Raw genomic sequence first — 113,959 nt, 5'->3', positions numbered from 1 at the left:
CTGAGGCTGATGGTCTCCCTCAGAGTCAGCTTGCTAGTGGATATGATATTTGCAACATGAATGAAGCAGCCAAGACAGGAAACGGCAAAAATGGGGATGTGTAACTTTTATAAAACTGCCATTTTTATTCAATCAATTCAGGATGAAAACATTAACACTGACATTAAAGTTGTTGAGATCTTCAGTGCGATGACATGCGAGCTAATCCAGAGGTTAGCAGCTCTCGACCTTTAAAGGTGTATACCTTACAGGAGGCTGTAGGGGGAGCTGCTTATTCAGATGTCCTCATATTTCACAAAAGACTTATTGGCAGACATCTCTCCAATTATCACCAGGATACAAGTTTGCATGCATCACTGGTTGACTTGGCTTCATAAGACAGTGCTGTCTCCTCCCAGCATCCACAGCCAGCTAGGAGGGTTGTAGTACATCAACCAGACGTCCTTCCACCTCCACCTCTTTAATTTGATGGCTTCAGGCTTGAGCCCACCATCTAATACTACGCATCTGCAAAAGGGAGATTATTTCTTTTTTACTGTTACATGAAAGTATGAAAATCATTTCCAAAAGGCCGTTAAGTAACCAGTATGCTGAAAGTTATGCCTCAGTGATAAATGTAACGATGAACAGAATCAACCATCTGAGATTTCCCTCATCCCTGGATGATTGATGCACAGGCTCTTTCATGTTCCCTTCTCAGGCTGCATCTGGATTTGTTTGACATCTGACAAAAACAAACCAGAATTATGACTCATTCGTTTTGTGATTTAGAATATTTGTAGACTTTTGAACAAGTGTGCCCTCTAGTGGGCACTTTGGCTGAAGCTGTATATGTGATGTATAAAAGCCAGATAAACCTGTAATTACCTTTAATTATCTGATACTGATTTTCAGTCAGTTGTTAATTAATAATGTAATTAATAATCAAAATTACTTCGTATAAGAAACAGTGAGTCCAGTGTAATTCATCTTTACCATTTGTAATCTGTTCTAAGAATGAGGCCTTGATGAAAATGATTACCTTCATATCATCTATGACAAAACAACAAAGGCATCATCCCTGTGTCTCCATCTGCATGTGTTGTTGTTTTGATTCAGAAGTCTGGGCCTCTGCTTCTCTTCTCATTGATCTTTGAAGTAATGCATTTTCTAATTCATTAGCATTCAATGTTTCTAATGCTTTAAACAATTTTAACAACTGCTTCAAAAACACCTGTGTCACTGACACGTTGTTACAGGGACTTTATTTTCTTTTGAAACAGTGAACAATTAACGCTGATCATGTCTTGTTTACAGTTTAATTGGTGGATCTGTGGGTGTGTCTTTGGAGCTTCAACGTGCCTGCTCAGTCTTTAAATTGTTAGTTTGTTACCTGCAAAATAGTTTTGGTTTTAGGACATTTATTGTCACCTAGTTAATATTTGAAGAAACCCATAACTGCACTCTGTTTAAAAGCTGATTTCTATGTCATGTGAACTAGTCACATGAACTCCTGTTAACTTCATTTGTTGATGCTGAACTGCAGACGCACACTTTGACTCATATTGATACACTTTATTGGTATTCTTTCCACTATTGTCAAGCGGCTTTACATAATATTCTTTGTACTACTGTACATGTATGTGTGTCTTTACTTGTGTAGAGTTAGGTGTGGCTCCAGTTGTCCTCGTGCTCATGTTGGTTGTGTCTTTTCTCTGTCTCACCTTCTCTCAGGCTTACTTCTGCACCCTGATGCTCCTCAATCAGCTCTAATGGATCTTCTGGCTCAAATTCAGCTCGAGCACTGATTGTGATACTAAAGACACTCCAATACGCACGCATAAAGCACACGTAGGCCAGGGCGGAGCTGCGGGCAGATATACGTCACGATGAGCTCAGAGGTAGGATGACCCTTCTTACATTTTCCTTCTTTCTTTGTCCTTTGTTTTGTCTCCTATGCTGCACCATTTCTGAACCACAGTGTTACTTTACTGTTTTGTATTGAATTTAATCAAATACAATCCCAATAATTATCTAACAAAACAATAGTTCATCTTGTTCAGCTACTTAAAATACCGCTAAATCATAGCTGTAGTTAAAATTACAGGACAGTTGAACTGAATTTTTATCTAAAATGTGGCATCTTTAGTCCTGGGTCACCCACCCCCATCCCCACTCAGGCTCTTGTGTGTTTAAGTGTGTATATGAAAGGTTCACATCAGTCCTTTCCACCCTCTGCGTTTTCATTCAAAGAGTGCACACGTCCCTTGGGGCTAATGTGTTTTTTTTTAATGTTTGTATGTGTGTGTGTGTGTGTGTGGAGTGTATGGCCACGACATTATTCTCATCACTGACTTTCTATGGGAGGAAAAAATGACAGTCCAGCCAGCACACCCATTCCTTCCTGTCTTTAGAAAAGAGATGGGCTGAAGGCGAACCTGCTGTGAAGCAGAGCAGCCCTCAGGAGATCAAAAAGACACGTAGAGAAATAAAGATACTACAGACGCATCAGCATTGTACAGCTTGCTCAATTTTCCAAACTGACTTTCTCAAAGAAAAAGGTCCAACTCACATTTTTCTCAGGACACAATATTAAAATATACATTGTACATACATTGTATGCTTCATATGAGTGTGGCTGTCGATCCCCAACTTCTCCAGTCTGCATATTGATGTATCCCTGGGGAAGATACTGAACCATGACAAGGCGATTAGGTATAGACATTAAAAAAATAAATAAATAAATAAGCTGAATGTGTGTGATTGGGTTAATGAGTATCATGGTTATCAATACATCTGAACAAGAAAATATATGACTGCATATATATATATATATACTGCAAGCAAAAATGTAAAACTAATCATCATGTTGCACTTGTTTTTTTTTTCTTTTTTTGTTTTTTTGTATCTACACACTGACCATGGTGCATCGGAACAATTTGATTCTCATTGATCGAGTAGAGCTGATGGCTCTCCCCCACTTGTAAAATCTGGATTTGAGCAAGTCTGTCAGCCACAGCTATAATTCCATATTGCTGAAGCTGATTCATGGCTCTGACTCATTAAGAATTAGTAGGTTTGCTGATTGCAGAGCAGTTGTCTCATTCCTGCGGTGAGCTCTAGACAGTCTACCTGCAGCCAGCGCGAATGGAACAAAGCTGCTTGTATAATTAAGTTCTCCTGGCTGATTCGATTAGAGCAGCCGTTGCATTCATTTTGCTACAGATGTTCCTCAGCTGCTTGGAGAGACTAATGGAGGAGATGGACAGATATATGGGAAACAATTAGACGTGGCATTATTGTATGTGTGTACACATCTGTTCATGCATTGAAAAAAAGGATCATGTTTGTACCTACAAGCAGAAAAAGCATTATTTTTATTTCTTTATTTCAATTTGCATTACTACATCACACACACAGCACCACATTTGTCCTCAAATGGACATCGCTTGTTTGTCCTATCCCCTCCTCCCATGTTTCAATTAGCTCCCTTGTGATTAAATTAGGGGACATTACTTAAGAAGGACATAAATAGCAGACATGATGATGGTGCATGAGCCTTCGATGAGATATGAGCTTGTGTGACATTGTGTGCAGAGGAGATAGAGAATGCATGTCCAGATTTCTGTTAAAGTTCATCAAAGGTTTCCTCCACAGTGTGCATTTTATATTATTACTTCACTTTGTATATCGGTGTATTTGACCATCACTGAGCAGGATGATGCACAGGGACCCCCCCCCCCCCCAAAAAAAATAAAAATAAAAATAAAAAAAATAAAAATGTTTTTTATAATACCAGATAATAAAAAACACATTTCTTTGAGGTATCAAGCATTTTAGCTGCTTTCTAGTCTGTGTTTCAGCACCAAGACAGGGCTAAGTGATTGGGGCTTGGAGCTTTACTAAAATAAGATTTCTCCTTATTAGAGTCTTAATAAATGAGCTTAATTAATAAATGGGCTTTTGAGATTGCCTTCACAGTGCCACGACTCCAGATGATGAGGCTAGCTTGTATTCAGTTTTTATTAACTTGTAAAAATAGTTTAAAATGTGATTTAATCACTTCAGGGTTATTTGAATTTGTCTTCAAAAGCGGGTATCCTAAAATGCAATTTACTTCCTTCTTTGCCATAACATAGTTTTAAAAATATAAAAGTCTTAAAGTGAAAATTCCTTTGGCTTGATTATTTGCTGCATTACTGTTAGAAATACTAAGATAGTGTTTGTTTAATGTTAATGTTGTAATGTTTATATTTTTACTGTACGTTATCCTTGTGACGTGGCTTTACATGTGTTGATGCGCTTTGTTGTGAGCTGTTTTGGTGTCACAGTATTGTTGTTGGTTGCTGGAAGTTCAGTCTCTTTCAGAGCTTTAAAAAAATAAATAATAACCAATCCTCACAGCAAATGGCATTTTCCAGCAAGCAGTTTGATACCTGAACAGCTACCTTACCTCGAGTCTGCCCTTTAAAGTTATGCCCGACTGCAGCACGTGAGATGTGTATCTGAATGTGCCGTCTGTAATCTCATCTCCTTGTGTCCACATTCAGGGAAAGCGGGACCTTGATTCCAAGAATTCCTGCTTATCTCTTCAGGTTGGTCTGGGAAAATGAGCTCACAAAGAAATCAGAGAAGACAGCTGAAGCAGATAAAGTGCAGTGAAGGAAAAGTGTCTTAAGACTTTTATAAATGAAAGAAATTTCCACCGGCTGCTGTTGGTAAGACCGATATAAAGAATGTTGGGGTCTCAGTACAGTAAGTGTTACTTGGGAGAAATTTAATAACAAGTCACATCACTAGACTACAGTGAGATTTGAAAACCTCTAATTTAAAAAAAAAAAAAAAGGAAAATACCTTTTTACTCCCCCAAAAATTATTGATCCCGTTTAGGGAATTCTTTGTTTGCTGGTCTCCTTTTGAGATCTAAGTGCATATTTTAACAACATCCCTTCGTAGAAGAACAGATGAAAAGAATCAATTAAAAAAACATTAGAATTTCATGATGGAAACAAAGACCAAACTATCAATGACGCCTGCAAAGACATCCCAGGACACTCTAAATATATCTAGTGCTTATGAATGAACAAATCTGTTTTGGTTTGTGTCCAAATTCTCTCCAGATGACAGTCCTCTGCAGAAAACCCTCCCCCAACAATCTCTTCCTCCCGTAAAGGCCTGGATAAATGGATTGACTTTTGGACAAGTGACAGTCCCCCCCCCATAATTGTTAATTATCATGAGTGCTCTCTGAGGTACTTTCTATGAATGGAGATGGAACTCGCTCTCTTTCTCCACCCTCTGTTCTCTTTATGGGATTGCTCCAAGTCCTCAAGGACGTCAAGAAAGGACACTGATAATGTAGGGAGGCGGTGCGGCGGATGGGTGGGGCACCTGCGTCATTCCTGCGCTATTCCGGAGCTGGTGAATTTTATGGCATCGGACGCCATTAAGGTACACCACCCAAGTCTTATCTGCCCCGCCTGATCACGAGCAAGTCTGCCCACCCTCGGATGGCTCCTCCCTGAGTCCAGATGAGAGAGAGTCCAGCACTTAAAGTAATGTAAATAACCAGAGAGGAGAGCTATTTTAAGATGCCATCTTTCACTGTGGACAAGGAGGGGAACAAAGATGCAAGCCAAGCGATTGTAATTTCAGTCACGTTTTTGGACGTTTTCTTGTTCCTCAGTCTGCCATCCAGCTAGCTGAAGGGCCTAACAAACAACAACAGGTCTGGAGAAGCAAATTCATGTTCAGCCTGTCCCTGCATGAAAGAAAGTCTACATATCAAAATAACTGACAGTGGGGGGTCGCAAGTGGTTAGCTCGCCAGAATATAAGGAAATGATTAAAATTGGCTGTAATACTCTAAAATAACAGAAGAAATAGATATCTGAGGCTTTTTCTGGTCTTTGTTCCTTCTTTTTGTAAATTATAGGTTATTTTTTTCTAATTTAGTGTGAGTGAATAATAACCCTTTTGGTTGAACCCCTGCAATATGAGTCACAGCAATCACATGCCATTAAGGTTGGAAACCACTACCATAAAACCCCCACAACAAGACCTCATCCCTGAAAGCTCACGGTTCTCTGTGCGTTTTGTTCCCGACGGAATAAAACAGAGAAAGCAGCCAAAAGAAATATATAAAGAAATATAGAAATGGACGTGCTTAATGGAAATATGACAACTTCAAATTCTCAGTATTAAAGATCATTAAAAAAACAGACAAGAAAGAAGTGAAGTGACAATTTTCTCTTCTTATAAAAATTATTTTTATATATTTTTATAATTTGCTTTTTTTTATTGTTTCAATTTTTTATGACATCAAAAATAAATAAACATCCTTCCTATCGTATATGAATAATTTTAACCAGCATTATTTGTCATCCTTGATTTTTTTCTCCACTCTTGTATGTACATAAAGATACACATCACAGAGAAAATAATCTGTACACTGCTGACAACAAACAAACAACAGATCCGTCTGAACCTGCCGCCACATTGTTCTGCAACACTTTGCAAATCATGAATAAAAGCTAGAAGTACACTATCGGATATAATCTGATTTTTTTTTTCTGTTTTTTTCTTTTTTGGTAGAGGTTACATTCATATTCAAGTCTTAGTTCACTGCAGTCTGACCGGTATCAGCGCTGTGGAAACGAGAGCATCTGTTTTACCGAGCTTCATTAAGGCAGCTGATTACAAGATCATTTTAAACACTAGTTTACATACTTTAAAACAGTGTCTACACCTGACATTAAAGAGAATATTAGCTAATGCTTCAAGTCGGCTACCATCACTACTGCTTGTATATTTTCTACACGGCGTGGCACATGATTCGTACCTTTCTTGATTCACAGTAATTATGAGTATAGGTTCGTTGATCTATAACAAACACGAGAGACGTGACTTCCTGTCTGTCTTTATGTGGAATTGTGTGAGAACTAATTTACACATGAAAAGCCAGTTTAATAAAAGAGAAAATCATATCCATCATCTCCTTTTGCTGATCTGTTTCAGTTACAGCTCTGTAATTATTTCCGTACAGCTGTTAAGGTGTGTGTGTGTGTGTGTGTGTGTGTGTGTTATTGCTTTCATCTGATTTGTACATTGAGTCTAAACAATGGTTGTGCTGTCAGTCTGTGTTGTACTTCTGATTGAATATTTCACCCTCTTTTGCTCTGTGTGAACAGCAGCATCTTTCAGCAAGTGAGCGCCTTTCTCATTATCGATGGAAAATTAATAATCAATTAAAAAGTCTCTAAACACAGTTTTCTCCAAACCAGTTAAAAAAAAGAATGAATATATAGTAGAAACAGCTATTGATAAATACTCTGAGTGTATGTATGTATGTATGCGTGTTTGCTTTACTTCACAGAAAGACCGCTTCATGTCTTGACAATCAGCAAGCTGCTACACTATATATCCTGGCACGTAGCTGTTATCCAGTCAGGCGGGGTGCTGTACTTTGTAGTCCTGTAAGAGGATGTTTCTTTGCTGTCTTTTGATTCTCTATCAGTTCAGTCAATTGCTCACTTTTTGTTTATTTAATTTTCTTCATTTTACTGCGTCATTCTTCCTCGTGGTGGGAGGAGTCAGGGCTGGACTCCTCCTCTTCCTCCTCTACTGTTTCTGTTGGCAACGTATCACGGCGTGTAAAGGCAGCCGCCAAGGTCACACTCAGCCGCGGTTTCATGGGCGCCATCTCCGACAGCCCGATGGCGTTGCCACGAGTCACAAGCGTAGTTTTATCCATGATCTCTCCGCTGTGCTTGGACACCACGGCATCAAGAAAGTCGTATTTGTGTGAAATCTTGCCACTCTCAAACAGGTACTTTGCCAGGTATGAGACGGCAACGTTACCCAGAAAGGAGGCCAGCATTGATACGGTCTTGAAGGGGAACTTTTGGACAACGATTTCTTCCAGTTCTCCGGTTATATGGTGCTTCCGCTGCTCAGTCATCCAGCCGGGGTAGTAAATGAAGGGAGGAAGCTGCAGGTAGGGCTCACCTCCGCCTATACGCAGCACCATACCGAACAGATATGCAGCTATTGAGCCGTAAGTGTTGGTTCCTTTGACAAAGAGCACACTGAGCAGCTGGGGGAAGATGATGACGTAAACCAGATCTGAACTCAGGTACCAGAGGCCGTAAACCGTGCCGGTTACCAGTGCCATCAAGGTGGCAAGACCGCCGAATACAAAGATAGTGATACGCATCACCCACACAATTTCACGGTCAGATGCCTAAGCAGAAAGATAGAAGCGAAAAATACACGTCAAGATGAATTTTATTTAAACTTAAAGAGAAAACTGTTAGTGCATAATTACATGTGTCCAAGGACCAGGCATGCACTTACTGACTGTCTGAAGGCAAGCTGGTAGATGTTCCTTGCAAACATGGAGCTTGCTGAAAGGATGGAGGAGTCTGCAGATGACATAACGGCTGCAGAAACTGCTCCCAGGCCAAAAAAGGAGACAAATGGAGGGCAAAGGTGTTGAAGGACAATGGGTAATATCATGTCTGCTTCAGTTTTGTTTTTAGGGGGAATGGCACCGTAGGATGTCTGGTTCCAATCTGAGGACGGCAAAATGAACATTTTAAAAGACATCCGTGATGAACAGAAGTACAAAATACACCCACTAATATCTATAAATCTATACAAGCACATTCATGCAGAGAAATTCATAATTCTGCACCAACAAAATTCAACCAAATAAACAGAGAAACATTAAAGCCATAGCTGGACATGCACAACGTGTTAAATAGTAAATATATTTGCACTGGAGAATCACATTTGTTCTTTTAAATTTCTTGCTTCTGCAAATAATAGATATAAATAATAGATATTTTAGTACAGGACAAAACAGAGCAACATCACCTGTTCACTGAGGAATCTGAAGCCAGAAAAAAATCTGAAGATCAAACTACTAATTCGGTCCCTTGCCTCCCTCTAATGTAATATTTACACAACCAGCATGGGTATTAAACTGATTGCTGTTTCATTATGGATGAGGTGAACCAGCTGCTATTTACCAGGTTCTCTCAGATCTAAGGGCAACATAGATCCATCCAGAGCAGTACCAAACAAACACACACACACAAACAGACATAGAATGACACCTTCTTCTGGCTTTATACACAACATAGAAATACTTCACAAAAGACATGAAAAGAATATAAGATAGCAGCATCAGGTACTTGGCATCTATGGCTAAGTACTGGGAGGCAAATCCATGGCACTCTTTGGCTGAATTACACTCATTGTTGAATCCAACCTTCGTTTTTTTAATCTGAAGGTTCTTGTATAGATGTGACACTATTGTGAAGTATCAACACCTGCCACAGTATTCAGGACAGCACTTCCACTTTACCATGATGACACAAGACAGAGCTGCTGACCCTCATCATACATACATATATAAATACACCATACATTAGTGTCTCTAACCTGTGGAGGCCCCGATGGCGCCGATGAGAACGGAGGGCACAGCCATGACGAGGCACCCGAAAGCAGCCAGAAAGGAAAGGACCTGGGCGTATGTAGCTGAAGAGGCTGACAGGACTCTCTGGAAATACACTTGCCAGGGTATTCCTCCTAACATCTGCAGCACAGTTCAAATCAAGTGAATAGCACTCACGGTCAATATAATCTCATTTATTATAACCACAAATCACAAATCTGTACAACAAGCAAAATTCTCTAATTAAAAAGATTTTTAACAAGGGGGGGATAAGAAAGTTATTAAAAGCACAAGATGAGGTCATCATCTTGTGGTGCATCATTTGCATTTAATTTGTGTTTGCATTAAAACATTTAAAAAACAAACAAACTGTGCTATACAGTAAAACCACATTACAGTCAACTATTACAGCTTCACAGCAGCTGCCGGTAAGTGGAAGATTCATTTTGAGAGTCTAATACATTTTATTGCTGCAACAAGCAGTTATTACTATGGCAAATTCACTTTTTGATGATTTATCAGAGTAATTAGCTGGCAGAATTTGTCTCCAAAATAAAAGAAGAAACTAATACAAATGTAAATCAGTGGTTACTATAGTTCACAGATTTTAAAAGCCTCTGATTGGCAGCATTCACTATTTTCAGCTCATTTCAGTCATTTTGGAATATTTGATCAACAAATTGTCTCATAATTTAATTTATCCATCTAATTAGTGTCAGTATTTTTTCAGGGTAATAAAGCAGTGAGATAAAACATGAGATCAACAGCTCGTGGTTACAGTACCAGGAGGCAGAAGTTGTCAATCCAGACCCAAGTGTCCCCCTTCTGGACGCTGCCTATCCAGGGTGACTGGTACAAGTGCTTCACGGCAGTAACGGTGATGTCTGACACCGCAGGGTTGATCAAAGCGAAAGGGACACTGATCCACTGCAGACAAGAAAAACAAGTATCGATGGAAAAGGAGATGAGAAGAGAGACGCTGCATACAAGAAAATCCAAATAAAAGAGGGTTCTTAAAAATATATATAGAGGTGAAGCAGTATATATTTGCATTTTTTTGTTACACAACCTTATATTAATGAGGGTGATTTAATTGTCAGATTGGCGTGAACCTACCAGACCGACAAAGATACAAAACAGCTGCACAACATCTGTGTAGGCCACAGAGTAAAGTCCTCCAACCAGGGTGTAAAAGATTGCAATAAGCGCAGAGATGACCACGGACATCTTAATGTTGATGTCCACGATGACACTCAGAGTGGCACCTGAGATCGTGAAGAGATGAACAGATTGAAAGGATGTTACGATCACTGCAGCATCATGAAGTCAAATGATGAAGCCTGACTTCACTGACCACACCGATCGCTTATCTTGTACTGATTACAACAGTAAAATTTACCGAGGGCTGATAAGATGGCGGCAGACCAGAAAATCTCGCCCATGAGAGCAGGTATGAAGAGAAGGCCTCCCATTCGTTTCCCGTACAGCTGCTGGAACGGGTCCAACATAGTGACGTAACCTCGTGAGCGCATGGGCTTAGCAAAAAAGAGACCACCTGGTACAAAGGGTGCACACATTACATATTATGTCCACAGCCCCTGGCAGAAAAAAACAACAAACAAACAAAAAAACAAACCTAAAGAGTCCCCCTCAGACTCTTTAGTAGAATAATACTTGTAGAGGTCTGATTAGCACCCAGTAAGTAAGAGCATTAAAGTGCTGCTTTGTTTAAATGTAAATGAGTAGAAAGATATCAGATCTGTGTCCAAATTGCCCCAAATCCTTTCTCAAGCAATATAATATCTCAGAAGCAATATAAAATCAGCAATTTGCATTATTTTAAACACAAAGAAACACTCACCCAGAACTAGACTGAGTGCATATCCAAATGGGGCTTGAGCCCAAGCCAAGCCATAATCTGGAAGATACACATACTCAGCAGTGCCATTGATGTACCCTCCTCCAACCCAGGTCGCTGGAAATTTTGCACATACACGCATCAGATTAAAACTTCCAATATGAATTATAACGAGCAAAAATCTCAACACAAACTTGGCCAAAGTGAAATACATTTACAGAACTAATTAAAACAATCGGAAAATATTAATTTAAGATCATTCCACTTATTAAAAGAAGAAAGTGTCTTTAAAAAAGACACCAATCTCCTTTGTGTCACTTAGTTATAACAAGTTAAAACCTCACCTGTCATGGTGAATCCACCCACAAATAATCCAATATCTCTCCCTCCGACCATGATGGTTTCGCTGCGGTCGGTGCCCTCCGCCTCTCCGGAGTGCTTGTTCTTCCATGCCGCCCAGATGCCGACGAACAGGATCAGCAGATAAAAGACCGCGATAGCCACAAGCCCCTCTACATGGATGGTCATCGTCGCAGCGATCTTCCGCTAGGAACGGGAAGGCATCAAGACCTGTGTGGAGTCAAAGTACAAAAAGAAAAAGAAAAAAGAAGTAATTATTTGGCTTTTATTTCCGACTTTTGGACAAGAAAATGACAGAAGCAACATGTTGAATTGTTAGGTTGGTTTGAAATAAATGTATAAAAAAATAAACATCTTTCTTATTTGCTGCTCGATTTGATGTAATGACCAAAGCTGCTTTAACTTTTAAAATGGTAAATTACTTTTTATTCCCTGTTGCCGATACAGAAGCAAATTTCATGTGTTTTTCTACCTTTACAAACAAACAAACAAAAGAAAAAAAATCGAGGTAAAGATTAACCACTAAAAGCTCTTTATAAAAATATGGTTTTTAGCTATTTTGGGGTAAAATCATCTCCACGTTATCGCGTAAGATGAAAATGTATTGAAAATAAATACCATGTTTTCTTGGTACGGTTTATCAAAATAACATGATACAGCCCTAGATGCATGTTGCCTTGTTGGGGGAAAAAACAAAGAAACGATTCTTTAAATAAAAATAAACCAAACAAATTGTTCAGAATTCATTTTAAACATAAAAAATGGTCAGCGGTCCTATGGTAATAGACTTTGGTCTGTCCTTTTCTTTGTCTGTCTCCTGTAATGAATCATGTACGTAAAATTCAATTTACGCACAGAACTCATGAAAAAAAATCATTACCCATTTTTGACATGTTAAAAAAACAAGAAAGCGTCCTGTGCAAAAAGCTATTTGCTAAATGTTTCTAAAAATGTAGGAAAACGTGAAAAACATGCAGAACTTACCTGAAGTATTTTTAGAGTCATGTGCTGGGGCACTTAAGGGTAACGGAGCGCGTAACAGACTTTTTCTGAAGACCGTCGACCTTCCGCCGCACAGTGAGGAACAGTCAAATTGAACTGTTGGTGGAGGTCTCCCGTGTGACTTACTGAGGCTTATAAAAGGGGGCAGGTGCCGTTAGAGAACTGAAACCTACGTCAGAGAAACCAAACGTCCCTCTTAATGAGCACCTTGTATTGAAACGCGTCACAGTGTAATGGCTGATGTGAGTGGTGGGAGGGCGGAAGAGATTCCTTTACGCCATAAGGAGGATGGACGGACATCGTTCACTTTTTAAAGAAGCTGAATAGCCTGACATGAATTTGAATGTGGCGTTTTTACGCACCAAATAATCAATATGTTGTGGGGGAGCTTCAAGCTTCCAGTGGCTCCTGCTCTTCCAAACTCAAGTGATTGATAGTCACTTGACTGCGCAGCCACACTTCGCGGCCTTTTGTCTGACGTCATCTCCTCGTCTCACAATCGCCAACAGCTTTGCTCCGCGCAAGTTTTGAGCGTCGAGGACGTAGAAAGCTTGTCCGAATGTCCTTGCAGGCGAAAAAATATAAAGAGACAAATATCTGCTACTAAAAAAAAATTACTATATATATATCACTCAAATTTTTAATTCCTAAAACCTTCTTGAAGATACTCCCGTCTTGGACCTATTAGAACTCGTTTAAGTGTGTCTGCCACTTCCCCTTCAGGATATACTTGAGCTGTGACCACTTAATGGCTTCCTCTGCACGAACTCGTTTATTCTGGACCTCTTGCCAAAACTGAGGCATCCAATTAGGATGGATCCTGGAGAGCAGCGGAGAGATTTAACGATACGCTCTGACTGGCGAGCACACACATACACACACGCGCGTATAAGTACAACTGATATCTGATAGAGGGCTGTGGTTTTTACGCAAGACAAAAGCTTGTTTTAACTGCTACCCATGTACAGCGCCCTCTTTGGGAAAGACAACATTCTCGTTTCAGCACCAAGGACAGTGGACAATGTTCTAACCGCTCAGGCTGCGTGAGAATCTGATATGTATGATTGCTACTTCCTTTTAATCATCATAAAGTTAATATTTATATCAGCTGTTATTCCATGATTTCTCTTTGAGCTCTTTTTTTTCTTCATTTGATTAAATCATACGGTCAACAAAACAGAGTTAGACATTAGTAATATGACTTTGGAACTTACCCAGTCTAAGAGTAACAAGGGAGTCTAACATGTCTTTTAATATACGGTTAATTCTGCAAAACACAATCAAATACTGTTTGTTTAAAGGCCAAATTACGGCGACAATATATCACAGGAGCATGTGAAAAGCTGAGTACTTGTATGATGACTGAATTAAAAGTATGTTTTTTTGTTGACATCTAACTTGATTCCAATCAATATTGATGCCAAAAGCTAAAACATCCGGCAGACAGCTGGAAAGCTTTCTAACGACATGTTTCACAGATGGCTTGGACACAACCAAGATACATTTTCAAGCTAAACACTGAAGCTAAGCCTCTACATTTTGTTTAATGGTTGAAGTCTCATTACATACACATTCCTAATAATATTGTTACCTAAAACAGATCAGGTGTGATATACAGCATAATAAGAGCAAGCCTAATAATTGTCATGAATGAATGTTTATGTTTAAAGAAAGTAAATTGGTCAGGGCCCAAGGAGGGGAGGTTTAATGAGCAGCTGTTGCTGGCAGAGCTCAAGATGTCTGAGAGGGAAATCGAGCGCTAAGGAAGTCAGAGATTCACAGAGACGTGTAGAGAGGATTTTCCATATGAAGCATCCATCAATTTCCAAAACATGAAACGATTTGTCTTTCTCCACAAAATGCATTCTTTGAAAGTTAGCACATAGAATTTAATAAAAAATAAATAAACAGAGCTTCTGTGAGATACACAGCTTGTTGGGAGGATCTAAAAAGTCTGAGTTTGAATCACGGTCTGGTGAATAAGAAACTTGATCTCTCAGGGAACATCTGCTTGTTTAGAAAATATGCAGGCCTTTGGAGAATTTGAAGAGTTGACCAAACTTATAAAAATAAACAGTCAAGGTAAAAAGTAAGTATCCTCTCTTCCATTTCTAAGGTTTATCAAAACTTGACAAAATCCTGTCCTTAACCAGGTCTTGAAACAAGATTAATACAACCTGAGATGAACATGACATATTACATATTATTATTTATTAAGTGTGCGCGCCTGTATGCAAGCAGAGGTTTGAAAGTCTGTAAAGTCACAATAAAGTTGCACGGAAAACGATAACATCAAGTTATTCTGCTAAACGTGGTTCTACAAGCTGAGTCAGTGTGTATTTAGTTGTTGACACGCTGCTTTTGCTTCATTTTTGCCAAATTAAAAAATTAGATGGTGTAAAAAGTCATGTTTTATAAGTCCTCTGCAGTTGTATTTAAATAATTATATTGTGATTATTTTTAATTTTATGTGCCGATAAATAAAACCTTAAAATTGAAGGTAGTGCACTTTTTTTTTTTTTTTTTTTTTTTAACCATCACTATAAAGTAGCAATTCAATGTAATGTCCTTACAGCTAATATGAACCAGTACTCCGTGTCTATGGAGACTAAGTGGGCTGAAAGTTACACATACACCAACTCTGTGCAGTAAAAAACATCACTGGTCATAGATTATTAAGCTCCTGATGTCAACAAGCTTGTTTCAGCTTGTTGTCCTTTTCTGTAAGCTAAAGTGATCAAATGAGGTCTGTTCTGCTCGCTTCATATCAAATCTGTCTGTGGTTTTCTGTTATTTATTTACAACTCACAGGATTAAATTTGCATTCACATTCACAATTGTTTGATATTATCAACCACAGAAAGCTTACAATTCCTTTCATTTCTTTCATTGGATAATGCAAAGAATATCTTCTGCAGTACGTAACACCTGTATAATTACAATTTATAGAGGAAAATGTATGAAGCAGAACTCCAGACTGTACAGTGAACAAAACAATATTTGAGATTTGTACCTTGAAAGCACCCAAAACACTGAAAAGGATTAATGATTTAAAGCTCAATTAGGGGATGGAACCTGACAAACACACCCACACACCCCCAAAAATGCAACCACACAGTCAGATCTGTACTTGTTTTTAATGCAAGCTTTCAGTCAGCTAAAGCACAGGACAAAAGGCTTGTGTTCTTGACTTGGTGCAGACTGAGCAGATGTTTTGTTTAGCTGGTCTGCCTTCTGATCACAAGTACCATCAGTCAATTCTAAGAAGCACAATGTTTGATACATTTTCCTTTCAGCAATGAAATAAGGCAAAAAAAGGAAAACGTTAAAATACTTTCAAACAAACATTACAGGCTAGCATTACAATCGTGTATGAAAATCCTTTTACAGCTCGGTAACTGATCTCTAGACCCTACAGTTACTGTTACCCATGAACAAATACACACGACTTATTTTACAATTTTGTCACTTCGACTACAACTGTAACAATGGTTATCAAACACAAAGCAGAGCTGCATGTGATGTTAGCTGCAATAAGGTAACAGCTGTTGCTGTTTTCTTTTAATGCGGCAGTGAAATGGCCCTCTATGCAAACTTGAAAAAAGGCGACACACTGGAATACTTGAAAATATTTGGTATTAACGACACAAACAGCAGAAGATTTGCCTATGCTGAAGATATATATGAGAGCAATAGATTGAAATGTATCAGCAGTGGCCCTGAGAAACACAAAAAAAATGAAAATAAGAGAGCATTTGGCATATGTCAGAGGTGGGAAAAAAAATCTTTCACTTATTTCCCAAAATTGTTTGTCTTTTAGAAATTTGTGTGATATATGGAGGCTCTCAAAAAGCATCCATAAAATTTCAGAGGACAGCATTTATCTCCTGCTGTAATGGCGCAGTGGAAATAAATCGTGAGTCAATGGGGAAAAGGACACAATAAGGGATGATATAAATGGAAACAGACTTCTTCAGTGAGAGAATGTTTTAAATATTATTTTTTCTTTCAAAACTTCCATTAGGAATTTTAAACATTGTCACTTTGTCATGTCTTCAGTCAGATTTCTCACTGACCTTTTCCTCACAGTCAATTCACTCTTCACATTTTTTTACTGATACCAAGTTTTTTCGACTGACAAAAATACATTAATGGAAAAAACAAAAACCCATTATGAACATTGAATTTTGGTACTAATAAAAGACTAGACTGCGACTTCTGGCCGATGCCCCTTCACGCCCTCATGTTCGCATTGTTTTGATTTGATCTGGAAAAAAGTGAGAAGTATGGTTAAGAAGGAATATACAGCACAGGTTTCATTTATGCACTGCGATCACTTATGATGCAGGAAACCAGAATACTGACCAAGTCATCTGTGGAGAAAATGGCATATGCTGCAGTAACACATTCTATGATTGATTCTATGAACGTTCTGACTCCACGTTAAACTGACGACTCGATATTTAAGCGATAACCGTTAGAGCAGAGCATTCCTTTATGAATCTGACATCATTATTAAGGATATAGGAAAGGGTACACATCTAGGCATGGTTCACTGTTACACCCGAATAATCCTATTCTCCACTAACCAAGGCACACTGACAATAAACCAGTAAGGTAGAACTAATTTTGAATAACATCTACTAGACAGCAAAACAATAAGACAACACAGCATTTAGTACTCACTGCATAATTTGATCTATGGCAGGATTTTAGTGAGAGCATTAAAGGTTATAAAAAGAAAAATAATATGATGATGCAGAACACACTGTGCTTTGCTCAATGACATAAAACACATGACCATTCTGATATGCTGAACAAAAAGATATTTGAAAATTTTCCAAAAAAGGCATGAAAAAATAAGATTATCAACTAGTCGTGTGAACAAGACAGTTTTCGTAGGACTGTATGCAGTCATGTGAAGAACTAAGGCTACGTTCACACTGCAGTCATGCAGGTCTTAATGATCAAATCCGATTTTTTTGTCTGCTTGTTCACACTACAAATAAAATGTGACAGCAAACGTGCTATAGTGTGAACCCTCAAAGCGGCCCGCATGCGCTAAAGAAGACGTCACACAAAACGCGCTCTGTTTAGACCCAGACCAAACAATATTGTTTGACTGTTTCGGACTTTATGTTTCCCAATTTTGATTTAAATTATAAAGTTATTTTGTTATTTAGATATGGCCTAATAATAATCTGCAGATTATACAGTACAAATAAAATGTTCACGTTTCTCCAACGTTGTCTTCCCATCAGTTTCCCTGACATCTACACTGGATGGCCAGGAAGCGTTTGCGATGTCTTCTCCGGCGCTGATAATTGGCGTCTGTCTTGTGTCAGTGACATAAAAAACGAATTTAATGCGACATGACCATTCAAACAGCAGTCGCTTTTTGAAACATCAGACATGTATCGGATTCAATACCACATACAAAAGTGACCCAGATCGGATTTGAAAATATCGGATTTGTGCTGTTCACACTGTCATACCATGATCGGATATGGGTCGCACAGGGTTAAAAAAGTCAGATTTGATGCGCCTTCGCCTGCAGTGTGAACGTAGCCTAAGTGCACCCTTACTGCTTCCGTTAGAATTAAGAGGAAAAGATGCAGCCTGGTGCTGCTAATCAAATACACTTGATTAATTGATGATCAGCAAGTGCGAGCACCACTATAAACACAGAAGTTTTTGGCAGTTGTTGTGCGTTAACAGCAGTGGATCTCCCAGTAAATTCACACAAAGGTCAGAGTTACATCTCAGATGCTACAGGCCTTAGTATATTAAATGTTCAACAGTAAAATTTGAAAAAGACTGAACAAGTATGGATTCCTTAGAAGGGTTCCCAGGAAAAAGCCTATTCTGTCTAAATAGAAAATTGCAGACTTCTGGAACAATGTCCTTTGGACATATCAGTCCAGAATGGAGGTGTTTGGCAACAATGCACAGCGCAATGTTTGCTCATACCAACTTTCAAGCACGGTGGTGGGGTGATGATGATTTAGGCTTGTTTTGCAGCTACGATACCTTGGCACCTGGCAGTCACTGAGTTGACCATGAACTCCTCTCTATATCAAAGTTTACAGAGGAAACCATCTGTACAAAAACTAAAGCTTGGCTGAAATTGCATCATGCAGCAAGACAATAATCCCAAGCATAGCAGCAAATCTACAACAGAACAGCTGAAAAAGAAAAGAATCTATTGGGACCTTAAGAGAGCTGTGCATAAAATGCAAGGAAACCTCAATGAACTAAAACAACACTGTAAAGAAGAGTGAACCAAAAGTGGACTGGAATTTCCTCCTTCATGTGAAAGGCCGATTAAGTCATAAAGAAAAGGTTTACTTCAAGTTACTCCTGCTAAGCGTAGTTCTACACGTGGCTGAATTATGGGGTTACCATATTTTTCAGACCATAAGGTGCACCGGATTATAAGGTGCATTAAGTGAAACAAAACAGTCTGATAAGTCAAACTTTACTCAACTCATTCTTCTTGCTTCCTCCACTTCCGTACCATTGATTTATTAATGTTGAATTCTCTTGCAGCTGCTCTATTCCCATGTTGTTGCAGTATATTAATGACCAACTTTATATTGTGGATGGATTATCTCACTTGTTCTCCTGACTGAAGTTCGGTCTGTTTACAGCATCCTGCCATGCGACTGCATTTGTCTCTAACCATCAGGAACATTCTTGTTAACCTTTATCGAGTGGAAAAAGTTAGCATTCATCCTCCAGTTTCACTGTGTTTATGTTATGCAAACCTAGCTGTGTCGCTAGCGATCACGTAGCACATCATTATATACCAGCTAGTTCAACTTTAGTAACAACTACAGAAGTCACTGCTGTTTAGTTTTCTGTCTTCATTTATGTTGGAAGTGTTAGCAGAGCTGTACGTTTTAATTCTTTTCAGAAATCTCTCAGTCAGAACATGCGATATCATGTTTAGGTGGAAACTAGCGAGCTAACTTCCTGTTAACTTCCAACTCCGTTAAAATGTAATAAATTCTGTTTTCATGGATGCCTAGATGTTAAACTTAATTGTTTTGTTTTTTTTGATTTTTTTCCTTCTTCTTAAGAAGATTGTTACACCTGGTAAAGCAGTAACACCGATCATTTTATTAAAGATGAAAGAATTTGGACAGTTTTTAATGCTCAGTGATGCCGCAGTGATTGTTTGACTTTGGGGACCTGAAGCGGAGTTCGGACCCAGATTACTCCGCGAGGCTCCCGACTTCGGTACTGTACTGTACTGTTGGTTTTTGAGAAAATTAAAGGATTTTAAGTGCGCCTTATAGACCCAAAAATACGCTTGTTAGTTTCACAGTACAGCATACAGTCATATGAACCCCCCCCCCCCCCCCCCTGTATAAAATCTTGAAAGTCATTTAAAATGTATGTAATATGTACTCTAATGGTTAACAGTGAACAACACTGTGAGATGAACTCACTAGTGGATGTCCACTTTCCCCATTTTCATGTATATTCATTCCTACTATACCTTGTAACCAGTCGACTCCCTCCTGTAAACCGTCTCCTGTTAGAGCATTGGTGGCACTGAAAAATATCAAAATACACACTGATAGAAGCACAAAGCAGAAAACTTTTAAGTGACCGCTTTGCCAAATCCACATCCTTAATACTGAGGGTGCAAAGGCAAATCGAAAGAAATCCATTAACCACCGTGTAACAAATCTCTATTTACGTTTTTTTGTCAGTCTTGTGATTTAACATGGGATACTCTTAGTACGCTTAGTAGTGTGTGGTGTCACTTGCCCAAATAAAGATATAATGACCTATCCACGAAAATCATGCTCAGAACATGGAATTAATTTCTTTCTTCCATGTTTAGATTTAACAATGTGCACCAAGTGACACTGTATAATTCATAATATATGAAGATAACACATATAATAAGATATATAATATATCTTATCTCCAACCAGGATAAAAAAAGAAAAAAGAAATCGCAGAAGTTTTTGTGTATTTTTTGTTCTGGTGAAGGATAAAAAAATATTCATTTTCATTGTCAAGTGTTAACGAGCTTGCGTCAATCAATAGGGTAATTTAGTCTCAGGTCACTGAAGTAAATGTTCTAGTGTAACAGTGAAGAGATAGAAATATTTTTGCTGGGTTAATATGACATCTTGTGGCAGATGGCAGATTTATCCTGTCTTCCTCCCATCATCCCAACTGGTTACTTCCTGTTAAAAGGGAGTTTTTCCTTCCCACTGTCGCCAAAGTGCTTGATGATAGGGGGTCATCTGATTGTTGGGTTTTTCTCTGTATGTATTATTGTAGGTTTTACCTTACAATACAAAGCGCCTTGAGGCGAGTGTTGTGATTTAGCGCTGTATAAATAAAACTGAACTAAATAAAATAGATGTTCATCAGAACTATTTCCAGTCAAACAATATCAATGTGCCATTATTAATATCCTGGACTTCTGCCGAGAGGAAGTGATCAGTACAGTTTGGGCATCTTAGTCCAATATGATCGTACACCAGACAATAACAAAAAAACAAACTTGCATGCTGTGTAATAAAACTTGTTCTGCCCTTGAAATGGACTTTCGTATAATGTGATGCATCAGGAAAACCGTGAATGGTGCTGGTATGCTCACATCAGACTGCAGTGTAGCTGTTGTGTCTATAATAACTACACTGCTTCAATGGCAATGACATAAAAGTAAAAGCTCGTACCAGATGTGCCAGGGTTTGTCTTTGATGTTCTCCAAACACAGCAGCTGTGAGACTTTAACTGAAGTCAGAGCATCCCTCATATCCATCTTATTAGCAAAGAACAGAATGGGGATCCTCCGGTGTTTAATATCTGCAAGGACAGAGAGATTCAGTTTCAGAGTTGTGCTGTTAATTAGAAATGTTATTAGCTTCAAAATAAATGAACAATACTTTGAAACTAAATTTAAAAAGGCATTTAAAAAAAGAAACCTTTAAACTTGATTTAATTGTACACAAAATAAATATGTGAACAAGTGGCTAAAAAAAAAATCCTTACCAGGATGATTTAGTAATGTGTCCAGTTCTTCTTTGGCCACTACCATCCTCAGTTTGTCTGCGCTATCAATGACAAATATGATAGCCTGGCCCTCCCTGGGAAGAAATGAGAGATATTAATTAATGTATATCAAAACAAAAATCTTGCAAAGGCTGTTTTGGGATCACACTCACTTGTAGTAATGTTCCCAAAGGTTTCTGTATCTGCCTTGACCTGACATGTCAAACACTGTGAAAGAAAGACTAGAAGAAGAGAAGAAAATCACATGTGTATGAAGTTTATGTAAATAACGAGACAAGCAACAAAATATATTAATCTGTAACAGATGTTCAATAATGTAAAGGATGACAATAATTTATTACTGGGTTTCAATTCAATATTAAACCACAGCAGCTACCTGGATGTCTTGAACTTCTCTATGCTGAAGCCAATTGTTGGGACAATATCTTGTACCTGGGCCTGAAAAAGAAGGGTACCATGTTCTCATTAGCAGCTTCAGGTGGGAAAAACACAGTATTTAGTAGTAGTAACATTCCCTCTACAGTACTGTCTTTTCCTCATTGTATTGGCTACATCTCACCCTATCCTCGACATTCTCCTCTGTCATACCAACCCCCTGCATGCCCCCCTTGACTACATCTACAAATCTTCTCTGTGGTTTTTCACTTTTCCTCCTGCCTGGCAACTCCACATTCAACATCCTCTTTCCAGTATATTCACTATCCCTCTTCTGCACAAGTCCAAAGCATGTCAGACTTGCCTTCCTAACTTTGTCTCCGAACCGCTTGACCTGAACTGTCCCTCAGATGTAGTCATTTCTATTCTTGTCCATTCTGGTGAGTACAAACAAAATCTGAGCATTTTCAACTCTGCCATCTTTAGCTGTGCCTCCTGTCTTTTTGTCAGTGCCCCCGTCTCCAAACCATACAACATCGCAAGTCTGACTACCAGTGTGTGAATGTGTGTGTGAATGGGTGGATGACTGGTGTGTAAAGCGCTTTGGGGTCCTTAGGGACTAGTAAAGCGCTATACAAATACAGGCCATTTACCATCTTCTAAACCTTTCGTTTTACTATTGCTGGTATCCTTCTGTCATAAATCACCCCCGACACCCATCTCCACCCCTTAAACCCCACCTTCACCTTTCTCATCAGCATTATCAACATAAAGATGAGTGATGCAACATCTCTTGTATTAGAAAGACTTACATTCGAGGGCTTCAGTCTGTTGATGATGGTGGTTTTTCCACTGTTGTCCAGACCGAGACACAGCACGTTCACCTCCTTCTTTAAGCCCAGCCATCCCGCCAACTTGTCAAACAACCCCATTGGCTACTCAGCAACCATCAGCTGTCTTTATGACCTTCAAGTAACATAACATAAACACAGAAACATTTAGAATACAGCAATACTTTACAGCAAGTGCTGGAGATTATACAGGGTACTTCACGTGTCCTGGAAAATTCACAACATGAGGACCTGTAACTCTAAAGAAGCTGTGGTCACCCACTGATCACCCACCTGTTGCTAATCACATGCAATGGCTATCAGAAACAAACAAGCCAGTCCTAGGAACTACATTTTTAAATGTTATACTTTAGCCTGGTGACCCCGAATGTAATCACACGGTAACTGGGTTGTGCGACATAATCTGTTGTTGTTCGATAACATAGCCACTTCTACAAAAATAATGAGTAATCTAGACTTTATGGGAATGGGAACGTGTCCTGTGTGGGAAACATTTCATATTTCATTGCTAGCATAGTTACAGTACTCATCGTTAGCTCTGAGATCACCAAAGGGACAGCGAAAACTGAACAAGTTCACATTTCTGCTGCAAATTAGCATTCACACTCAAGTAGCTGCAATAACAACTGGATAGCATAACGCCAAGAAATAGCATTTGTGTTTATGCCTCGCCAAACCCAACAACATTTAACCTTGTTATCGTTAGCCTCAGCTAACGTGCTTAGTGGGCTCTACAATATAATTAACAGTCGCTACTGCTACTTCGTTAATCTCTTGTTGTTACTGAAGCTAGTTAGCCTTAGCCAACCTCTTTCCACAAGCTTTACATCAGCGAGCCCTCTTAACGCGGTAGGCTTTTAAAGCCTTGTGCGGTACTCGATATTTAAATGAACAGTCTCAGCCATCAAGGCAATATAGTTCATCGTTGCGTTACCACGACAGCTAGTGATGCTTTAGCTATGGTTAGCTTGTATTATCCTGTGCTAAAGTGTATATTGAAGATGTACTTTACCTGTAATTTTCGCTTGAGTGCTTACGTTCGAGTTGCACTTCCCTTCCCTTTACTTCACTTCACTTAATATTAAATCGTTTTTGCATTCATTTCTCTGCTTGCCTCTTAAGCTCCATGACCTGCTGAAAAACCCACTGAGTTATTTACACTGTGTTGCTGGGAGACCACCGTATTGACTCTAGTCTGACCCCTACAGGGCAGAACAAAACTTACTTCCAACCTGATACCTTTAGCAGTCAGGTTTTAGGCACGCAAGGTGTGTCAAACATAAGGCCTAGAAGGCAGATTCACCCCGGCAAAGACTGAAATCAGGCCCACTGGAAGGCTTTGGAAAATGTGAAGATTTTTGAACTGTGTTTTACTGTATATATGTTTTACAGCTTTCTCTATTGATATGGACCTCCCCCACTGCCTTTCACACTACACTAAAGTAGTGAAGTAATCGATAAAATTCCAAAAAGACAAATAAATAAATAAATATCAAATGCTTAAAAATACCTTTATTTATAACTATATTATACATTATGGTTATTGTAAATACAGAACCGTCTGGGGAATGAGCTGCCGGAACATTTTCTGTATTTTTACACATTTATCATGTAAAGAAAACTAATACTGTTGGAAATGTACTTCTTTTTTCTTCTGTTTAAATATTTTAGGGATTAAATGTTTAGTTGACTGTCTTTACATGGACAGAAAGGGGAATTTCATTGGGCCAGCCCACTTAAGGATTAAAGTGGGCTGTATGTGACCCAGGATGAAAAAGGTGTTTGACACCCCTGCTCTAGGTGACATTATGGCACAAGCAATGGCATGTTCATACTGATCTTTACTGACAGTATCCACTTTCCAAAACAAGTTATTCTATTATCTAGAATAAGGGAATGCAAGGAAACACACCAAAAACACAATCAAAGAAAATACAACCATGAAACAATTAATCTGAAATTATCATAATTAATCTGAAATTATCATAAACAAGAAACATTTTTTAAAAGTGAAGCAATAGTCTGTTTGATTGTCTTAATTAATCTACTGATGTCTTATAGGCAAGACATTGCTAACATACTGAGAACCAAACTACTTTTATGTTAACCTTCACTGTCCAAAATATTGTGTAACTACATATTTTCACTGTTAAGTGCAAATCCCTATAGACAGTTCTGATATAAAATAATGACTGTAAGCCATAAAAAAGCGACATTTCTCACAGAATCTAAAAATGTGTACATACTGAACACCTACTTTAGCCAGACATGGCTTTCACCTAGCACCTTCGATAAGCATCCATGTGACAAACTCACCTGACAGTGACACGGAAAATGTGTCAGTCTTCTGAGTGACAATTAAGATAACTTGTTTTTGAGTGAGAGATGGCATCTATGGACATCTGTGTGTGTGTGTGTGTGTGTGTGTGTGTGTGTGTGTGTGTGTGTGTGTGTGCACACGCGCGAGTGTCTGAAATTGGCTCCCTTGCCACTTCATTAGGTATACCTGTTCACCTGCTTGCTAAGGAAAATATCTTCTCAGCTAGTCACAGAGCAGGAACTCAGTGCAGGTCAATAAGACCTGCTGAGGTTCACACTGAGCATCAGGAAAAAAGATGATTTAAGTGAAGCATGATTTGGCATGGTTTTTGGTGCCAGACATGCTGGCCTGTGTATTTCAGAAACTGTTGATTTTCCTGCCCAGCCATCTCTAGAGTTTATAAAGAACAGTCAATAAAACAGAAAACACCCAGTGATCCAGCCAGTTCTTCGGGCTGAAATGCCTTCCTGATACCAGAAGAGAATGGGCACACTGTTTTGACCAGCTAGGAAGGCAATAGTAACTCAGATAACCACTCATTGCAACCAAGGTATGTAGATGAGCATTTCTGAACACACAAAACATCAAAACTTTGAAGCAGATGGGCTACAGCAGCACAAGACCATACCTTTTGTTACTCCTGTCAGCTGAGAGCAGAAAACGGAGGCTACAGTTCAGAAAAGCACCACTGAGACTACAGTTCACCAAAAGCAGAAAGTTTTTATAGATGTTACCTGGATTGATAAGTCTTGATTTCTGTTGCAATATGATAGAGTCCAAATTGATGTAAATAGCATCCTGTTTTGCATCAGCTATTCAGAAAACTTCTATTCCATACACTGAAAAAAAGGGATTGGCCAGGTCTTGGATTTACGTAAGCATCTTGTGTGTATTTAACACAATTGCCTCATGCTTTAAAGTTAAGTGTAACTATATAGTGTAGAAATGACATAATATGCAGAGAGGGTAAATTGTTCATATCATGTTCAAGTGAAGTAAGTCAATAATATAGCAATGTTAAATCCCGCGACACTGCACGGGATTTCAGTCTCACACTCTTTGGATCGTGGTTTCAGGAAGGCATCCATCTCAGTCAAGTCGAGCAGCCACCTCTACTTTTTTTGGTATACCAAAAAAAGTAAATTGGGTGGTTGTTACATTAAAAAGGTCTACCTTGTAATTTGAACACAATAATTTCATGTTTCTATGAACGTAATTAAATCATGTAGGATTTGCATGGAATTCAAAAACTTAATTTGTTCTTGTTGAGATGACATGATACAATCTAGTAAGAGTGGTTAGTTGCTGAACTCATGAAATTCAACAAGATCGCACAAGATTTCAAACTGCAGGAAGATCAGTGGAGTTATAAGAGGCAGAGAACTACACACACACCACATGCATGCTATTGCTATTTATTATGGATTAACCTGTCGAGGACAAAAACAAAAAAATTCTGCATCAAATACAGGAAATCATAGCTTTCCTGTATTTCCTAGATTGTTGGCATGGTGGTTAGCGCTGTTGCTTCACAGTAAGAAGGTCCTGGGTTCAAATCCACATTCTGGCTAGTTTGCAGTCGCTTCTCTCTGGGTATTCTGGTTTCCTCCCACAGTTAAAAGTCATGCAGTTATTAGAGTTAGGGTTAACTGGTGATTCTAAATTACCCGTGAATGTAAGTGCACGTGGTTGTTTGTTTCTATGTGATAGACTGGTGAGCTGTCCAGGGTGCACCCTGCCTCGTAACCTATCACTTCAGGGTTATTTCCCAGCCCTCCTGCAACCCGGAGGATGGTAGTCATTGTAAATCCATTCAATTTTTATGGTAACCAGACTGTAGACTTTGTTGAACATTATGTAATATGAAGACAACATGTAGTATTTAAGTGACCAAGTAGTATTGGGGTAAAAGTTATTGAATAGTGTTGAAATAAAATGACAAAATTGTGAAGGATTAAAATATATCAAGAGCTCAACTTACTTCATCTGAACATGTTTCAATCGTGTTTTATGAACACAAAATGCACAGGTTTATTGAATATGAAAAAGTTGTGTTGATTTAACTCAGTTGTTTAAGTTTCTGCCAAAGCAAAACATTTGTGTGCAACAAATGTCCACTATTGAATCAAGTAAATCCCACATGGCCTTTTTTTCAGTGTATATCAAAATGTTTCCAACACCTTGTTGACTCAAGGTGTAATCCTGTACTGGCAAAGTGTACCTAATGAAATGTGTGGCGCATGTAGAGATTGAGGCCAGGGGTGGTTAAAGTCTGAGAGAAAACTAAGTATTAAAATAGGGTTGTTTATTCAGGAACCAACATACTGGATAAAACATACAATTTTCACAAGACTTTTTGTACAAGACATACTGCATCATCATGAAGAGAGAACATACATTTCTATAAAATCTTTTGACATTCAGCGGTCTTCAGTTCAAAAAACATGATTGTATTTTACCACCCGGTCAATCTTTATTCTTTTAAGTGAAGTGTTTCATAAACCAGCTGGAAAGGTAGTTATTAAAGTCACGCACTGTACCACACATCACCAAACAATTTCTCCTGTCCTCATCTTCTCTGGTCATGAGGTAAGAAACTTTAGACCATTCAAAGTCAATACAAACCATTGGATTGTCACTTGGAAAGAGAAGAGGTATTGGTGAACACTTGAATAGACACTAGAGAAAAGAAGTCCTAAATTCAAGTGAATGCTAGTATTTGCTGAGATAATAAAGAGACCGCATTTGGCCAACGCCAGAGGTTGGTTGTTGTGGAGGCTGTATTGATAATGATCCAGATGATGATGTGTGTGCTTACTAGACCACATGTGGTCTAGCAGCAGACCGCTCTCATACGAGCAGCATGTGGTACCTGCTACACCTAAGAGTCTGGTGTTTTGTGCAATTAGTTGAATGACGATGCCAAGGAACTTGTTTCCAGCTCAGTTTGTACACACAGTCTGACTCTGTGCAATGGGCTCACACTTGAAAGCCACTCTGCTGGATGTGGTGAAGCTGCAGGCGAAGGGACTGTATGCTGCTTATGATTCTCCTCTGATGGCCAATCAGACAGACTCCAATACGTCTGATGTCACTGAAGAAAGAGGAGAGAAGAGATAAGAACAGCAAACCTACTTTCTACAACAAGGAAAACACAAAACTGTAACAAGCAAAAAGTTGACGCACAATAGTGGCAGTGTTGTAGTTTATGTTACACAGTCAGCGTATGTGAATTAAACTTGACATAAAGTACTGTGTAAAAGTCTTGAGCCAACACTTCTTAAAAAATTACATCCAAGGAGGCAAACTTTATTGTAATTTTTAAAGTGGTCTTGAGCAATAGTTCTCCAAAGCTCGTCTTTGGACTGGCTGCTTTATCACTCATTTTCAGTGAAGTCCTTTATTTTTTAAGGTGGTTTACACTGACAAATTGTACAAACATAAAAAAGCACCTGAATTAGTGTTGTGTTACTACCTGTATGTCGCAAAAACAAATAATTTGTTACAGTGTCTTTAGTTCAGTCTAAAAAATGTCAATGACAACAAAGTTTGTCAAACATGAGCTTTTTTTGTACCAAAAAGATGATTCCCAAAGTGCTATTAGCTGAAAACCTGGCATATCTTTGCATAATATGCAGTGTGTTCTTAACAAATTAGAGAAAACTGGATAAGTGGAGTACAAAAGAAGAAGTAAAGGGCTTAAAAAAAACCCTCTACACAGTAGATGAACACTATCTGAAAGTAAATTTCTTGAGAATCAGCAAAAATAAATTCAGCAAAGACAAGCAAAGAAGTGGTCTCAATTGAGAATGCCTGTCAAGAAGCATTCTTAGAAAGGGAAAGGAGGAGAAAAGCCTGAGGTATCAGTGTCAGTAGGTCTGATTGAGTGATGAATCCACATTTGAAGTTTTTGGTCAAACCAGCATCAGTATCTATGGAGGAGGTCAGAGAGGCACAAAAGTAAGTGTGTACAACCCTGTGTAAAACACGGTGGAGCCTGTGTCATGGTTTCTGGGTGCATTTCAGCCAGTGGTGTTGGGGATGTTTTCAAATGAAATCATGAAAACAGAAAATGCCATCCAGAAAATATCAGATTGACAACAGTTTCATTTTCCGCATGGCAATGATTCCAATCACACTGCCAATGAAGTAAAAGCATTCCTGGAAAGAAAAACACATAATGGAGCACTACCAGTCATGGATTGGCCTCCCCAGAGACCAGACTTTAACATTATTGAAGCAGTGTGGGATTGTCTTTATAGAGAACAGAACAAAAGGCAGCCAACATCTAAAGACGAGCTTTGAAAGCCCTTAAAAAAACCTGGAGAACTGTTCCTGAAGACTACTTAAAGAACTTACAAGTAAGCTTACCTAAGAGAGTTCAGGTTGTGTTGAAGAATAGGTAAGGTAGTCATACCAATATGACTTTTTAAAAAAAAAACTTTACATATTACATATTCCAATAACTCCCTATACCGATTTCCTGTTTTCCTAGCAAATTGAAGACTTTTAGAACAGTATTGTAGTTCAAGTTTCTTGATTGTGCTGTGGTTAAACCAGCAGGCACACACAGCATAAAAAAATAGGATATTTAAAAAACAACTGCACAGCGCTGGACAAAACTCAATAGTTGAATCGTGTTTTTTACAGTGTCAATATTTCCGGCTCGTTTTATGCAACTTAGTTTCCTTTTAGTGTACGTTTTGATACTGTAGCTGCTCTCTGTATAATTTGGCTCTGCTCACTCTATGCTCATGATTGAAATAGAATCCAGCGTCGTGTATCCTGCTGCAAGAAAGTTGTTCTTATACTGGCTCATTTTGATGGAGTCGAGCCAGTCGCCGATAGAGATGAAAAGAGGGTAATCTGGCATGTCGTCTGGGGAGTCAGCGAAACTGACATGGCAAAGAGAAAAACACAGGAAATATTCTTTGAATAAACAGTTTAGATGCATAAGAATTACCAGTCAATCAAAATTATACCTTTACCTACCTATTCTTTTCTTCTTTTTTTTTCATATTTTTATTGAGAGACAAGTGTACATTAGTTTACAATGACAATACAATCTGTTCCCCTCACATATTTTTTAGTTTTTCTTACATGAACAGATACGATAATACACACACACAGGCACACCCACACACACGCTTAAATGAAATTGAAAAAACAAACAAACAAAACAAAACCTAAGAAGAAACCCAAAACAAACACAAACAACAAACCCCAAAACACACACACAAAAAAAAAAAAAAAAAAAGGGGGGGGGGGGGGGGGGAGATATGATAGTTATCAGCTGGTAGAGCGTTTAATGACTTGCAATAGTTTACGAAGGGGCCCCAGATACGATAAAATTCTCTGTATTTGCCCTTCGCCACGAGGCCTATCTTTTGCAATTTAAGAAATGACATCACATCTCTAAACCAAAAAGAAACTGAAGGTGGCTTTGAAGATTTCCAAAGGAGTAAGATGCAACGTCTAGCCAAAAGTGATGCAAAGGCTAATATTTTGAAGTGTGTAGGGTTGGTTAGACCAATGTTGACTGGAAGCCCAAAAACAGCTAGAAAAGGGTCCATGCAGATTTGGGTCCCAAGAGCCTTGGAAAGAATAACTGAATACTGACTCCAGAAGCCATGGAGTCTTGGGCACAGAAAGAACATATGGCCTAGGTCACATGGGGTGGCATGACATCTCTCACACTGATCCATTACTTGTGGGTAAATCTCAGACAGACGAGACTTTGAATAGTAAACCCTGTACAACACCTTGAACTGGATAAGTTGTAACCTGGCACAGGACGTACTATAACGGACATCGGATACTGCTTTCTCCCATTGCTGATCTGAAAAAATTACTACCTATTCTTTTCTGATAGTTTCCTTCAGGTTCAACATTTTTATTGGTTTATGATGTGATGCACTGGGACGCTACAGTAATATGCAATACATACATGTCAAACATCATTTTTTTATTAGTGTAATTATGTAGCTATAATTCTTAGACATTCCTTTCTGTGTAGTTAAATGCTCCCATTCTGCATCCTGAATGTTTATGCTGAAATGCTTTTAACCGTGGTTATATGTGTCCTCATATTTTTGCGTATGTTTTTTTTAAATGCATGCATAGCCATATATGTCATCATGATTGCATGTATTTTTTTTCGATGTTTTTTATGTAAAGCAACATGCTATAGTTGTAACTGTACTCAAGACCAGGAAAATGAATTTGCCTTATTTTGAGTGCAGAACAGCTCCATATTTTCCAGATTCTACACTATCTTAGTGTCTGTATATACTGTATATAAACAATGGAAACAGTCTCTGCATTATCCGATACTTACCTCTGAACATCATTGGCTAGATTCAGCAGCCCACTGGGATTAATTATGAGTTTGTCGAGGAACGACAGCACATCACTGAAGTGTGGGCGCTGGCTGTATTCCTTTTGCCAGCAGTGTAGCATGAGCTGATGCAGCGTCACAGGACAGCCCATTGGTGCTGGTAGACGATAGCCTTCTTCAATAGATAAAATGACCTGAGATGATATGTCAGTAAACATACAGTTGAATCTCAAATAAAACAATGATTCATTCATTTGTTTAAAGAGTTACACTCCTCATACAAGAGACAGAATTGCAAGAAATTGAATGAAGTGTTGACTATACTGAGGAGTTTAGAGCGAAAAGCAACTTACGTCTTGATTGGACATCTCCCAGTAGGGCCTCTCTCCATATGACATCACTTCCCACATGACAATGCCATAGCTCCATACATCACTAGCTGAGGAAAACTTTCCATAAGCAATTGCCTCTGGTGCTGTCCAGCGTATTGGTATCTTTCCTCCCTAACGCAAAATAGAAACACAGGATCCTCTTGTTAGGGCGATATTCAGACTTCATTATCATTATTGATGCTGTAAAATCTTCCAGGAGTTGCACTCACTGTAGCTGTGTAGGCTGCTTCGGTGTCATCTTCAAGAACTCTGGACATGCCAAAATCGGAGACCTTACACACCAAGTTTTCATCAACCAAGATGTTGCGAGCAGCTAGGTCTCGGTGAACATAACCCATTTCTGAAAGGTAGGTCATACCAACTGCGATGCCCCGCAGCATGCCAACCAGCTGGAGCACTGTGAACTGACCATCACGTGCCTGAGGTGGTATTAAGACAGAGAGGGTACAAATAGCGTGTGAAGAAGACAATCTTCAGGAATGCACCATACCAGTGTGAACATGCATTCCCCTTACCCGGAGGAAAGAGTCCAGTGCTCCATTTTCCATGTACTCCACCACTATCATTATTGGTCTGCCTGAGGAAAAGGAGAAGGACTTGATTTGACAGCTCAACGGAAAGAAAAGAGACCCAACTGCAAAAATGCAAAAAAAAAAAAACCCAACCCCAAAACAAGAAACGGAAGTCAAGCTGTGTAAAGAGCTTACTCTTAGTGACCACTCCCTCCAGCCTGATGATGTTGGGGTTGTTAAACTGCCCCATGATCGAGGCCTCACGCAAAAAGTCTCGTCTCTGTTGGTCCATATAACCACCCTTAAGGGTCTTTATTGCCACAGAGATGTCCATCCTGCCTGGTACACGCAAACGGCCACTGCAAACTTCTCCAAATTCACCTACAAAACACAGTAGATTTCCTTTCACTTACATAATAAAACATATTCAAAATAAAAACTAGAAAACAGATTAAAGGCTGGGTATTGTTCCTGGATCCTTACTCTAAAGTGAAAATGACAGACGAAATAAAAATGAACATGACTCAGATAGACAAGCAGCCTAATCACTGAAGGAGATATATGAAATTTATTACCACTAGGCCTACTGTACAGTTAGTTGTCTGACATATTTAAAACCATGCAACTGCACATGGGTTCCACCAGATGGAGCTCATATTACAGAAACCACTGAAAGGGGGCACCTTCATAATTACTCAGGGGTTTATAAGCCGACACAATCTGTTCAAATTAATGAACCATCAAACTCCATTATTCAAAGCCTGCAGTGTTAGCATCTCTAAGGGCCAATACTAATATGCTTCAGCATTTCTTTTTATATAGCAGACAAACATTACTGGCAAGTTTTGCAAATGCCTACGTATCACTTTCTTGGAAAAAAACCCCAGGTTGAAGTAGTGGCAAACACTGGATTGCCTCTCGTGTCTATTTCATCTGATGAATTATCACGACTTGCTGATTTGTATTAGTTGTTTTACCTGCGCCTATCACCCTCTCGATGCATATGTAAGAGGGGTTTATCTCTTTGGCAAATTCCTCCACAGCCTGAGTGGGGTCTTCATATGTATCTGGATCCACATAGGTCTTTATTCCAGAAAATGGGACTAGAAGAGAAACAGACAATATAATGTATTATTTTATGTATATTGTGGAGTAGCACATAAAAGTTAGAAATGAGGTTGAACTGCTTTGATACATGAGTACAAGTAGGATAAAGTTCTTACACATTTCTCCACAACAAGGACACACAACCAGACAGAGAGAACAGTGTTAAACACATGTGCTCAGAAGAGATTGTTAAAGGGTTTTTAAACACAAACTGAACTAAAGATGAATTCTGCCCAGGGAAAAAAATGATAATTTTTATTGATTGAGTGAATGATTGATTTTTACACATAAGGTATGGAAATTCTCATATCTAACATTATCTAATCAGGTCCAGGAGGGTATAAAAGATCTCTTAACTTTGTTTCAGAGTGAGACGTTGAATGATAGGTTATTTGATTATGAAATTCTCGTCCTGCATGACTTGCATGAGAAAACTTTCTTCCCAAACAGATATTAGTTTTATCAGCCACAGTGCATATTTTCTTAATCTATTCAAAACCTGAAGCATTTGCAAGCATAAAGTCATTATCTGGCTTCTCTAAGCCTGCAGGATATTCTGTTATACTGAAGCCAGACTGTGCAAGAGAAGGTGATTCTTTATTCAACTGTGTTAGTCCATAATTGGTCGACTATTTGCTTCTTTTATATTGTGAGGTTTTTCTGTTATTTTGTCAAGGGATGGAAAAGGGGGCAGAAAAAGAGAAAGAAAGAGCTGAAAAAAATCCCCAGAGCAGTATGAAAAGACATTGCAGACAGTTAGAATTCTGCATCTTCCTCTCTGGCTGAGGCTGGGGACGCTGCTGCAGTGGTGTGCATTATGACTGGCACGAATGATAACTGTACACCTCAAGCAGATGAGCTTGGGACTAAATGTACTTTATAGCTGCGTCAGCTTGTGTTGTGGAAGCTTGAAGGCTTCGTCTACCCACCTCTGTCTCCAAGGTGTCTAAGCTCAGCTCTATAATAGAACAAGCCTTTTCTACTAGTTTGTTGAGCCTAGTGGCATCCCCCCACCTGGGTGATGTCTCCCAAGCACACACGAGCAAAGAACAAATAGCACAGAAAAAACTGGTGCGACTCATATAGATTTCATTCTACTGGATAGAAAGAAATGACTCATAAAAGTAGATTTGTATCAGCAAGGCCATTGTTACTGTTTGGCATAAAGTAAAATTAGACTCATTCTTAAATAAGCTGCTGAAAAAAATCTCTGTCCAACTTCCAGCACCATCAAGGAAAAGACTCAGAGAGCAGTATTAGCACAGCAGATAACTGAAATAATTATCAAATGTGGACACAAGCACCAAAATATGAGTGTTTGTTCCTCTGCAAAATCCCATTAGCCACTTAAATTTTCAAAATGTTCCAATTTGGCCATCCTTTGCATTTTATGAAACAACATTTTTCACTACAGAATGTCATACACCTGATAAATTTTGGAAGTTTTACACTTAATTTTGAATTATTTTAACAACTCAGATGTGTCACTTGAAAACTTCCTCAGAGCTGGTTTGTTTGAAGTAAAACAAGATAACTGCAGATACACATAATATGTTACATACTGCTCTAGTGGTCCAGTAACAGTGCTGTCCAGCTTAAGGGATTACCCTTTTACTCATACATACAACTAGATTCAGATATTTAACATTCATCTGGTGCCAATGTGTGAATTTTATAAATTCAGTGCATGAAGGCTTCTTTACCCTTGGCTCAGCTCTCTCACACTGGCGCACTCTGTCATCAACGTTTTTAACGGCTTATTTTTTCACCGGCTAACACAGAGAGATAATCATGTACCGCCACACCAGCAGACACTTTAGAATCACCCGATAACCTGACAAGCATGTCCTTGGACTGGTTCAGACCTGGAACCCTCATGCTGTGAGGTGACTGGCGGCACCACTGTGGTGTTGTACTGCGTAAGTCCTGTAACTAATCTGACTGTCGTAAGTTCATTAGTGTTTTATCCTTTCCCAGTTTAGTCTATGGTAAACTGACTGCAATTATTAGAGTGCTTTATTACTCTCACCTAACACTCAAAGTACGGCATGAGCTCCATCCATAAATGTATTATTTAACATTAACATGCAAACCTAGATGGATGCTTCAGAGGATTCAGAACAAATACGCAGTATTAATCACAGTAAGTAAGTGATCATAAAAGCGTATATGTACCAATTTTAGTTCTCATATCACCTGTAAACAATATCCCTTGTAATGTCATTTACCTGCTGCACTATAGAGAAGAACCAGATTAGTTACCTGCACACAAACAGTAGCAGTGCACACTTAGAGATGGGCCTTGTGTCCAAAGGACAAGGAAATGGTATGTCAGCATGTTACAATATTTTCCTCACAGTCTTTAATGCTCTTCTCGATCAATAAAAAAAATCCCCAATCAAACACACACAGGTAAAATTGTTAGATTTGTGTCGAGAGCCAAACTTGTTTCCCTGCAGGCCTCAAATCAGATCCTACAAGAGCTCTCACTGAATTGCCTAAGTAAAACACAGGGCACAATAATATGTCCTCCCTATGGGGCAATCTATAACCCTGTTTTTATCTGTAATTGTAGCACCACTGTAATTATTAACTGGAACAGCAAGTTTTGTCAAAAAACCAATAGTGGGTTTCTGGCAAACTGTGAGTGATTTAGCACAGAAAATAGGCCCAATCTGTGTGATAAAAGCCCAAACATAGTGAGAGGGGACTTGAAATGGATTTTTAAGAGTCAAAATCTCACCAATAGCATGCTCAATGGTGAGCCAGACAGAGGGATTTCTTTTTGTACTTTGTAAGACGATGCAATGTGTGTGTTTACTCAAAGTATTAAAACGACAAAAACAGGGAACATTGGCGCTGCAGGTTAATCTTCTGCTTTCTGGATTACTCACTGACATTAGAGTTTTAAAAATATATTTTGTAGTCCACATATGTGTATACCTGGATTTGTAGTTATTGGTGCAGGACATTTTAACTGTAAAAAACGTCTTTTAATAAGTACAGTTACCCTAACTGCCCTATATGTATGTAACCTATTTGCCCTATATTGGCTGGATATCTGACTCTTACCTGAATATAAATTTAAAAATAACATTGCTTTTTAAGATTACTTGCAGTTTTCATTTTTTTTTGCCTTAATCAGTTCTATTTGGCTTTGATCTTTTTTTCATTGCATACTAACATTCGCCTAATGCTAGTTTGAACAAGCTCCAAATCCAAATCAATCCACCCTATCTACCAGCACGTGGATGGACTGTAATGAACCAGTGTCTTTAAATGCATCCTTTTGGCCTTATTTTGTTTTTGAGCCATAACAGGAATTACAAAGAATTGAACTGTAATAACTGAGTTTCATTCAACAGAAAATAAGAGAGTCCATAAATTCTGCTTATGACAATATAAAAAATGCATAATGCATAAGAATTGTTGCTCTAAGGCAAACAGTGACCATGCTTTGTATAACTTCTTGCAAAACTACATTCCTGGGAATTACAACAAATGTTGATGCACTCATCTTACCTGTGTGAAATCCCATATTAAATACAGACACACACAGACACCCACCGTGTCCACTGTGAAAGCGTGTCCTCCTCTTCTCCTCAGATTTCATCCGGGCTTTGATGTACCCCTGACACCTGCACATGTAAGCCAGATTAACACAATAGTTAAAGATCTGAATGAAAATGCTAAATGAAGGTAAATTAGTTTACATTATCAACATGAAGCATGACTATTTTTTTTTGCCATTTGGCTTCTCTCTGTGATCCCACATAATCTGCCTTTTGGTTTACAAAAAATTTCTATTTGAAAACCGACATTATGCCATTATGTTCTTTTCTATCACTCGTTTTAAGAGCAATTTTTGCTCTTTCCTTGATTTAGATCTTTTCTTCTTCTTTTCTTCCATTTTAGTATTCAGATCCCCACATGTTCAAACTTTCAAGGCTCCACAGATTCAGACTCAATTGAAGCACTTGTATTCAGCAAAAAGAACAATTTAGATCCTCTTTGCAAAAACTATCCAAGAAGAAGACTGCTCTTTAAAAATGTCATCATAGGATTGCATTTTTCTGAAATGTTGCACTTTATTTACACACTTTACAAGTCACTTACACAAGATAATACTTTATTGATATTTGGGTGCAGGTAAACCTGGTTCAAAGACAGTGAGATAATGAATTCACACACTGCGGCTCTTCTGGATTGGTATTGTTCACACTTCACACATAAAAAAGCTGCAACTATATATGAAAATCATCTCTGCAGAATAGTATAACAGGTTTAAAGCAGACACCTGGTTACCTCTGCAAAATTTTTATTGCCAGTTACAGTTCTGCAAATTGTCCAGAAAAATGGGGAATAGGTGGATGAGTTTACTGACAAATATATAGGAATACAGTCTATAATAAGAAATCTTAGATTTTATGATTCTAAAAAGCTTGAAAATGAATATTTGGTATGACCATCTTTATTCTTCAACACAGCCTGAACTTTCTTGTAATTTCTTTAAGTAGTCTTCAGGAGTAGCTCTTTGGGCATCTGGAAGGACATTGAAAGCTCTACTTTGGATGCTGGCTGTCTTTTGTTCTGTTCAAAATGTTCAGTACTGTTGAGGTCTGGACTCTGGAAAGGTAAATCCATGATTGATAATGTTTCATTCTGTGTGTTTTTTTAAAAAATCCAGGTATGCTTTTACTGGATTTCTGCTGAGGCTTCAGTTAACAGTAGATGGATCAACCGAAGGGCCAGATGCATCTCTATGGTCACGTGTCAGGTCTGTGCCGGATTTTATTTTTCATATTTCTTAAGGACTTTCAGATATTATTGACCTGCTGTAGTTTTCTATTAAAGGGTTTTGAGGAAGTGCCAAGAAATGCCAAGTTTTCAACTAACAGTCTTTGCAAAAATACATTGTTATGCCTTTCAAACTGTGTTAACGTTGACAATCTTCAAAGATTCAATAAAATAAAAAGATACTGGCAGCTGACACTTCTAACCTCTTGCCCTCCTAGTCGTCTAAGTATAAAAATCCTAGTTTACCTTCCTCTTGAGTTATTGCATTCAGAAAATTTTCAGAAAACGTGACCTCTGACCTTGGTCTTGAGGTCACTGAAATTCAAACTCGTCTGAGACTTTTAGTAGATGGACCCATGGTATGAATTTAAAAAACCTGTTTCCTTGTTCTCACCCACCAGCCTGCCCAGTCGGGTGATGAAAATGATGCATCGGTCTTTTACAGCTGAAGGGTAAAAATGAGAACAAATAATGAGTTTTTGTGACAGAATAACAAAAGTAGTTAAGAAAAAAATCTAAGATTGGTTCTTTGCTAAGTTTTCTGTTATATGTAGAGACAACCATGGTTCATCTCTTGAGTCAGGTGACTTTTTCCTTGAATGACTCATAGGTCAGTGTTAAGTGGCCTATCCCTCAAGCTCCTAATACATACATCTATAGCAGGGCTGGGGAACTCCAGGCCTCAAGGGCCAGATGCAAGTAACGTCCTGGGTCAACACACCTGATCAGTTCATTACCAGCCCTCTGGAAAACTTCAAGACACGTTGAGGAGGTAATGTAGTTTGAAAATATTTGAAAATATTACATCATCTTGTTCTTGAGTTGGGTGGCTGTAGCTCAGGTGGCAGAGCAGGTCAGCCACTAATCAGAAGGTCGGTGGTTTGATCCCAGGCTGCCTCCTGGCTGCATGCCAAATATCCTTGGGCAAGATACTAACCCCATGTTTGCCTACTGGTGGTGATCAGAGGGCCCGGTGGCGCCAGTGTCCGGCAGCCTCGCCTCTGTCAGTGCGCCCCAGGGCAGCTGTGGCTACAATGTAGCTTGCCATCGCCAGTGTGTGAATGTGTGTGTGAATGGGTGAATGACTGAATGTAGTGTGAAGCGCTTTGGGGTCCTTAGGGACCAGAAAAGCGCTATACAAATGCAGGCCATTTACCATTTGAGTTATTGCATTCACAAGATCTTCTGAGAACTTGACCTACGACCCTCTGACCATTAAACCTACTATTATTAGATGCACCTATAGTGTCAATTTGAAACAACAATAATTTCCAAACATTACTCTGGAAATGCTCAGGTACAAGGAATGAATTGAAAATGAGTAAAAAAGCAGTGAGTGTCCAAAGAGATAAGAGACTTTCAGGATGTCTGGAGAACTATTGCTCACCAGCACTTTAAAAAATTACAAGCCAGTCTGGATTCTTGGCAAAAAAGAAATACTGTATTTACTGTATATACCGTAACTACCTTTCAGGTGCAAACAAAGATAAGCCAAAGTAAAAATGTTGGTGGCTCATTTCCCATATAGAATCATTTTAACATAGATAGTGATGTCATCCTTTTTTTTCAGCTTTTTTGTAGACTGGAGTTTAGATATGTTCAGCTTAATGTAATGTTTGCAAATTGTGTAATCAAAGATTATCATTCGGTTTGTATCACAATTAAGTCAGAAGCCAGACAGAGTATCCACACTTTCTGGCCATTTTTCATTGTTTATTAATAAGTGCCACTAATGGTAAAAATGCTGTGAACCAGAGGCAGACTGAAGACAACTTTGTGAGCCAACCTGGGGAGGTTAATGGAATGAAGAAAACTGCTGGTACATGCATTACATGCTGAGTAATTAGGCAGAAAATTGGTTCAGCCATTTGTAAAATAAGGGTGTCTGCTTGGTGGCAAAAAAGGAGTCCATTAACAGACTTCTGGTTGTGGCCTCACTCGGGAGATTATGAGAGAAAAAGGTGTGTGTCTGTGTGCGTGTGCACACACAAAAAAAGGGGATGTCTTACCGTCCAGTGATTAAAAGGAAGAGGGTAAGGATGACCAAAAGGGAAAAACCTCCTACAGATGCTGTGACAACCACCAGAACTTGACCCTGATCAGCAATATCAGGATCTGAGGAAAGTGAGAACAAAGTGACGGTGAAAACGGCGGAAAGATCATTCATCTGAATATTAAGAACTCTCCCTCCCAGACTTGATACCAGAGGAAGGAAAAACTGCTTTGCGACACAAAATGTACTGAACAGACCGACTGTGGTTTCTCTGTTGCTAATTTAAAACAGTATCAATGTTTATACCCAATGAAAAGAAATGATTCCTCTGTAAAAGATTAGTTGTCTCTCCTGAAATGAAAAAGCCTATTTGATATTATTGTTGTGATTTGAATTGATTGGCTTCTGTTTTGACATTTGATTTGTTCTGACTGGGTTATTATAATCTTAATATAAAATAGTGAGATGTGCATGATGCAGCTGGATTGCAAGGAATTCATCATATTGGATGGAAAATTCAGCTGTAGATTAAAATTATTATTATTATTTTTTATCAATTGCATGTGAGTGGCAGTCATTGATATTTATTTCTCCATGAATGTCTTAAATGCACTTTCCAGGACTCAGTGCGGTCCTGTGAAAAAACCAAGTACACTCTTTCTTAGGAATTAAGAGGGTAAGCAGCTGTCAGATGCTGCTAAGAAAATGCACTTTAACTAGGGGTCACCAGGAGGAGTAGTCACCTCCATAAAAGGAGAAGTTTAGGCATTTGCAGGTTTGGAGCATTCAGGTGAGTTAACATAATGTCACAATCTTCCAAAGAGTGAACGTCCCAGACAGTCAGCCCAAGGTCAGAGTGTGCGGTGTCAAAGGAATTGTGAAAACCTAAGTGCTACATCTCAGATGCTACAGGTCTCAGTTGTCATGTTAGATGTTAAAGTTTAGGACATTACAATCAGAAAAAGACTGAACAAGTGTATCATGTTTGAAAGGGATGACAAGAAAAAGTTTCTTCTCCCTAATAGGTTTGCAAAGCTGCATCCAAACATACTACAAGGCTTCTGGAACAAAGTCCTTTTGACAGACAAGACCAGGGTGGAGATGTTTGGCCATAATGCACAGCATCATGTTTGAAGACAATCCAACAGACCATGGCATGGTGGTGGAGGGGTGATGATTTGGGCTAGTTGCAAAGCCACATAACCTGGCCATCTAGCAGTCATCATACAAATTCCTCTGTATAACATCATATTCTTACAACAGGGCAATGATCTCAAGCACATCAGCAAATCTGGGGCCTCAACAGAGCTGTGCAAAAATGAATGCTTGCAAACCTCAATGAACTAAAACAACATTGCAAAGAAGAGTGTGCAGAAAATTACTCCACAAAAATATGAGAGACTGATAAAATCACACAGAAAACAATTAGTTCAAGTTACTGGTGCTAAAGGTGGTTCTACAAGCTACTGAATCATGATGAGTACTTATTTTTTCACAGGACTGCACAGGAAACAAAAAACTGTTTAATCACATCTTCCTTTAAACAAAATTTCTCTTGCACTGCAAAATAACATCCTTTATTTTTTTTTTCGGTGTTCGTCTTGCATCCATTGTCAGTATCAGCTTGGTGATATATATTTGGTTAATAATAAGAAGTAGCAGGAGACAGGGACATTTCCTTTACTGACATGTAAATGTTTCATTTCACATATATTAAACATTTACTTGTGGATAACTTTTCTTACATTTCTCCAACAGTTATTGTAAAATTAAAGTAAACGTGAACTGTGCGACTTATGAGGTGCACTATATAATGTCAGCAGACTTATATCAAAATTACTCTTATAGTGAAATGTGAGAATATTCAAGTGAATATATACACATTCATCATCTAAAGGGTGCCATACATGCTTAAGCAGACCATCAGAACTGGGAACTTATGGAAGCTTATAAGCACTTAAATAAATGGCTCATGCCTCAATAAGCCCTGATGAGTTTCAGTGACTCGTAGCAAAGAATGATCATAAAACGTCTCCAAGGATTATATAGAGTTGGTAATCGACAGTGATGGCTCAACATCTGTGGCTTTCCAACTCCCTTTCTCTCCCGTGCATTGTTTTAAAACATACTCCAAATCCATCTGGAACAACAAATCTGCCTGATTATCAGTGCTGTTCCTCCCTAACACATACAAACCACAACTCCCAAGTGCCCCATCCCTTGCAATCATACCCTCGGCTGCTGTTGTAAACTCAAAGTTGGGGCTGTACGCTGTGTAGCCAGCAGCAGTGCGAGCGCGCACATGGAAAACATAAACAGTCGAGGGTCTGAGGCCCGTCACCACAACACTGGGGGCTTTGGTCCGTGTGGATGAGTAGCTCAGCTGCTCTTGCTCCTAGAAAAGCAGAAACAGATTGCCAAACATGATAAACAAAGCCACATTATGGCACAAGAGATAAACGTGTTTTTGCATAAACCCATTATCACAGCAATGTCTTAACAGAAGACATCATTTCTGTCCTATTAACTATCAGAGCAGATGGTGAACAAAGCAGGGATAATGACACATTATGGATGCTCTACACTTGTGTTTGGCTTTCTCAATTATTCACTGTGGTGCATTCTACAGCAACGGCAATAAAAAAAACGCTTTTGCCACAAAGAGAATTACACATTGTACATAAACATAGTTTGAGAGAAGAAAAAGAACGTCATTCAATATGACAAAAAGGGTTTACCTTCTCATAATATTTCACTTCATAATCCACTATGTCTGAGGGTGGCTTTTCCACTTCTGACCAGGAGAGGGCGATGCTGTTTTGAGAGGCCCAGTCCTTCCTGACTACACCCACCAGAGCAGGACCTGAGGGTAAAGTGAAAGAGTGCAGGGTTTTGAGTCAGCTGTGATAAGAAAGCTGTGAGAACAACAGCGCTTCAAAGTTTGAAAATGATGTATTTTTACATGACTGGCATTTCTTGATAAGAAGTGTCTGTATCCATCACCTTGTTTCTACAATCAACAAAAAATACTTGACTTATTTGACTGACTTTCTTCCAGTTGGTTGGCTTATTGAAAAGTGTCTTTATCAAAAGGGTGAACCTGTAAACACATTAACACTTTGGGAAGCATAAGCAAGAAAAAAAACACAATAAACAATATGTTTCTAGCACATCTGGGGGACCGAGAGTCGCCTGGCCAAGAAGCCCAGTAGACTGAGGAAACAAGTGATCCAGGCCATTTCCTGCTCTAGCCTCTGTGGTAAACTCTGAAGTATATTCACTGAATTTAGAGTCGGTACTGCAAAAGGGATTTCAAAAGTGTCTTCAGTCATCAGAGAAAAGATGTAAGCATCAAAGAACCACTTATACGGCTGCAATTGCAAAAGAAAAGCTAAATAAACATCTGAAACTGAACTTATGTACATCCTCGCTCTGCAGTTTGTAGTAGACAATCTCAGGTAAAATAGCTGTTGTGAAATATCACAAGTAGGGCAGAGAAATGCATTCGGCATCACAGGAATAGCCAAGATAAAAGTAAGACAGGGAAAAAAAAGGAAACATTTTTATTGTCCAGCTCCTGTGTAATGTTCAGTCTCAGAGAGACATTTTTGTCACAGAAACCACTAGACCTACACCAACTGTTTATCATGTTTGTCATTATTGCTGAGTTTTGGGGGAATATTTTACACAAGGCTGCTGAGGACATCATAAAATCACCTAGCAGAGAGTCAAATATTTACCATCAATTATTCATAAAGCCTCTGCTTCAACACAATATGATTTGGCAAACTAACAGATCCAGTCCCCCCTGTTGCTGTGCGTGCTGTTTGAGAGATCATTGTTGGAATACAAATTCAGGAGCAGATTGATGTCATAAATTGTCCTCATGCTCAGAGAAGCAGATAACCTATTCTATACCGAAGTCCACAGACTGGATGCGGCACTTCACAAAAAGGTGACATGTCCCTATAGCGAGTCGGATGCATTGGGGTGCAGAGGCAACTCTTACATCTTGTTAAGAAGCCAAAACGTTCTAGCAGGAGCTCAGCCCAGACACAACGCTTCACAGTCCAGCGGCTCAACCACTTGTATTTATTTTTGCAAAAAGAAAAATGGTGCACACATGAAACATGGTGTTTGATGCTGACTCCTGCAAAAATGCACACTCTGGGTGACAAATATGCAAAATGCACACACCTTCAGACTCTAAGTGGTTTAAAAATGTATTTCTGTGTGAGACTGTAACTTCAGATGACTGTATTCTTCTGTGATACAGATACTCAAAAAAATATATCCATGTCAGAAATTTTTAAAATATAATATTGTTATAATATAATCTTGTTATAAAGACGCCATAAAGCTAAAACTATCATAGAACTAAAGAAATGGGGGTCCACACAAAAGAATCACCTGCCAGCTGGTGGAATCTTTTCTGTGACATTTTAATGAGGTAAATGTGTGACTGTAAAAATGCATTTAAACGAGAGTTGTCTGCGTAAATGTCGAGGTTGCAATTGAGAAAGATGTTTCTCAGTTGGCTTTAGTGTAATTGAGCAGATCTTTACTATATGCATAACCCACTTAGGGGCTAAAACTTTGTGAGCATCGTGTTACTAGAAGGGATTTCTGTTTGCAGCATACTGTACTGTATAAATTTATGCCTTTACTGTGTGAGAGAACTTGAGCTCGAATTTTTAATTTATTTTTTATTTTCTCTAAATCTCTAGAAACCTTCTGCGTACTTATGGAAGAAGTTATTTTAGGTTCAGCACAAATCAGTCTGCTGCTCAGACACCTTCTGCTATGGATGAGTGACTCAAAGAGAACAATTATGGTCATTACAGTTTAATCACAAGTCACAAGGCAAACGATAATTGACGATTGAGCTTACTCTATAAGCTCTAGTTGGTTTATTGGCAACATGTAAAAATAGGTTAACCCTCAACTTCAAATGCTCAAAGAAATAAAGAAAGGACATGGGGGAAGAAGAGGGAGAGGGAGAGAGAGAGAGCAAGTGAGCAGGAAAAGCTGTAAAGAAATCCCATGGGGTTGCATCTCCCCAGCATCTGAGCATATAAATAGAAGTCAGTCTTATTCCCAGAGCAAAGGAGGATGAAAACTGAAGAGAATCCACTGGAGGAAAAAGGAGAAACAGCAAAGTAAGAGAGAAAGAATCTTCTGAATCAGGACACAACATGCATGGATTCAGCATGTGAGAACTTTGTGTGACCTGTTGTTTTTGTCTTACAAAAAGAAATCATTATGATGAAGGCAGTAACAGAGCTAAATCTTTGTTTTTTTGTCTGTTTCTTGTTTCAGGCGGATCAACAGTAAGACATCTGCGGTATGGAGTAAAATCAAAAATCGACTGCCAGAGAAAAGAGCATGGAACAGACAGGACTTCTAATGTACAGTAATTCGAAGCTTTGCGAAGCTTTGCACAGGACTCTATGCAGTCCTGTGCAAAACTAAGAGCACCCTTACAGCTTCCATAAAAATTCACAGGGTAAGTAGCTAATGTGAGCACCTCTATAGCAGCAGAGGTTTTAACAGTTTCTCTGGTTTGGAGCATTTCATTGTGTTAACACAATCCCAGGAGGGAATGTCCAAGCAAATTCATGCCAAGTTCAGACTGTGCAATGCTCAGAGAAACTGCAAGGAAACCCAAGAGCTACATCTTAGACTCTACAGGCCTTTGTTAGCATGTTAATTGTTAAATTTCATGAGACTACAATAAAAAAGAATCCCACAAAAGAATAAGCTTGCTCTGTTTGGAAGGGTTGCAAGGTTTGCAAAATTGCATCCGATCAAACCACAAGACTTCTGGAAAAATATCCTTTTTACAGATGAGACCAAAGTGGGGATGTTTGGCAATAATGCACACTGGTGCATTTGATTAAAGCCAATCACGACATACAGTGGGGCAAAAAAGTATTTAGTCAGCCACCGATTGTGCAAGTTCCCCCACTTAAAATGATGACAGAGGTCAGTAATTTGCACCAGAGGTACACTTCAACTGTGAGAGACAGAATGTGAAAAAAAAATCCATGAATTCACATGGTAGGATTTGTAAAGAATTTATTCGTAAATCAGGGTGGAAAATAAGTATTTGGTCAATAACAAAAATACAACTCAATACTTTGTAACATAACCTTTGTTGGCAATAACAGAGGTCAAACGTTTACTATAGGTCTTTACCAGGTTTGCACACACAGTAGCTGGTATTTTGGCCCATTCCTCCATGCAGATCTTCTCAAGAGCAGTGATGTTTTGGGGCTGTCGCCGAGCAACACGGACTTTCAACTCCCGCCACAGATTTTCTATGGGGTTGAGGTCTGGAGACTGGCTAGGCCACTCCAGGACTTTCAAATGCTTCTTACGGAGCCACTCCTTTGTTGCCCGGGCGGTGTGTTTTGGATCATTGTAATGTTGGAAGACCCAGCCTCGTTTCATCTTCAAAGTTCTCACTGATGGAAGGAGGTTTTGGCTCAAAATCTCACGATACTTGGCCCCATTCATTCTGTCCTTAACACGGATCAGTCGTCCTGTCCCCTTGGCAGAAAAACAGCCCCATAGCATGATGTTTCCACCCCCATGCTTCACAGTAGGTATGGTGTTCTTGGGATGCAACTCAGTATTCTTCTTCCTCCAAACACGACGAGTTGAGTTTATACCAAAAAGTTCTACTTTGGTTTCATCTGACCACATGACATTCTCCCAATCCTCTGCTGTATCATCCATGTGCTCTCTGGCAAACTTCAGACGGGCCTGGACATGCACTGGCTTCAGCAGCGGAACACGTCTGGCACTGCGGGATTTGATTCCCTGCCGTTGTAGTGTGTTACTGATGGTGACCTTTGTTACTTTGGTCCCAGCTCTCTGCAGGTCATTCACCAGGTCCCCCCCGTGTGGTTCTGGGATCTTTGCTCACCGTTCTCATGATCATTTTGACCCCACGGGATGAGATCTTGCGTGGAGCCCCAGATCGAGGGAGATTATCAGTGGTCTTGTATGTCTTCCATTTTCTGATGATTGCTCCCACAGTTGATTTTTTCACACCAAGCTGCTTGCCTATTGTAGATTCACTCTTCCCAGTCTGGTGCAGGTCTACAATTCTTTTCCTGGTGTCCTTCGAAAGCTCTTTGGTCTTGGCCATGGCGGAGTTTGGAGTCTGACTGGTTGAGGCTGTGGACAGGTGTCTTTTATACAGATGATGAGGTCAAACAGGTGCCATTCATACAGGTAACGAGTGGGGGACAGAAAAGCTTCTTACAGAAGACGTTACAGGTCTGTGAGAGCCAGGGATTTTCCTTGTTTGAGGTGACCAAATACTTATTTTCCACCCTGATTTACGAATAAATTCTTTACAAATCCTACCATGTGAATTCATGGATTTTTTTTTCACATTCTGTCTCTCACAGTTGAAGTGTACCTCTGGTGCAAATTACTGACCTCTGTCATCATTTTAAGTGGGGGAACTTGCACAATCGGTGGCTGACTAAATACTTTTTTGCCCCACTGTATCAGCACAAACTACTAATGCCAATTGTCAAGCACGGGGGTGGAGAAGTGATGATTTGGGCTTGTTTTGCAGCAACAGAACCTGGGCACCTTGAGGTCATTTGACCATGAACTCCTTTGTATGCCCAAGTACTCTAGAGTCAAATGTGAAGCCATCTGTCTGACAGCTAAAGTTTAGCCCAAACTGGGTGATGTAACAGGACAATGAACCCAAGCACAGCAGAAAAACTACAACAGAATGACTGAAATAGAAGAGAATTGAATAGTGAATCAAGGCGGTGCAATGGCCCAGTCAAACGTTAACCTGACTGAAGTGCTGCGGTGGAAACCCAAGAGAGCTGTGCATAAATGTTGAAGTGAAAAGTGGACATTGATGTGAAAGACTGATAGAGTCACACAGAAAAGGATTACTTTTAGTTATTGGTGCTAAAGGTGGATCTACAAGGTACTGAATGATGGGGTGTGATTAGTTTTTCGCAGGACTGCATAAAATCCTATGAAAAATTCATTTTTCATGTCTTCAACATTCTTTCCACGCTCCTTAAAAAAGATAAAATAAACTAATGATTGATATTAGCGTTTTAACACCTCTGATATAGGTGCTGTAAAATTTGGTGAAACAGTCTCATTCTTGGTGAAAAGCTACACTGAAATCAAATTTTGAATGAATTTATAACATTTTTATTGACATTGTGCCCTTTGGAAAATTTGTCAGATATAGTCAGATAGAATTGTTTTAACCACCACTGAAAGCTGTTAGTGATTTCTTATTAATATGTAATCTTCGGGATTTAAAAACTACTATGATGAAGACAAGTCATTCAGTCTTCAACTGAACAACAATTAGCAAAAATCTGAGGTGACTTCATAATTTAAACCAGAAGTTATTTGATTTCAATTATTTCAGCAAAGGTTCAGTGCATCATTCAATCTCGCATTCTGATAACAGTTTGATTCAATTTGATATATAATTCAATACAAGTGATTCTTCTGTGCTGTGATTCTGCAGTCTAAATTTTGACAGGCTTAACAGATAACATGTTCCACCTCTGCTGGGCTTTCTTTTTTTATGTACAGTTTACTATTAACCTAGAGTGGGTCTATATTTGTGGCTGTCCACAAATATTGTAGGTGGAGATTTTTAATCTGTGCACCGAACACCTTACACAAATATGCAGTGACTTTCTGTGTGCCTCCTCGCAGAATACTGCAGTGAACTTTGTGGGAGGCATCTTCAGTGAGAAATCCTCTGCTGAGCATCAACTACAGCAAGCTCAGAGCAGAGTGCAGTTCACTCTACATAAATACAGAGATCATCGTGCTCGCTCTGCAACGCATTGCTGCCTTTAGAGGTGAGAGGACAACAGCTGATGACTTTGACCTGTGCAGTGAAACCAACTATAGAGCAGAGAATGCAAAAGTAGTCATTGAGATGAGCAACTGAGACACCATGACATTGAAAAAATACCCCTAAAAACAACAGCGTGACAATTAATTAACCAAATATCTCCACAATATCTCATCTGAGTCAATGAAAACTATTCTATTTAAAGATAAAGTGGCACCTTAACCAGGCATTTAACTTTTCAAGGTTAAATAAGCACCCTGGGAACTGAGAAGAGAAACGATTACTAATTCTGATTAATAGCTTTAACATATTAGCAGCATAATGAGTCATTAATAAACAATGATGGAAGGGTAACAGAAAATATATTGCTACTTTCCTCTCACTAAATAATCCAGTTAATTTTTTCATTCTGCTTTTAATTGTCTATTATTCCATAATTGCCATAATATCACAATCAATTATACGAATCACCTTGCAGCATCCGTCTTAACTGGTAATGAGGCTGTCCATCCACAGTCTCTCTCTCTCTCTCTCTCTCTCTCTCTCTCTCTCTCTCTCTCTCTCTCTCCCCCCCCCCCCCCCCAAAAAAAAAAAAAAGCTTAAGCAGACAGCATTTTTCATCCCATGAACATCCCACCTTAGTTGAATTTATTTTAAACCTATACAGCAGTTTGAAGAGTTTAACATGATTTTCAATTTTTCTTTTTTAAACATCACCATAAAAGAGCTTCCTGGAATATTTTTCCTTAATGCATAGCTAACTCGTACATACACCGACAGCCCCTTTGTTAGTTACAAAGTAACCAACATGGCAGCAACTCAGCACATTTAGGTGTGAAGACATGGTCACGACGACCTTTTGAAGTTCAAACTGAGCATCAGAATGAAGAAAGGCGGTAAAGTATCTTTTATCTTTGGCATGGTTGTTGGTGCCAGATGGTCTGCATGAGTGTTTCAGAAACTGCTGATATGATGGGATTTTCCCACACATCCGTTTACAGAGAAGAACCATTTAAAGAGAAAACATCCAGTGAGCAGCAGTTATCTGGGCCAAAATGACTTGCTGATGCCAGAGGTCAGATGAGACTCATCGGACTGCTTTGAACTGATAGGAAACAGTAACAGTAACATGCAACAGAAACCAAATAACCAGTTGTTATAAGCATATGGCCATGTCTGAATGGAAAAGACACTGAATCTTGAGGCAGATGGGCTACGGCAGCAGAAGACCACGCAGCATGCCACTCCTGTCAATTACGAACATGAAACCAAGGCTTCAATTCACACCGGCTCACCAAAAATTAGAAGACAGGAAAACTGTTGCCTGGCCTGGTGTATCCATTTCTGCTGTGACAATTAGATGGTACAGTAAGGATTTGGTATAAAGAAAACATAAATACATTCTGCCTTGTATCAGAAGCTTAGGCTGCTGGTGGTGCAATGGTGTGGGGGATATTTTCTTGGCGTACCGAGTAATGTTGCTGACCGCGTCCTCATCATGAATACACAGCTGACAAATCTCAAGCTAAAAATAGACCAAAAATCCCAGAGGATCACCTTCCAGCACCTTATTGAATATAAACCATGAAGAATTAAGGCACTTCTGAAGGCAGCTTCCAACACACTATTATTAAAGGGACCCTACTAAAGTGGCTTATATTAAATGTCACATGTTTATTTGATTTGATTTTATATACCTTTATTAGTCTCACAATGACTTATTGCTTGTTCATTTAAATTTGCATAAAAAAAACTCCATGTGATGCTGTGAATCAGCTGCTGACTCAAGCAAACGTGTCATTGCACAGATTCAATAATTCAATCTTTTAGTGAATATATTTCTTATTTTTAAATCTTTGCCCATTTGTGATGTAAAATATGCAGAACAGGATCACTTTTATTTATCCAAACCACAACAAAGAAACTGCTGTAATCTCCGTAACAGAGCTACGGTATATGTGCTGTATCAATCAATGATCAAAGAAAAGTGAGTATTTCTGGTTTCTTTTCAGAGGAGTAATACAAGAAAATGCAGATGAAATAACAGGAACGAGCTGAGGAAATGACCAGCACACCATGTAAAAGTGTGGGGGATACATGTGTGCAAATGTCTTATTTGTATGAATTTGCTTGCCTGCTTGTTTGTGTGTGTGTTCCTGGCTCGGTGTGTGTGTACAGTATGTCTACTGAGGAAAGGCAGTTTGACAAGTTAATCCACTCTAAACATCCTAATGGGAACATCCCCACAGGCTGCTTCTCTTCTGCTATGGAGATTATTTTTGCATTCCAACTTCCTCCCACTGGGCTTTCTGCCTTTGCCAGAGAGATGGGTGCCAGGCATGACACATACACACCTGACATCTGGTTTGCATGGTATGATGACAGCCCATCAGCACACATTTCAGTTTGTAAAAATAAAAACCTTGACACATTATTTCTCCCTGTAAAGAGAATTATGAGGAATGACTGCGAAGTATTTTCTTAATGATCAGGAGCATAAATATGATCTTATAACTGTCTGGACTCCTTGTTGTCACTTCATCATTAATGCTGCTTCATTCTCACTGCATCTCACTGCTTTTGACATAGGAAGCCAGCAAATTCTACACATGGGCACAGGTTTTAAAATTTTTATCTGGATCACAGTTTGAAGAGTCACCCTAATGAGCTGGTTGATTGGCCGGCTCGCCACTTTGGTCCAGACTGAACAGGCTCAACAAGTATTGAACAGACTACTGTGAAATGTGGAATTTATTCAGGCATTTCCCAGGAAATGAATCACCATACTTTGGTGATAATTGAACTTGAGATGTTAAAATAATGATGCATATTTTTTTAACAGGTTTAGATTTTTTCCTAAGCCTACTTTTAAAAAATGAAAAAGGAGTAGAATTAATTCAATTACTACTTTACTTTCTGTTTTATTAAATTGAAATCATGATGCGCATGATCACTATTATATAATATAAAGATTAGCCAATTTATCAATTAAAAGAACATTATTGGTCAAGATTTTGACAATTCATGAATCATTTAAATGGTTAAAGAGTGATTTGGGGGCCATAGGCCAAAAAAAAAATCATAATAACCTTTCAGCATATTCAAGTAGTCTGAATCATATTCACTCATTTTCATTCAGCTGCCCTAAATTAACAGTATTGTTAATTATCAATTTATTTATGTTCTGTAATGGTTAATCAACCACTATGTGCAAGCTCTTTAATCAAAACATTTTTTTAATGCTAAAATTTAATTAGTGTTTTTATCAATGATTGTTTAAATGTACTATTTTACACAATTGCTGAATTCTACTTCCATTCATGCACCAGGCTGCCTACGTATCACACATACAGGACCTGCTTGGCCATGGAAACCCATGCCATGAAGCGCCCATCACCAGAGGAGGTTTGGAGCTCTGCAGTTATTGAGTCAGCAGAGCGTTGGTGACTTTTACGCTCTATGAGACTCAGCACTCAGTGACCCTGCTCAGTAACTTTATGTGATCTGCTGCTTATTAGTTGAGCTGCTGTGGCTCCTAAAGGCTTCCACTTTGAAATAATACCACTTACAGCTGATGGTGGAATATCTAGAAGGGGCTGAACTAATGGCAACCTATTATAGGACACTGAGTTAGGACAAATGTTTGCAAAGACAGACTGCATGGCTGGATGCTTCGCTTTATATGTGGTGATGGGACTGAAAACACCTCAATGTAAAGATTAAGCATTGTGTGCACAAAAACCCTATTTTTTGTTTTATTTTAAAATTTTATCACGTTTGTCTTTCAGATTTCCAACCATTGCAGTTCTAGGTTATTTTTCACAGCCAAATATGAATAAGTGTTCTTAGAGGTGACCCTGAGCTGCACTACACTGCAAGCATTTCACTGGAGTAAAAATTACAGCGTGTGAATCTGAAAAGTTACATGCCCACACCAGTGATTACGTCTGTCCGGACTCTTTGTCATTAAAAAAAGATCAGAGTTCAGAACGTTAAGGACATGGTTCGGCCAGCAGTGATGGTCATGTTTAACCCAGCAGAGGCTGCGACAGGTCAAAGCAGCTGTCACTAATTATCAGTTCAAAGAGTAATGAGAGACTAAACAAGACGGGCTTACTGTTGGTTTTTGCAGTCTGTTCTTTGCAGACAAGAGTTTATGAAATAAAAGCTTCTCTTTGCACCACCGCTGTGCAACCAAGAGCATTTCTTCTTTCTCAGAAGCAACGGTGTCATCAACTCTTGATTGCATCGCTTTAGTTTAAGGAGTCACACTCTTCCATTTTCATAACTTATCATTTATTTAAGCTCATCAGTTTGATAGTTTTGGTGCAAAGTCATCAGTATTTTGATCAAGCAGCTCATGAATAATGAGTTGTGAAATATTTAGAGGGCTTTAGCGTTTACTTGAGTTCATTAGATACATATTTAATCAACATTTGGGTAAACATTAAATACATTTAATCAACATTCGGGCAAATATTGTGCTGGAATTTTGATGTGAGTGACCACGGGAAAGGGATCAGCCTTTAAAAGATTCTTACATCCAGTTATATGTTGTTTACATTTCCCAAGCTTCAAATATCTTCATCATTCACTCTTCATGGTTTAAATACTTAAATAAATGTCAAAGCAGTATTACAACAATGACAACTATGATTTAGCACAGACACTCGCAGCTCCTCATTGTCTCGTTTGAGCTGCCGATAACTGAGATCACTGAGTACGACTCTAGTTCTCATCAGGATTTAATCTCAATACAAACTTCATACGCATGCTGAAAGGGGAGGAAACGTGCACATACATCCAAGCATAATTTATTAATCCACCTGCTTCCCTTCCTTCATCTCAACCTTCTCCATCAATTATTTCATCACTATTCCCGACCTTGAAGTTTAAGGTTAAAGCTGAATTTCAGGTCTCTTATTTTTTACTAATTCAAGCCTGAGACGATGTTCCTTTGTGAACTTGTAGATCTAGTTGACCCCAGGTCTGCTGGGTTTCACTAATTAGGAATAGGTTCAGGTCACACTGACTCTGTCAGCAATTCAAAGGTCAGGAGTGCGTTCCATTTATTGACGCATTAAGCTGGAGGGAGTGATGGAGACTTAAGAGGTCTCAGGGTCCCCAGGAAAGAGGAAAGTATATCCCCTTCCTCATTACTGTAATGAATAACCTAAACTGCAATGCAAAAAACAATATTCATGAAGTAAGTATTAGTTCCTGTCTAACCACAGTGTATTATTGGTCAAGAATAATTACAATTATGTAAATGTGATGGGGATTGATATTTATTTATATATAACTCAAAAAATGAGAAAATGAGCAGTGAGCAGCAGGGGTTAGCTCTGCTGCTTCACAGCAAGAAGGTCCTGGGTTTGAATACACTGGTCATCCTGAGGCCTGGTTTAAATCTTCTTCTTGTGCATGTGTGGGTTTTTTCTGGTGCCCCAGCTTTCTCTCACTGTACAGAGACATTGTTAGGTTAACTGGTGATTCTAAATTGACGATAGTTGTGAATCTGAGTGTGAATGGGTGTCCGTCTCTCTGTGTTAGCCCTGCGACAGACTGGCGGCCAGTCCAAAGCGTACTCTGCCTTTTACCCCTGAGAAGGGCATGAAAGCTGAAGGCTCTGCCTCCCATTCTACTTTTAAATACACTCAAGAATCACGAGTAAGCCTGCAGTCTGGGAGTGAAGGGCTCTATTGTAGTGATACGGTAGTATGAGGTCTTTAAGATAAGATGATTATAATCCATCATCAATTCTGTTTAATCTCTTATGAAATTATTAATAAATTCATCAATATGCTTTCTCAATAAATAAACTGTATTAATACAGATCCTATTTGCAGGTAGGGTTACATCTGCTTGCTATTATTACCACCACCATTTGAAAAAAGCAAAACAACCAGAACTGGAAAACAAAATGAAAGACCACCTGAGTGAACAGGACTTACCAGCTTGGTGTGTCGTGACGGTCACATTTGCCAGCGAGCGTGCGGTCATACCCAGCCCAGAGACCCCGTTCACAGCCTCAACGTGGAAGGTGTAATTAGCGTGCATTGCAAAGTCCAGTATTGCTACAGAGGTGCCAGTAATGCCAAGTGGCCGTGGGATAAAGTGCAGGTCAGGCTCACACGGCTCACACTGTGTCACAGCACTGCTGCTGTCACTCCCACCACAGCGCTGGCACAGTATGTTGTAAGTGATGTCCTTTCTGCCTCCTGTATCACTGGGAGGCATCCACTGCAAGAAGAGAGCTGTGTCATTGATGAGTGAGACCAGGTTCCTGGGAGCTGATGGAGGCCCTGAAAGAGAGAAGAAAAGTATTTGGAGACAGACATTTTTTTTTTTTTGCCGACTGCACTTGTCACTTTTTGAGATGGATATTCTCCAGGACACTTATGCGACCTTGAATATGAAGCAATGTTTGGCACATGATCACCATAATCTGACAAGTTAGCACGCTGAGCATATTTTTATTCCTTAGCATGTGTGTTCAGTGTGTAGGTACAGCAAGTGTGTGGGTGGTTGGCTTTCAAAATTTCCGGCTTCATTCCAGCAACTTGTGTCAATTTCCCGGCTAAAACTTCAGGGTTTTTTTCAGTTTTCACACCTGTACAATAAAAAAAATCTGAGCTGTTTGAGTGTATCTTCAAATATCTGCATGTAGGCGTGTGAGAGGATAGCTCTCAGAGTGTAAGAGTGTTTCATTCCAGCATCCTACTTGTCAGTTTCATCGATACACCGCTCAGAAATGTCCAAACTTGGTGAGCATAAATTTAAATGTGACTCAATCACACTGTTAAAACTTAAACAGCAAAACGAAACTATAAAAAAAAACAGAAACGATGGGGTGAATGTTGGCACAGCAGTCACAAAATTGGATTTCTGCAAGCAGGAGAGAGACGAAAGGTTTTGTAGCTTTCTACTAACTTGTACAAGCCATAGTAGTGGGGTCTTTGAGAGCCCTGTAGAAGCCTTTATCACAGTGACAGATGGTGGCCGCCTGGTCATGGCTAGAGCTGTGTAGAGGACACTTGGAGCATTTAGTGTTTCCAGCATACGCCTTAAAGAAGCCAGGCTTGCAAGCTGGAGAAAAAAGAGATGCAAAGGGTGAGTGCTCCTTATGCAACTGCATTTCCATCAGCGCACATACTCTTAATCGAAACTCCAGCTGCTTCGCTCCTCACCTGTGGTCTGACCTTATTTCCCGAGGTACTATCTGTCACCTTCTTATTAGCTCACTAAGCCACATGCCCCGTAAAGTGGCCCTTCTAAGAAATGGCACACACCTGTAAAGCCATTTCTTTTTTATAGAATAGAGAATCACAAAATCACACAACCCACATGCTGAGCTTACAAGGTTTATTAGGCCACCTGTCATAAAAACAAGAAAACGCAAGCTTCATAGAAATCTGTCAAAAACTTGTACGAAACTAACCAAATAAATATGTTATTATTTATCAGGCAAATAAACTCAATTCATGTCACAATTCAATTGAATCAGTACTTCAAGTAAATAACAACAACAACAACAATGTTTAATGCATTTTTATAAATCTAGATATATTTGGTAATTGCCAGTACTGTTAATTTAGGGCAGTTGTGACAAACCTTACATTGGGCAGTGGTCTAATAAATTTGTTAAGCACTGCATATGACAATATGTTGTTTAAAAACACATTAGCACACAAAGTAAAACACATGCTGATACAGTCCATTCATCTATTTTCTTAATCACAATGTTACAAGAGGCGGGAGCTTATCCCAGCGGAAAATGGGCTAAAGGTGAGTCGTAATTATGTCTTCAGACTGTGAGAAGACACAGAGAAATCCAGAAACATGTCCTATCCGTGATTAAGCTTAGCACTAATTAATCCAGATATTATTCTGAATGTTTTTCATGCAACACAGTGGCTGATGGTGAACAGTACTCCTGGCAAATGAAGATGAGAGTTACTGTAGGTAGACGTTTGTTAGATGACTGAATATCAGAGAAATATTTCAAAACTAAACAATGCAAGAACACCATGCACTCACTGTGCTGTTTACACTAAATTCTGACTCCACCATCTGAATGTTACAACTCAAACTGAGACTCATTAGACTAGGCAACATTTTTTTCAATCTACTGTTATTTTGTCAGTGTGAATTGTAGCCTCAGTTTTCTGTTCTTAGATAACAGCAGTGGCATCCAGTGTGGACTTCTGCTGCTGCCGACCATCTGCTTCAAATTTGACGTGTCGTGTGGTCAGAAATGCTTTTCTGCTCACCTCAGTTATACTGAGAGGTTATTTGAGTTAAGCAAGGCTTTTTCATCAGCTACTGCTCACTATTTTCTCTTTTTTAAACTATTCCCTATAAAAACTCTAGAGACTGGGAAAATCCCAGTAGATTAGTAGCTTTTGAAATGTTCAGACCAACTCATCTGGCACCAACAATCATGTCACACTCAAAGTCACTTAAATAATAATTCTTCCACACTGTCATGACCATGTTTATATACTTAAATGCGCTGACTTCCTGAGATGATATTTTCCTTAACTTGCAGTTGAACAGGTGTACCTAACAAAGTGGCCAGTGACCATATTTTTTGCTCAAGTCCTTCAAATTGACAAAAAAAGAGTAGTAGCTAAAGGCTACATAACGATTTTTGGCAGCAATTTGTTTTAATCAGCAGGTTTAACCCAGTTTAAGGTCACTTTGTAGTCTTGCAAGTAGGTAAAAGAGGAGCAATTAACATACAAATAATTCATTAATAAAATGTTAATACAACCTGCTTCCTGCTGAAATCTCAATCCACTTACACAGTCCATTCTGCTGACCGGGTATTTGCAGTTTTCCATCCTTACACTGTTTCACTTTACCTCCAGTGTTACTTGCCCATTTCTTTCTTTCCATCAACTCACACAACTCTCCTTTCCTTATCTTTTCAATTTTTCTCCCCCCCCCCCCCCCCCCCCCCCCCCCGAACTGTTATGCTCTGCAACAATTTTCACCTATTCTTGTTTTTCATCTTTATTCCAATGTATTTTTTTCTTTTCCCATCTCTCGTCTTCTTCGTTGCTCTTTTCCCTCGAGGCTTATCAGAAGATGGAAAAACCATTGCAGATTGCCTCCTTTTCCCCAGACTTATCTTGGCACAGAAGAATAAAGCATTAATAGTGCAGTTATTTAATATTCTGGGAATTTGTGGATGATTTTATTGCCATTTTATTGCAGTTGAGTTGAGTGATTTTTTCTTTCTTTCGTGAGAATATATATACTTGTGGGTGGAATAATAATTAAAGAAATAGCAAATATACACTGAGAAATTCAATCAAGCCAGAAGGTTTATATAATTTCAGCTTCATTTTAATATCTTCATATATTTTCTGTAAGTAAGCAAAAATCCATAGTAGTTAACTGACTTTATTTTTCTGTAATCACATCATCTTCATATATTGTCTAATGCATTAATGCCTCCATTGAAATACACTACCACTTTAAATTCTCTATTGACGCTAGCCTTTTTTTTATCATAAGCGTGATAAATGATGTCCTGCTGTGACACAGTCCCCAGTGCTGTACACAGGATGACTGATGGAGGATTATTACTGTTTGAAATCAATTATATTCAATTATTTTTGTGTGTGTATATAGTAATGCTAAGATACAATGTTTCATGAAAGTCATTTTTGCAGTGAAACCAAATCTGTTCATGCAGTTTCTCCAGGATCTACATACATCAGCTTTTTAATACTCAAGAGAGTACTGTGTGACTGAGAAAGAAACTTCCTCCCTCAAGCTAGATTGCTGCTACTTTAGTCAACCTAGTGCTAGAAACTTTCTCACTGATATTATTACACTAGATAAGACAAGAAAAACTGCAGTCTGTCACATAATCTTGGAAAATTAATGTAAAGAGAAGATAACTTGGACTCTTTTAAATACACCTCCCCCATCCTGTTCACCGAACGGAGAAACTGATCTAACTAAACACTGATCTTCAGAGTGGTATTTTTTGTGAGTGTGGGATAAAATCCATTTCTTCTTCCAAAGAAAACTGAAATTGTATCATAGTATCCCTGCCAGTGTAAGCCTGGCAGGGATACCATGCCAGAGTTGGTACCTCTGCCAAGTCTGGCATGTAAAATAGTAGAACTAGCATAGAAAATAGTCACTTTTATGAGTATATCACATAAATGTTTATCAAAACACCCCAGACACACTACAACTTGACATTTTCGGCTCAAACAACCCTGTGCCAAGTGTGGAGTCTTTCAAGTTCCTGTTCACTATTATCTGTCAGGTCCGGAAGTGGGAGCCCAACACCAACTCTATTCAAAAAGTCCCAACAGTTGACGTCCTTTCAGCTGACGAGGGATGGCCTATAATAGGAGCTACTGATCAAGTTCTACACTTCGGTCATCAAGTGTGTCGTGCGCAGTCTGCTTCAGACACAAAACAGGTTAGTATGACTACCTAGTACTGCTAGCGCTATTATAAACTCTAAAGAATGTAGAGAAAATAACTGGCGTCCTCTTGTCCAGCCTCCAGAACGCCTCAAGAACCAGCGAGCAGGCAGCAAACATGATCAGAGATTCCTCACACTCTGGACACAACTTTTTCAACTCTTCCCCTCTGGCAGGTGTGACAGATCCACCTACACCAAAACAACCAGACTCAGAAACAGCTTCTTTCCCACTGCCATTATCCTCATAAACAACTAAGTTGTTCCTATGCCAAATATTTATTATTAGGTAGTCTAGGTAGTTATTGCATTCTGCTCTGAATCTACAATGACTGTGTTCTACATGTACACAACATTATATTCCACACATAATGCATAATCGTTGTGCTGCACCAGTCTAATTCTTTACGCATGTGTTTGTCTTATATTTTATCTGTTTGTGGTTGGCAGTAAGCCTACTCTGTGTATAATAAATCCATATATAACATATATTGTTTAGACTTTTCTAAACACCCAGTTGCTGGTAATCAGATGAACTCGATTAATTGATCAACCGCGAGTGTGAGCAACTCTAGAAAGCTTTGAAAGTTTGCTGACTTGGAGCATTCAGGTGTGTATTAACACAATGCCTTCCTAGGAGTGGATGAGAATTTAGCCACAAGGTTAGACCATGCAATTCTTAGAGAAACTACCAAGAAGAGCTACATTTAACACTCTGAATGCCTCAGTTAGCATGTTAAAGTTCATGACAGTATAACAAAAACTAAGACTAAACAAGTGAGGCCTGTTTGTTAGAGCTGCCAAGACAAAGCATCTTCTATCTACAAAGAACATGGCTTAGGTTTGCAAACTGCAAGACCTCTGGTACAATGTCCTTTGGGAGTGGAGATGTTTGGCTATATTGCAAAATATAAGAAAGCTGTGCATAAACAAACGTCCACTAATCTCAAAGAAGTGAAGCAACATTGTGAAGAGGAGTGGTCCAGAATTCCTCTACAATGATGTGAAAGACTGACACATACAGAACATTATTAAAGTTATTGTTGGTTCTATTCAATTAGGGCATATTTAGTTTTTCACAGGACTGTATATATTGGAAACACCATCAACTAAAGTGTCCTTGTATGTGTAACATCCTTGGTTAAAATAAATCTGATTGTGATCTGTGAAGGACAGTTTTTAAATCAACTTATAATTTTTCCATTTGAATCACCAGGTAACAAAAAGATCAGTCACTGTGTGGACATAAAACACATGAGGTGAGATGGTAAGCACAACTACCAAGGTGCATTTGAGTAAGATCACATAGTTTGAACTTTAGTTACATAAGCTGCTATATAACCTGCCTCTAACAAGGATAGAGCTGCCGAGAGTGAGGATCTGCTACTTTCTCCCCATTCTGCATACATATTATATATATATGACACTGCAGGGCTACTGAGTCCTGCTATTTTGTTGCTATTTTTCCCTCTATGACTTCAAGCAAATTCCAAGAAAAATACCTTGCAACTCAAAAACTGAATTCTCCAATGAAGAAAGCTGCAGAAAAGTCAATAATTATGTTGCTTTTGAATATATTTTACTACTTTGAGGATTTACTTTGGAATCAATCCAAGAACTGAGAGAGGAAAAGTGCTGTGCAGCTATCTTGCCACGTACTGTAATTTGACCAACAGTGAATGATGCAAACTTAAAAAAATGATAACCATTAAACCAAATCCTCTCCTGATTAACAAAAATGATTGTCGTTTTCAATCTAATAGATTTTTTCTTGAAACCAGGTAATCAAATGTTACCATATTTCTTTAAGTAGCAATGTTGAAAGCTTTTAATTAAACTTTGAATGACAGGTGATGCATAGTTAAGCAAAAGACTATGTAACAAAAGAAGAGGCGTGAAAAAACTCTATGGATAAATAGGTGGACAGAAATGAGCATAAATTTGGATGTAAAGAAGATGAGATGAAAGATTGACATCCAGGCGGAAATCCTTGCCAAAATCACATTGCTGCTTAGGTCCTAATGAGAAGAGTAATTTGTCACCCAGCTTCAATTTTTGAGGCACCTTCATCTGGATATTACCTTCTTTCCACGCAGAGGTCCTGCCAAAGGCAACAAACACACTGATTCATTTGAAATTCCAGCTGCTCCCTGCTTTCTAGTATAAGCTAGGAAGATCACCACCAAAAAGCAATTACAATACTCATACTGATATTTCTGTCCAAAAGTCAGAAAAAAACATTCCAAACACACACACACACACACACACACACACACACACACACACACACACACACATATATAAAGTAATGCTATTTGTTTGCTACCACTTTTTGGGGGGGATTTTGTCATGTAATCTTCCTTCATGTCATGTATTTTTCATTAAAAGTAATAATATGCTTCTTTTTTCCCCATTTAACAGTACATTCTCACATTTATTGGCCACTTTATGCTTCAGCAGGAAATCTATGTCGTAACCTACAAAGTAATAGCAAACCCCTCTGAACCCCACTGGTAGCCTGACGTGCACCTCCAGAGAAATGTAATAATGTTGGATCAATGCAGCACACAAGTGTTGTGATTGGCCTCTTCAGATCAGAGAGAATAACAATCATCAGGTCAGTATAAGGAATAATAATAATACATCAACAGAAGGCAGACTCAGAAATGTAAAAATAACCCCAAAATAAAAAACTGGCCAAAACAAAGAGCGGGAACCCACGGGGGAAAAAAGGTTTGCCCAAAAGAACATTTGTCTACACTCTCTACGGGACTATCCTGCACAATGAAAAATTACACTGAAGGGAGACTATGGGCTCAAATTGTGGTCATAAATATTTTGTACTTGTAAATCAGTTTTGTACTTGTAAATCAGGATTTGTATGTGTAAAAAGAATTTGTGTGTGCGTAAAAAGATTTGTGTGTGGACTCAGCCAAAAAATACATGTTAAACTCTGCACTCAAGTTTCAAGTTACAAGTACGAATTTTGACCCTATTTTTCTTCCTTTCATCTGATTGGCCAATATCATGTCAATCACAACTTAACTATCCAATCAGAGAACAGATGGGTTTGGCTGTTGGAGGGGCGCTTTTTTGAACTGCAGGTCCTTGAAGGGTAATACATTTTGAAGCTGGAGGATCTCTATATAAATATCCGATAGAAGCTAGGTCCCCTAACTTTCAGCAGCTGCTGAAAGGATAAAGTTGTGGTATATCAGTGGTTAGAAATACCATTATTACTTTAGGATTAGTTTAACACAAAGTCAGGGCTGACCCAGGACCATGACTGTGAGTCACAGTGCGCAGCATAAAGGTCCTTTCAATCTTGTCTATCCTATCCCATTGTATTTTTGTATTACTGTGAGAACTATGCTCATTTCTACATTTGAATGTGATGTAGGCAGGTTTGATGTATGTATGGATGTGTGAATGAGAGGGTGTTCAACATTTGTTTGTATTGTACTATAAAAAATTTCAATAAAAATATATGGAAAAAAAAAAATAAAGGTCCTTTCACATCGGACGCAGCATGTGCTGCTAATGCTAACTGCTAACTAAAGGCCAAGGATCCAGAATTTGTTGTGCTGGCTGCTGAGCTCTGTGGGGTTTTGCAGCAGCTCTACCTGTACTAGATGCACCTGCTCCTTGTCGTTTCTGTCTCTGATTTTATGTCCTCTGCAAGAGTTTCTGTTTTTCTTTATCTTCAAATGCTCAATAAAAACATGCATCACTAATTCATAACGAAGAAAGCTTTGTAACTATCCCCACCAGTGAAGACTGTCATTTCCACAACATAGCCCCCCCCCAGGTCCGCAGCACTGTTGAAAAGCTCTGGAGGTCCTTGTATTAAGCACATAAACCTGTGACACAAAAATCACCAAACTGAGACCACCACAGACTGTTTTCCTTTGTGGTGATGAAGGAAAACGCTGGGCTGGCATGTAAAAGGGCATTTATTCCCTTCAAGGACCTGGAGCTCCATAAAGCACCCCTCCAATAGCCAAACCCATCTGTTCTCTGATTGGATAGTTAAATTTGTGATTGACATGACATTGGCCAATCAGATGAAAGGAAGAAAAATAGGGTCACAATTCGTACTTGTAACTTGAAACTTGAGTGCAGAGTTTCACGTGTATTTTTTGGCTAAGTCCACACACAAATCTTTTTTACGCACACACACATATTCCTTTTACCCATACAAATCTTTTTTACACACACACACACACACACACACAAATTCTTTTTACACATACAAATCCTGATTTACAAGTACAAAACTGATTTACAAGTACAAAATATTTATGACCACAATTTGAGCTCATAGGAGACCAAGTGTTTTGCAATGTAACATCAAGAGGTACACACAAAGCTTTAATATGTGACGTGGGAGTGAGACCACCCTTTGCTTAGTAAGCTACTAATAAATGGATCAAAAAAGTCTGTGAAAATCTCAGTTACTGGATTTTGTATTTAAAAGTTGTTCAATAGCTGAAAAAAAATCCCAATATTTTCAGTTTTAAGTAAAGAAAAAGAAAACAGATTGGCATTCTCCTTCCCCCTAGTGGCAGCACATCAAGACATACGCATAATGTGCTTTTTAAAGTCCATTGGCAGCCTGAGAAGTACTGGCCAAACACTGTGGAGCAGGCTTTGTTGCATGTAGGTAAATAAACTGATGATAGTTTTATTTATCCTTATCTGTAATAAGCGACCAGAGCACGGACTGTGATGGTCCTCCCCTGTAGAGAATAAGCATGGGTGATATTAGGCTACTGAGGTTTCTCACATTACATCATGCACAACTTAGTCAAAAGTTGTCAGCCATTTTGGATATGATATAGCTACTGGTTACTAGGGAGATGTGTATTCCCCAACTGGTTGACAATGGTTCCTGGAGGATGCTGGCTTTACTGGATCAAATAGGTTGCAAAGAAAGTTACTTTTGTTGGTAGCAGATTTCCATGGTTACCTGTAGTTTCATGTTTTAATTTTTGTCTGTAAATTTAAGAAAGTGCTCACAAATTGGAAACAGGCAAGGTTCAAAGTAAAACTTGTGTCTCACTGCTGTAGCCAACATGTTTCAAAGTGCACAAATTTTACGCTGAAGGGAAACTATCCCTGTTTCCTGTTTGAGTTGCACTTTTCACAGTTTGGAGAGCAGCTGGGCCGTGTTTGTAGACACGTCCGTCACTTCAATTCAAACTATGACAGCAACCAATATGCTAGCGACCACAGCAATGACAAAGCCTTGTTTTTTGTACCAGTTTTTTGCCAGCTGGGGAAAATACATTTTAGCAACAGGTGGTTGCCAAGAGGTCACCGACTGGTCTCTAATACTTACCCGAATACCTGCTTGACCTGCTCTTACGCCAACTGCTGTTGAAAGCTTGCTAGCAGTGGAGCTCCAAGTACTGCAACCCTAACTCTGAAGAAAGATGAGAGGATCGCCAATTCCTGTTTGCACTTACCTGAAGAAACTTACAGTACCTGAGTATTATTCCACTTGGAAAATTTGCCTCTGAATGTTAAATTCCAGAGTAACAACTTACCTGAAATTACTTACCTGATCAGAATCCCAGCTTGAAGACTGACCTCTGATCATTCACTGTTGTTATTTCTTCCTGACTTCTTTTCATTAAAACTGTTTCGACTGTGTCCTGCATTTGAGTACTTTGGGTGAAACCTTGACAACTGGCTCCATAAAAATTCCCGAAATAATGGCCGCTGTCCCCACAGGCTATCATCAGATGATAGCTGTGGATCCTAAAGTGCCATTCGTTTTGCTGCTGGCCTGCTGAAATTACTGCTAATAAGGACAGTAAGTAAAACCAAACATTGAGCTGGAATCTGCTGACATACAGATTTAAGATAAGGTGAAATTCAACATTAGGTGATAGCTCTCTGTGGTTTCATTGCTACAATGAATTATACATCTTGATTCGTTTCATAAAACATTAATAAGAGAAGCTATCCACAGTTATTCAAAACACATCAACTGTTGAAGTTTCAGCAGGTAACCTACTGTAGCTTGGTGAAGTGCAACATCTGCACACTTGCAGGAATGTAATGACGTACCAACCAAGAGATTTTGAGATGTTTGGATGTGTGGGGTTGGAAGTTTTCTCTTGGCTTTACGTTGTCAGAAACAGATGGAGCTGGAGAGTATGTTTACCCTGGACTCTCAGCTTTGATATGCAGATAGGAAGTTCACAGAGAATGAGTGATGCTCTCGTCTGCGCTGCGTTACAGGCCAGAGTAAACACAGTCCTTAATGGACAGAAGAGGGGCACAAACACTCAGACACACCTAAGAGATGTATTGATTCCTCATTTCCTATTCCATTTTACTCAAATTTAAAGGTCACAACTTCAGGCTGGAAGTCATCAGTGAGCAACCTACTGTCAAAGCCTGTAGCTCTGTGGCATGGTCAGGGTAAGGGGCAAAAGACAGAAAGCAACAAAAATAGAGACTGAGCAACTTCAACATGTTGCTCCTAAATTGCTTCATTTGCATCTTTACCATTAACTTTATTCAAAAAGAGGAAAGCTGTGCTGGATTAGGTGGAGTTTAATTAAAAAATGCAATGCATTTTTAAGAAAATTAAGAAGATTTTGCTGAAACCATAATATTTTCATTTCTCGGCTTCTGAGACTAATCACTTATCCTACTGGCGGGTTTCTGGTTTCGTCTGCATATCGACTCTGATTCACATGAAATCTGAAAAGACATCTCTATTAGCTTCACCCACAATTCACTGCCTCTTTATGAATATGCTGCTGTGACGAAAGGATGTGGAACAAATAGCATTAGCACTATGATGTTGCCTTATCTAGGTCATGATATAACCAGCCTATCTCTGAGTAATCCTCTTGTGGCTGACAACGAATGAAAGGAATAGAATAATAAAACACTCGATTGAGATGTCAGAACAGTCTGGCAGAATGCTATTGGGGTGGAAAGCAGCTTTTGATAAGCGCTGATGCCTTTGTTTAGGCAGCTGGGAGGGAAAGATGGACGTGTTAGTGCAGAGCTCTGCTTATATTTGGGAGGCTGGGGCTTTCCCTATTCTCTCTCTCTCTCTCTCTCTCTCTCTCTCGCCCTCGCTCTCTCTCTCTCCCCCTCTCTCTCCCTCTTTTGCTCTTTCCCCATGCTGCCTCTCAGACAGCTTTGATCACAGTACCCTTTGAAGCAGTGTTCCAAAATGAAAACGAGGAGAAAGCAGAAGTCATCGCAAGTTCATGCCTAAACTTCCTGCAACTCCAAGCAAAGTGCACAGCTTCATTACTGCATATGCTCTGACGGACCTATGGAAATTATTGATGAGGGGTTGGAGGGTGATTGGTCATAAATCATTAATTATCATGCCATTATGCGTTGTTTCTACTCATCACCACTTTAAACCCTAACGGTAAGTTCGCTGACGCTGTTGCTGTTTCAGATTTCCACAGTAGACCATCCCTGATAGAAATAACCTGACGTTTCTGACCACAGCAACAACCGCAGCAAAGAAAAAAACAACACTGGTTTCCTTCACTAGGGACCCTACAGTAGATGCGTGAGTCTAAGAGGAACACCCATTTTGGGAAATGCTCTTGTTTTCCTTCAGACAATCTGATAATAAGATCAATATTCGTTTCATGTTCATGCATCCGCTGCAGAGATGGGAAAAGGCCCAGTCGAAGCAAAGACAACACACAGGAGGGTACTGCTTTTGGTAAATGCTCAGCCTTCCTATTTCTTTTTTTTTTTATTTATAGATGTAGTACTTACTCGATTAGCTGATCACAAAAAAACCTGATCAAATATTTTACTAATTGATTTTACTAATTGAAGTTAAATTTTGAAATATTCCACAGTTACAGCCCGCAAAAGTTATTAACAACTGAAATTTAATTAGTTATTTTATTAACCATTTAATTAATTTTTAAGATGTTGTTGTTATATGTTGAAGCTTTTTTTATGCCTACGATGCTTTTGATTGCAGGATGTACCACATATGAGAATTCAGTTACTGCATCATGTCCTTCATCGGCACTCGCATTAATTAACCTTAATGTCACCATGGTTGTTGCTTAAGTATTATGTGCATGCAGCCATGCATGCTAAAGCTGATGTTGCTGCTAAAGAAATCACAGGAAAAACACTTCATTAGTTACAGCTTGCTAGTCCATGGTTGCAACTTTTTGCCTTCAGAACTAGTTCTTCATAACACAGATTCAACAAGGTACTGGAAACAGTCCTCAGAGATCAGTGTCTATAGTAACATGATAGCATCACACAGTTGCTGCAGATTTGGCAGATGCAAATCTCTCTTTATACCATATCCCAAAGGTGCTCTATTAAATTTAGATCTGGTAACTGTGGAAGCCAATGCATGTTACTGAGTCAACTCAATAACATGCATTTGTTCTGTGTGACATGGCACATAATCCTTCTGGAGTCAGCTGTCAGAAGATGGGTACACTGTGGTCATAAAGGGATGGACACTGTCCGATTGACTGTGGTGTTTAAACTATGTTCAGATGGGCAGGATACAAGACAGGATACATCCATGCGTTCATGGATCTATGATGTTTGATGTATTTAGCTATCCAACTGTTGCAGCAGAAATCAAAACTCACGAGACCAGGTGTGGTTTCTCCAGTCTTCTACTGTCTAATTTTGGTGCACCTGCGTGAACTGTAGCCTCAGTTTCCTGTTCTTAGTTGATCAGAGTGGCACCTGGTGAGACCTTCTGCAGCTGGAGCCCATCTGCTTCAAGGTTCAACAAGTTGCTCTTCTGCTTACCTTGATTTTAACGAGTGGTCATTTGAGCTACTGTTGCACTCCTATCAGCTCAAAGCAGTCTGGCCATTATCCCTCAACATCCCAGCCTAAAGAACTGCTGCTCATTAGATATTTTCTCTTTTTGAAACCCTTTCCTGTAAACCCTCAAGACTGTTTGTGGAAAAATCCCAGCAGATCTGCAGTTTCTGATGTACACAAATGCCCGTCTGGAACCAGCAACCAGGTTCAAAGTTCCTTAAATCACCTTTCTTCTTTATTCTGGTGTTTGGTTTGAACTTCAGCAGGTCACCTTGACCATGTCTACATGCCTTAACGCACTGACTTGCTGCCAAGTGATTAGCTGATTAGATATTCGCATTAAGAAGTAATTGAGTAGGTATACCTATTAAAGTGGCTGGTGAGTGCGTTTCATCACTACTCTTCTTTCACAGTTCTTTCATATCTCTGGATAGTTAATTTGATTGATTGATTTGTTAAATTTGTAAGCAGCATTTGTCAGTTTAGGTTTATTAGAGTGAGGATCAGACATTGTGATAAAACACGCTAACACAGACATCTTTTTCAACTGCCAAGTGTGTTGAGTACATTTGAGAGAAGCAACTACTGGCAGCCAGAGGGGATGAAAAAGGAGAGCAGAGATGGAGAACATATAAAAGGGACACCATGAGAGTGCTGCTCCTAAGCTGGCGTCTCATTGGGAATCTCTCCTGACAGGCTTCTGTGTTGTTTAACTTGAGATGATTGAGAGCGAGCGAGAGTGAAAAGATAAATAAAAGGAAGATAAAAGAGAAGAAGATAAAAAGAAAAAAAAAATTACACCCGAGGACCAAATAAAGGCCATATTAGAGCCTATCCTACATATCAGCTGTACTAATGACTGCTGGAGTTCTCTCTGTAATGCTCTGAGTAACTACATCACCACAGGGTTACTACATGAATTTCACCCCAATCAGCTGTAAGTCTATAAAATGTAGTAAGGAACACGGAGTGCTCTTCAATTGTAATCATGCACTGCGGCTTAATTTAGCTCCTGCCATAATTACAAGTAAGTCTGAGTCTTGTAATGAAAGGGAAGGTTGAAGAAAGGTTTAGCAAAAACTAGGTGTGAGCTAAATTAGCTGTGAAACTAACAAATGAAGGCAATTAGCCAGCTAGCCCTCCATCAGTGTCTAATTGAGAAAGCAGGCCAAAGACCATCTGAAACAAGTAAACAGTTTCTTTAAGTCCTTTGTAATCTGTTCAGTGGATCACATTTAGGTTATTTTGATTGGACTAATTGGAAATGAAGCATCCTAACAAGAAGCTTCTGTACATTTTTATGTATCAAAGGGCAAAAAACCAGACCTAAATACCAGAAATCCACAAACGGTTTCATTTTACAAGAAATTACTTTCCCATTTCAGCCACATAATTGACAGAGTCCAGAGAGGGATCTCATGAGAGCCAAAGTAATGATTCCGAAAACTCTGAAGTAATACACACAATCCCTTCCTATTTGCATTGTTTGTGATCACGTAGCAGAAAAGGATGGCAATGAAGGAAAGTGAGAGTGTGAGTTGAAATGGTGAAATAAAAGAAGAGAGAAAGAATGGGGAGTGAAGCGAAGAGTAAACAAAGTGGACAAGAGAGACGAGAAGATGATGAGGGGGAGGTGGGGCTGAAAAGGGATGAAGAGAAATGGGGATGGAAAGGATCAGACAAGGATGCAGGATCTTAGAACGAGAGGAGGGAATATCAGTCCTGTAAAGTCAAACTCCTGCAGATGTCTGGGAGGCCCTGGAGATCTGTGAGCATGACGCATCCTCTCCTCTCCTCTCCTCTTCTCTTCTCTTCTCTTCTCTTCTCTTCTCTTCTCTTCTCTTCTCTCCTCTCCTCTCCTCTCCTCTCCTCTCCTCTCCTCTCCTCTCCTCTCCTCTCCTCTCCTCTTCTCTTCTCTTCTCTTCTCTTCTCTTCTCTTCTCTCCTCTCCTCTCCTCTCCTCTCCTCTCCTCTCCTCTCCTCTCCTCTCCTCTTCTCTTCTCTCCTCTCCTCTCCTCTTCTCTTCTCTTCTCTTCTCTTCTCTCCTCTCCTCTCCTCTCCTCTCCTCTCCTCTCCTCTCCTCTCCTCTCCTCTCCTCTTCTCTCCTCTCCTCTCCTCTTCTCTTCTCTTCTCTCCTCTCCTCTCCTCTCCTCTCCTCTCCTCTCCTCTTCTCTTCTCTTCTCTTCTCTTCTCTTCTCTTCTCTTCTCTTCTCTTCTCTCCTCTTTGCTTTTTTAGCACACTGTTAGCATACCATACTTCTCTAAAATGAGTGCAGACAGGAACACACACAAACGCACACACACACACTCAGAGATACATCTCGAGCTGCTTCTCACCTTGGCAGTAGCCGTCCATTTCCTCGTGGCCAATACTACAGACACAGCGGCCCAGTGGTACCAGCCAGTCTCCATCAGCACCACAGTACAATTTGGGCGTGTCCCTCTCTTCTGCGTTCTCCACACACGAACCTCTCACTTCCACCAAAGAGGATGAGTCCATTTGTGGCACTGTTTCAGGAAACGCGGCCAAGTTTCTTAAAGTTGAGGGGCACCGTTTGTAGAAGACCTTATGTGAAAGAGGAAAACACAGTGTTCAGGTTAAAGAAGTAATACTGAGTTCAGTACAGTCTATGCGAGACTGAGTCATGCAACCCTGTTCACTGACCTTTACAGACACAAGAGCAATACAAGCTCCCACATCTTGGAAGGCCAGGTAGAATCCCTTCTGTGTGATGGGGCCCACTTCCCTGACCTCGGTGTTAAGCCGAAGGACACGATCTCCAAGATCGGTCTGTGTAAAGCTTTCATCCGCTGCTATGGTGTCCACCTTAAACCAAACACACGCTTTACTCACGTAAAGTCACACAATGACAGTTCTGTCACATGGCAAGAATAAAAACACGACAACCTTAGCATAGTCAGTAGGCCGAAAGCGTGTGCTGTCGGGGAGCGGCCCGTCTGTCTGCAGGTAAAAGAGGTTGAAGGTTTCCTTACAAGTACCAGAAACCCAAGGGATGGAGTTGCAGTCTCTCAGTGTAAAACGCAGCTCCACATGTACCTGAGGTAGAACATAGATTAAACAATTACGTCAGTATAATAACCATCAATAATTTCATACAAGTGTGTTTATGTGTAGCCCTTTATTTAACAAAATGAAGCCCATTTCACAAGCTCTCTTCAAATCACCGTAACTCCGTTTTTTCTTCTACAAACAAAATTTAAATGGTTTTGGGAAGAAGAGAGGACACACTTTAAGGGGATATTGTACAAGCAAAAATGCAAACATAATAGGACTCTATTAGCACATACAAAAAAAAATCCCCTTCCCCATAAGAAACAAGAAGATTATCGCTTTACATTCAAATTGTGCTTCATTTGACTATTTTTATTACTCTCCAAGTAGTTTTTAGATCAACATATCCACTAAAATCTTGCATAATTTTTAAGTTAATACTGATGCACAGCCATGCTAACAAACTTGTTTTTATGAGCGACACTGAGCAAAGTAAGAACAGTTCAGCATGTTTCTCCATTTGTTGCGCAGTAGCCGTGCCTCAAGGGTGGAGAAGCCGAGTGAGCGCAGGCCGCTGTGGTGGCACACGATGCCTTTAAACAGCTTGACAATGGCGTTAGTCTTGCCCATGGCACTGATTGGCTAATCATTACTCCTCCCCTGAAGCTCAGTGGACAGATCGTTCTTCTATCAAGAAGCCACTATTTCAAGTCACGATGCCAGACGGCTCAGTCCCCTCGAGCGAGTGCATTGATTTAACAGTCTGTACGCGGGCAATTCTCAGTCTACAAAAAGAGGTAAATGTGAAACTTGGTGCAGCAACACAGTTGTGTTTCCCACCAGCCAATGTGCACTGAAGACATCTTGCTATATGTTACAATAGACTCTGTGTTGACTGTAATAGAAATTGGTCCTTCTCCCAAGCAAAGTGTCAGTTTTTATAGCTATTTGTCTGTATTTCCCAGTAGGTTATATAGAAGACTGAACTTCCTCCAGGGAGTGTGACACTTTCTCAACCTGGGGGCAATGTCAAAACCACAAACAAAGATTTCTATTCAAGTGTGTGTCTTTGCACAAGTTTTGTGATGTAGTCCTGACCCTCTGTGCAGCTTGTCGCTGGATCCACCCAGACCGCAGCCAGTTGTTCTGGTTTGGCTCCATTACATGGCAAACCTGGAAGGTGTGTATAGGTCTGTTCTGTTCATCCATCTCTGTGATAGCATCCCACTGATTAAAACAAAAAAAAGGATAAAGTTATTATGTGCAATGTGTCACGACACTTTAACTCTATCATTTGCAAAATAAAACTAGTATTTTTGTTAGAAAATTAATATTCTGGTGTATACATAAACAAAGTGTTCAAACTACATTCATAAGACCTGTGTCTGTTCTGGGTAATCAAAAGAATCTCTTTAAACCCGTTTTATTCATACTCAAAGCCAAAATAAATCTTTCTTTCATATTTTTAGTACTTTTCCACCTTTATTATGACAGAAACAGAGGGGAGAGATGACAGGAAAGTGAGAGCAGAGGGAAGACATGCAGCAAATGGCCCAGGGCAGACTTGAACCCGCGCTGCTCCATTAGCTTCATGTCGTATGGGTCGCTTGCTTAACCCGGTGAGCTAAAAGATACCCTAAAGCAAAACAATTTGTTTATACCACACACACAGTCAAAATAAAACACAAACACATTCATGACACAATCGTCTTTGGATTTTATCAGTCACACTGAGACATGACAGGACATTACAGACTCTAAATTTAACTGTAAAATCAAAGGCAACATGCAATTCATTTGATAAGGTCAGCATCAGGTCAAAGCCAGGCCACAGGGCAGACTTTGCTGTCATCCTCCTCAAAGAGAGTGCCCTACACTTCCTTCTTGTGCACCATGCTGAGCTGAGGACATGTTTGAAAGATAAAAGGCTGACACTTGTTGGTGCCTTCAAAACTGAAACTGTCTTTAGCACCTCTGTGTTTCTGTATTTCACTGCCTGGTTTTAAAGGACCTGTTGTCTTCTCTGTATTTCCTGATAATGGTGGCCACAGAGCATCTGCTGAGATTGGATTTTAGTCTTTGTCCCGATTCCCTCGTTGTCATTCCACCAACTAGGACCTGGTCTGTCACAGCTAATTAAATTTCCTCTGAAATTACTGGCCTTGCTTTTTCCCTCATCCATCGCCTCACCTCCTCCACATCCATAACTTTTAACTTTTATCAGGACTTACCATTGCCACTTGTAGTTACCATCACGCATCATACGTACAATACATCACTGTTGAATGTGTTTTACTGATTTCTTTTTTTTTGGGGGGGGGGGATGAGTCAATAACTTGTTAACTATAAATTGTTTAAGGCTTTGAGTGATTTAATAAATTGGTTAAGGACACTGAGCATTTGGTTTTGAAAAGGGGATTTAGTGTTTTACAAAATCAGAAAAACTGTAAACCATCAGTAATTTGTGGATTAGTGAGGATTAGCTGATATGGATATGGGTATGGACTATATTGGCATAGCAACATATTGGCATCAAATGTGCTAAAATGGAGATTATATTAGGATATTATAGTAAACGCACTCGTGAATGATCTAGTTTCTGAGCTGCTTTGTATAATGTATATAAGCCTTCGTTGCTTGTAGTGAAACTTAATCTGTATAGAAACATGACATTTGAGAGACACAAATTCTCTCACCAATGTTTTCAAGCTGTTGCATCAGCCAGGCTCTCATTTGTCTGCTCCGCTTTAACGGTGTGATGATCAGAGCTTCAAAAGCCCTAACATTTATTGACAGATCCTCTTTCTCACAACTCCTGTGGCATTACATGGGCAGCTGTGATTGTGCCAGATGCACAGCTGGACATGTAGTTATAACTCAAGAACATGAGACACACTGAAGACATGCCAGTGCTTTGACTTGAGTCTGAAACTTACAGCATGTAAATCATTATTTCTATTGTATGAATGGTGATAAGACATTCTGTAAATGACTTTGCTAAAAGAAAATAATTTCTTTTCTGTGACTAAAAGTCAAAAGGTCAAATTGTCATGATCCTGGGTCTGCGACCATGACAGTAATTTGTGTTTTCCTGAGACTATTAGTTATTTCCGGACTGAGGTTTAAGATAAGTATTTCCTTATGCTTCTGAGTTTGCTTAGTTCTCTGCTCCTTGCTTAGTTGAGTTAGTTCCCTTTCATATTTAGTCTGTCTCTGTCTTGTCCCTATGTTTCCATGTCTCGTTCGCTGTCTCTTGCTCTCTCTTGCCTCTGTCATATCACTGTGAATCAGTGTTAGTGATTTCCTGTTTTATTGTGATAGTCACTTATCCGTGCATCGTGTTCAGTTTTTCTTCCCTTGTCTCTTTAGTCAGACTTAGATCATCTGTGTTCCCTGGTGTGTTTAATCTCCCTGACTTCCTTGTGTGTATTTAAGTCCTCAGTTTCCTTAATTCTTTGTCCTCGTTGTTGTCGTCTTATCCCCTCTGATTGTGTGAGCCGTCTGTTTGGAGTTTTCCCTGTCACCTGATTTAGCATTCCTGAGTTCCTGTTTTACAGTAAATTGCTTTATGACCTGTAAACTAAGCAACAAAGCTGCTCTTTAGTTCAGACCTGCTTCTGAATGTTGGATTACTGAACTTAGAAAAGATCAACCGCAGCATCTCCCGGGTGCAGAGTCTGCATTGCTTAGAGAGATGGGTGGTGTTTGTTCCTGTTCCTCTTTCCTAAATTCCTCACATACAATGTCTTGAATAATCAAGCCCCACCTTATCTTAAAGACCTCATAGCACTGTATCACCCCAAAGATGCAGTTGGCTCTCAGACTGCTGGTTTACTTGCGGTTCCTAGAAGTTTTAAAAGTAGAATGGGAGGCAGAGTCTTCAGCTTTCATGCCCCCTTTTCTGTGGAACCAGCTTCTAGTTTCTAGATCTAGCTTCTAGCTTCTAGATTCAGGAGACAAACACCTTCTTTACTGTTAAGATTAGACTTAAAACTGTCCTTTTTGATTAAGCATATAGTTAGGACTGATCAGGTACCCCAAATCCTCCCTTAGTTATGTTGCAATAGGCCTAGGCTGCTGGGGACTTCGTATGATGCAGTAAGTATTTCTTCTTCACTCAGGTTTTTCAGTCTCCACATGCATATATAGCACATGCTTCCATTTTCCCCCCCGTCTCTCTCCCCTCACCCCAAACCGCTCGGCCTTTCCCTGAGCCTAGTTCTGCTGAAGGTTTCTTCCTGTTAAATTTTTTTCCCCTTCCCACTGTCGCCAATTGCTTGCTCATAGGAGGTTGTTTGATTGTTGGGGCTTTCTCTGTATCATTGTAGGGTCTCTACCTCAAAATACCAAGCGCCTTGATGTCACTGCAGTGTTACAGAAACCAAACTTAATAGCATTTTCATCAATTCAATCAGTTGTAAATTTTCATAACCAAATTTATCTGAGATTGACTCAAAAGGGTAGCTAATAATATAATGTGTAACTGTGTAACAGAAGTACCGTACTGTAGCTACTTCTTATAGTCTAGATATTTTGCAAGCAAATGGAAAATAGGTGCAGTTATTTGGAATAGTTTTCCAGGCTTCTTGAAGGACATTCAACGCTGTTTTCCTTCAATGATGTTGAGGTCTGGGCTCTCGGGAGCATAGTCCTCAGTTTCTTTTTGCTGCTTTGGCAGTGTGTTTTGATTGTCTGTCATTGGCAGACAAACTTTTTTCTAGACGGTGAATCAAAATCTGACAGTACATTTCCTCATTCATAATTCCATCATTTTGACAACATCCCCAAAACCACTGGCACACTGTGACTTTTGCACTGCACTGCGTTTCAGATCTGCACTGTTGAACATTATCTCTGTCTTCTTTCTGTCTCTATCTTTAACACTTGTCTGTTTCATAAAATGTATTCATGGCACAGACAAAAACCAATAAAAAAGTGAAGCGTTTGACAAGCCTCATCTTAGCACCGTATTAAAGACTTTCTGTTAATAAATACTGTCATATCATGAAAGGTTTAGATTTTTTAAAATTTCTCAACAGTGACCAGTGTCTCCTGACAACAATACCTTACTGTGGGTCCTATCAGAAGGGAGACAAAAACAAGTGGCTTTATGCATGCCTTATGGAATAGTGGGGACTTTACTGTATCTCCTAGATAAGAGAAAATGCATATATATGCGAGAGTTGAAGAATTCTACAAAATAGGGCATTTCATGTTGGCCAGATACAATGGTTCTGGATTGGAAATACAGGCTTTGCAGAAATCCCTGATTTTGGACAGCACTTCTACACAGATTTCGACTGCAAGGGAGTCACTATCCAATAAGCCTCACTCTGGAAGCCTCCTCTGCCTCTTCTTCAAAGGGTGGCGGGGCTGAAGCTTCCTCCATGATTGCACACTATTATTTCCAGGTCACAGACCAGAGCGTGGGGATCGTGAGAAAGCCCAAGTGTCTACACTGAAAAATCTCTGTGGCTGGTTATTGATTTCACACTTCGCCATTATGTAAAACTGTATCTGTGACATCCACAAAATTGGGTGTTCAAAAAGAAAAAAGAAATAATATGCAGTGCTCCTGTGTTGAGAATTTGATATGCATACATTTTAAAACACACTCACACATATCCACACACACAGGCAAGTCACAGATTAAGTGTTCTCAAATATAAATAATTAAACAACACTTTAACCTTGACTGGAGTGTGCAGAAGCAATTAATCTTCTATTAATTAAGCCATCTAAATAAGCTCTATGTGACACTCATGGGCCAAACGATTAATCAATCATATTCAATCCCTCTTTCATTTGGACCTCTGGCCTCCCAAATATGTTGTGCTTGTAATTTTATAAGGGGACTCTGAGGTAATATTAATATGTTTAATGATTCACAGACATACCCTGTTTGTTATATGTATTTACCCAGGAAAAATCCAAAATTCACACATTTCCAGTAATGCTTCGACTGCATCCAGTTGCAAGGCCTCTGCAGGACTTATGCCACATGCCATTGAATCAGTCACTTAAAAGATTTTGAGCAGACGTAAAGACAAAATCGGGGAAGTTTCTTCACCATATACGGTGCTCTGTATATCCTCATTACATTGCCCTCCTTACAAAGCTTAAAACAGAAACTGAGTATCTTATTACAAGAAGCAGACTTTCTGGTTTGCATAAGATCAGCATTAAGTAATTGGAGTTCCATTATGCATACAAACGAGAGAAAATGGTGATTTGTCACTCCGTGTGCCTCAGTGTTCTAAAATGCACCCTTGGGATGTGGCATGGTTCAGTGCAGGGAAAACAAAAATGCAAACCCTGAGTTTGAAAGATGAGCTGCAACCCACGCTCTCCGAGGCAATCAGATATGCACCTACTAATCGCTCTACCTATTAGTCCAAAGCTTAGCAGACTGTGGCATGCAGAAAGTAGGTTTTGTGTACAAAGTGTAGATCTAATTAATATACCGAACTCATAGTAATGTTGCAGTGTGAGGGAGCAATACGACAATTGCCTCATAAAAATGCTTGCTGCTGGCTTAGTAGTGAGGCGGACCATACAATGAAATACTGATACTTAGTTTGGGGCTACGGCATTTGATTTCATTAAAAGTGCTCTCGCTTAATATGAAATACAACTGAAATCACATTTATTGTCATCACATTGAGCTTGATGCTACAAGACCTGCAACTATTACACACGTGGCTGACTTTTGGTCCTCCAGATACACCTTCTCCAACTCCAGTGACTTCAATCTGCATACAGATAGTTATCAGAAGGACAGGAGGAGGAGGAGGATGGAAAACACCATGTAATACTTCATCACTATTTATAGCAAGAATCGCAGTACCTGTTCAGGCTTGAGACAGACATACATAGCACCTGCTCAGTTTACATGAATTTAGTATGGTGGCCATATCAATGTATTCAAGCGTTTTGGGGTTGTGGTTGATGTACCTTTAGAAATAGTTCTGCTCAATTACATCCATAGGAATTAATAATGTTTATCGGGACTGTGCAGCTGAACAGCTCATAATGTTTTAAAATGTTCTTGCTATCAATTCTTTTAAAATTAACAAATATAAAAATATGCAGTGCTGTGAAAAAGATTTAGACAAAGATTACCTGAGTAATTCATAATATCATCACATAAAGATCCAGTTTTTAAATGATGATATGTTTTTTTTAAAGAGAAAACAAGCAGTTCAACTTGGATGTTGTCGGTAAAGGTGTTTGAACACAACATTTTATTGATGATAGTTTATCTGAATGAGGACACCTCAGTGAGGACAGCCCCGCAGGTCAGTTTAGCTGCACAGTCTGTGCATGTACACGGATCAGCCACAATAAAACCAAAGGTATGTTGATGTTACCTTAACTTGTACAACCTTAAAATTACTGCAAACTCAGCATACTACCCATTTCCATGTTTCTCACCGACGGTTTTGGCCTGCCCAGCAGGATGGTATTCAGGAATGGCTCAAGGAACATCAGCAAGTGAGAATGCTATCCAGCCTCCAAACTCCCCATATCTGAACAATGGAGTCTCCACCCCACCATCCAAAATGCCCACAGGATGTGCTGCTGTTAGATGCAGTCTGGGGCACCTACTAGCACCACCCCAGGGGTTCCAACTGCTGGGAGCTGTTTTTGTGAGAGCTGCTGTGCACAACATGAATCAGTGGGTGAGGCTGGGGCTTGGTGTATATCCCAGTATATCTTTTCCAAAGCCTGTCCGGACGATGCCTGACAAACTATTCCTATATTTTCGGTTAAGTAGTGTTCGCTTCCTGTTTTGACACACCAATGATGCATTACGACACACTTAAGCTTTCTCTGCAACTGCTTGAAAAGTAGCTGAAAAACAATTTTATTTTGCAGAGATTTTCAGAATGGAAAACTTGCTATGTTGGGGTTTTTCTTTCTTTCTTTTTTTGCTTCCAGCAGTTTATGTACTGAGCTCTTGACAGAAATTTGACAGCTTGGTTCAGATGGAACTTTTGCCTTGCAGATACAAACATCATCTTTCAAATCAGCTGATGGCTGGACGAAGACCAGGCTTACATGCATGAGAAGAAAGTTTTCTTTTTTACAAATGGTGAAGTGCACCTCACCTTTGGCAGCATTAATACTCAATCTAAAATATATATATTTTTTAGAGCCAACTAAGTCGTTAAGCACTTAATTAAGCTGGAAAATTAAACATTCATTGCAGATTTATTTCTATTTAATGTCCTCAATTAGAAGTAGATCTGGACCTTTCCTTGCCAACATATGGCTTATGTAATTATTTAAGTCAGTGATGGCACACTTTGTGAGAAAACAGAGAGTAAAAAGTCATAAAAGAAGTGTAACAAGAAGTTAATGCTGACAAAACCTCTTGAATCACTGAAGAAACGAACAACAAACAAGGAAGTTTTACCACTTCCTTGGGTAAAACTGTTCCAGCTTCTCATTAATACAAGTATCTAATCAGTGAACCAAATAGCAGCAACTCAGTGTCTGAGGTTTAAATCAAACATCAGGGTGAGGAAGAAATGTGATTTAAGTGACTTTGAACATGGTTGTTGGTGCCAGATGGACTGGTTTGAGTAATGGTTGACCTACTGGTGGCAGGTCTTTGCTTCGACCTGTAACGGTAACTCAGATAACCAAATGTTACAACCAAGGTATGCAGAAAAGCATCTCTGAATGAACAACATGTCAAATCTTAAAGCAGATTTGCTACATCAGTACACAGAAACCTGACACTGCAATTCATATGGGCAGTTCACAAACTTAGACAACAGAAGATTGGAAAAACGTTGCCTGGTCTGATAGGTATTGATTTCTGCTGCAACATTTGGAAGGTAAGGTTAGAATTTAGCATAAACAATATGCAAGAAGAGATCTATCTTGCCTTATATCAACAGTTCAGACTGTTGTTGGGGTAATGATGATATTTTCTTGGCACACTTTGAACCGCTCAGTACCAACTGACAACCGTCTCTTTATGATCATCAGATCCAGTGTGTCCATCTTCTGATGGCTGCTTCCATATCACAAAGTTCAAATCACCTCAAACTGGTTTCTTGAACATGACAATGAGCTCACTGTACTCAAATAGCCTCTGCAGTCCTAGGATATATACCTAAAGCCCTCTTCTGCACACAGTTCAATGGTACATGCTGAAAATTATTCAACATCAATTATTGACTCACTTTGGGCCATTTTATTGCCAAAACAAAAAAATTTATATTTCAGACACCCCTTCTCCAAGATATTTTTAGTTACCTAGAGGCAATGTTGTGCAACAATAGTAAAAAACAAAACAAAACATAATAATAGAGAAAATAATTAACTCATGTATCATAACTCAACTGTGCAAAAGCAATAAAAACATCAGAAAAACTTCCAAACATCTCAAAAGATTATGAAACAAAGATCTGAAAAACACTTGAAACATATTTACATATCTGACTTGATACCAGGTTCCAGACTGGTTCCAGACATTAGTCACAGTTAATCGTACATCTTGTACATCTTTAATAGCTATAAGCAGACATAGAACTTCTCTTTTCTATAACATCTTCCATACAAGGTAATAAACTTCGAGCCCTCAGGACCTCTGGGGCTAATTATAGACTCTGGTCATCTGTTGCCAAGTAGAGTAAAATATAGTAAGACACCAAAGGAGTTAAGGCCTCAGGCCTGACACATTCCTAGATTATATGTGTTATATGTATTGTAAACATGCATTGCAGTTATCCTTCTATGTTCCAGTTTCCCTCAGCATGTATCACCTGGACAATCACGCCAGTGAAGCTTAAAACCCTTAATGAACCGAACATCAACTCGAAATAAGCACAAATATGCAATGTGTATGAAATACTTCTAACCATACTTGTAATAAAAGTTTACATAATGGAAAGATCCTCAAATGGACATCTTCAATAAACAACTTTAATGCAATATCAATACTGTGAGAAATATTATTAGATGAAATAATGCTGTAGAGAATGTTATCAATGCAATTATAATGATGCAGATTATATGGCAGCAATAAGAGAATTTCTGTATCTCCACAAGGCTTAGGTTCATATTGTCCAGTGTCATGTCACATTGATTCTAATGCTGTGAGACAGTCCTGTCACTCCGTGGGAAACTTCACAAAACAGTTCTTCTGTGCTATAAAACAGAGGTGCACATTACACTTTGTACGCATCACTTTGGTGTATCTGTGCACCCAGGTACCCTACATCTTCCCTTGTTTGACTCCATTTTACTTATATAGTGCAAACTCACAACCTTTATTGCCTCAAGGTGCTTTATATTGTGAGGTAAAGACCCTAAAAAAATAAAGAGAAAACCCCAAGAATCAAATGGCCCCAAGTGAGAAAGCATGTGGTGAGAGGGGGAAGGAAAAACTCCCTTTTGACAGGAAGAAACTTCAAGCAGAACCAGGGTCAGGGAGGGCGGCCATCTGCCCCGACCGATTGGGTTGTCATATTTTGTTGGCCAGAGTGATGCATTGTCCAAGAGGAGATTTTGATTTGAAATGGGGGCTGTGGGCCTGCTTCTTCTTCTTCTTCTTCTTCTTCTCATACTTTTGAGATATACCACCATTGGCTCGCCCTTTCTTCTTGTTTTCTTTTTTGGATTTTTACAGACAATTTGGGATTTGGGACCATGTTTTCACTTGCGTTTAAAATTGTGTTGAATGCCATCTGATCTTTTTGTGATTCGGCGTGTATAATTAAATTAGAATAGAACAAAATTTAACTGAATTGTTCCAGCAACATGTGAAATGTGCACAAGTACATGACATTTTCCCACAGGAAATATCCCTCATCGCACCATATTGCCCTGAGGCAACAAAAATGCAAAATCAGAAACCTTCATAAAACCTGAGAAAAAAACCTTTCTACAATTTCATAGGGTCACTTATTTACAGTATTTTTTATTTACAGGTTAATTATAAAATTTTCTTATGTTCTTGTCAAACCATGTGGTCATGTGACCATGCGTCAGAAAAGGATGCCCCACCATCAAATGATGCTCGATAGTGACTCCCACAGTTTCAACTGCACTGGAATTTGATTCTTTTTCAAACACTCTTGGCATAGTTTAAGTTCACATGTACTGAGCACGAGTCTTTAAAATCTCTTTGCCCAGGGCAACACTGTGCTGTAGAGAAGTAATAAAGTGAATGCAATTTATAGCAGTATTTCAGATGCTCTAAACATCTTTTCTTTATGATAAGAACAAGTTTATTGATCTTTGGCCACCTTACCAGACTTTTAGTCAGAATTCTGTCATAGTCATGGGTCCCTGTGTTTTGAGTTTTATAAAGTTTATGGTTCCTTTGGGGTTTTATTCTTTAGTTCTTGTTACTTTTGAATTCTTGGTTCTGTCTACATCTTCAGTATTGATTTACATTTAATTCTTTGTGTTTCAGTCTAGTGTATCCCCCCCAGTACCCTTGTTAAGTCTTTGCCCCCCACCCCCATTTGTTACTTCCTGCTTTATTTTGGTACTCCTTTGTCTCTTGTGCTTTGTTGAACTTTATTTCCTCCTTGTCTCGTTACCTAGATGCTCTTCACCTGTGTTTCATTTCGCCCCAACTGTGTTCACTTCTTCTAATTGCTCTCTTGTGTATATATAGAGCTGTTTTTCTCTCAGTCCTTCTCACAGTGTCTTATTTTACTTCTGTATGTTTTTGCTGCCAAAATTGTTAGAGTCTTTTATGTTGTGATGTTTTTAGTTGGGTTTTTGGACTTTTCTGTCAGTTTAAATAAAGGCATCTTTTCAGTTTATCCTGTTGCCTTAATAGTCCACATTTGGGTCCTCCTCCATGACAGCTACACTAAGAATAATACAGAAACAAACTGAAAATGTATCTAAAGTGTAGGCTTTTGTTTTTTCTTTATAAAAAAGGTGTTTGAAATGCTTCCACTAGGGTGAGTATTTATTCCTTCATTTTTTTCCACAATATTTCTGTATATCTGTTTCAAAGTTAAAAAGACAGAAGAAGGATACTAAATAATGAATAAATAAAGGACAAATATTTGAGTCACTGCAGAGAAGAAGCCAACTGGGTACAACCAAAAAAAGTTTATAAAAGAACAGAAAGACAAAAAAGATTAAAGGTAATGGAAGAATTTGAGAAACTCGAGGGCAGACAAGTGGGAAGCAAATTGTGAAACTACCTGAAAAGAGAGACATAAGACTGCATACGGGAACTAATAGGCAGGAACTATTAGGAAATTAGAGGATGTCAATAAGACAAGGAGAGGAAGTGTAAAAAAAAACCCAAACAAAATCTACACAAATAAATAAAACAAAAAGTAACTTAAAGACAGACAGGGAGCCCCAGAATGTAGTGACAAAGGAAAGTTAGCAGAAACAGTGTAAAAAAACATTTTTTTTTTAAAGTATAACAAAAAAACGAAATCATAAGAAATGCAAAGACGCTGATTTTAACCAAATATGAAAACCAAAAATAATACATAGCCTGCAGTTATGCCAGCTTTAGCCAGCATAGGCAATGGCTGCACCATGCAAGGAAGTACAGAACTGATTTAAACTTCTGGCTGGGTTTGTATCTTGGACTCAAGCATCTAAATGCCCCCAAGGATTTTTCTTTCTTTTTTTTTTTTTTGCCAGTGCAAATAATGAGTCACTTTTGGCCATTTTCACTTCAGCTCACTTCCAAGGATATTTTGGTATTGGCAGCTGTGATGACTGCCATCATATTCTCTCCAAATAAAGGAGCAGGATAGCTGGTATTCCTTAGGTGTTAACAAGGAAGGTTAATTTAATGATTGTCAAGATGGGGCAGCAGTTTTTGGTTATCACATGCAATGTTTTTATTTTTAGAAAACCACCTATGTTTTAGTAACACATCAACAGGAATTTATGTAATTAGTGCACAAAGTCAGAAATAAAAGTTAATCTGGAGTTCCCCTTAAGGTGAAAATCGGAGAATAAATAGTTCATGTTCATAGGTGCTGAAACATTAAGATAAATGACACGTGCACACATGCGCACACCTAACAACACTGCACAGACAGATAGCATTGTATTAAAAACAACGGAGGCGGCACTCAACCTGCTAAGAGATTTGAGGTTTTGATTAAAACAAGGCAATTTGTCATTGTCAGACTAAAGGGAAGGGAGAGAGTGGTGTTATGAAAATGTCATTAAATCTCTGTAGTTTTGATGAATTATTGATTTGATATGAATCTAGGTGGTGGAGTTTTGCTGTGTTTTTGTTCAACCAATTAATGGCATTGCTGGTCCCCATAGCAAAAATGCTGTTTAGGCTGTGTGCAAGGGAGGAGAAGCTTTTTCAATATTGGTATTTGGCCCTGAAAATATCTCAGCCTTTTGCTGCTATTTATTGGTTTTGCTCCAAAGGATTTATTACACTTTTAATAATAGCCTGAAAGCACAAACAGCCCCCACCCCACAACCACTTTGTGTCTCGAATTAGACACGAAGTCATGAAAAAATTATTGTTGCTGCTGATGGTTGCTCAGTCCCCGATGAAATATTTGTAAGAATGAAATCTACAGCAGCGCTTCTCCTTCCGGCTCAGACCTAAAAGAATCATATACTGCAATTAAATTAGTTTAATCTCTAGATATTTTAATGGCTTGTTTGAATCTGTATTCATTGCATATAAATGTTGTCGCATATGTTCTATAAACAACAAAAGCCGAGAAAACCAGACTCTGTTAAATTAAGATCTCTGGGCTTCAGGAGGTTGGTTAATCGCATCTTCAGTATTTCACAAATGGTCTCAGCTTCAAAGTGCTGTTTTACTAAATTCAAATGTATTATTTTATATTTGATAAATGTGGTTTAATAATCGACATACGTGAGAGAATTAGATACACATAACAAACGTGAACAATGCAGTGCTCACACTCCCTGGACACTTCACTGGATATGCCAAACTGTTATTGGGTAAGATCCCCTTTTGCCCTTTAGAACTGCTTTAATTCTTCACGACACAAATTCAACAAGGTGCTGGAATCATTCCTCAGAGATTTTTGTCCATATTGACATGACAGCATCACACAGTTGCTGCAGATTTCTCAGCAACACATCCATGATGCAAATCTTTCATTCTACCATTTTCCAGTCTGCTCTGCTGGATTGAGATCTGGTGACTGTGGAACACAGTGAACTCATTGTCATGTTCATAAAAACCAGTCTGAGATGATTTGAGCTTTGTGACATGGTGTTTTATCCTGCTGGAAGCCACTATTAGAAAAATGATAAACAATACTCAGGCAGCCTGTGGCATTTAAACAATGCTCAGTTGGTGCTAAGGGACCCTAAGTGTGCCAAGTAAATATCCTCCACAGCATTACAACATTGCCATCAGCCTGGATTTTATGATACAAGGCAGAGTGGCTCCATGCTTTTGTGATGTTTAAGCCAAATTCTGACGCAACTACCTGAATGTGCCTCCAAAAATGGTCTTCTGCTGGTGTAGCCCATCTTCTTTAAGGTTTATTTTATTGTGCAGAGAACAGAGATGGTATTCTGCATATAACAATTGGTTATTCTAGTTACTGTTACCTTCCTATCAACTTGAAGCAGTCTTTCTTCTCCTCTGACCTCTGAGCCAGAAAACTGCTGCTCACTGAATATTTTCTGACCATTCTCTGTAAACCCTGGAGATGGTTGTGTGGGGAAATCCCAGTAGATTAGCAGTTTCTGAAATACTCAGACAGCCTGTCTAGCACCAGCAACCATGCCATGTACAAAGTCACTTAAACCTTTCTTCCCCATTGTCATGCTCAGTTTGAACTTCAGCACGTCATCTTGACTATCGCCACATACCTAAATTTTAATGAACGCGATGTGATTGGCTGATTAGATATTTGCTTAAACCATTTGAGCAGCAGGTGTACCTAATTAATATCTAATTGCATAAATAAATTAAATCAAAGGAAGAGTGGACTTCTACATGTTTACTTACTCATAGTTACAAGGTATAAATAATAATGTTATATATGAAGCTTTAATAGTGTAATACTTGAGTATTTAGTCTTTAGCAGCTGTCTTTTCATTTATTTGATAAATCCAGAGAGTTCGGTACAAAGTGGAAGTGGGTCAGAGGAGAGCTGCTCATTGACCATGTATTTGAGAATGGACGTCTACTTTTCAGCAGACCTGTACTTATTTCTTGATGGACTGGCTCACGATGCACCTACTCTTAAGTTATGTTGTACAAGACATCTAAACAGCTATAGGGAAATTATAGGGTCCTTATATTTTTTTGATGCTGAAACACGTTTCGCATTTTAGCTCTAACTTAAATGTATTTGTTGTGTTGCTAACTGCATTAACAGTTGGGGAAATAAAGCTATTTTTATATGCAGTCTCTCTTTTTTTATTGGTAATTGGATAGCTGACTCAAAAGCTGTTTCTCAGACAGGTGCTGACTATTCCTTCATTATTTGAGCATAAATTAAGCCGTTAACAGGTCTGTAGATGATTCAAAGTGTTTATTTGATCTGAGAGGTGTTTCTGTTAATCAACATGTGGTCAGAGGAGACCTCAGTGCAAGTAAAACTGTCCCTATTTAGACTGCAGGAACAACACAAATCCATTAGAGAGAGAAAGCAGAACAATTTGGAGTGGCCAAATTAGCAATTTAGCATATTTTGAGGGAAAAAAATATGGGTGATCAGAGCAACATAAAAAGACAGCCACAGAAAAAAAACAGTGATGATCACAGGATCTTTTCAATGGTATATATGCCATTTTTCAAGTCTGTCATAAAGAAAACACAAAGTTTACCAAACTAGTGACTGCTCTCCTAAACAGAAAAGCCAGATCAGACTTTCCAAAAAGACAAAAGCTGAAAATAGGGGAGCTGTTTAATAATGGCTGTAATTCCTTAGCCCCTCAAACTGAAGCTGATAGTCTGCACTTTAAAATTTTAAATTATGCCTGCGTTCAATAATATATAGACCTAACTGCACTAAGTTTATTTCTTTAAATGCACTGAAGGTACTTTGAGTTATCTGATTAAAGGGTTACACTTCCAGTTTTGAGTGAAACTGCATTTTCCCCTGTGGAAGCTTCTTTGAATAGAAGCAAATGAATGTGAAGTAATGATATTCCTGTATCACTTAAGTCGCAGATGTGCACGCCCACACAGTAATCAGAAATCCCGAGGATGGATCAGATTTCTGTGCGTAACAGTATCCCTGTTTCTTTTTAAGAAAACTGGTACACACATTCTGCTTTCTCCAAACCAGCTCAGACGTGTGAAATGAGCACAGCGAGTTTTGAAAAGCTGCCTACAGAAACGGCTGCTGTGTTTGCATCAACCATACTGCTGATGCAAACACAGCTCCCATGTCTACTGATTTTCTTTAAAGTGTGTTGATTTTTTCCGTACCAGCAGCAAAATTCACACATAATATTTATTATTAGTATTATCATTACTACTAATAATGGTTAGACAGCCTTCAGAAGTCTGGAAATCATATTGTCTGGATTTGCCAGGATTTTTTTTAATGAGGTGTAACAGATTTATCATTCAAAAAGCAGAATTGCAGAAAAAGAGTACTTAGATTTTTTTTATTTAAATAATTATTGTATTAAAAATGCACAGATTGTATAATTAAAATATATTTAAAGTACATGAAGTAAACATGCTCCTTTTCAGAATCATATACATGACATCATTGGAGCATCATTTTTGATTAAATACGTTAAAGAGTGAACATCTCTTTAATGTTGCAGCTGTTGATGATTTTAATTGCTGATTGGTAGGTAGCTTGATCTATAACTATGCAATTAATCTTAAAAAAACAACAACAACAAAAGCAAAAGGAAGCATAACATGTGAATGTTTTTTTTTGTTTTTTTTTTAAAGAGCACGTACATTAAACAAGTACTTAAGTAAATGTATTCAGTTACATTCTTACTGCTCCTACCCATGCTCTCATCTAATGTTGTTGGGGGACTAACAAAGCTCTAGTCCGGTGGTTTTAGTGTGATGGGTTCATCCGCATAAATGTCAGAGCCATGGTTTGCAGCCCAATATTGCACTTTAATGAGATTATCAGTATTGTACACTTCACCTGTCAATGGTTTTAATGTTGTAGCTGTGTGTGTATGTCCAGTACACCCTTCTCATATAGGTGGAGTATGTACGCTCCTTTGCAGCATGACATCTGCCACACGGCTGACCTGCGAGCTACGCTGTCACTTGCTGTCCACCTCCAAACCCAGTATCCACTTGTTGCCTCTGAGTCAACCTTCCTCTAGGGGCAAACTTAGTATATGTTCTTAACCCCTGCTGTGCTGTGTTTTGTGCTCCCTTGTGCTCCCACAAGTCACCAAATCCTTCTTCAGTGGATGTCACATTGCTCTAACTGCTGTCAGGAAGGCTGCCGTATAAAACACGCCGCCTGATGCCCACAGGATTTTTTTTTAATAAGAGACAAGATCTTGTCTCCTGTCTTCATTTGACTCAAATGCAAGAAAATCTAGTCTGCTGTGGCTCAAGTATTTGATTTTGGACAAGAGAGGTTCAAATTGTAGCCATCATTGGTCTACCATGTAAAAAAAAAAGGAGGGGGAGGGGGGTATCAGAAGTTTTTTCGATCAATAAAAACCTTAAACAGTTAATAGCCTTAATTCAAGAAATACCAGGGTCACTCACCCCATTGACAGGATAAGTCTTCCAGTCCAGTTCTCCCAGTACCGTTGTGGTGTCCAACAGAACCACTAGATAGGGCAGAGTGGTGGAAAAAAAAAAGAAAAGGTCTCGTAAAATGAAGGAGAAAAGTTAGAAGTGAAAGAACAACAGCATAGGTGCAAAGAATGACAGGATAGAGCAAAAAGAGAAAGAGAGCGAGTGTGTGAGAGAGGTTGGATGGTGAATTTAAAAAGAAGAGAAATGGAGGTGACAAAACAGGAAGAGAGCAGACAATAGTTATCAAGCTGTCAATGAGGAGCTGACAGAAGTGTAAGGCCCTTATCAAATTCAACCACCTATGAAATAACAGCTCTTAGGAAAGTCCAGCGCAACACCAACACAAATCTGCTCTCTACCTCGCTGAAGTCTGGAAAAATTAATACTCTCCTTCTCAGAGGTCAGAGCCAAAGAGGAATAAAGGGGACAGGTGGAAGTATTATCAAACTTTATTTAACTCAACAAAACAATAATTAAGATTAAAATTGTAATAGTTAAAAAACTACTTAAGAGATATATGGTCAGTGTGCGATCATTTATGAATTGTTCAGTAACATGTTATAACATTATCCTACTGCATTACGTTTTAGGTGTGATGATCTACTCCACCCTGCTTTCCTCATCTGCTGATATTGGGAAGGTGGTGTGGCTTGTTTGCAATCAGCCAATACTGGCAATAGCTGGGTCCAATGTCCCAGGGCTCTATAAACAGGGGCGCACATAAGTGGTCAGCAGGTGCGCATTCGCTGTCAAAATAAAAAACGCACACCAGATAAGAAGTTGCAACGCACGTTTGCGTACATAAGATTTTCTGGAGGAGGACAGACATTTGTTTAGAATTCTTAAAAATGTCGAAGAAGCTCCTTTAAGCAATTGCTTTGGTGTTCCTCCACCTCCAAAGAAATGACAGAAGGAGTCCGAACCACAAAAGAAGCGCGTATTCTCAGAAAAGTGGTTGCAGGAGGTGAGCTGGCTTCAAACAAATGATGAACGCACAGAGATGTGGTGCAGAATACGCCGTGAAAATCCCACTCTAGCGGACAAAAACAGTGCCTTTTATATGTACGCAAACGCACGTTGCAACTTCTTATCTGGTGCGCGTCTTTTATTTTGACAGCATATGCGCACCTGTGGACCACTTATGTGCACCCCTGTTTAGAAAAGCCCTCAGAGCTCAGCTGCTGGGTCGCTCTCCTCATTGTGACACGTTTTTGATGCTTTCCAGTTTGGTTTTGTACACCAAACAACATTGCATACACCAGGGATGTCAAACATTTTACACTGTGGGCCACATACTTTGATGTTAAGTGGGCCAGACGAGTGAAACTCACCTTTGTGTCAGTGCGACAATGTTTAACGACACATTTATTCCCTGAGATATCTTATTATGAGTGAAAGAAGTGCAATTTCAACAGCATGTCAGTTTGTCTACAAGATAAAGAAATGTTCCTGTAATAAATGGAAAACATCTGTCAGCATGACTCTTTGGGCGGAAATAATAAGAAATTACTGTGTAAAATTAGCTCATTGGACAGACTGTCTTGTAATCATAAGTAAACATCCTGTTTTTTTTTTCTTTTTCTTTTTTTGGTTTGTTATAATAGTGAAAAAACAGGAACTTTTATGCCATTTACTTGTTCATCTGTTGTTTTTTTGTAGTATAACTGAGTTTGAGGGAGGTCTTTATCTGTGAAATGCTGTAAAACTTACAACAATACAGTCAAAAGTCCAAAACTTTTTATCATCCTTCCAAAGCCCTCCAGTGGGCTGGATTGGAGTCTTTGCTGGGATACTTCTGACCCTCAAGCCTTATGTGTGACACACCTGGCACACACCATTTCTCCACCCATGGAGTCATTTGGACTACTGATTGCTGATTACACAGGTCCTTTCTCTTTTTAATTCATTTAAAATACTTTTTTCCCCTAAAATGGCATTCCTGTCTTTGCCCCCCGGTTTATGACATGAGCTTGATAGAACAACACCCCTGACAGTATAAGAGTAATGCTGGTGTGTTGAAGCTGGGATGATGTATGTGATAATTGTAGTGTATGGGTTAGTGTCCTCTTCATGCACCTCCTTGTTTAAAAAAAACAAAAAACGCAGAATTTGTGCATAAGTTGTGAACATGTTAAAAATCTGAAGAGTTTTGGTGCAAGTGGCGAGATCCCCATGATTTCACGCTGAAAGGCACTCACATTCACTTCACAGTGTGCTTCCATACTTCCAATGGGGTGCCCATTAATTTCTTCTTTGGCAATATTTGACAACGTTCACAGGTGTATTGTATTCAGTGACGGTGACCCATGGCAGCACGGAGAGCTCTTGCTATAAAAATAGCACGGTAAGACAGAAACAACATTTTATCCCATTTCTGCAAGTCTTTACAACAGTTCCCCCCTCCAGTCAAGAGCATTAATCAATGAAATCCCATCTATGGCTGTGACATCACCTCTGCGTGTGCATAGTCACAGCGCCTACCCACAGGCGCACTCACTCTCTATTGTGAGTGAAAAAGAAAGCGATAAAGCCCACCTCCGACACAGTGTGTTTGTTCATTTAGCTGTGATCACATGCAAAAATGTTAGCAGTATGACGTCAGGTCAGTCCCTTTGCTCCTTTGCACATCCATTATGGAGTCACGCCAAGAGTTTATGCTCTAAAAGCTAATCTGACTCAGCGACCATTTGAAAAGACAAAAGCACGGAGCAGTGTGATTTCAGCATTAGTGTTAGTGGTGGTGTTTTTGCATGAGCATGTTAACAACTGTTTATTTGTGTGAATCCACAGCTGCATTGTGTATACAAATGTAGCAATCCCTCGCTGTCTGCACTCTGGTCACGGCTCAGGCATGAAGAGAGCCATTATCTGGCCCTTGCTAAGCCCCCTGAGCCAATTTGATATGATGAATGTGCAATTTCCTTTGTCTCCACACAGCCAGTTAATTACAATCTCTATCAATAAAGTATGTCCCACTTCAGTGGTCGACATTATAGACCAAAGAGTCACATCTTCAGACGACCTGTCACTCTAGTGTACGGCGGACTTTGCCAAATCTGGACTAATTTAATGGGGTTGTGACTGTTTTGAGAACAAGTTAGATAACCAGAGTAGATACACTTTGAGGGAGACTTAATGAACCACTTTAGTATTTACAGAGACTTCATTTAGCCTTGATTCCCAGCTGGTAATTAAGGTCTGAATTATAATAAGGTGGCCTTGCCTCTGTTCAAAAGGAGGACATAGAGAGATGTAGGGAGGGAGCCTGTGAGACAGACCAAGGGAGACAGAAAGATATTGATTTGGACCAAATTAGAAGAGTCTTTGATGATCATGAGCAATGTTCCACGGCACGTTTGGCAGCACAAAATTTTCCAGTAACTCCCTTCTCTGTCCCAAAAAGTTGATTCTGTTCAGCTGGACGCAGCGTTTTCAGTGGGAGAAAAGTTTCGTCACTCATCCAAGTGACTTCTTCAGGCTCAGCTGACTGCAGTCCCTTCTCTGTCTGTTACACATATACATAAAGCCAAGCACACACACAAACATACATGCATAGCAATGTGGGAATGAAACTATTAACTTCCACAACTATCTTTTGAGCCAGGAAATAATTGTCCAAGACCACAGTGGAGGCAATTTGATACACCGTTTTTGTTTTTCACGCAAGCACAATTACACTGGTAATCACTAATCAGGAGTCCAAATCACATTAGTTTTGTCTGTGCATTGCTTTAGAAGCATAATAACCTGAAGCTGTTCTGCATTATCGGTTTATTGTAGAGGCACACTTTGGGAGATGTACGGTGTGGCTCTGCAAAGCTTTTGGGACAAATCTCACTGCAACATAATGAAAGGGTTTGATGGCTTACAAGAGCTGTCCCTATTTGAAGGCAGGCTGTTTTGAGTATGTTCTGTAATTTTAAGCATTACGTTGATTGGTTACATTTCCTTTGATCGGCCAATGAAACCTTTGCAACTGGAACTGTTGGAGCTCTAATATTTCTGTATGCTGTAACACTTTTTTATCCCATAGCAGATGGTTTGAACGGGATCAAAAGTGTGATCGGGGACTTCTGCTTCTAACTGTAAAACAATATCCTGTGTAATGATCTCCTGTGTCCTTCCTTTACCCGAGACACGTTGGGTGTCTGCACATTACAGGAGTTATGTTGCAAGCTATTTCATCTCAGAGGTTTTCTGTGGAGTTCAGAAGTGCCATGGGGCTGTTTTTCCGAGAGTCGGTCCTTGTTTTAAAAAGGCGATGTGATGCACATTCCTTTCAGTGATTTCCCAGTCTTTCACTAGTCTACAGGTGACAGTAACGCAACGAGACACGCCTAATGATGACAAAGGCAGGGGAGAAGAACACTTCAAGCTCATGAATTTTTGAAAGAGGCTTTGCAATTGCTTGATAAGTAAGGAAATACGCATTTACCATTTTCTCACTTAACTGTCTGCACCTTCCTTTGAAGATTTCCATTTGCAAGAATATCATCCTACACTTTTATGTTGTAAAGAACTAAAGAACCTCTGTTGCTTAGCCTTCTTTGACCTCTGATTCTTGTTGTCTAGTAAGTGCACAGGCCAGAAGGGTTTGGGGGTTTTTTTTGTTTTTGAAAGCCTAATGCAGAGACAAACTGTGTTTTAAGTAGTAGTTTGCAGAATATGTCTGTGCATATATGTGTGCGTGCATATATGCGTGCATGCATATGTGTGTGCGCGTGCGTGTGTGTCCTTGCAGGTGGTTCATTAACACCATCTAGACACTGAGTAGTCAGGATCCCTAAATATTTTAGGATATGTATATAAGGTATGAGGCTAAGGATACTCACACAAGGCTGAGCTCCACCAGGGTGACAGCCAGTTCTATAAGGACACCTGGCTTTTTTTTTTTTAAGTTTCCTGGATGTGGTTAGAGAAAGCCACTGGGAAAAAAATGAATCATTATTTTCTATGAGATGATAATAAAAGTGGACAGCAGCATCTAATTCATCTGAGCACAGATGATGCAGGTTCCTGAAAAAGTCATTCCAGCGTCTGTCTAAATGTTACTGCTGATCAGATGAAATGATCCCATAGAAAGGACGACGTGCCAGATACCTGCTTCGTAAAATACAAAGCAGATCAGTGGATAAAGAAAAAAAGAGTTTTTAATTTGGTGAATATTTCATTGGCAGTAATTGTACCAGATGCTAGTTTCAATAAATGATTTGTGTACGAGCCATTTATCAAGGAAGAACATTTGCTTTGTTTTTTGAGAATTTTTGCATTTTTATTTTGATTGATCAGAGGAAAAAAAGGGCAAAAAACTGAACTCCTGGACTCATTGTCTAATCATAGTTTAACCAACACAGGTAAACACAATGGATCTCTTCACAAGCTGAAATCATGGCTCCGTTGCAGCTTGGCCTTTTGGCCTCTTCTTGTTATGTTAGGTTTAACACTTGTTTGAAAGCTTTTAATCTGCTCTGTTTACGGACAACAAAATTATATACAATTCAATGTTTTTGTACATTTTTTATAAAGTGCCCCGAGGCAGCTGCTGCTGTGACTTGGCATTAAAAAAATATAATGTAACTGAATTGAACTAAACTGAAAATCATGCAGTGACAATATTAGAAAGTTTTTACCACTTGTACTGTGCGATGTGCAGTGTGTACATGTGTGTAATTGCCTACAGTGGAGTCGGTGCTTTCACAAGGACATGTGTGATGGAGGCATGGAGCTCTGTAGATGAGCTGCTCCTCAGTCTTTTAGGTGGTTTGTGTTGCCCTTCATCCACCACACAGCAGAGGTTCATACAGGAAGTGGGTTGAATGCTTTTTCGTGCCACAAATTGTGTTTATGTCTGGAGGGTCTGGTTCACCTTCACTGTGCAGTTATTGTTGTTGTGTTATTCTATTTACTCCATTTTATTCAATTTGTTATTTTAATGCTGGCCTTGGAAACAAATTCAGTTCTTTCATTTTTTTTAAAAACATTTTTAATGACCACCTAACGATCTGTCTGTCTAATTCCTTATGATCATCAGCTGGACAAATGCTGCACAACATAGTGGCACAGCTGGTAGAATGGTTGTGATGCTGAGATTGTTCAGCTCAGGGCAGTAGGCTGTCTCTCCTATAAGCACCACTACTGTGTTTCCAACTAACTTTATAATGGCACGAATGGGGTTACAGTCATGGGTCAAAAGTTTGGAGAGCATTGGGCTCACCATGTAACCCTGTGAAGTACCCTTTACTTAGAATAGAGTGAAAGAGGTTGGTCAGAGACAAAGTTTATGATGCAGGTTTTTGCAGTTTGCTGACCAATTTCTGAAGAAGGATGGTGTTTGATGCAACTCTCTGAAGTCCACTGATGTAACGGTTTCATCTTTTAGTTGAGGATGAGATGAGAGGTAGGCAAAGTTATACGTATCTAGCTTAGTGGTAGAAGATGCTTCTGATTTGTGACAGCGCACGCTTCTCAAGAGATTGATTGATTGATTGATTGACTGATTGATTGATAATACTTGTGAGATGTTCCTCACCTGGCATTAAGACCAATGTTGGGTCCTCATAGGGTGGGGTATTCAGTTGAGGAGACTTGCTGGTCTGGTCTGTCAAATGGGGAAAGAACTGAAAAGTGTCAGACAGCTTGCAGTCATCACTGGGTGGTCTTTTTGTCCATCAGTTCATACTTAAAACCTTTCCATATGCTGTGGGATGGTTTGTTGTAAAAATAGTTCACAATGTGCTCATGTCGCTTTGAAGTTTTCCCCGTGATTCAGGCTTGTTTGTCACTTTATCTGACATCTGCATCCCGCTCCCTGAGTGGTATCCTCACACTGCTGTTTATCCATGGCCTCAGGCTAGGAAACACCTAAGAGGTGTTTTTATGTTAACACATTTTCTGTGCAAAAGTTTATGTAACTAGGGACTTAACTAGCATGTACCTCTAGGCCTGATTCTTCTGCAAACAAATCCCACTCTGTGTTATCAAAATCGTGCTGCAGCACTGAGGTGGCTTCCCCAGGCTGTACTTGTACTGTCCTGATAGCTGTTTTTTATTTTTTTATTTTTTTTTTGGGGGGGGGGGGGGTTGATTCATTATATTTAAGCTGGAGTCAGACGTAGGGAAATTTGGTCTAGGTGTAAATAAGACATTGGTTTTAATATTATTTGAGTAGAATAGACTGGAAAGTTGACATTTCAGTGGATAACCAGCTTAAGATCTGGTTCAAGTCCCTGTCAGCTCATCATTACTACCATCATATAGTTTTTTCGGTGTTAGCTTAGCATTAGCACACAGAGGAATACTGCCATGGCTGTCACCGTCATGAATTCATCCGAGAGAAAAAATGTTCTGCAACTGAACATAACAACTCCCAGTCCAGGCAGCTGTGTTTTTCACTGTTCCTCAGGTCCCTCATCTGGTCTGCTCTGTAAAGAAAACTAGCATCTAGCTCTATGGCTGCGCCACTTTTGTAATGACTGTCACTCTGTGCATCATTATTCTCAGTCCCATCTCATTCTTGTTTACAATAGAACAGGAACTACAAGGAGCAGGCACAGAAGCGCCGGTTTAAACAGGTTCACCCAATCATGGGCATTATATGTCCCCCACGGCACATCTGGCCCTTTGGTTGTCCCTGATCATCCATGTGAGGTCAATGGAAAATTAGGATTCACACGTAAATAAGTATAAATCATTCAGTTTGTCCCATTTGAACCATCAAATACTCTTTGATAAACTCCCCCTCACAGAATTGCTCACTTCATTGCTTTTGTTCTGAAGGCAATATTTTTTTAAAATTTACATATGTTTATGCAAGCAAATGCAGCTTCAGTATAAATGCATTGTAACAGATGTTTATAGAAGTTGTGAGATTGCTAATCCCTGAAAGATGTCAGCTCACATTAAAAAAAAAGAAAAAAAGAAGAACAAGAAGAAGAAAGATTGATACAGAATGTAGAATTTTAAACAAGACATGGACTTGTTTGTAAAGACAGAGGTAAAGCTGTGTGCTTAGTTAGTTTGTAAACAGCAGATTGCTGTGTTTAACGATTACAACTTGAATCACCATTAAGAGACTAAACACGAAGAGAAAAGTGGGAATCTCAATCTTTTTTTTAGCAAATCTGCAGAAGCAACAAAAACTTTTTACTAAGCTTTACACATCTAGGGATGGAGCAGTCAAGTCCAGATTTGTCATTTCCTACAAAATCCCCAAAAAACATCTCTTAGGGAGGTCTTGATGCATTCTCAATCATCCAGGAAAATAAATCTCCAAAAGTTGATTCTGTTCGTCTGGACGTAGCGTTTTCTGGGAGAAACGTTTCATCACTCATCCAAGTGACTTCTTCACGAACACCATCCCCACTGACACAGCGGCCAGGGAGGCAGAAGAACAGCACATCAAGAAGGCCCTGAGTAAATGTGGTTATCCCAGCTGGACTTTTGTCAAAGCTGGAAAGGCACCTAAAGAAAGCTCCAGCCGATCCAAGAGAGAAGGACAACCGCTGCCCAAGCGAAAACCTGTAGTGATCCCGTATGTGTCAGGAGTATCGGAACAGTTGAGACGCATTTTTTCGAAACACCGGGTCTCTGTGGCTTTTAAACCCCAAAACACGCTGCGCCAAAAATTGGTCCACCCCAAGGATCGGGTCCCCCGACACAAACAGAGTAGCATAGTGTACGCTGTTAAGTGCCAGGAGGATTGCCAGGATTTATACATCGGGGAAACCAAACAATCTCTGGCGAAGCGGATGGCACAACACAGAAGAGCTACCTCGTCAGGCCAGGACTCTGCAGTCTATTTACACCTACAGGCCAGTGGACACTCTTTCAATGATGAGGATGTACACATCCTGGACAGGGAAGAACGCTGGTTTGAACATGGAGTCAAGGAGGCCATTTACGTGAAAAGGGAAAGACCATCTCTGAATCGAGGAGGGGGCCTAAGGGTACATCTTTCGCCATCTTACAATGCTGTGATTGCAGCCATTCCCCAACTCTCTGTGAATGGTACTCATGGCCATTGATCAGTGGTCTTTGATCAGTGGATTTTGGTCAGTGGTTGTTGATCAATGGTCATGAGAATTTGCATAATTATGATTAAGGAACTAACCTCCCAGCCCATTGTTCTTTCAGTGGGCTGGTTTCAGTCATTATGCAAATGTACTGTTTATAAGATTGGGGAAACCTACAGTCAGCTGAGACTGAAGAAGCCACTTGGATGAGTGACGAAACGTTTCTCCCAGAAAACGCTACGTCCAGATGAACAGAATCAACTTTTGGACATCTCTTAGGGTGTTTTTCAAAGTGTGTTTGTTAGATTCTGATGCACTAATATGCTGAAAAAGGATGCATTCGAGAATATGGCTCTTTCCTGGTGAACCAATAATAATAATAATAAATATAAGGACAGAGGACATTGCAGGAACTTTGGAGTTTGAAGGCCTTTACTTACAGGATAAGTAATATCCGTGTGAATATTCCATTAATACTTCATTAAAAATATTTTTCAGGCTCAACTATTCTTAATTCAGCCGTTCCCTCTGACCGTGTGGTTTCGCTGGATGAATATGCACCTTTCATTTCTTTGAACCAAGCTAAATATTTTTGCATGTGAATAAACAGATCTTACCAATCAGACCACTGCATTTGACAAGTGTAGCTCGAGGTGTACCTCAAAGACACACCAGTACTGAATACACGATCATATAGAAATAGTAAAATAATACTATTTTACCTCAGACACACAGCTAGACACTGCTCCAGGTCAATCGGCTCGCCAAAATTATTTCTCTCCTTCCTCAAATGTGGTCCCAGCTCTGTTAACAAGAGCTAAATCTGCTCCACAGACATACTGAAATATGTACGAATGCAGTCGGGGTACAGCTTAAACTCCTGGACCAAACCATGAAATTCTTCCTGCTGCTGCCTTCTCTTGAGAACTGTGTGAACCCAAAATCTCTGTTTCACCCTTTTCTTGTTTAGAAACATCAGGACCAGCTCATCATGGCTTGATGTTAACTTTATTTTTTTTCATAAATTTTTGTCTTAGGATGGATTTTCAGCAAAAATGCAATACGTTCAGTGTGTATATACGTCATCTGACAAGTTCGCATCTGAAAAATGTTAAATTGCCCATCACTTTTATGCAATAGTGTCTAATGGCCTTTAGTTAACTTGAATATCTACGACACACAACACACGTATCTTTGTACTTGGGATAGTGTGAGAATATGAAGGAGCTGGCACAGTTAAAGTGGACCCTCTGTCTCTTTAGCATTAAATAGTTCTTTGTTGTTAGGCTAGCTGCACTTGAATGGAAAATCCAGCTGTTAGCCGTAATGTTCGGGATTGTTAAGCACTTTATAATTGAGAACGGTGTGGAGTAGTGATTTTTTGAGTCACTAGACTGATAAGCTGGAGTGCGACACAATCACAGCTGATCCAATCCAAACATCCATCAGCATGTCTGCAGGAAAAAAAGAAAATCTCCAAGTTGGAATCTCCTTTTCTCAAATTTGGACTTTGCTTTTCCGCACTTCTAATATGACGTAATCCAGTTAGTGACATGTGACATGGAAAAAAAGTCTCCAAAAAGTGTGCTATCTCTTCCTCAGAGCCTCTGTTTTTTGGGGGGATGTTTTTGTCCATCGCACACATCGACCTATTTTCCCTGCTAATATGCTGATTCCATTCATGATCATGCTTTGGTAAGAAACACAGTATGTCTGTGGTGTGATGTGTAGTAACCTGTTATGTTATAAACTGCTTGGATGTGCTTGGGGAAAAAAAGAGAATATTTTATTTCATAAAATAGTGCTGATCCCATCAGCTGATTGCGCCGCTCAGTATACCCGGCCAGAGGAGGAGAAATCAGAGTTTCTGACTTGAGTTTGTCCTGTGAACCACTTGAGTCACCTGACTCAAACAGACCCTCCTCCACACAATCTTCATTCATAAAGTGCTTTGAAAAGCCAAACATTAGAGCTAACAGGTGTTGGAAACAAGTGTTTCAGGGCAGCTAGCCAAACAACAAAGAGCCATTTACTGCTAAAAGAGAGACAGTGAAAGTTGACAGTATATCCTCGGTTTCTTAACATAAAGCTCATTGTTACATCCAATACATAAGTGATCCCCTTACAATGCGATCTAGTTTAGTCCCTTTGTTTTTCCCTGAATTATTAGTTCTGTTATTATTTAGGTAACATAAACTAATGTAAGTCTATTGATTGCAGCCAAACAATCAACCCAGTGATGTCAAGTTCTGTACTGACACAAGATGGTACTAAATATGTTCTAAAAACTTTCACGTTCAACATTTTTTTCTTAAATTCAGCTTCACAGACAATTTAAATCTATGTAGGTTTTTGATAGCAGGGCTCCTTGGTGTAAATTAGCCTCTGTACATGTAGCATTTCATGTCCTCTTTAAAGAGTATATGGCAGGGACTGATTTCTCAATGGATGCAACATCATGCTTGGCTAAGCTGGTTATGAAATAGACAGCCATCAGTTTTAATACCTGCCAGTTTGTCCCGAGTCTGACTGGGAACAATGCTGCACTGTTAAAGCAAGTGCAAAATAAAAGTGTCTGAAATTATCCCAGAGCTCTAATTCATATTATTGCATTTTAATATACATCAGGAGACGCTGTGTAAATCAGTGCTAAAAATTAACCATGTTGCTTAACTAAATTAGTTAACTTCCCCAATGCAAAAGCACTGAATTATATATAATTTATTTCACATTTGGAGGAGTATGAGAATGCACATGGTGACATAGGCTACCACACAGCTGTCAGTTTGCTCAGCCTTGGCAAATTCCTAAAAAGAGTTGAAATTCTCGGGTTTGTGAAAAGAAAGGTAAGGTTTTCGATGTTATCACGCTTCCATATCAACCTCAGATATCGAACCTGACTTTAATCACTTGTTCATACCCAAAATAGACTGAATTTGTCTCAAATAGAAAACAAGACTGAGAAAGATGACGTAATTAATTAAAAGAGTAACACTTTGTATAAAGGTAAAAATATTTGAAATTCAGCAAGAACATGCACAATTGTTTTTGTTGTGCATGTTGATTAAATGGTGATAGAATGTGTGTGTTTTGCCTCTGACTAGTTCATATTTTAATTGGCTAATTGTAATATTTATTCTCATCAGTAATAGTTTATGAAGAGATCAAATTAATATTAATATTAGGCAGAATTGAATTTAGCTTATTTGTGCAGCCCTACAAAACAGTCCCAGTTTTTCATGTGGCCCCTTGAGGAAAATTAATTTCCCACCCCTCGGTTACCCTAGCCCACTTCCTGCACTTTTCTTCGTGGTCGTGCCACTTCATTAGTGGGACAGTTATTCCTGTGGAGAATGGTGTGCACAACATCTTCAGCAGGATAAAAACTGCGTCAAATACAAGGTCCACGTCATAGTCCCTGATAGATAGTAGAAAGATGGTAATCGACGCATTTGTAACGAAGGCTGCTATTTTGTTAATGAACAATAGATCAATAGAACTGAAAACGTGAGGGTGACAGCAGAAGAGAGCTGAACACCTGCATCTGCACAAGCCACCATTACAGTTCTCTTCACTTTACCCATTTTTTAATCTGTTCTATGGACCCCTTTGTGGGAAAGGGCACAGATAGTGAACACACACATTTTCTTTTTTTTTTATTGTTAATTGTCATTAGAATAATTATTCTTATGTTTTAATTAAAGCATGCATGACTATGCAGACTTATCTGTGATAACACTACATAACAGTGCACCAACTATTTATCTACCCTTCATGTGGACCTCAATGAAGTATAACAGGAATGACAACTTGTCTGTGTTATGTACCTAACCAAACGAACTCAGGGAAACAGACACCTGTTTGGAGCTTCCAGTCTTCCCAGTGGATACCTGGGCAAAGAGTTCCTGTTCCATCCACAGGTTGTTCTTTACAAATGTAGATATATATGTTAAAAAAATTAATAAACCTAGATTTTTGTTAGATAAAAGCAGACACATACAATGCCAATAAAGTCTTTTACTCTCTGCATGGAGTGTTTACCTGACAAATGTAATTTGCCAGTAGAAGTCAGACTACAAAGAGAAACAGAAAGCTTCTGGTGAAAATCCTATCCTTTAGAGATTCTGCATGTTCATCTGCATTCATTTGTCGTAGAAATGAGCCTATAAGCAGGCTATATGGGCTTAGGTTTAGCAGTTTGTCATGTAGTAAAGTGAGTATGTCATGCAGTCTGAAAGACTGCAGACTGATTCTACTTCATGTACCAGATGAGCAATTTTAATTTAAGTCAGCGGGGGACATGTGAGTATGGGATCCACTTCTTCTCAACACTTCCATGGCTGGACTGCTGTCCACAGGAATCTAATAAAAGCAAGACTCTAGACTCTAAACCGAAACTGACAAAAGAAAGACTCCAAGGAATGAATTAGACACTTCACTGGAAACACAAACATGTCAGGCTCACTTGCTTACAAACTACAGTTATTTAAGGTTACTCACAAGTTGGAGAGCCTCTCATTAGCTAAGAACAAGCCTAACCTATTATGTTACAAAAGAGCCTTGTTTGGACCAGCACATCAACTGTGTAGTTTTGCACCACAGTGTGGATGTCTGTGCTGAATTCCCACTCCTATACATTATAATGCAAAAAATGCTGCTTCCATATTACCGCCTATTCTTGTGAGAACGCTGACTTTACAGAAATGCCAGAAAGAGCCTCGTCTAAAAGGTTCTCTTTTGAAAATAAGCAGATTGCAATTATTTATGAACAATTAAGTTTAAACGGTAATTTACCACTCCCTTTAACAATCTTCAATATACTTTATAGAAAATAAATATGTTTTATGACTCAATTAAAACCCCCACAGACACTATCTTCTGACTCTCATTTTCTTTTTTTCTATGAGGGCATAAACATGTGATTCACATTCAGAAAACTCACTCAGACACATTGCACCATCTAACATAGATTAGCTTGTTCACACTACATTTTAAGCACCTCACGATGTCATTTTTTCAAGTTTCCCCTGTGTGCATCCCCTCTTCTTTAAGCCTGTCACCACCACAGGCAGACAGACATCCTGTGGGGGAAATGAGTGTGCGCCCACACACACACAGACACACACACTCCCACAAAAGACAGAAAAATGTAGTGAAGGAGACTTTGACATTTGGCTAGCGAAGCTCCTGTCATCTTTGAAAATGTGTATCCTACACATTAAACATTCAGGAAGGAATATTAAACTGATCTTCCTCTTTGCAAACGTGCAAAGAGGAAGATGTCAAGAACAGATTGCATTAGGGCAGCCGTTTACCCATGTGACTTGCAAGCACAACGAAGGAGAAATAACACTATTATTTCCTGTCTTTCTCAAACATATGCAACTGCACACTGATGTCAGCATGACTTGAAAATGAATCCTGAAATATGGAGAGCTATTCTGATGAAGCTACTGTCAACCACTGGCCCAGCATAATAAGATTCACCTGCCTTAGAGGAATCCTCTTCGCAATATAAGGGGCTGCCATTTACAGTAGCACTGAGTGGTTCCTATAGCTGTGGTGATGTTTCTGTGCACTTGGAGGTGAATAAGATGTCATTTTGGCTCAAGGAGCTTCAGCCTGTACACCAAGCAGCAGACAGCCTCCATGGTGTGAATCTTTTTTTTGTTGTTGTTTTTTGCAGTTGAACTCTGTGACTTTCGGTGTGTTGTGTATTATGAAACTGAAATGCATGTGCAGTGTTGATTCTTTTTAAACCTGTGCCTTTCCACTGAAATGACTGTATTTTGTGTTTGTGTTTAGAAAATTTCACATTAACAATATGTGTAATTTTAAGTCAAATGATCTGAAAAACTTCCTGACTTAATGTTGCCTTTGGATGATGTATGCTGTAAGCAATACAGTATCATTAATTAGGACAAAACACAAACGTATTGAAACCAAGACTGACATCTATGGGTCCGGCCGACAAAATCTATATCTCAGATGCATTTTCAGGCTGCAAATGCAAAGTGCACTTTAAAATCCGTCAAACGCTAATGTTGTTGTTATTGTTTGACAAATGCCGGGAAGCTGGCATAAGAGAGAACATTCCACAAATCACAAATAAAAAGCAAATCCGTCAGCCTTTAATGGGTGAACAAATTATTAACTTGTTTCGTTAAATATTCATCATGCACATGTTCTCAAATGTTGAAAAATGCTGTACTTTGCGTTTTGCGTGTGAGCGTGCGTGTTGTGTTTTTGTTTGAGGAGACTAATTTGGTGCATCCACCCTTGTTCTAAGTGTGTGGTCATTGTGACGCCCTTTACTCACCTTGATTTGAGGTTCCCGGGTCCGACAGGATACTTTTAAGCAAGAACAAAAACACGCAGTATTTCCCACGAGAGCTCATCGTTGAGTCAGACAAGTGCGCTCAGAAGTGAAACGTTGCACAGACTCCTAAACAGATCTCCTCGCTGAAAAAGCTAAGGTTTGTATCATAAAGGAGGATAGTGAAATCCCCCCCACCCCCCAGTATCCAGATTCAGGAGGTCACGGTCGCATCCACGGGAGTTCGTTCTTTTTTCTTTCTTTCTCTCTCTCTCTCTCTCTCTCTCTGTCTCGCTCTCTCTTTAGGCACGCACACCGGACACCTCCGTGTGAGCACGGGCAGACGAGCGATGTACACCGCCAGTCATTGTGCGCAAAACCCCGACAACTTAAGCTGCAGTAACTTAAATGATAGCAATACTTAATTCGATGAGTATTGATCTGTGAACCTCAAAACACGCACAGGTTAACGTTTGCAAGCGCACAAAACGACAAAAGTGTCCAAAAGCGAAGTTCCGACGATTGTGTGCGTGGCAAAGTCAGTGGGCAGCGCTTGTTAGTCAGTGTTTTCATCCCCAACCGAGAGAAGAAAAGGGAACAATCCCGAACGCCTCACTTGCAGCCGGTGCATCCCCTGTTGTGTTTCTGTATCACTGCGTGTATCTCGCGCTCTCTCTCCCTCCTCTCAGGATAGGAGGGATGCTCTGGCGCAGGCTGAGGAGCTGATTTTTTGTACCACAACCAGACATTCAGCTGCCAAGTCCTTGCAAGCAAATAAAACTTGTTCTTGTTGATATGTGACCTCATTTCTCACTTTACATCATGTAAAATGCGTCATTTCCATCGGCTTCTGCTGTGGTATTGATTCCATGGGACGTTAGGGGATATAGAAGGAAATATGAAGCCATTATTAGACTAGTGTATCAATTCTGTGCTGTGATGTAGGTTATACCTGCATTGGATTATGTTGTTGGAATAGTAATGTGTCTGGGGCAGTTTCTATTTATGGTGGCAGGGAGGGAGGAAAGCAGACAGATATTGTTTAAGTTAATACAGAGTATGATGGGCTGAATGTGCACTCAAACAGACACACACATAGATCTTGCAGTGGGTGTCTTATTAGAAATGAACCAAATTAATGATTTACAGTTACACTGTAAGCTCTGGATAAAACATGTGTTGAGAAGACTTTCATCTCGATTCCAAAGACCCATCCTGATTAATGGCCTGTGAGCCTCAAGCTGTAACACAATAGTGGAAACAACTGTTAGAGTCTGCAGACAGAAGGATGATATAATCACTGTATGGACTCCAGAATTACAGGTCAGGTGAGGGAGAGTAAATGTGCTCCAGTCTGGGGCCTTTCAGTGGAGTTTGCATATTCTCCCTGTATGATTTTTCTAGGTACTCCACCTTCCCATCACGGTCCAAAGACATGCATGCCGTTAGATTAACTGGCAGTTCTAAACTGACTATGAGTGTGAATGGTTGTCTGTCTCTTGATGTTAGCTCTGCGATAGATTGACAACCTGTCCATGATTACTGAGACTAACTTTGGTAAATCTAATTGTTATAACCCAAAGCAACTTCAAGGCTTTTTTTTTTTGTTAGTTTTTTTTAATCAGGTTGTTAATCAGGAAAAAGGGCAACTGAATGAATCCTGAATGGAGAACATCTGCTGTCAGTGGCTTCTTGTTTAAGAGAATGCATTTACTTTTAATTAAAGTTCTAGATAATTTAGCCAATTTTAAGTAGACAAAAAATATTAACTTTCAAAATTAACCTTTTTAACCTCCCTTTCTTTAACTTTGTTTTTTATAACAAATATAGAGCTCATTGGTTCTTTGGCTATGACTCAAGTGGTTACCTAGTGTAACATCGCCTGCTTCTTTCAGCACTAACGATTCAGTGGTGCTGTACACAGCAGCCTTTCTTGGTTCGTTATAAAGTGTAATGTACATAATATGGACACTGCCAGTCAACAGAGTTTAAGCCTTCTGATAATGTTGCTGCAGGTCTCTGGGAGTCGTGTCAGCCTTCTTGACAACAATCACATAAAAATCATGGAAACACCCCTGAATTGCACAGACAGTGATACCTGAAAATGACCATATTTTACAATATATTTTAAAAAGAGAAAAAGAAAAAAAGTAAAGTATTTGCACTTGTTTTCAGCGTTATGTTTTTCTCTTGTATCCTCCATTTGAACTGCTGTTTGAAAGACTAGTGGCTATTGATCCTAACGGTCAATTTTAAGCCATTTACTTCCCGCAGAGGGAATTGAATGTAACTGCTTTCCATATTTTCATGATTCTATTTTTGCTCTATAAGCAAACGGAGTGAGTGCATTTTTCCTACAAACAATTTTCTTCTCAAAGAATGAGTTCTCATTAAAATCATCCATTTCCCAGAAATTTGGTGCAGATATTCAATATTTCCTAACTAGTGCAGTTGTCACTGTTACAGGCATGTTTGCGACTGCGAATTTAGATGTCACAGTGAGTGGAGGTTTAATCTATAAACTATGTTGTCTGACATCGGTATGCAGGCACCAGAGGAGTGAGACATCAAGCATAAAGGGGAGTACACACAGGAATAGACTAGCGCTGACGTAGCCACCAGAGACCCTGAGATGTCAATGATATTTGGAGACGTGTGGCAACGACAGGTGAAATAACTGCTTCTGAAGTGACGTTGATGAGTAGATATTGTTGACTGACAGATGACAGAGTGTCCACTGGTGACTTGTTTTCTACTAAAAAGTGATGGGCAGAGAAAGAATCGCTTTATATAAGGATAGGGCTTTATGAACCTACAGAACTATTTAAACTATTATTTTATCAGTTCATACCTTTACATTTGATGATATCTAGCAACAACCCTGTCAAGTTTGACATTGATCATATGAATGAAGTGCAAACAACATAAATACACATACAGGGAATTCGTAGATTTATTATATTATACATAAATGGTATAAATATCAAATGAATGTGTGCAAAGGCAGATTATTTCAGCAAATGTCACTGTTGTGATTGTTTTAATTGTGTTGGCTTGTTGCCTTTTGTAACAGCAGCATCATTAACGCCTCTCAACTTTACCTTTTACCTGCCGCACATGGTTTTAGTGTGTTAACTTTAAAAATAGCACACAACCAATTCAACCTTGAATCGAAAGCACAGCTGTGGCTTTACACTAAAGCACCTGCCAAATGAAGAAGTGTGAATAGAAAGAAATACTACTTGGCTATTGTTGTACAGCAGGTGATTTTTAAAAGTAAAAGTCATAATAACTTTAATCAAGCAAACCCATGTCTCTTGATTACTGCCGACGGACCCTCGTAGCTTAACCACTGAGGGTCACAGCAGCGGAAAAAGCACCTGCTATTTTAATTAATGGAGATCTAACTGGCAAAATGTTATGAATATCCATCATGCTGAGATACTGTATTACCATCTAAATGGCTGACTTTATTACCCATAGCTGTGACGCCATAGCTAAAAACTGAAAATCACTAGTGTGTGGCCAGTGCAGTTTTGCAGAAATTTTAGTTCTTGTTTTGACAATGCTCCACCTGTGTGTTAATTTTCATGAATATCAGCCAACTAGAGGGTCCACAATAACAACAAGCAGCACTGGCATCACCTTTGCCTCGGGACTCCCCTTGTTGGGGAAATAAAATATTATGAAATAAAGGCTGAAAATGGCTAAAAGTCCTTTCTTTGTTTCTTAGTAAAATTACTGTGATTAACTCAAAGTAGACATTACTCAGTCACAGGAACAAATACCACAAAAAGGATAGCAGTGTGGTGTAGTGATTCCTCAAAGTCACAAAGTGAGCAGAGTGGTTGTGAATAGAGCAGCTTTAACAGTGAGAAGTCTTTCAAGATCCCAGGACAGAATGACCTGTGAAAGAATAAACCCTCATTAAGTCCTGGATAGGGATTATCACTCTTCAGCTGCAGACTGACTGGGACCATTAAGAGCTTTAGAGCATCATTTCCCGCAATCCATTTACTCTTACACATCTCCTCTGCTGTAGGACACCACACACTGTGCTGTGTGATTATTCCTAATGTTGTCTGCCTGTCAGGCTACATTTTTGTTTGTCTTCTACTTTTAGAGTACCCATTTCTCCTCTCCAACTCTCCTCCTTTAGCCTTCGTTCTGTCTTGTCACACTCTTCAACCTTTCCTCTCTGTGTTTTATTCTCTCTCCCTTCAGCCTTGTTGTTCATTCCCTCTGCCTCCCTCACCATGTCCTCTGTTTTCCCCCTTTCTCCTCCCTTCCACAAACAACCCACTCCTTCCCTTCAGATCTTGTGCTGTTTTACCGAGCCACCTACGCCCGCACCTCTTCCCCTCCGTCCATCTCATTCTGTTATGTGTGACCTATCTCTCCCTCTCTCCCTCTCTCTCTCTCGCTCTTTCTCTATCCTTCTTTTCCTCTCATTCTCCCACTCCCTCATTCTCTCCCCTCCTCCCGTCTTCCTCTCTCTGAATATTTTATGATTTGGTGGCACAGTGCTGAGGTGAGGAGCCTTCCCATGTCTAGAGCTTGCACAGCACAAATATTTACTCCTCAAGCCGAGCTTAGTTGAGTGTTAGGACAGTCTAACACTGTGTGTGTGTGTGTGTGTGTGTGTGTGTGTGTGTGTGAGAGAGAGAGAGAGAGAGAGAGAGACAGAGTTTGCCTTATAAGTAACAGTTATTACATGTGACATTGGCCCCAGAGGGGGAAGAAGGTCTTTGGTTTCATCCTTCTCTGATCTTACTGCTTCATTGCACAACTCTGAAGTGTTGCTAGATAGATAGATAGATAGATAGATAGATAGATAGATAGATAGATAGATAGATAGATAGATAGATAGATAGATAGATAGAAAGCCAGACAGTAAGATAGATGGACAGACAGACAGAAGTTGGATAACACTGGGACAGGAGAAAGGAGAAAAGAGGATGAAATGGATAAAAGCAGCAGATAACGTGTTAGAGAGTGGGGAATCTCACGTTAGCTGCGCATTGACAAATGTCTGTTCTGTTTTGGCTGGCGAGAATGGAGCTCAATTGCAGGTCTGGAAGAACATCAAAACACAATTAAGGGCTGACATGGAACTGGTCATGCAGAAGAGTGAGGACAGGGGAAGAAGAAGAAGTGGAGCTAGGGGAAGGAGGAGGAGCACTCAGTAAAGAGAAATGACAAGCTATCCTGATGTACGGGAAGCAGACACAGAAACAGAGAGACAACACTCTTTTATTGGCTATGATTAGAAAAAAAAAATTGCACGGAAATTGATTGTGGTGCAGGTGTGAATGTGTGCGTAAATGCTTTAAAGGTTAAGTTTCTTACTTGTTCATCATACAAATGAACAATTTTTATGTACTGGAAATATGATTTAGAAAGACAAATTTAATTTCCCCCTAACTGGATCTGAAATTACAATGCATAAACTTCTCTGAAGTCAGTGTGCAGACTGAAGAAATAATGGCATATTAAATCCAAATGAATACAGTTAGGTCATCCATGGGTAATCCATGGGTTCCCTACAGGCCGGATTTCAGCCTCTGATTCCCTCTGATGAAATAGATGGAAATGCATTGTCACGTTGATGTTCAGTAACTTTATTCCAGAGTTCAACAACTGTGTGACAGACAGTTGCACATGCATTTGTGATCCCCACAAAATGAATTGTATAGTAACTTTGCTAATCCCAGACTCTTCCATTCAACAGCATTACAGACAAACAGCTACAATTAAGCTTCAGCTGATACCATGTTGTGCTAATAACATGGTATCAGGTCTGCTGAATGTAGCACAGCTGTGTCTCAGACCATTTAGTAATAGATTGTTATTGGCTCTCAGTCCACTTATTGTCAATTAGTAAAAATTAAAGTTGGTGCTTGAAGGCAGGTGGCCAGTAGGTTATTATAAAAACATGCACCAGGAGGAAAAAGCTAATCCCAGGATGGAAAATAAACAATCACTCACTTCTGCATTTCTGTAACCTGTGCATAAACCGAAATGTCAAAAAAGTGAATCAATTGTTTTATTATTTATTTATTCTTTTAAATTTATTCTTTATTTCATCAGATCACGCCAAGGCCATGTCACCTCTCTATACATTGTTTTGAATGCACCGCAGTCTTTTTATAGATCATGAATTTAATTATGTCGGAACAAAATGTTCTTCATTTTGAGTCACAGCCCTTTCTGTTACATTTTCCATTAACATTTATTCCTTTCGAAAATTGTAATTATTATGAAGTGTCTGTATTGCAAAACTTAAAATATTATCTACACCTGCAAGTACAAGAACTTACAAGTTATAAAACCATCAGACATATCCAACTTTTAACATTACACTTTAGTGGACTGTTTAACTATAACTATTAACCAACATTTTAGCGAGTTACCACTGCTAATAAACAGCTCTGCGCTGAAAGAAAGGGGGTTATGAAACTAAAGTCATGTGTACGTTAAGTTTAATTTCCATTCTCGGCTCATTCTGCCCTTTTGCAGGCTTGTAATGTTTGATAAATCTCACTTCCCCTTAGGGGGAAGTTTCATTTCAGTCAAAAGCAGAAAGGTCACAATTAACATCTCGTTCATGTTTGTGTGATCCTGGGAAAATAATTATAACTGTGAAAATAAATAGATACGGTACAGATAACATACATTCAGCCCTTTCAAAGACATGCAAAACAGGACACTCTTCACATCAGTCAGCATCGCCACATCGCCAAAGAAGAAATATCACAAAGTTTGCGCAGACGAGTGTTAATAAAGTTGGCTACACTGAATCTGACCTTAACTTCTCTAAGATATTGAATAACACTGTGACAGCATTAAGAGTCAGTAGAAGCAGAGGCTTTATCTTTATTGGGTGAGGGGATATAATTACTATTTTTGTTTGTTTTGTTTTGTTTGTTTTTTTAATTAGAGTTTCTAAGCCTTTATTATTTGTCAGGTTAAACACTGAATAAAACAAATTAATTGGGGTAATACCGATATCTGGTTTGGTTATAATTCTGTTGGTTTTCTTTTTTATAATTTTTTTTAACAAAAATGGATCTTATATCTCCGCATAAGCAAGGAAAAAACCCTTGAAAATGGAGCGCTGTGTATCAGGTAACGAACATAAAGCTCTTAAATGAAAATCAACTTCAACAAGCAAATCATCTGAAAGATCTAAGAGAATTTGTTAAAACAAAAAGAAATGCTTCATCTTAGTCTTGTGTGGGTTGCTTAGAGTTTTGATTAAAGGTGTGGGTGGAAGTAGTAGAATTACAGTATCCTTAAAAAACGTGGACAAATGCAGGGCAAAGGAGACATGGCAGGCCTAAAAACTATGTACAGCAGATGAACAGTAAAATTCAGCAAAGCCCTGACAGAGGACCTGAGAGATCATTCTGTCCCTTCAAATCCAGATCCGATCCGTCTACTGTTTACTGAAGCCTCATCAGAAATGGTCTTAGTGGAAGGGTGAGAAAAGACTGAGATATGCTAAATTACACAGGCACTGAACTGAAAATCAGTGGCAACAGGTCTTATGTAGTGATGAATTACGGAATAAACAGGATAAATGAATTAAATTAATGAAAACATCTATGTTAACTTGACCACTTTGAGATCTTGAACAGTGCATCCAGCATGCAATCTTTATATTTTATACTCTGAAAACTTTTAAATTTGTCAACTAAAAAAATAAATAAGACCTTTCTTTGGTTTAGAGTTCACAAAATTTTCAATTTCCTTTCAAATGCGTGTTACGTATTCAGCTCAGCATCTCAGGAGTAAAGAGAAGGTGAGATATCAAACATCTAGAGGACATCACATAAACTGCAATGTTCCCCCTCTCGCTGCCTACTGAGCTAATTTGCTTTGTTCTTAAGCTCAAAAAGGCTTTTAGTCGATGCTTGACCACATTTGAGCACCTACGAACACCTGTTGTTACACGATCGATGTTGGTGGCAGGAGGGGAAGCCCAGATTTGTGGTTTAGGAATTGGATTGAAGCTGTGTCTAAGAGGCCCAGTGGGATGCAGAATCCTCTGAGTGATTAAAGGATGTGAAAGGCTTCATGCCCTTCAAAAGTATTTGATAGCTACAGGTTTGCACACACTATTCTTCAATATAGCAGACAGCACAAAAACTGCACTCTGAACAGAAGTCATCTGTGTTAAAATTGTCAGACTGAAAGCAATTTTCCAGGATGGCCTGCAGCTTGTATGTTCCTGTGTAACACTGTAAGTCTGTTTATTCAAGCCCAAATAGCACTATTGGATAAATTGTTAATAGCTTGACATCTATGAAAAGCTCCTTCGCCGGCTCATTCTCTCTTTCTCTCTCTTTTAGGATTAAGCTCTGGCCCTGTTTGAGCCAGTGGGACCCATGTATCAGTCCTCCAGGGTGATACTGCAAAGAAGTGTCATCAGGCTTGTACCTTCTTGCTGACCAGAGAGAAAAGTACCATAGTAACTCTCAGCAAGCCAGATCCTCCATGTGCCCAAGCAAAGGCCTTTAAATTTATATCACACAATACTGTTTTTCCTATTCACGTATAGCAATGCATCAAAACAAAACAAATCTCCCTAATTAATTTTTTGGACTTGAGAGTGATGTTACGACTCTGTGATTGGGGAACTGTCACGAAGGCTTCGGCCCGCCATGACCCTGGATGACCCGCCTGGATAAGCTGTTTAGAAAATGGATGGATGGATTTTGTCTCTTCTTCTGAGTTCTCAGTTATTTTTAGTAGGTACATGATGCCTGGGTTGGACCCCCTTTTGCCTTTAGAGCTGTCTTCCTCATGGCACAGATTCAACAAGGAGCTGGAAACATTCCTCAGAGGTTTTGGTCATATTGACATGACAGCATCACACAGTTGCTGCAGATTTGTTAGCTGCACATCCATCACGAGGATCTCCCATTTTATCCCAAAGGTGCTCTTTTGTTGCCATCACCCATATCCTTCAGAGTTCAATTTTTTTCAACACCAGAGATACCTGTCTGCAGACTTTTGTTATAACGAGCACTAATTTGAGTTACTGGTTCCTTCCAGTCAACTTGAAGCAGTCAGTCCATTATCCTCTGCCATCAACGGGGGATTTTTACCTTGAAAACTGCTGTTCAATGGATATTTTCTCATTTTGGGACCATTCACTGTAAACCCTAGAGATGGTTTTGTGCGAAAATATCTGTAGATCAACAGAACTAAAATACTCAGACCAGCCAGTCTGTCACTAACAACATGTCACTTTCAGAGTCACGTAAATCTAATTTCTTCCCCATTTTGATGTTCAATTTGAACTTTAGCAGGTTGGATATTTGTGTTAACAACCAGCTGTATGTGGTATATTACTAGTGATGCAGTTGAATTAACAGAAATGTCAGATGTTTGCTG

General features: G+C 39.3%; 3 protein-coding genes across 4 annotated transcripts; all 3 read right to left on the bottom strand.

The window, feature by feature from the left end:
* Positions 1-6,235: 6,235 nt before the first annotated feature.
* slc5a7a (solute carrier family 5 member 7a) lies at positions 6,236-12,782 on the bottom strand. Its single transcript, XM_006780320.3, has 9 exons — positions 12,641-12,782; positions 11,641-11,866; positions 11,300-11,413; positions 10,838-10,993; positions 10,555-10,703; positions 10,222-10,365; positions 9,426-9,579; positions 8,334-8,551; positions 6,236-8,220 (listed from the first exon to the last, which is right to left on the bottom strand). Exons 2-9 carry the CDS (start codon positions 11,822-11,824, stop codon positions 7,546-7,548), a joined length of 1,794 nt encoding a protein of 597 aa, XP_006780383.2. The 5' UTR covers positions 11,825-11,866; positions 12,641-12,782; the 3' UTR covers positions 6,236-7,545.
* Positions 12,783-15,776: 2,994 nt separating this feature from the next.
* On the bottom strand, positions 15,777-24,138 carry arl6 (ARF like GTPase 6). The gene is made up of 8 exons (XM_006780319.3): positions 23,939-24,138; positions 22,888-23,041; positions 22,077-22,138; positions 21,853-21,921; positions 21,680-21,774; positions 21,364-21,493; positions 20,163-20,218; positions 15,777-16,925 (listed from the first exon to the last, which is right to left on the bottom strand). Exons 2-8 carry the CDS (start codon positions 23,005-23,007, stop codon positions 16,900-16,902), a joined length of 558 nt encoding a protein of 185 aa, XP_006780382.1. The 5' UTR covers positions 23,008-23,041; positions 23,939-24,138; the 3' UTR covers positions 15,777-16,899.
* A 3,535-nt stretch (positions 24,139-27,673) lies between these two features.
* On the bottom strand, positions 27,674-105,241 carry epha6 (eph receptor A6). 2 transcript variants are annotated; one of them, XM_006780317.3, is made up of 21 exons: positions 104,561-105,241; positions 95,760-95,828; positions 89,198-89,262; positions 72,622-72,750; positions 71,419-71,568; positions 71,176-71,337; positions 70,848-71,076; positions 56,187-56,342; positions 55,208-55,558; positions 43,123-43,247; positions 42,617-42,779; positions 40,401-40,506; positions 37,162-37,232; positions 33,465-33,590; positions 32,683-32,868; positions 32,491-32,552; positions 32,185-32,394; positions 31,937-32,086; positions 31,584-31,777; positions 29,992-30,141; positions 27,674-28,340 (listed from the first exon to the last, which is right to left on the bottom strand). In XM_006780317.3, exons 1-21 carry the CDS (start codon positions 104,637-104,639, stop codon positions 28,226-28,228), a joined length of 3,048 nt encoding a protein of 1,015 aa, XP_006780380.1. In that variant the 5' UTR covers positions 104,640-105,241; the 3' UTR covers positions 27,674-28,225. The 2 variants fall into 2 exon arrangements, with proteins under 2 accessions (XP_006780380.1, XP_006780378.1); XM_006780315.3 differs by lacking the exon at positions 95,760-95,828.
* Between the last annotated feature and the right edge of the window lie 8,718 nt (positions 105,242-113,959).

The sequence above is a fragment of the Neolamprologus brichardi genome, chromosome 1 (assembly GCF_056152115.1).
Source record: "Neolamprologus brichardi isolate AB-2024 chromosome 1, ASM5615211v1, whole genome shotgun sequence".
Lineage (NCBI taxonomy): Eukaryota > Metazoa > Chordata > Actinopteri > Cichliformes > Cichlidae > Neolamprologus > Neolamprologus brichardi.
This window is presented reverse-complemented; position numbering and strand designations above follow the sequence as displayed.

Excerpts from the sequence above, each read along its gene's own strand:
- arl6 (XM_006780319.3), bottom strand. The coding sequence starts at position 23,007 with ATGGGGTTGTTTGACAAGTTGGCGGGATGGCTGGGCTTAAAGAAGGAG. Across the intron at positions 21,775-21,852 it reads CTTTGGGAACATTACTACAA|GGAGGGCCAGGCTATCATAT; the intron begins GTGAGTGTGATC and ends ATTTCTTCCCAG. Across the intron at positions 16,926-20,162 it reads GGGAGTCGACTGGTTACAAG|ATCAAATCAAAACAATGCGA; the intron begins GTATAGTAGGAA and ends ACTTTTTTCCAG.
- epha6 (XM_006780317.3), bottom strand. The coding sequence starts at position 104,639 with ATGAGCTCTCGTGGGAAATACTGCGTGTTTTTGTTCTTGCTTAAAAGT. Across the intron at positions 72,751-89,197 it reads AGACTTATCCTGTCAATGGG|TGGGATGCTATCACAGAGAT; the intron begins GTGAGTGACCCT and ends TGTTTTAATCAG. Across the intron at positions 32,087-32,184 it reads AAGCAGCCTACACAGCTACA|GGAGGAAAGATACCAATACG; the intron begins GTGAGTGCAACT and ends ATTTTGCGTTAG.
- slc5a7a (XM_006780320.3), bottom strand. The coding sequence starts at position 11,824 with ATGACCATCCATGTAGAGGGGCTTGTGGCTATCGCGGTCTTTTATCTG. Across the intron at positions 10,704-10,837 it reads CGCCATCTTATCAGCCCTCG|GTGCCACTCTGAGTGTCATC; the intron begins GTAAATTTTACT and ends TCACGATCTCAG. Across the intron at positions 8,552-9,425 it reads CGCCATCGGGGCCTCCACAG|ATTGGAACCAGACATCCTAC; the intron begins GTTAGAGACACT and ends TGCCGTCCTCAG.